The sequence below is a fragment of the Protomyctophum parallelum genome (assembly GCF_964188405.1).
Source record: "Protomyctophum parallelum genome assembly, chromosome: 5".
NCBI lineage: Eukaryota > Metazoa > Chordata > Actinopteri > Myctophiformes > Myctophidae > Protomyctophum > Protomyctophum parallelum.
This window is the reverse complement of record NC_139702.1, coordinates 6,581,004-6,725,182: the sequence shown is the minus strand read 5'-3', so window position 1 is coordinate 6,725,182 and position 144,179 is coordinate 6,581,004. Positions and strand designations below refer to the sequence as shown.

Below are 144,179 nucleotides of genomic sequence, written 5' to 3'. Positions count from 1 at the left end.
CCCCGTTCCGGTAAACCAGGAGTACCACACCAGTGCCTTAGTTTTTGTTTTGTTGTAGTTTACAGGTCCAAAAACAATCACATTAATTTACATTTCATCAGTAAAGTCATTCCAATTCCATTTTTCCCTCTGTTTCCCATTCCAAGTGTGTTTGTCTTATGTCTTACTGTATGTAACGCCAGCGATGCTAGCCTTTGGAAGGCAAACCTTGTAATGTAGTCCCCCCTATTGCCTCCCCAGTGTGTCCCCAGTGCCACCCCAGTGTCTCCCCAGAGTCTTCCCAGTGCCTCCCCAGTGCCTCCCCAGTGTCCCCCAGTGCCTCCCCAGTGTCTGCCCAGTGCCTCCCCAGTGTCCCCCCAGTGACACCACAGTGCCTCCCCAGTGTCCCCCCAGTGTCCCCCCCCAGTGTCCCCCCAGGTTCTGTACGGTATTTTAAAGATGCCACAATTGTTTTTTTTCCAGTTTTTCATGTGTCTATGAGGTGACAGTACTTCATTAGACACCCTGGAGTCGTTTTTATGTGCAATGATGTATTCCCTTTGTATTTAGGGTTTCTTCCTGGAGGCTGAACCTTGACAGTCAAACGTGCCAATGAAAAAAACAGTAATATAGTGACATAACACTATCAGCCCCTCCCCTAACCCCTCCCCCTTTATCATACAACTTCAGCTGTGGGTGCGGCTTAAGTTCAGGTGGATCAACACCCATCACCACCCACCAGGCAAACTTAATGGTGGGGGTGCCCACATAAAAACGACATTTCAACAAATACTGTACACTTTTTTGAGAAAAATCCTTCCTCCTCATATAACAAATTAACAATAAGACCTGATGATCATGTTTTAGGGTGGAAAAAAATCATGGCACTCCATCTGTTCAGATATCACTCGATCTAGAGTTTTGACCAAGTGATTTCCCTCTGAAAAGGCTCGCTGGAACCCGACCTTACTGTGCAATTACTCCACTTTACAATAACACTCAAACCACACTGAAGATGGATTTTGTTCTTTTATATAGAAAATAATAATAACACACATTACACACTCATACACGTACACACATACACTAATCTACTTTGATATATGATCTAGACTAGGCCAGTCCGCACGATGCGTGATCCTCTACTAGCATTGGTTTGGTTGTTAGCTTCTTGTAGTAGCAAAGTAGTAATAGCAGTGTAGTAGCAGCAGGTAATTTTACGACAGACCGTCGAGGCTCACAACGACACAAATAGAATAGAATAGAACCACGGGTCTTCGTGCATGCGCACATCTACAGTACCAAAATGACGTTGTTGTGATGCCCTTTCTCACCCCTAGAGTGCATCACTGGTCCACACATAGCCAACATTTATCATTTCCATAGGAAAACCGCACACCATCTTTAAACAGATTTTAGTATTTAAACAACAGATCATTCCCTTGGGGTTCTGAACCAAATGGATGTTAAATCGTTGGTGCACTAGGCAGTTCAGCTGGACTGCATTGACATAGCAAACCAAATATAGTATGTTGCATAACGACAGAAGATAAAACTCAAAATATGAACAGCAATTAATACTATCTTCCTTGGCTTAGGTTTTCGCATAGATTTTGGCAAGTCGTCAATAGATAGAAATAAAACATCATAACTTACGTTCTTCGCCTTTTGCTTTTAATAGGAGAATCCTCCCTGTCCCAAGGTCAGTGCCTACAGATAATTAAAATCTAATCATTTTTTCAGTAATTTGTTAGAACTTACAATTTGAGAGCAATATGAGAAGACACACATTATGCAACATGGTGTTAAGTATTTGTACTCTGTACCCTGTCATTCAAATGAGAACTACAACCTCTTCCAAGAGCCAACAAGACCAACAAGGACCATGCCACGCACACATTGTAAATCGTATCTTCATGTAATGCTCATTATAAGATGGCACCATTGTTTCCCCTATATGCATTATTGTGTGGCGGCCACCACACAATCATAACCAGACACCACAGTATAATTGTAGTAGGCGGCTGTGAATATGCCAAAAAAGGCAAATAACTGCAAAAGTCAGAAAAAAACCCCCAGCAAAAACAAAATTCAAAAAATGTCACACGTGCTAGGGGAAACATTGGGCACCAATTCTATTTAATGCTCATTATAAGATGTCACAATTTCTGTCTACTCAAAAGAAACCTGCCTACCAGTGACATACAGTAAGTAGTCATTTCTAATGAGATTTGGTCAGATAGACAGATGGATGTATAACGCTCTGGCAAATGAAACCAGTAAAGAATTTTCCAGGATGTATAACGCTCTGGCAAATGAAACCAGTAAAGAATTTTCCAGGACATTCATCCTCAAACAATATTCTGAGCTTGCCAAAATGTAGACACCAACAGACAAAAGCATAAAATTGTCATAGATTTGAGACTTTCATCTTTCAATACAACAGGACCAGTATACAACAAAAATTGCTGTATAGTTCTGTTGCCTTCCATCTGCCTCTCTAAGCCAGTGTACGTGGCCTTCTGGCAAACTCGGTTGGAATGTAATCTTTCAAAGCAAGTAGTCTCTCTGAAACCAAAGAGGCTTGACTACATGACATACGACAATACAATGGGCCAGGAGGACCCATCAACAACTCAAGTAGACGCTTTGTCATCCCTAGCACACTACTAAAGTGCATGTAATCATGAGGGAAGGTGGCAACCATGTCAGTATCAAGGTTGGAGAAAGGTGCGTGTTCGTTGTGGTGTTCCTCAATAGTGGCTAAAACATTTGACTCACTAGTTTTTATTAAGTGGTCAGACTGTTGCCTCCTGCATTATGTGCAAATGCGAAACAGGTGGTACACAGGGCCGTTCAGTGACTTACGACGAATGCTTCCAAACTCCAACACTTAGAAAAAGAATCAGCTGCAGAGAATTTCTTGACAGAAAAGGTAGCTAGTCATAACATGTCTACGGTGGATTCTTATGATACAAAAGCTTGGCCTAGAGCTGCAATGTTGGTGATTTTAAGGTTGTTTAATACAAGCAGATCACAAATGCAAATTAGATGAGTGGGGAGTCAATGGAGGGTATTGCAACTCATCCCATTATTAAAACAAATCTAGAGTTGCAAATTGCGGCTAACAAAGATTTAGGTTTAGACTCACCACAAAAATAATTGGCCAAAACAGAGTACCCTTGCCTTTAAAAAGTGGCAGACCATCAAAATTCAGCTGTAGTCAAAAGGTACGCCCATCGGTAAGAATCATGATCATATTCTGCATGTTCTACTGATTCAATTTCTTTTTTAAAGAATTATTAGTGTTGTGTTCTGCTATGTCAAGTGTTACGGTCTCCAAACAAAGTATGCAAGTACAACAAGTGGCTCGAATTGGAGACCCCAACATAAAGGAAGGACATCACAAAATCCCACGTTTAACGGTTTTTATTAACCACTCTGGATCATTAGATCAACAAACAATATAAAACAAAGTACAGTTCAACTTTACCAACTCAGGAGAACAAAAGGAGACCTGGAGATGCCGGCCAAAACAGGAGAATGAGGGGGGCCCCAGGCCACCCCCTGTAGGGACGTCGAAGCTGTTTCCCCCCTCCCCTAACTTACAACCAACTAAATAATACAACGAAAACTATGACTGCCGGCCATCTCCAGGCCAAACTAAATTAAGATTAACTGAAAACAAGTATCGGCATAGTGTGGGAGTGAGATGTTGCTGGGTCTGTGTCTGCCATGACACTGAGCTGGCTGGCTTTTATAGAGAGGGCTGCAGCAGAGGACAATTAGGGGAATCTGCTGCAGGTATGCCATTCTGGGTGTGTCAGTCTGAGTGGGGAGGAGAGACAGAGAATTAGCACAGACAATGATTGAGTGACTGAGTGTGTGTGTGTGTGTGTGTGTGTGTGTGTGTGTGTGTGTGTGTGTGTGTGTGTGTGTGTGTGTGTGTGTGAGTGATGTCATGGCCACATGCAACACAAGCGTGTGTGTGTATAATGTGTTCTGCGTACATGAGTCGCAAGACAAATTTTAGTGTGAACTGATAATAAAGTACATCATATTATTACATTACGTAATAATAGCAGCAGCTACGTTGCCATGACAACATATACAAAAACAATCCCACGTGCAGTGAGATCACGTACTACAACAGCAGCATTTCACCTTTCCCAAACCCACATCAACTTTAGCTGCTTCAATAATAGAGGGCATGCATAAAGTGACTGGGAAATTGAGTGGCAAATCGAGTGGCAAAAAGTGACTTGGCACAAGTGAATTTAATGTCGTTTAACGTTGTTTAATACAGTCTACCGAGCAATCTTCGTTCCTACTCTCACCTATGGTCATGAAGTGTGGGTCATGACCGAAAGAATAAGGTTGCGAATACTAGCGGCTGAAATGAGTTTTTTTCGACGGGTTTTTCCCTTAGAGATAGGGTGAGAAGTTCAGTCACACGAGAGAGACTCGGAGTAGAACCGCTACTCCTTCGCCTGGAAAGGAGCCAGCTGAGGTGGTTCGGGCATCTGGTTAGGATGCCTTTCAGACGCCTCCCTAGGGAGGTCCTCGACGCACGTGCCACTCATGGGAGGAGACCCCTGGGCAGTTGGAGGAAACTGCGCCTTGGAACGTCTCGGAATCCCCCATGAGGAAGTCACTAATGTTGCTCTGGAGAGGGAAGTCTGGAGCACTCTGGTGGAGCTGTTGCCCCCCGACCGACTACGGATAAGCGGTTGAAGATGGATGGATGGATGGATGGATGGATGGATGGATGGATGGATAATACAATCAGATAGGACTTTTCTGTGTGGATGTATGGGCTATCAAGGCCATAAAAGTAGTTTTTTACCACTCAGTATAGGCATTCCCGCATAACTTCCTGGTATGATGATGGATGTCACCCTCTATAAGAAATGAACTGTTGACTAAGCTAGCCAGAAGCTATTAAGCTAACGTGGCTACTATAGGGTAACACCTCATTTCGTGACACGCAGTGGGTTTGTTTGTGTTGTCGCCCGCAATGTTTGTGTTTCCATAGGAGACTAATGCACTGTTTCCATAGGAGACTAATTCCCTGGTTGCGTCACACACTAAGAGGAACTTATTATATTTGACATTTTAAAAAGAAAACTACATTGGTGTTGTAGGACTACAATAATAATAATAAAAACACCTTTTTTTCTTGACCAAGGAGGTCAACTAGTGGCTTTACTAGTCGACTAGTTGAATAGTCGACTAGTTGCTTAATGCCCTAGAGAGTGTACACATGGAACCAAATTAACCCTTACAGGTCTGTAACTCTGAGAGTGTACACATGGAACCAAATGGACCCTTATACCAGTCACGCTGTATGGCACCTTCAGGACTTTTGTAACTTACAGTCATGTCTCTAATGGCACCACAATTCCACAGCTGGTGTAGAGGTCAGAGGTGTCCTCATGATGCATCAGACAACCCAGAAAAAAGAAATAAAAGCTAAAGATTTAGTTACACAGACATAACAATTAACATCCCTAGCTGGAATACTGTAATTGTGAAAAATCATAGCAGTGGACCGTCTATAGCTGGCATGATGTAGTTGTGTCAAGGTCGTGCACGGCACTCCCTATCGACTAGAAACTAGACACTAAGCGGGAAAAAAAAACGATGGCAAAAAAGGCGGAAAAAGCGATGGTGAAAAAAAGCGATGGCGAAAAAAAAGCGATGGCGAAAAAAAAGCGATGGCGGAAAAAAAGCGATGGCGAAAAAAAAGCGATGGCGAAAAAAGGCGGAAAAATGCGATGGCGACAAAAAAGCGATGGCGAAAAAAAGCGATGGCGAAAAAAAAGCGATGGCGACAAAAAAGCGATGGCGAAAAAAAGCGATGGCGACAAAAAAGCGATGGCGACAAAAAAGCGATGGCGACAAAAAAGCGATGGCGACAAAAAAGCGATGGCGACAAAAAAGCGATGGCGAAAAAAAAGCGATGGCGACAAAAAAGCGATGGCGACAAAAAAGCGATGGCGAAAAAAAAGCGATGGCGACAAAAAAGCGATGGCGACAAAAAAGCGATGGCGACAAAAAAGCGATGGCAGAAAAAAAGCGATGGCGAAAAAAAAGCGATGGCGACAAAAAAGCGATGGCGAAAAAAAGCGATGGCGACAAAAAAGCGATGGCGACAAAAAAGCGATGGCGACAAAAAAGCGATGGCGACAAAAAAGCGATGGCGAAAAAAAAGCGATGGCGAAAAAAAAGCGATGGCGACAAAAAAGCGATGGCGACAAAAAAGCGATGGCGACAAAAAAGCGATGGCGAAAAAAAGCGATGGCAAAAAAAAAGCGATGGCGGAAAAAAAGCGATGGCAAAAAAAAAGCGATGGCGACAAAAAAGCGATGGCGAAAAAAATGCGATGGCGACAAAAAAGCGATGGCGAAAAAAAGCGATGGCGACAAAAAAGCGATGGCGAAAAAAAGCGATGGCGACAAAAAAGCGATGGCTAAAAAAAGCGATGGCGGAAAAAAAGCGATGGCGAAAAAAAGCGATGGCGGAAAAAAAGCGATGGCAAAAAAAAAGCGATGGCGACAAAAAAGCGATGGCGAAAAAAAAGCGATGGCGAAAAAAAGCGATGGCGACAAAAAAGCGATGGCGAAAAAAGAGCGATGGCGAAAAAAAAGCAATGGCGGAAAAAAAGCGATGGCGACAAAAAAGCGATGGCGAAAAAAGAGCGATGGCGAAAAAAAAGCGATGGCGGGAAAAAAAGCGATGGCGGAAAAAAAGCGATGGCGAAAAAAAAGCGATGGCGACAAAAAAGCGATGGCGACAAAAAAGCGATGGCGGAAAAAAAGCGATGGCGAAAAAAAAGCGATGGCGAAAAAAAAGCGATGGCGACAAAAAAGCGATGGCGACAAAAAAGCGATGGCGAAAAAAAAGCGATGGCGAAAAAAAAGCGATGGCGAAAAAAAGCGATGGCGGAAAAAAAGCGATGGCGAAAAAAAGCGATGGCGAAAAAAAAGCGATGGCGATGGCGATGGCCTGATGGTTTTCAGGCTACGGCGGAAGATTGGGAGTGATGCTGCAGTTCTGACTTCCCATTGCAGTCAGAACTGCAGCATCACTCCCAATCTTCCGCCGTAGCCTGAAAACCCACCTTTTCAGACTCCATCATGGCCCATAGCACTTACCCTAACCCCTTAGATAGCATTTCTGTTGGCTTAGATAGCATTTGACACAGACTTATAGCATGTTATGTAGACAGCACTATAATTGTATTGTATATAGTCATAGCACGCCATAGTACATATGTATAGCATAGTAGTAAATATGTATAGTTTATATGTATAGTGTATGTATAGTTTCATTATATAGATATTCCACTGTTACTTTCTTAGCTTACGCATGTTTCATGATATTGATAAATGCTTTTATGTGATGTATTCCCATGCTTTTGTTCTTGCTTAAATGTAAATCGCTCTGGATTAAGAGCGTCTGCTAAATGCCTAAATTGTGTAAATTGTAAATTGTAAAGCGATGGCGAAAAAAGGCGGAAAAATGCGATGGCGAAAAAAAAGCGAAGGTGAAAAAAAAGCGTTGGCGAAAAAAAAGCGATGGCGAAAAAAAAGCGATGGCGACAAAAAAGCGATGGCGAAAAAAAGCGATGGCGGAAAAAGCGATGCGACAAAAAAGCGATGGCGAAAAGAAAGCGATGGCGACAAAAAAGCGATGGCGAAAAAAAGCAATGGCGACAAAAAAGCGATGGCGAAAAAAAAGCGATGGCGACAAAAAAGCGATGGCGACAAAAAAGCGATGGCGGAAAAAAAGCGATGGCGACAAAAAAGCGATGGCGAAAAAAAAGCGATGGCGACAAAAAAGCGATGGCGGAAAAAAAGCGATGGCGACAAAAAAGCGATGGCGGAAAAAAAGCGATGGCGACAAAAAAGCGATGGCGACAAAAAAGCGATGGCGACAAAAAAGCGATGGCGGGAAAAAAGCGATGGCGAAAAAAAAGCGATGGCGAAAAAAAGCGATGGCGAAAAAAAAGCGATGGCGAAAAAAAAGCGATGGCGAAAAAAAGCGATGGCGAAAAAAAAGCGATGGCGATGGCGATGGCCTGATGGTTTTCAGGCTACGGCGGAAGATTGGGAGTGATGCTGCAGTTCTGACTTCCCATTGCAGTCAGAACTGCAGCATCACTCCCAATCTTCCGCCGTAGCCTGAAAACCCACCTTTTCAGACTCCATCATGGCCCATAGCACTTACCCTAACCCCTTAGATAGCATTTCTGTTGGCTTAGATAGCATTTGACACAGACTTATAGCATGTTATGTAGACAGCACTATAATTGTATTGTACAATTTACAATTTACAATTTACAATTTACAATTTACAATTTACAATTTACAATTTAGGCATTTAGCAGACGCTCTTAATCCAGAGCGACTTACATTTAAGCAAGAACAAAAGCATGGGAATACATCACATAAAAGCATTTATCATGAAACATGCGTAAGCTAAGAAGGTAACAGTGGAATATCTATATGATGAAACTATACATACACTATACATAATAAACTATACATATTCACTACTATGCTATACATATGTACTATGGCGTGCTATGACTATATACAATACAATTATAGTGCTGTCTACATAACATGCTATAAGTCTGTGTCAAATGCTATCTAAGCCAACAGAAATGCTATCTAAGGGGTTAGGGTAAGTGCTATGGGCCATGATGGAGTCTGAAAAGGTGGGTTTTCAGGCTACGGCGGAAGATTGGGAGTGATGCTGCAGTTCTGACTGCAATGGGAAGTGCATTCCACAGTTTTGGAGCCAGAAGGGAGAAGAGTTTGGGACGTGTGGAGCGTTGTCCCGGCGTTTTTAGTGAGGGTACTTCCAGTTTCCCTGCATTGGCTGATCTGAGTGCGCGGGAGGGTTTGTAGGGTTCAATCATACTTGTAAGATATGGGGGAGCCATACCTTTGGTTGCTTTGAATGCCAGCATCAGAGTTTTGTATTCTGTGCGGGCAGCGACCGGGAGCCAGTGGAGGGAGCGGAGCAGGGGGGAGACATGTGAGAATTTTGGCTGGTTGAAGACCAAGCGAGCTGCTGCATTTTGGATCAGCTGGAGAGGCTTAAGTGCACATGCTGGTAGGCCAGTAAGGAGGGAGTTACAATAGTCGAGTTTTGACAAGACTGTTGTCTGGATTAGGAGCTGGGCTGATTCCTGGGTGAGGAACGGTCTAATTCGTCGTATGTTATAGAGTGTGAACCTACATGATCGAGTGACAGCTGTGATGTGAGCTTTGAACGAGAGCTGACTGTCCAGGACAACACCAAGATTCCTGGCTGTTGGGACAGACGTTACCAGGGCGTTGTCTACGGAAATAGTTAGCTCCCGCATAGGGCAGGACTTAGCTGGGAAGAAGAGAAGCTCAGTCTTGTCTGGGTTCAGCTTGAGGTGGTTGGAGGACATCCACTGTGATATGTCAGCCAGGCATGCAGTGATGCGCTCTTCCACCTGAGTGGCAGAGGGGGGGAAGGATAGGAACAGTTGTGTGTCATCGGCGTAGCAGTGATAGGATATATTGTGAGCAGAGATGATAGTGCCAAGGGATTTAGTGTACAGTGAGAAAAGGAGGGGACCAAGTACAGATCCCTGTGGGACCCCAGTTTGGAGGGTTCGGGGGCATGATAGCAGACCTTTCCAGGAAACCTGGTAGGTCCGATCGGTGAGGTAGGAGGAGAACCACTTTAGTGCCGTTCCACCGATGCCTAGCTCCGCTAGGGTTTCTAGGAGCAGCTGGTGGTTCACTGTGTCAAATGCTGCTGATAGGTCTAGGAGAATCAGTACTGCAGAGTGGGAAGCAGCTTGGGCAGCATGTAGTGCTTCTGTGACTGCCAGCAGGGCAGTTTCTGTGGAGTGGGCCTTCTTGAATCCGGACTGGTTGGGATCCAGCAGGTTGTTCTGTGAGAGATGGAGAGAGAGCTGGTTGGAGACGACACTTGGATTAAGAGCGTCTGCTAAATGCCTAAATTGTGTAAATTGTAAATTGTAAAGCGATGGCGAAAAAAGGCGGAAAAATGCGATGGCGAAAAAAAAGCGTTGGCGAAAAAAAAGCGATGGCGAAAAAAAAAGCGATGGCGACAAAAAAGCGATGGCGAAAAAAAGCGATGGCGAAAAAAGCGATGCGACAAAAAAGCGATGGCAAAAAAAAAGCGATGGCGACAAAAAAGCGATGGCGAAAAAAAAGCGATGGCGACAAAAAAGCGATGGCGAAAAAAAGCGATGGCGACAAAAAAGCGATGGCGGAAAAAAAGCGATGGCGACAAAAAAGCGATGGCGGAAAAAAAGCGATGGCGACAAAAAAGCGATGGCGAAAAAAAAGCGATGGCGACAAAAAAGCGATGGCGGAAAAAAAGCGATGGCGAAAAAAAAGCGATGGCGAAAAAAAGCGATGGCGAAAAAAAAGCGATGGCGAAAAAAAAGCGATGGCGAAAAAAAGCGATGGCGAAAAAAAAGCGATGGCGATGGCGATGGCCTGATGGTTTTCAGGCTACGGCGGAAGATTGGGAGTGATGCTGCAGTTCTGACTTCCCATTGCAGTCAGAACTGCAGCATCACTCCCAATCTTCCGCCGTAGCCTGAAAACCCACCTTTTCAGACTCCATCATGGCCCATAGCACTTACCCTAACCCCTTAGATAGCATTTCTGTTGGCTTAGATAGCATTTGACACAGACTTATAGCATGTTATGTAGACAGCACTATAATTGTATTGTATATAGTCATAGCACGCCATAGTACATATGTATAGCATAGTAGTAAATATGTATAGTTTATATGTATAGTGTATGTATAGTTTCATTATATAGATATTCCACTGTTACTTTCTTAGCTTACGCATGTTTCATGATATTGATAAATGCTTTTATGTGATGTATTCCCATGCTTTTGTTCTTGCTTAAATGTAAATCGCTCTGGATTAAGAGCGTCTGCTAAATGCCTAAATTGTGTAAATTGTAAATTGTAAAGCGATGGCGAAAAAAGGCGGAAAAATGCGATGGCGAAAAAAAAAGCGAAGGTGAAAAAAAGCGTTGGCGAAAAAAAAGCGATGGCGAAAAAAAAGCGATGGCGACAAAAAAGCGATGGCGAAAAAAAGCGATGGCGGAAAAATGCGATGGCGAAAAAAAAGCGAAGGTGAAAAAAAAGCGTTGGCGAAAAAAAAGCGATGGCGAAAAAAAAGCGATGGCGACAAAAAAGCGATGGCGAAAAAAAGCGATGGCGAAAAAAGCGATGCGACAAAAAAGCGATGGCGAAAAAAAAGCGATGGCGACAAAAAAGCGATGGCGAAAAAAAGCAATGGCGACAAAAAAGCGATGGCGACAAAAAAGCGATGGCGGAAAAAAAGCGATGGCGACAAAAAAGCGATGGCGAAAAAAAAGCGATGGCGACAAAAAAGCGATGGCGGAAAAAAAGCGATGGCGGAAAAAAGCGATGGCGAAAAAAAAGCGATGGCGAAAAAAAGCGATGGCGAAAAAAAAGCGATGGCGAAAAAAAAGCGATGGCGAAAAAAAAGCGATGGCGATGGCGATGGCCTGATGGTTTTTAGGCTACGGCGGAAGATTGGGAGTGATGCTGCAGTTCTGACTTCCCATTGCAGTCAGAACTGCAGCATCACTCCCAATCTTCCGCCGTAGCCTGAAAACCCACCTTTTCAGACTCCATCATGGCCCATAGCACTTACCCTAACCCCTTAGATAGCATTTCTGTTGGCTTAGATAGCATTTGACACAGACTTATAGCATGTTATGTAGACAGCACTATAATTGTATTGTACAATTTACAATTTACAATTTACAATTTACAATTTACAATTTACAATTTACAATTTACAATTTAGGCATTTAGCAGACGCTCTTAATCCAGAGCGACTTACATTTAAGCAAGAACAAAAGCATGGGAATACATCACATAAAAGCATTTATCATGAAACATGCGTAAGCTAAGAAGGTAACAGTGGAATATCTATATGATGAAACTATACATACAATATACATAATAAACTATACATATTCACTACTATGCTATACATATGTACTATGGCGTGCTATGACTATATACAATACAATTATAGTGCTGTCTACATAACATGCTATAAGTCTGTGTCAAATGCTATCTAAGCCAACAGAAATGCTATCTAAGGGGTTAGGGTAAGTGCTATGGGCCATGATGGAGTCTGAAAAGGTGGGTTTTCAGGCTACGGCGGAAGATTGGGAGTGATGCTGCAGTTCTGACTGCAATGGGAAGTGCATTCCACAGTTTTGGAGCCAGAAGGGAGAAGAGTTTGGGACGTGTGGAGCGTTGTCCCGGCGTTTTTAGTGAGGGTACTTCCAGTTTCCCTGCATTGGCTGATCTGAGTGCGCGGGAGGGTTTGTAGGGTTCAATCATACTTGTAAGATATGGGGGAGCCATACCTTTGGTTGCTTTGAATGCCAGCATCAGAGTTTTGTATTCTGTGCGGGCAGCGACCGGGAGCCAGTGGAGGGAGCGGAGCAGGGGGGAGACATGTGAGAATTTTGGCTGGTTGAAGACCAAGCGAGCTGCTGCATTTTGGATCAGCTGGAGAGGCTTAAGTGCACATGCTGGTAGGCCAGTAAGGAGGGAGTTACAATAGTCGAGTTTTGACAAGACTGTTGTCTGGATTAGGAGCTGGGCTGATTCCTGGGTGAGGAACGGTCTAATTCGTCGTATGTTATAGAGTGTGAACCTACATGATCGAGTGACAGCTGTGATGTGAGCTTTGAACGAGAGCTGACTGTCCAGGACAACACCAAGATTCCTGGCTGTTGGGACAGACGTTACCAGGGCGTTGTCTACGGAAATAGTTAGCTCCCGCATAGGGCAGGACTTAGCTGGGAAGAAGAGAAGCTCAGTCTTGTCTGGGTTCAGCTTGAGGTGGTTGGAGGACATCCACTGTGATATGTCAGCCAGGCATGCAGTGATGCGCTCTTCCACCTGAGTGGCAGAGGGGGGGAAGGATAGGAACAGTTGTGTGTCATCGGCGTAGCAGTGATAGGATATATTGTGAGCAGAGATGATAGTGCCAAGGGATTTAGTGTACAGTGAGAAAAGGAGGGGACCAAGTACAGATCCCTGTGGGACCCCAGTTTGGAGGGTTCGGGGGCATGATAGCAGACCTTTCCAGGAAACCTGGTAGGTCCGATCGGTGAGGTAGGAGGAGAACCACTTTAGTGCCGTTCCACCGATGCCTAGCTCCGCTAGGGTTTCTAGGAGCAGCTGGTGGTTCACTGTGTCAAATGCTGCTGATAGGTCTAGGAGAATCAGTACTGCAGAGTGGGAAGCAGCTTGGGCAGCATGTAGTGCTTCTGTGACTGCCAGCAGGGCAGTTTCTGTGGAGTGGGCCTTCTTGAATCCGGACTGGTTGGGATCCAGCAGGTTGTTCTGTGAGAGATGGAGAGAGAGCTGGTTGGAGACGACACTTGGATTAAGAGCGTCTGCTAAATGCCTAAATTGTGTAAATTGTAAATTGTAAAGCGATGGCGAAAAAAGGCGGAAAAATGCGATGGCGAAAAAAAAGCGAAGGTGAAAAAAAAGCGTTGGCGAAAAAAAAGCGATGGCGAAAAAAAAGCGATGGCGACAAAAAAGCGATGGCGAAAAAAAGCGATGGCGAAAAAAGCGATGCGACAAAAAAGCGATGGCGAAAAAAAAGCGATGGCGACAAAAAAGCGATGGCGAAAAAAAAGCGATGGCGACAAAAAAGCGATGGCGAAAAAAAGCGATGGCGACAAAAAAGCGATGGCGAAAAAAAAGCGATGGCGACAAAAAAGCGATGGCGGAAAAAAAGCGATGGCGACAAAAAAGCGATGGCGAAAAAAAAGCGATGGCGACAAAAAAGCGATGGCGGAAAAAAAGCGATGGCGAAAAAAAAGCGATGGCGAAAAAAAGCGATGGCGAAAAAAAAGCGATGGCGAAAAAAAAGCGATGGCGAAAAAAAGCGATGGCGAAAAAAAAGCGATGGCGATGGCGATGGCCTGATGGTTTTCAGGCTACGGCGGAAGATTGGGAGTGATGCTGCAGTTCTGACTTCCCATTGCAGTCAGAACTGCAGCATCACTCCCAATCTTCCGCCGTAGCCTGAAAACCCACCTTTTCAGACTCCATCATGGCCCATAGCACTTACCCTAACCCCTTAGATAGCATTTCTGTTGGCTTAGATAGCATTTGACACAGACTTATAGCATGTTATGTAGACAGCACTATAATTGTATTGTATATAGTCATAGCACGCCATAGTACATATGTATAGCATAGTAGTAAATATGTATAGTTTATATGTATAGTGTATGTATAGTTTCATTATATAGATATTCCACTGTTACTTTCTTAGCTTACGCATGTTTCATGATATTGATAAATGCTTTTATGTGATGTATTCCCATGCTTTTGTTCTTGCTTAAATGTAAATCGCTCTGGATTAAGAGCGTCTGCTAAATGCCTAAATTGTGTAAATTGTAAATTGTAAAGCGATGGCGAAAAAAGGCGGAAAAATGCGATGGCGAAAAAAAAGCGAAGGTGAAAAAAAAGCGTTGGCGAAAAAAAAGCGATGGCGAAAAAAAAGCGATGGCGACAAAAAAGCGATGGCGAAAAAAAGCGATGGCGGAAAAAGCGATGCGACAAAAAAGCGATGGCGAAAAAAAAGCGATGGCGACAAAAAAGCGATGGCGAAAAAAAGCAATGGCGACAAAAAAGCGATGGCGAAAAAAAAGCGATGGCGACAAAAAAGCGATGGCGACAAAAAAGCGATGGCGGAAAAAAAGCGATGGCGACAAAAAAGCGATGGCGAAAAAAAAGCGATGGCGACAAAAAAGCGATGGCGGAAAAAAAGCGATGGCGACAAAAAAGCGATGGCGGAAAAAAAGCGATGGCGACAAAAAAGCGATGGCGACAAAAAAGCGATGGCGACAAAAAAGCGATGGCGGAAAAAAAGCGATGGCGAAAAAAAAGCGATGGCGGAAAAAAGCGATGGCGAAAAAAAAGCGATGGCGAAAAAAAAGCGATGGCGAAAAAAAGCGATGGCGAAAAAAAAGCGATGGCGATGGCGATGGCCTGATGGTTTTTAGGCTACGGCGGAAGATTGGGAGTGATGCTGCAGTTCTGACTTCCCATTGCAGTCAGAACTGCAGCATCACTCCCAATCTTCCGCCGTAGCCTGAAAACCCACCTTTTCAGACTCCATCATGGCCCATAGCACTTACCCTAACCCCTTAGATAGCATTTCTGTTGGCTTAGATAGCATTTGACACAGACTTATAGCATGTTATGTAGACAGCACTATAATTGTATTGTACAATTTACAATTTACAATTTACAATTTACAATTTAGGCATTTAGCAGACGCTCTTAATCCAGAGCGACTTACATTTAAGCAAGAACAAAAGCATGGGAATACATCACATAAAAGCATTTATCATGAAACATGCGTAAGCTAAGAAGGTAACAGTGGAATATCTATATGATGAAACTATACATACACTATACATAATAAACTATACATATTCACTACTATGCTATACATATGTACTATGGCGTGCTATGACTATATACAATACAATTATAGTGCTGTCTACATAACATGCTATAAGTCTGTGTCAAATGCTATCTAAGCCAACAGAAATGCTATCTAAGGGGTTAGGGTAAGTGCTATGGGCCATGATGGAGTCTGAAAAGGTGGGTTTTCAGGCTACGGCGGAAGATTGGGAGTGATGCTGCAGTTCTGACTGCAATGGGAAGTGCATTCCACAGTTTTGGAGCCAGAAGGGAGAAGAGTTTGGGACGTGTGGAGCGTTGTCCCGGCGTTTTTAGTGAGGGTACTTCCAGTTTCCCTGCATTGGCTGATCTGAGTGCGCGGGAGGGTTTGTAGGGTTCAATCATACTTGTAAGATATGGGGGAGCCATACCTTTGGTTGCTTTGAATGCCAGCATCAGAGTTTTGTATTCTGTGCGGGCAGCGACCGGGAGCCAGTGGAGGGAGCGGAGCAGGGGGGAGACATGTGAGAATTTTGGCTGGTTGAAGACCAAGCGAGCTGCTGCATTTTGGATCAGCTGGAGAGGCTTAAGTGCACATGCTGGTAGGCCAGTAAGGAGGGAGTTACAATAGTCGAGTTTTGACAAGACTGTTGTCTGGATTAGGAGCTGGGCTGATTCCTGGGTGAGGAACGGTCTAATTCGTCGTATGTTATAGAGTGTGAACCTACATGATCGAGTGACAGCTGTGATGTGAGCTTTGAACGAGAGCTGACTGTCCAGGACAACACCAAGATTCCTGGCTGTTGGGACAGACGTTACCAGGGCGTTGTCTACGGAAATAGTTAGCTCCCGCATAGGGCAGGACTTAGCTGGGAAGAAGAGAAGCTCAGTCTTGTCTGGGTTCAGCTTGAGGTGGTTGGAGGACATCCACTGTGATATGTCAGCCAGGCATGCAGTGATGCGCTCTTCCACCTGAGTGGCAGAGGGGGGGAAGGATAGGAACAGTTGTGTGTCATCGGCGTAGCAGTGATAGGATATATTGTGAGCAGAGATGATAGTGCCAAGGGATTTAGTGTACAGTGAGAAAAGGAGGGGACCAAGTACAGATCCCTGTGGGACCCCAGTTTGGAGGGTTCGGGGGCATGATAGCAGACCTTTCCAGGAAACCTGGTAGGTCCGATCGGTGAGGTAGGAGGAGAACCACTTTAGTGCCGTTCCACCGATGCCTAGCTCCGCTAGGGTTTCTAGGAGCAGCTGGTGGTTCACTGTGTCAAATGCTGCTGATAGGTCTAGGAGAATCAGTACTGCAGAGTGGGAAGCAGCTTGGGCAGCATGTAGTGCTTCTGTGACTGCCAGCAGGGCAGTTTCTGTGGAGTGGGCCTTCTTGAATCCGGACTGGTTGGGATCCAGCAGGTTGTTCTGTGAGAGATGGAGAGAGAGCTGGTTGGAGACGACACTTGGATTAAGAGCGTCTGCTAAATGCCTAAATTGTGTAAATTGTAAATTGTAAAGCGATGGCGAAAAAAGGCGGAAAAATGCGATGGCGAAAAAAAAGCGAAGGTGAAAAAAAAGCGTTGGCGAAAAAAAAGCGATGGCGAAAAAAAAGCGATGGCGACAAAAAAGCGATGGCGAAAAAAAGCGATGGCGAAAAAAGCGATGCGACAAAAAAGCGATGGCGGAAAAAAAGCGATGGCGACAAAAAAGCGATGGCGAAAAAAAAGCGATGGCGACAAAAAAGCGATGGCGAAAAAAAGCGATGGCGACAAAAAAGCGATGGCGAAAAAAAAGCGATGGCGACAAAAAAGCGATGGCGGAAAAAAAGCGATGGCGACAAAAAAGCGATGGCGAAAAAAAAGCGATGGCGACAAAAAAGCGATGGCGGAAAAAAAGCGATGGCGAAAAAAAAGCGATGGCGAAAAAAAGCGATGGCGAAAAAAAAGCGATGGCGAAAAAAAAGCGATGGCGAAAAAAAGCGATGGCGAAAAAAAAGCGATGGCGATGGCCTGATGGTTTTCAGGCTACGGCGGAAGATTGGGAGTGATGCTGCAGTTCTGACTTCCCATTGCAGTCAGAACTGCAGCATCACTCCCAATCTTCCGCCGTAGCCTGAAAACCCACCTTTTCAGACTCCATCATGGCCCATAGCACTTACCCTAACCCCTTAGATAGCATTTCTGTTGGCTTAGATAGCATTTGACACAGACTTATAGCATGTTATGTAGACAGCACTATAATTGTATTGTATATAGTCATAGCACGCCATAGTACATATGTATAGCATAGTAGTAAATATGTATAGTTTATATGTATAGTGTATGTATAGTTTCATTATATAGATATTCCACTGTTACTTTCTTAGCTTACGCATGTTTCATGATATTGATAAATGCTTTTATGTGATGTATTCCCATGCTTTTGTTCTTGCTTAAATGTAAATCGCTCTGGATTAAGAGCGTCTGCTAAATGCCTAAATTGTGTAAATTGTAAATTGTAAAGCGATGGCGAAAAAAGGCGGAAAAATGCGATGGCGAAAAAAAAGCGAAGGTGAAAAAAAAGCGTTGGCGAAAAAAAAGCGATGGCGGAAAAAAAGCGATGGCGACAAAAAAGCGATGGCGAAAAAAAGCGATGGCGGAAAAAGCGATGCGACAAAAAAGCGATGGCGAAAAAAAAGCGATGGCGACAAAAAAGCGATGGCGAAAAAAAGCAATGGCGACAAAAAAGCGATGGCGAAAAAAAAGCGATGGCGACAAAAAAGCGATGGCGACAAAAAAGCGATGGCGGAAAAAAAGCGATGGCGACAAAAAAGCGATGGCGAAAAAAAAGCGATGGCGACAAAAAAGCGATGGCGGAAAAAAAGCGATGGCGACAAAAAAGCGATGGCGGAAAAAAAGCGATGGCGACAAAAAAGCGATGGCGACAAAAAAGCGATGGCGACAAAAAAGCGATGGCGGAAAAAAAGCGATGGCGAAAAAAAAGCGATGGCGAAAAAAAGCGATGGCGAAAAAAAAGCGATGGCGAAAAAAAAGCGATGGCGAAAAAAAGCGATGGCGAAAAAAAAGCGATGGCGATGGCGATGGCCTGATGGTTTTTAGGCTACGGCGGAAGATTGGGAGTGATGCTGCAGTTCTGACTTCCCATTGCAGTCAGAACTGCAGCATCACTCCCAATCTTCCGCCGTAGCCTGAAAACCCACCTTTTCAGACTCCATCATGGCCCATAGCACTTACCCTAACCCCTTAGATAGCATTTCTGTTGGCTTAGATAGCATTTGACACAGACTTATAGCATGTTATGTAGACAGCACTATAATTGTATTGTACAATTTACAATTTACAATTTACAATTTACAATTTACAATTTACAATTTACAATTTACAATTTAGGCATTTAGCAGACGCTCTTAATCCAGAGCGACTTACATTTAAGCAAGAACAAAAGCATGGGAATACATCACATAAAAGCATTTATCATGAAACATGCGTAAGCTAAGAAGGTAACAGTGGAATATCTATATGATGAAACTATACATACACTATACATAATAAACTATACATATTCACTACTATGCTATACATATGTACTATGGCGTGCTATGACTATATACAATACAATTATAGTGCTGTCTACATAACATGCTATAAGTCTGTGTCAAATGCTATCTAAGCCAACAGAAATGCTATCTAAGGGGTTAGGGTAAGTGCTATGGGCCATGATGGAGTCTGAAAAGGTGGGTTTTCAGGCTACGGCGGAAGATTGGGAGTGATGCTGCAGTTCTGACTGCAATGGGAAGTGCATTCCACAGTTTTGGAGCCAGAAGGGAGAAGAGTTTGGGACGTGTGGAGCGTTGTCCCGGCGTTTTTAGTGAGGGTACTTCCAGTTTCCCTGCATTGGCTGATCTGAGTGCGCGGGAGGGTTTGTAGGGTTCAATCATACTTGTAAGATATGGGGGAGCCATACCTTTGGTTGCTTTGAATGCCAGCATCAGAGTTTTGTATTCTGTGCGGGCAGCGACCGGGAGCCAGTGGAGGGAGCGGAGCAGGGGGGAGACATGTGAGAATTTTGGCTGGTTGAAGACCAAGCGAGCTGCTGCATTTTGGATCAGCTGGAGAGGCTTAAGTGCACATGCTGGTAGGCCAGTAAGGAGGGAGTTACAATAGTCGAGTTTTGACAAGACTGTTGTCTGGATTAGGAGCTGGGCTGATTCCTGGGTGAGGAACGGTCTAATTCGTCGTATGTTATAGAGTGTGAACCTACATGATCGAGTGACAGCTGTGATGTGAGCTTTGAACGAGAGCTGACTGTCCAGGACAACACCAAGATTCCTGGCTGTTGGGACAGACGTTACCAGGGCGTTGTCTACGGAAATAGTTAGCTCCCGCATAGGGCAGGACTTAGCTGGGAAGAAGAGAAGCTCAGTCTTGTCTGGGTTCAGCTTGAGGTGGTTGGAGGACATCCACTGTGATATGTCAGCCAGGCATGCAGTGATGCGCTCTTCCACCTGAGTGGCAGAGGGGGGGAAGGATAGGAACAGTTGTGTGTCATCGGCGTAGCAGTGATAGGATATATTGTGAGCAGAGATGATAGTGCCAAGGGATTTAGTGTACAGTGAGAAAAGGAGGGGACCAAGTACAGATCCCTGTGGGACCCCAGTTTGGAGGGTTCGGGGGCATGATAGCAGACCTTTCCAGGAAACCTGGTAGGTCCGATCGGTGAGGTAGGAGGAGAACCACTTTAGTGCCGTTCCACCGATGCCTAGCTCCGCTAGGGTTTCTAGGAGCAGCTGGTGGTTCACTGTGTCAAATGCTGCTGATAGGTCTAGGAGAATCAGTACTGCAGAGTGGGAAGCAGCTTGGGCAGCATGTAGTGCTTCTGTGACTGCCAGCAGGGCAGTTTCTGTGGAGTGGGCCTTCTTGAATCCGGACTGGTTGGGATCCAGCAGGTTGTTCTGTGAGAGATGGAGAGAGAGCTGGTTGGAGACGACACTTGGATTAAGAGCGTCTGCTAAATGCCTAAATTGTGTAAATTGTAAATTGTAAAGCGATGGCGAAAAAAGGCGGAAAAATGCGATGGCGAAAAAAAGCGAAGGTGAAAAAAAAGCGTTGGCGAAAAAAAAGCGATGGCAAAAAAAAAGCGATGGCGACAAAAAAGCGATGGCGAAAAAAAGCGATGGCGAAAAAAGCGATGCGACAAAAAAGCGATGGCGAAAAAAAAGCGATGGCGACAAAAAAGCGATGGCGAAAAAAAAGCGATGGCGACAAAAAAGCGATGGCGAAAAAAAGCGATGGCGACAAAAAAGCGATGGCGAAAAAAAAGCGATGGCGACAAAAAAGCGATGGCGGAAAAAAAGCGATGGCGACAAAAAAGCGATGGCGAAAAAAAAGCGATGGCGACAAAAAAGCGATGGCGGAAAAAAAGCGATGGCGAAAAAAAAGCGATGGCGAAAAAAAGCGATGGCGAAAAAAAAGCGATGGCGAAAAAAAAGCGATGGCGAAAAAAAGCGATGGCGAAAAAAAAGCGATGGCGATGGCCTGATGGTTTTCAGGCTACGGCGGAAGATTGGGAGTGATGCTGCAGTTCTGACTTCCCATTGCAGTCAGAACTGCAGCATCACTCCCAATCTTCCGCCGTAGCCTGAAAACCCACCTTTTCAGACTCCATCATGGCCCATAGCACTTACCCTAACCCCTTAGATAGCATTTCTGTTGGCTTAGATAGCATTTGACACAGACTTATAGCATGTTATGTAGACAGCACTATAATTGTATTGTATATAGTCATAGCACGCCATAGTACATATGTATAGCATAGTAGTAAATATGTATAGTTTATATGTATAGTGTATGTATAGTTTCATTATATAGATATTCCACTGTTACTTTCTTAGCTTACGCATGTTTCATGATATTGATAAATGCTTTTATGTGATGTATTCCCATGCTTTTGTTCTTGCTTAAATGTAAGTCGCTCTGGATTAAGAGCGTCTGCTAAATGCCTAAATTGTGTAAATTGTAAATTGTAAAGCGATGGCGAAAAAAGGCGGAAAAATGCGATGGCGAAAAAAAGCGAAGGTGAAAAAAAAGCGTTGGCGAAAAAAAAGCGATGGCGAAAAAAAGCGATGGCGAAAAAAAGCGATGCGACAAAAAAGCGATGGCGAAAAAAAAGCGATGGCGACAAAAAAGCGATGGCGAAAAAAAAGCGATGGCGACAAAAAAGCGATGGCGAAAAAAAGCGATGGCGAAAAAAAGCGATGCGACAAAAAAGTGATGGCGAAAAAAAAGCGATGGCGACAAAAAAGCGATGGCGAAAAAAAAGCGATGGCGACAAAAAAGCGATGGCGAAAAAAAGCGATGGCGACAAAAAAGCGATGGCGAAAAAAAAGCGATGGCGACAAAAAAGCGATGGCGACAAAAAAGCGATGGCGGAAAAAAAGCGATGGCGACAAAAAAGCGATGGCGAAAAAAAAGCGATGGCGACAAAAAAGCGATGGCGAAAAAAAAGCGATGGCGACAAAAAAGCGATGGCGAAAAAAAGCGATGGCGGAAAAAAAGCGATGGCGACAAAAAAGCGATGGCGAAAAAAAGCGATGGCGAAAAAAAGCGATGGCGACAAAAAAGCGATGGCGACAAAAAAGCGATGGCGAAAAAAAAGCGATGGCGAAAAAAGAAGCGATGGCGGAAAAAAAGCGATGGCGAAAAAAAAGCGATGGCGAAAAAAAAGCGATGGCGACAAAAAAGCGATGGCGAAAAAAAAGCGATGGCGACAAAAAAGCGATGGCGACAAAAAAGCGATGGCGGAAAAAAAGCGATGGCGACAAAAAAGTGATGGCGACAAAAAAGCGATGGCGACAAAAAAGCGATGGCGAAAAAAAAGCGATGGCGACAAAAAAGCGATGGCGGAAAAAAAGCGATGGCGAAAAAAAAGCGATGGCGAAAAAAAGCGATGGCGAAAAAAAAGCGATGGCGAAAAAAAAGCGATGGCGAAAAAAAGCGATGGCGAAAAAAAGCGATGGCGAAAAAAAAGCGATGGCGACAAAAAAGCGATGGCGAAAAAAAAGCGATGGCGACAAAAAAGCGATGGCGACAAAAAAGCGATGGCGAAAAAAGGCGGAAAAAAGCGAAGGTGAAAAAAAAGCGTTGGCGACAAAAAAGCGATGGCGACAAAAAAGCGATGGCGGAAAAAAAGCGATGGCGAAAAAAAAGCGATGGCGAAAAAAAGCGATGGCGACAAAAAAGCGATGGCGAAAAAAAAGCGATGGCGAAAAAAAAGCGATGGGGACAAAAAAGCGATGGCGAAAAAAAGCGATGGCGACAAAAAAGCGATGGCGAAAAAAAAGCGATGGCGACAAAAAAGCGATGGCGAAAAAAAGCGATGGCGACAAAAAAGCGATGGCGACAAAAAAGCGATGGCGAAAAAAAAGCGATGGCGGAAAAAAAGGCGATGGCAAAAAAAAAGCGATGGCGACAAAAAAGCGATGGCGAAAAAAAAGCGATGGCGAAAAAAAAGCGATGGGGACAAAAAAGCGATGGCGAAAAAAAGCGATGGCGACAAAAAAGCGATGGTGGAAAAAAAGCGATGGCGACAAAAAAGCGATGGCGAAAAAAGAAGCGATGGCGGAAAAAAAGCGATGGCGGAAAAAAAGCGATGGCGAAAAAAAGCGATGGCGAAAAAAAGGCGATGGCGACAAAAAAGCGATGGCGAAAAAAAAGCGATGGCGACAAAAAAGCGATGGCGAAAAAAAAGCGATGGCGACAAAAAAGCGATGGCGAAAAAAAAGCGATGGCGACAAAAAAGCGATGGCGACAAAAAAGCGATGGCGAAAAAAGGCGGAAAAAAGCGAAGGTGAAAAAAAAGCGTTGGCGACAAAAAAGCGATGGCGACAAAAAAGCGATGGCGGAAAAAAAGCGATGGCGGAAAAAAAGCGATGGCGAAAAAAAAGCGATGGCGAAAAAAAAGCGATGGCGGAAAAAATGCGATGGCGAAAAAAAGCGATGGCGGCAAAAAAGCGATGGCGAAAAAAAAGCGATGGCGAAAAAAAAGCGATGGCGAAAAAAAAGCGATGGCGAAAAAAAAGCGATGGCGACAAAAAAGCGATGGCGAAAAAAAGGCGATGGCGACAAAAAAGCGATGGCGAAAAAAAAGCGATGGCGACAAAAAAGCGATGGCGAAAAAAAAGCGATGGCGACAAAAAAGCGATGGCGAAAAAAAAGCGATGGCGACAAAAAAGCGATGGCGAAAAAAGGCGGAAAAAAGCGATGGTGAAAAAAAAGCGTTGGCGACAAAAAAGCGATGGCGACAAAAAGGCGATGGCGGAAAAAAAGCGATGGCGACAAAAAAGCGATGGCGAAAAAAAAGCGATGGCGAAAAAAAGCGATGGCGAAAAAAAAGCGATGGCGACAAAAAAGCGATGGCGAAAAAAGGCGGAAAAATGCGATGGCGAAAAAAAAGCGAAGGTAAAAAAAAAGCGTTGGCGACAAAAAAGCGATGGCGACAAAAAAGCGATGGCGAAAAACATCCCTAGCTGGAATACTGTAATTGTGAAAAATCATAGCAGTGGACCGTCTATAGCTGGCATGATGTAGTTGTGTCAAGGTCGTGCACGGCACTCCCTGTCGACTAGAAACGAGAAACTAAGCGAAAAAAAAAACGATGGCAAAAAAGGCGGAAAAAAAGCGATGGCGAAAAAAAAGCGATGGCGAAAAAAAGCGATGGCGAAAAAAAAGCGATGATATAGAGTATGTGAATGGCTTTAGGCACCGTCTGTATATGGCGGGGCAGATGGCAAAACGTAATCTAACGCAATCGCAAAAGAAAATGAAATCCCTGTTTGATCGTAAGGCAAAACACAGACAGTTCAGTCCTGGAGATCAGGTGATGGTTTTGATGCCGATGGTGGGTTCCCCATTTCAGGCACGCTTTACTGGTCCACTGACAGTGAAAAAGCAAGTTTCTGACCTGGACTATTTGATCGTGATGCCTAGGGGAAATTCTAGGTTGTGTCATGTGAATCTGTTGAAACCATACTGTGCTCGGGGGTCGGCGTCTCAAAACTCCAGTGACTTCCCTTGCGTAGAGCCTTCATTGTGCGTAGGCACGGTTGGGTTTTCTTCAGCGGGGGAGGTTCAGGGAGGGGGAGATTGGCCGGCCGATGAGGCTGTGTTACAAGTACGCCTGAACAACTCTGAAGCATTAATAGCTTTACCCAAAGTACTTGGACACCTGGACAAAAAGGAATGAGTTGGTCTCTATGGTTAATAGCTATCCTTTGCTATTTTCAGACACACCATCACAGACACATCTGATAGAGCACGATATTGATATTGGAGATGCAAAGCCAATTAAGCAGCGATTTTATCGTGTTAATCCTGAGAAAAGAGCCCATCTGGATAAGGAGGTAAAGTACATGCTAGATAACTTGCTTAAGGGATACTGGCACGTCCCATTGACTCCTAGGGCACAGGAGATAAGTGCGTTCATAACACCTGCCGGTCTGTACTCCTATAAGGTAATGCCTTTTGGTTTACGTAATGCTCCAGCCACTTTCCAACGGCTGATGAACATTGTGGTGTCAGGTGTGTCGGGTTGTGCTGTGTACCTTGATGATGTTGTGACTTGGGAGGAACATGTACATGTACAAGTCTTTTTTTACAGACTCTTTTTTACAGACTCTTTTTTTACAGACTCTTTTTTACAGACTTTTTTTACAGACTCTTTTTTTACAGACTCTTTTTTACAGACTCTTTTTTTACAGACTCTTTTTTACAGACTCTTTTTTTACAGACTCTTTTTTACAGACTTTTTTACAGACTTTTTTTTACAGACTCTTTTTTTACAGACTCTTTTTTACAGACTTTTTTTTTACAGACTCTTTTTTACAGACTTTTTTTTACAGACTCTTTTTTTTCTCCTCCAATTAACCCTTTAACCCATTCTGACCTGAGATCAGATTCATACGAGGTTTCCACTGGACTAAATTTAACATTGCAATTGTCTACAATTGTCTACCAGCGTCACAGCAATCGGACACTGACTGCGTTCATGTTTTGTGGAATTTTGTACACACTGGCCACACTTTGGAAGCCAATCTTGGCTAATCAGGATGGAATATGATAAATCAAACAAACCCGTCTTGATGTAGTAAATATTTATTTCGGTCCATTTGAAAAAGCAAAAAATAAAATAAAAAATATACATACATTAGATACATTAGAGTCCACTTATACAAGTGGGACCGAAAAGGTGTAGGCTGAAGCCGAGGCTTATTTTGCCTACCCTTTTAAGCTTCAAAGAGCTTAATTCATCACATAAAATGAAAAGAAAAACAAAGAAATCTAGGCAACCCTAGGTTTTAACAAACTAAGACAATTCTAAGCAAAAAACTATTTTTACATACTCTAGTTTAATCTAGTTTAATACACAGATTTACATACACATACTGTAGATACTCATCTCAGCACCAACTCCCATATCATGCTTACACACTTATACACATACATGCAGTACATACACTCACTCAGGCACGTAACTATGTTCAAGGAGAAGCACATTAGCCAATTCAACTTTTTCTTCTGTAGACTGGTTATAATTATCTGTTTGTTTGAGTGCATTATCATAGTGAAGTTTTATATGTATTTAATAGCTTATGTTTTAACATCTTTTTAAAAGTAGTGACAGTTTTGCACATTTTCAGTTCTCTATCTAAGTTATTCCATAAGATCACCCCTTTTATCGATATACACCTGCCTTTTGTGTTGGTTCTGGCACTTCTTGTTTTGAATATACATGTACCCCTGAGTGCATACTGGGATTCCCTAGCCTCGAACAGCTCCTGGATGCAGGGTGGAAGTATATTATTATGTGCTTTGTACATGATTACAGCTGTATTTAGGTCCACTAGATCTTCTAATTTGAGAGTTTTTGTACTGATGAAAAGTGGATTGGTGGGGGCAAGGTAATCACTTTGGGTTATAATTCGTATTGCTTTCTTTTGTAGCATGTAGATTGGTTTAGTGGTTGTTTTGTATGTGTTCCCCCATACCTCCACACAGTATGTTAAGTATGGAAGTATGAGGGAGCAATACAGTATATGAAGTGAATTTCTATTTACTAAATGTTTCATTTTATATAATATTGCAATTGATTTTGATATTTTTGTTTTTGTGTTATCTATATGGGGTTTCCAACTGAGTTTATTATCTATTGTTATTCCCAAGAATTTATGCTCGTACACTCGTTCAATTTCGATGTTGTTTATTGATAATTTGACTGGGGTCTTGATTTTTCTATTAGAGAAGATGATATATTTGGTTTTGGATAAGTTCAATGATAATTTGTTGATATCAAACCACTTCTTGAGGATCTCTAGTTCACTTTCCACTGACTGCAGGAGCTGCCCGAGGTCTTTCCCGGAGCTATATAGGCTGGTGTCATCGGCAAATAGGACGCACTTCATCAGTGGCAAAGCTATGCATATGTCATTAACGTACATGATGAATAATTTGGGCCCCAATACGGAACCCTGTGGCACTCCATATGTAGTTTTAAGCAAGTCTGAGTCAACATTGTTCATATGAACAAATTGGTGTCTGTCATTTAAGTAACTGTTTAGCCATGCTTGGGCGACTCCTCTGATGCCATACCTTTCCATTTTCTTTAGTAAAATGTTATAATCAATGGTGTCAAATGCCTTTTTTAAATCTATAAAGACCCCGACAGTGTATTCCCTGTTGTTTGTGTTGGTTGAGATTGCTTCCACTAGCTCAGTTACTGCCATCGAGGTGGACCTGTTGGATCTGAAACCATACTGATGGTTACTCAGTAGCTGGTGTTTTTCTATGAAGCTGTCTAACCTTATAACAAATAATTTTTCTAGTATTTTTGAGAATTGTGATAACAAGGAGATAGGTCTATAGTTTGTGAATTTATGTTTATCGCCGCTTTTGTGGATGGGAATGACTTTGGCTGTTTTCATGGCTTTGGGGAAAATACCTGTTGAGAATGATTGGTTACAAATATGTGTGAGTGGTGTGACTATAGTATCTATTATGTCTTTAATTAGTATCATGTCAATATTGGTACTGTCAGTGGACTTTTTATTTTTAAATGCTTTTACTATATTCAGTATCTCATATTCATATACACTTTTGACAAATATAGTCTGTGGATTTTGGTTGATAATTGAGTGGTCCAGGCCTTCCTTGTCTCCTGGCTCGGCTATCTCATTGGCTAGGGTTGGTCCGACGTTGACAAAAAAACTATTAAATTCATTTGCAATTTCTTTAGTTTCATTTATACTTGTGTTGCCTTTATAGAAGTAATTTGGATACTCACCTTTGCCAATACCTTTTCTAATTATGCTATTTAATGTTTTCCATGTGGCTTGGATATTCCCTCTTTGCTGTTCTAGTTGTTTATGATAATAATCCTTTTTATTTGTTCTTATTATATTTGTCAATTTGTTTTTGTATGTCTTGTATCTGGTCTCTGCTTCTTTTGTTCGTTGTTTTAAAAATCTCCTATAAAGTGTATTTTTCTTTTTGCAGGCATTTTCAATACCATTGGTTATCCACGGGGTATGCTGCTTGTGGTTGAATTTGTTCTGGGTTTTTCTAAGAGGACAGTGTTTATTGTATAATTCAAGCAGTTTTGACAGAAATGCATCATATGATTTGTTTGGGTCTTGGGTATCATAGACCGTATTCCAGGTCTGTCTCCTAAGGTCCACCTTGAGGGCAGCAACGGCTTCGGGTGTTGCATGTCGAGATAGCCTATAGGTGATGTTTCTACTTTTTTTATTTTCCATCTTGAGGTGATGGTGAAAAATGGCAAAGACTGGGAGATGGTCACTGGTATCATTAATTAATAGTCCGGCTGTTATTTGGCTTTCCAATGTATTTATAAAAATATTATCTATTAACGTAGCTGTGTCTATTGTTATTCTGGTAGGTTTAGTGATTACAGGGAATAGGCTGTTGCTGAACATTGTGTCAACAAAATCGGTTATTTTTCTCTTTCCATGAGGATTAAGTAGGTCCACATTAAAGTCACCACATGCTATGTGCACTTTGTTGTTAGTAAGGCTGCCAAACATATTGTCTATTTTATTATTAAAAGTGTCAAGGCATGTTCCAGGTGTTCTATATATACAACTTATGACCATATTTTTACTTTTGTCAAAAACGATTTCTACTGTGAGACACTCCATAATATTATCTATGTTATATGTCATACTTTGTACCACGTTGCATCTTAAGGCTGTATCCACATATAAGGCGACTCCTCCCCCTATTTTGTTTGTCCTATTAGAGGTGAATAGTTCGTACCCCTCAAAATCCACATTACATTCATTCTCATCATTCAGCCAGGTTTCCGAGACTGCAATGACATTGAATTTGTTGAATTGGGCCAGATATTTCTTGATTTTTTGAAAGTTTGCATTCAGACTTCTACTGTTAAAGTGTATGACTGAGAATGTACCATCCATTTCAACTTTTTTAAATTGATCATCAGTGTAGTAGTGGCAATTGTTATTTGTGTTATTATAAAAATTATTTTCCGGATCTAAATCATAGCCCATCTCATATGGTTTATGATCAGTGTGTTCGAAATTTATAAAATCATAATGTTCGTACTGTTGACTATTTGTACTGTTTAGATATACATTGGCACCATCCACAAGTTCATCGTCATCAACGTCCATGTACGGGAGCTGAGGATTCTCATCAAATACCATCATTGGTAAAAGTACAAGTGCTCAAATATAGATACTTCATGTAAGTCGACCCTGTCAATACACACATAGCTACATGGATAGGGAGAGAGAGGGACAGGGAGAGAGAGAGGGAGAGAGAGGGGGAAAGCGCGAGAGAGAGAGAGAGGGAGAGAGAGAGAGGGGGGAAAGCGAGAGAGAGAGAGAGAGAGAGCGAGGCACATATCCGTCCATGTAGTGTAAACTGATCCAATAGTATAGAGAAAAAGGAGAAAAAAGAAGAACAAAAAAAGAGAGAAATAGCTTGAGTAGGCCAAGTATCCTTGCATGCGAACCGAAAAAACAGCAGTAGGATTGCAAGCCGCAAAAGTAACGTATGACGCAAAAATAGAAATGCGCAAAAATAAAGTACGTCCAGCATAGTCTGAGAAAATATCCAGAGAAAAGAATTAAGGAGGCATCCATGCACTGTTTTCTTGTATCCTAGTTCAACAGAAAATGTCATGCAGCAACTCAAACAGTTAGTGTATCCATGCATTGGAAAAACATTTAGCATCCATGCAGTCTTCATGCAAGAGTTAGGAAAAATATCCAGAAGGAAAGTCATTAGAAAAAAATAAGCGTTTAAAAGGTCAGAAGGATCTATGCAAAGTATGTAGCGAATGATGATTGTTAAGCACAAAAATAGATGCGAAAAAATAAATCCGTGATTCACGGAGGCCTCTGTGCCATCATCAAGTTTCATTGTATTATTTCTGCATATTATGTGTCATATTGGTAGAGCTCGCTGAGCTCTCTTACCCTGACCACCTTCTGCTCTTCTGGCGTGAGACCGTTCAGTTTTATGTAGATATTGCAGTTTCTCGTCCATGTTGCCTGGATTGTTCCCTGTTTCTTTCGGAGTCGCGCTTCTCTTGCAATTTCTGCATTCCTTTGATTCAGGTGCTCATTCAGGAAGACATTTGTGCCTTGTAATTTCTTTCGCTGCATTAATAGCTCCGTTTTGTGCTTTCGGTTTGCAAAGCGAATGATGATTGAGGGTTTGCTTTTTTTGTCCCTTCTGGGAAGAGTGTGGCAGGCGGATAGGTGGTTCGGGTCCAGGTGGATATCTTTGCTTTCCAGGAAAGTTACCACCTGCTTTTCGAGGCTCTGGTGCTCCTCGACCTGGTCATCTTCACCAACAACCCCGCCCTGGGCCACTGCTCTTGAATAGGATCGCGGCTTTATCTCCATTCCGTTGATAATCACATCCTCTTTTCTTGAGTACTGTTCCAAGTCGCTTACTCTGTGCTCCAGGACCGTTATTTTCTTGTCCTTTTCTTTTACGAGGATTCTGAGTTGTTTCATCTCATCCACGAGATCCGTTAGCTCCGTTTGTTGCTTCCCAACTTTAGCTAGCTCCTCCGTGATTATTTTCAATGTTTTTCGGATCTCCTCTATGTCTTCCTCCAGCTTAGTTGTTTTACTCGGGGCCATTGTAGATTCCTTGTTTTGTTGATTCTGCACCAGTTATTTCTTTAATTCAGTTTTCAAAATGTTTGAGCAGCGGTCCTCACGGCGCCACCAGCTCGCTCACGTCATGTCGCTGAGTTCACATGACTATATCATGTGTACCGATTAGCGTGAAATTTGGATAAAATCTGAAGGAAATGTAATACATATTTGCCTCCCATGATGCTGATTTGAGAAGTTTCAAGTGGCATTTGTTCCTTAGCCTAGTGGGAATGTGCATGCAACATTTCCCGGAAATCACACAATGTATTCATGATTTGCAGCATTTTGTTCAAAACGGAGCACTCATGCGAACTTTGGAAGCCAATCTTGCAGCATCTGTGGATATTTTTAAGAACCAGCTAAAATCACTGCTGTTTCAACATGCATTTGAAGAATGTCATTGAGCTTGTCTTGTTTTTTCTGAGATGCATTGTACAGTTTTGTGTTTTTGTTTTGTTTCTTATCATTTCTGTCTTGCATTCTTGCTGTTTTTAATGTTGTATGTAAAGCACTTTGTGAGTTCTCTCCGTCAAATAAAATGTAGGCTATATTACTTTATGACTTCATGATGCCATATTACCACACCAAAGGGTCGAGACGGTTTTAGTGTTGTCCCTGCATTGTGATATGTCCTGTTGCACCCAAAGTGACAGTTTATTTTCTTTGCAAGTCTGCAGCCGACACCACTTGTGAGAGAGAGCAAGAAAGGAAGGAGGGGGCTGACTGACATTTCAAAAGTGTAGAGTGGATTATTTAACCTGCACATCCATCCACCTCCACTCAACACAGGAAAAACAATGACTAACAATACAAGTGTTAAACAGCATCCATTCAAGCACACGCACGCACACACACACAGTGTCACACACAGATGGCAAATTAGATGAAACACTTTATAGTCACCCAAGAGATTCACTACAACTCTGCATGCATACATATAATTATGTGTGTGTAAATGTGTTCTTGAATGTAGGTGGAGGATATCCATGCTATTATACATTTTTAAAGGAATATGAAACTGAATATTGAATAGAAATTCTGAGTTCAAACGTTGATATAAAGTGATCTTAGATAATTATGCCATTCTTTTAACATGGGATCAGAGTCCGCCTATAGCCAGATATATATACAGACTTTCAACTTCAAGCAGTGTCTTATTATCTAAGTATATTCATGTCACAGGGCCAGATGTGGACCAGATTAACACATTTTTCTGTTTTCCCAGTACTGTAAAGTAACTACTATAATAGCCTACTTATATTTTTGCCAGTCAGTTTGTGTTGGTTAATATTGTGGTATTGATATTTTTAATTGGGTACCAAATGGAGTGTTTCTTCTGCATCTGAATACAGATACTGTGAACAGTTAAATGTCTATAGCAGAGTAGCAGCAGGCATGTGGTTACCTGCTGATCATTCATGCCTTGTGTCAATTATGTTTGTATCAACAGTTGCTATTTGAAATGTGAGTGTCAGGAGATGTTTGCCCCACACTCACTTACTGTATGTGAGTCCTTCGCGATACAGACTCAGTAATATCATTCCGGCTACACAAGTTGACATTCAATTGTACATGATAAAACTGACAAGTAATGGCATGCTCGATGAGATGAGATGTACAGAGATACTACAGTGCATCTGAAACATGGCAGCTCATGTCAGCACAGTCTCAGAAAAGAGACCTGTCAGGCGTGTGTGTGTGTGTGTGTGTGTGTGTGTGTGTGTGTGTGTGGAGTGAGAGCAATGAAAGAAATAGCTTTCTCAACCCTTAAACACTCATACTGTATGCATGTTATTTTATTTTTGTAAGACGGCTCAGTCCGAGTTGCATGTATGATGAATGTCATGAATTACAATGTGAAAATACATTCAATATCTTCCAAAAATGTACAAAATAGCAGATCTAAAAGCTCACAAGCTGTAGGCATGCAGCATCACTATTAGTTGTAAATCAGCTATTTTCAAATGTATATTATTGTTAAAACTGATTTGATGCTCTATTAAACAAATTTAGCTGAGGACCCCCTGGAACACCCTCTGTTCAGCACCATCCAAGAGTATATATGCTCACAGAGAAAGGTCTCCATATTTCTACTGTGGGAGTGCAAGAGCTCTACATCGCATCTAGCATCGCATGTGTTCCTTTTTCGTTCTCCTTTGGATATTCATATTATTACTGTTGTTATTGATGTAATATTTATAATACTCATAATGTATCATTTAGAAAGCAAGCTAAGATCTCCCTTGCCTTTTGTTACCAGCTTGTTCAAGGCAAAGCTCCAGTTCATGGAATAGTGAACAGCGTATAACTTATTCATAATGGCATTCCACGTTGTTTCTCTTTTGAGTCTTCCCTTGAAGCCTGCATTGTTATAGGATACGCCATACAATGGACTTCATACAATTCAACTCAATTCAATTCAATACAATACAAAGGGCTTTATTGGCATTAGAAAACATATGTTTACGTTTACATTGTCAAAGCAAAAAGTGGAACAATACAATCTAAACGAAATGTATGTACACAAGTGAAAGTCAGAATCTCCAATAAATCTATTTCTATGTACCGAGATCACTCGATGCAGCTACAGTAGTGCAGGAATACACACACCATGGTTAGTCTTTATGGTGGTTGTGTTCCATTTGATATCCTTCTCCCATCACAGCATGCAGCTCACGAATCTTGCTGCTGTGTTTGCACATTGTTGTCCAGCAGATATGGGAGTAAGTTATTAGTCATGTTTTCACAATCTCTAGACTAGACAAATGGTTACAATGTCTTTGTATGCTAGAAGCAGTTCTTATGGGTTACTTCAACGGAACCCAAGAGCGTAGGCTAGGCTAGCCGACTGGAGCACACAGCTCACTTTGTGGACAGGCTGAAGTGCAAGTTTCAACTACTGTATGTCTTTATATGGGTAACCAGATAATGGGTTCTTGAGATAATTGGGCACTTTTTAAATAAACAGGAGACTGATGTGCATACATGTATTCTCTATCATGAATCATTCATCTGTCTAAGAAGACATGAGTCACATGACCCATTCCTCACCACAATAACAACATGGCTGATTATCCGAATGCTGCTCCAATTCTTTTAGCCGCATCTATTAAAATGTATTCTATGGGGGGAACGACTCAGACGACAAAAATAGAAGATCTAGTACAGAAGCTCACAATGCATTGCAATGCTTGTACTGTAGATTGGCTATTTTAGGAGAGATTTGCGGTGCAGACCAAAAAAAGCTGTCCATACGTAAGTACAGGGCCAACTCCAGTTATATTGTAAATAAGAAAATGTACTTTTTACTTTTATAATCGGCTATTTGAAAATCGATCTGATAGATCTGAAAATAGATCTGCTTTCGAAAAGGTTCAACACTTTTTGAAAACATTACATTTATTATGGTACTTTACGTATTTTGATGTCAATAATAATTTTGTACTTACTGAAGTAACATTTTGATATTTTACTTTATATTATTTTGTAGTATGTTCTTGTGTTTCTGGTCCCCATTTACCTGTGTTCCTGTTAGCCCCAGCCTATCCTGCGTTGATTGTCCTTTTTGATGATGCCAATAGTGCCTACTAATTCAGTGTGCTTTGCTTGGTATCCACAAGCCAAAGATGTCATCGGCAGGCAGGTACATTTACATCACTGAATGGGGTGGCAGTCCGGGCAGAGTGGCTGGTAGAGCAGCCGGATGGGAATTGGGAACCATGAGGTTCCCACTTCCCAGTTCTAACCCGGGCTCCCCCTGAGTTAGTGTCAAAGTGTCCTTCAGCAAGACTCTGAAACCCTAAAGCCAAATTCACTCACACTCGCTCACTCCAGCATGGCGGTGTTACGGTGAAATTGGTGACCTGCTGAAATATGTGACAATGGTGTTGCTCCTGATGTGCAGGTTAGGTGCCTTACATGGTTTCCCTCCGCCATCAGTGCACTGTATGAATGGGTGAATGTAATACACAACCTATTGATTGATTGAATTGATTGATTGAAATATTTATTAACAGTTTGCAGAATTACAGTACATTTCAAGCACAACTCAATACAAAGACTGTTAACTGTGAGTGGACGACCCAATAAAGCATTACACTTGTTTACAAGAGGGTCCACCTTGTTCAATTCATCAAAACATTTAGAGACGTACGAATAGACACTTCTATATAGCCAAAGAACAGAACAGGAATTCGTCATAATGAAATGTAAATTTAAAGCGCTCTGGATAAAAAGTCCTATATAAATGCACCATTTATCATTTGAACTATCCACAGCCCAAACAAAATGAGAAGATATTTGGTAGGCTACCATCTAATAGTGAGTAGCCTATGTTAAGAAGATACGGTTGAGACAAGGTCAAGCGTTCCTTTATGTATAACCTTCACTGTATTGTCAGCAATCATTTATCTTTTAAGTCTGTCAGTCTTTGCACCTGCTAAATATTCCCTTTTCTTTCATTTCTTTACAACATTGTCCCATTTGTCCACAGGCTTTTATCAGTCCTGTTTGGCTTGAATTATCATTAGATTGCTAATTGGACAGAAGCAAGGCTATTATTGCTGCTAATGCCTCCTAACTGGCATCACACAGGACAGATGGTTATCATCTGTAGGCTCATAATGAGAAAGTCCTACCCGGCCTTAGCACATTAACTTTAATTATTCAAAATAATTTACTCAACAATAATGGCCGGAATAACCACAATACACATAATTATGTCATGTGCAATTGGGATTTGTGCAATAACATGAAGTGCGGTTATGTTTGTGTTTTGTTGCATTAGCTTTTATAGTTTTTATATTCTAGTTTATGATGCACTGATCGGTTGGCACTTTTAATTTCGTTCCAATGACAATAAAGATCTATCACTACTACTGAACAAATGTCAAGTGATGCACAGTTTAGTCATCGAACGTATGTGTAAAATCACATCAATTTGCAATTTAGGCATTTAGCAGACGCTCTTAATCCAGAGCGATTTACCATAAGCAAGGTCAACACAAGGCAATACATCAAATGCATAGAAAAATCCAAACTATAGGATGACATGGTCAAGTGCTGCAACAAGTGCTACAGGCTAAAGTGGAGTCTGAAGAGGTAAATCTTCAGATTATGTCAGAAGATTGGGAATGAATGCAATTAATTGCAATGGGGAGTTAAGTTTGGAAGCCAGAAGTGAGAAGAGTCTGGGACATGTGGAGCATTGTCTTGTCCCAGATGTTTTAGCAAAGTTGTTGTGATCAGGCTTTGGAGATATGGGGTGCCATACCTTTGGTTGCTTCAACATTAAGTTTTAGGCATGAACTTTTGGCTGGTTGAAGACCACCAAAGTGTGCTGCGGCATGCATTCTGGATCATTTGGAGAGGCTTAAGTGCACATGCCCGGGAGGCCAGTAAGGAGAGAGTTACAGTAGTCAAGTTTTGATATTACTGATTAGGAGCTGCCTGCTAACTCCTGGCTGAGGAAGCAGTCAGTCTATTGGAAAGGGCTTTTTTTCCTGGGAAATTAAATTCTGGGACATCAAAAAAAGAACATCTGCCAGTTCCTTTGATCTGATCTGATCTATCCAACATATTTTAGTCCACTTATGCTCACTGCTCTTAAAGGGATATTTATTTCACTTTAATTTCAGTGAAATTAAAGTGAAATCATTTCATCATCTACTCAGGCTTATGTGAACACCCCAGAAACTTTTTAAGTTGCTTGATTCCTATACAAACCCATTGTAACTTCAAACTCCATTTTAACCATGGTAGATTAATCTAAAACACCCGTTCTTGGTGTTCTGGTGACTGATATTTAGACCTATTGAGGGAGCCTTTTTTGCGTGCGTGTAACGTGATAGTAATAAAGCAGTTACTAATCTAATTCAGTTACTCAGTGAAGGCTTACTGATATGCAAGTGTTGCTTCCATCTGCTGGTGAACAGAAACTACTGCATCCAATTGTATCCAATGTAGCAACATAATAACATCTCTTCAAATATAGAACAAGAACTCTTGGTGGCACCGGTAGAGAACATATTAATTCTGTCCTATAGATTACATTGTTTTAGATTGTTTTCTTTTGACAAAAACGGCATCTAAGAAATATGGTGAAGCTATACGGGCGGCAGGCCTGGAATAAACTCCCAATGCACCTTAGACTGGCACCCTCTGTAGAAATTTTTAAAACACAGCCCTTGCATTTGGCTGAGCTTTTTACCTTTTATTTTTTTCTGCTACACTAACTGTTAACTGCCTTTTTAATGCCTCTGTCTTGTGCTTTTCATTGACCTTGCTTTGATTTTGATGTTGTTTGATGTTTTTAGCATTCTTTGTATACTTTGCATGTGCTTCGATTTGTTGCTTCGTTGTTTGATATGTTTAGCTTTCTTGTACTTTATTTGCTTTGTAAAGCACTTTGTGCTGCACTTGTGTCATGAAAGGTGCTCTATAAATAAAGTGTATTATTATTATTATTATCATCATCTATATGAAATACTGTATTTCATCATACCAGAAGGGGACAGGGGTTTATACCAGATGTTGTTGACCAACAAACCCATTCCCCAGCTAGAGGAGGAGCCCAAGAACACCTGACCCATCAGTTGAGCATCGAAGGAGGCATCGAGCGGCTTCTTCTTGTAGGAGAATTTAGACCTGCAGTCAATCTCATAGTGGACTTTCTTTTATGAGATTGATAGAGAGAGCAAGACACAGAGAAGGAGAGAGATAGAGTGAAAGAAAAAAACCAAATATGTAAAACCTTGTAGGTCATGTAAAACCTTGTAGGTCAAAAAGTATTTAAAAATAATGTTGGCATGCCGTTTCAACATAATTGGATATCGGTTCATGTTTTAGTTATTAGAGAAAGTTTAAAACAAACATTTGCTGCTTTCTTTCATTTTAGTGATTTTAGGGGCGGGGGCATTCAAACAGGTGGCTAAATATGTATGTTTTTACCAAGGCGATTTCTTTATTATTATTTAGTATAGTCCTACTATAGACCTGAGGAAATGACATCTGACCACAAAACATCACAGTCAGGATCTATATTGAATGTGAATGGGGAGATACCATACTGACCCCCTTTCCACCGGTTGGTTCCCAATGGGAACCGGTTCAGTTATTTTTGGTACTAACATACATAGTCTGGATTTCCGGTGGTTAGGTGACCACCGAACTACAACATGACGGTGGTCAGCTCACCACCGGAGCGGTGGTCACCTCACCACCCAAAATCCAGACTATGAATAGGCCATGAGCCAGAGCTCCAAAATTGGTGGGAAAAACTAGACCTATATTAAATTGTCCATAGGATCAATAGGCCTAAAAGTAAATGTATAACCCTTCCACAGTAGTAGCTTTTTCATATTTTTGAATTCATTTGCATATTTAAAAATGTAAAATTTGTAATACAATAAATCATTGTCTTCATGTAAATAATCAACTGGGGAAGTTTCATGGTGATAACAATCTAATATAGTTATGGTTTTGCCCACTCAATTCATAATTAACGTTCCAATTTTGGAGCTCTGGCTCATGGACTAAGAACCAAAAAGAACTGAACCGGTTCCCATTGGGAACCAACCGGTGGAAAAGGGGCCTAGGCTCAATATGTCAGTTTGTCACCTCCCCCTTCACATTCAATAGATCCCTTGATCTTTTTGGTCTATGCTACTAATTAATAAAGAAATTGCCCTAAAGTTTGCAAAAAATAAATACATATACCGTCCCCTGTCAAAAATTGTTAAAATCGTTCAAACGAAAGAAAAATGGTGCATTTATATAGCGCCTATGTCCAAGGCGCTTTACATACAGTAGTAGATTGTGCATTACCCATCACCCATTCACACACACATTCACACACAGATACCGGAGGAAACCATGCAAGGCACCAACCTGCACATCGGGAGCAATTAAGGGTTCAGAGTCTTGCTCAAGGACACTTCGACACTAACACTGGGGGTGCCCGGGTTCGAACTGGTACCTTGCGGTTTCCATCCGGTCACTCTACCCCTGAACCACTGCCGCCCCCTAATAACCTAGAACATGAACCTTGGTGGTTGAAAAAAACCAAAGTTATCCTTTAACATCAGGATGGCTCTTGCTGAAACTGAATTGAAATTACGCTACTATAGCCATCTGGCATCAGTATGGCTGAAAGTGAAGTGAACGTATACAGTACCCGATTGAAGAGCATCAGCTGATCCACTGCAAATGTCTCGTTGCCAGCCATTCCAAAACACGGATCCTCTGAGCGAAAGCATCATAGCTCAACATTCCTGTGCCCATCCCTGTGCTCCTTTCATTAGTGGAGGCATCACTATGGACACGAGAGAGGACATACTGTGGTTTTGTATTTTTAAACAATAATTTCGGATTTATTACACTTTATATCAACTCCAAGTCCATCATGAATAAGATCACTAACAGTAACATCAAAAGATAACACAACACCAAATCTTATACATGCAATAAAAGGCCTTATATTCTCTTGTTGTTGTGCATAAAGGGAACCCTGCACATGTCTGACATTCAGGAGGCTGCATTTGCAGTCTCAGAGAGTTCTCAACCTTTATAAGTCATACTGAAGTAAGGTTAATTCCTGCTATGACAAGATATGATATTTTTCTGTTTATGTAGCTCACCACAAGGCTTGGTCGTCTGTGCAACAGTTGACACCAGCACCAGGCTGATTGGCTGAAGCAGTCCAGGAGACTTTAGGAGGTTCATGATGAAAGAGGTAGACGATCTGAGAGCGCCTTCCTTGGCTTCAAGGTTACACACACCTTACACTTTGATACACTCACAGCCACAGCCTCACTCCCACGGTAGTCTTAGTGAATATACCAAAAATACCTCATGGATAGCATGTTGTGGAAAAGTCGAATGGCTTTCATGATAAGGTTATGCAACGGATTGTTTGTTTTCCAACACGAAGCTCATTACTGGACCTACGTAGTGTCAGTGCAGCCTACTGTTTAGATTAGAACCACTTATAGAATAAGAATGAAATAATATACATACAGCATACTTTATAAAAAAACATATATAAAACTTGCTGAAAAATGGCCTTTCAACAAAATATTTATTTAATAGCTTGGTACCTAATCTGGTGAGCGAGAAGAATCTGCTCCCTGAACTTTTAACAGTGTAATTCTAATTTAATAATACATTTGGACAATGTCTTGTGTCTCCGGGAATGTGCATCGCTGTTTAAATTGATATTGGCTGCCCTGCATCGCTCCAAAATCTGTCAGGCTGGTGAACCCTATGCATGCTAATTTAAGAAGGCCTATGTTGCTACAAAAAGTCCCTTTTTATATCATCCGTAAAACCATTTGTTTTACTTTTCCAAGTGAAATACATATTTTGTAAAAGTACTTATAAGGTGAAGTATCATTATACTGGATCATTTTACTAGTAGCCTATAATAGGCCTACTTGATCATTTCGACTCGTCACTCACAGACTTTCTTTTCGACAAGTTCATAGTATTACTCATTGTTTGCTTTAGATAAAGAGTAAGAAAAAAATTAATCTATGCAAGAAAACACTCTATAGGGCCTACACTTACAGAAGTAAATCACCCTCAATCACAGTGATTTGATGCATTCTAATTCTAACAACGCTTGTAATGCATTTTAAAATGATGTTGTACAACTATCTAAAGGAAAAGTATAATACAATAAGTAATACAATGATTTATGAGGTGTTATGACTACTGAATTAAGAATTGGCAGTGGAGCAACTTGGCCCATTTGAGCAGGTTGTAGGGTGCAAAGTACAGAACAAAAAAAAACAACATTTTGATGTAAGGTAGATCTTATTAAATTGAATTAAATAAATATTCAACACCATAAACTATAACATAATTGCTAATGAAAGTCAGGTACTATGTAAACGTCACCAGTGGAAAGGGTTTATTGATTAACTGATCGAAATAGAAGGTATGATGCAAATAGTGCTGCTTATACTCCTGATACTGCAGGTATAGTATAGTATAATGATTTACATATAGGTACCTAGTATAATGATTTACATATAGGTACCTAGTATAATGATTTACATATAGGTACCTAGTATAACGATTTACATAGCAATTAAATTAAGACTGTCCGGAGTTCATGATGTCACATGATTTATTTCAGTCAGTGATGTTGAGGAAAAGCAATTTTGTTTTATAAAGGGTATGCACGTGACATACGCCTACTGCGTGGCAAAATAAATCACACTTGTGTGAAGTGAGGGGCGCCCTTATCATACATCATCACATTCCGTGCTCAGCCAATCAAATTATTACAGTCCGTGGTACACACAAACACAGAAAGCTGGCATAGGAGGGGCTAGCGCCCCTCAAAAACTACTTTCTTGCCTTGACAGCCCATACTGTGCATCCAAATAGGAAAGTCCTATCTAGGGGGCGCCCGCACACAGCGTGTGTGTTCAAGTCCCGTTCATGATAACCTTTGCTGCATGTCTCCCCCTGACTCTCTCACCTGCTTTCCTGTATATCTTAAGTTCACTTGTATCTATCAATAAAGGCAGAAAAGCCAAAAATAAATCTTAAAAGTCCTATCTAATTGCATTAAACAACGTTAAACGACATGCCACTCGATTTAGTCACTTTATGCATGCGCATACTGTACCCTCTATTGTGAAAGATCGGGCCAGTAAACACCAATAAGTCATTAGTTAACTCATTGACATACATTCTTTATTTCTAAATAAGCTTTTAGTTGCAACAATAACAGCAACTACAGTACGACTCATATTTTATTTAATTGATGACAATGTAAATGACTGTGATCCATCTAGTGGCATAACATCATAATCCAGCATCTAGGCTATCCACACCTCTACACTTTGCATACAAGTATTGTTTTAACCAGTGCATATCTGATTGTTCAATGCAGCAAAGCTCCTGCTTAAAATATAGTGTGTGCTTGTAGTCTGGCTATATTTGCTATGCGTTGTACGATGACGTCTATGTGGCTTAAGAGGTTAATTAGGTGAGGTTGTTTACTGCTCTCCCTGGGTCTGCTCAGACAGAGATCTCACAGCAGTGAAGAACGTCTCGGGTTTCTCAGTCTCCTCCAGTTGAGCCTTTCCGCAGAAGAACGGAGGATGGAAGTCCATGGGGTCTGAGAGGCCCACCACCCAGTTGAAAGTACTGAAAAGACAACAAGAGTTTAGGTGGGGATTAAATCTGATGACCTTTTTTTTGGCTTTAATCATCATAACCAGCATTAATGCATACAGTAGTTGTTATTTTCGTGTTTGTGTTGCCCAGCACCAGCATCATCATCCAATAAAAGAAAATTAATATACTTCCTCATGGATTCATTTGTCAACTTATGTTATTATCTTTTAACCATCATACAATGTTTAAAGAATGGTTTGGACTCAGCCTTCATTATACAAGGCTCCCATACTCAAACATTATCAACCTTGAGAGCCAGGTCATTTTCCTGATACTGTACCATTCTACCAGGTTCTCCATTTATTTCCAATAAATATGCAATATTCAGGTTTCCTTGTTCACTTTACATGCATCTGTAGCATCATCAACAACCTCCTGATGAGACCCGCTAGATCTTTCTATGGTTTCCTTGCACACAAGCTCTGGTGACGTACTGTATGAGGGAGTGGTTCTCGATCTGCACATCGACTCTAGGCTCACCATCCATTCTAACCATTCTAACCGTAGATGGAGCCAAACCTTTGGAGACTCCAAACATCACCACTAACCCTAATCCTAACCCAAATAATATTAACGAGAATTATATTACCGTATATATTTTGCTGACCTACATTCTAACTCTCCACATGCCCTCGTTCTTTCACGTGACATCACTGAGATAAGGCATTACACAATGCCTCACACTATACCACTTATCGGTCATGTTATACCGATGCAAGTAACATTAACGGTCTAATAAGGTCTAATAAGAATATTATATACACAGCCGATTAGCCGATTTGCTTAGACACATCACACATTAGCCTATGATGTAAATTCTCCTTTCATTGTCAATGGCATTTAATGTTTGTGTTAGCACAAAAAGCAGATTTGCTCAGACACATATGACGTAAATTCTCCTTTCATTGTCAAAGGCAAATGTGACACGAGTGACAAAAAGCTGTATATAGGGGCTAGCGCCCCTCAAAAATAGACCCCATTTACACTTTGCATTTAAATGTGTTCCGTGTCTGAAAATCTTATCTGGATAAGAGAAAATGCAACAGAAAGTGTGTTACGCCTTCCAACTTGATAAGAGGCTTTCAAAGGTAAGTCTGGGTGGTAACACCACAGTACTGAGAATTCCACACTAACACATTATAGTCCAACAAAACAGTAGGCCTATACTGTAGACTACAAATATCATGTATAGGTTCACTCACCTGACAAAGTTCCATCCAGATTCTGGAGAGAAGCTCTGCAGGGTGAGAGGGATGCAGCCAATCTCGGTGTAGTCAGCCATGTACTCTCCTGCTGAACACACAGGACATGAGATATGGATTTAGCAACAGTCAAACTGATTGCAGCACATAACACATAACATTGTGTAATGATATTATTCAAGGACCGGCCAATTATTATTAGCTGCAGTGATGAAGTGCCAATAGAGCTGGTTGTTTGGGTTAGAACTCGCCACAGTGGTATCCGGTGAGAACTTAACCGGGATGCCGAAATCTCTGACACCAACGATGTCTGAGTAGTAAGGCCAGACATCGCTGAGAATATCTGGGTTCAAAGGCCAAATATGGGTAATTTATAATTAGGCTCTAATCAAACATTAAAAGTCCATAGACTTGGCTGGCATATGACGACAATTTGATTTAAGTAGCCAATGTTGAAAATAAACAGGTGACACAAGACTTAAAATAATCACCTCACTTAATGATCCCTTCAAATATTAAAGATTTACCGGTAACAGACAGTACAGACAGTACTCATGATTGTAAAAACTGATGATGCATGATTCTACAAAATAATTAAATATTATATTTCCTCTTACCATTTTGGGGCATCATTCCAGTCCAGGTGTTGACCAACAAACCCATTCCCCAGCCAGAGGAGGAGCCCACGAACGCCTGACCCATCAGTTTAGCATCTTCAGGCACCCGCATGGGATTGAAGGAGGCATCCAGCGGCTTCTTCTTGCAGGAGTATTTAGACCAGTCAATCTCATAGTAGACTTTCTAATGAGATTCATAGAGGGAGCAAGAAAGTGTGTGTGAGAGAGAGAGAGAGAGAGAGAGAGAGAGAGAGAGAGAGAGAGAGATGTAAAACCTTGTGGAGAGTGATTTCCTGTTGCTCTTGGTGTAGTCTACTGTAACCTACCTATAATGTTGCTATTTGTTCAGACCTGGATGGAACATCATAACAAAGTTGTCAGGTAAAAATGACAAAACATGTGATTTCTTAGCACTTATATTGTCCCTTTGAGGCAGCAAAACCTACCCATCTTACAGCAGGATGGCTCTGAAACTGTAGTGAAATTATACTACGAGCCATCTGGCCATCAGTATGGCTGAAAGTGACGTCAAAGTACAATTGGCTATACCTGATTAAAGAGCATCAGCTTGTCCACCACAAAGGTCTCGTTGCCAGCCATTCCAGAGCTTCTGAAACGGATCCTCTGACCAAAAGCATCATAACTTAACTTTCCATAGCCCTGAACTCCATTGCTAAGTGCCTATGAGGGGGCAGAGAAAGAATAAGTTGTTAAGGAATCTCAATATGAAATTGATCTAGAATGTATTAACCTCATTCACATGGCATCCACTTTGCTCTTACTGTACGTCATACTATGACGTAAGATCAAAATCAAGTGAATATGTTCGGTAGTAATAGTATAATAGCCTACATACATACCACAGTAAAATCTCCACTCATTAGTGCTGGTACCACTGTGGACACAAAAGGACAGAATCAATAAAAAAATATAAAAGCTGTGGATATTAGCATGCTTATGTTATGTAGGTGGAAACTACTGCAGAAACACTGCAGTCTTTAATGGATATGTTATTCATGGCAGTCTCTGTTGCTAGGATGAATTAGGCAGGCCAGGTTATGTTGGAGGGATGCACTCATTGCAACTAGAACCATGATATAAATGTCAACATTTAATTTGTAACTTTATTTTATTTTATTTTCTTTGCAACATGCCGTTATGAAATACCTGCTCGTATAGTGAAATTTAGAGAAAGACAGAGATACTAGGTTTCTTTGTGACTGTCAATATGCAAAATTGCTTTACTGGACATGGTATCTCGACTACTGTTTTGGAAAGGCATATAAAATACACACACATAGTCAAACAACAGATACTTTTCTGTTCAACACAGTGTAGCTCACCACATGGCTTGGGTTTCTGTGCAGCAGTTGACACCAGCGCCAGGCTGACGCAGGCCAGGAGACTCAAGAGGTTCATGATGAAAGAGTCTTCCAGGTATGAGGATCTGAGAGCGCTCTGGCTTCAAGGTTACACACACCTCCATATATACTGTACCTGCTCACACGCACAGGTGGCCTCGCTCACACGGTACTCTTCACCCCACCTGGCGCATGGCTAAAAATACCTTTCTGTCATAGATAACCTATGGACAAACCTGGAAAGGTTTTCTAAGGTTATGCAATGGATCAATATTAACAGGATAACACATTTGGCCATGTCTCGTGTGAGTTGTGATGGGCAGGTTAGCAACTTAGTTTTTTTTTAAACACATTTTATAGGATATTATTCAGCCATTTATCGGCCAGTATACTGAGATTGGCCCACTCCATGAGTCTGACAGGAACACTGTCGGGTTTCTCTTGTATGTTTACAGAAAAAGCATTTTTCTATAATCTGTACTATATTTCTATTATCAAGCACCGTTAAGATGTTTGACACTCTTCCGTTATACCAAATTTTGAGTCAGTGAAATATAATTGGCTTTAATGACTTTCACCTTGTATCACCATTGCTGGTCAATCAAATATTCTTGCATGGCCAGACTGTTTATACATAGGCCTACAGTATACAACTCTATGGTTGTCTCCCACAATTTTCAAAAGCTTCCGATCATACAGTCTGGAGTACGGAAGCCATTTTGATGATTTGGTGTTATACAGTCACATATAACACTAATGCATTATAATAGTGATTGTAATGCATTATAAATTTATATATTGCACATGTATGGATATGTACTAGCCTATGTTCATGCCTATATAAAAACTACTAAAAACTAAACTAAACTAAACTAAAAAGTAGGACTTGTGAGGTGTTGTATTTATGCATAGATACTTTGAGGTGTATTATTGATGTTGTATTTGCTGGTCCAAAATGTAACATTGACGATGTTGTATTGAAGTGTAATTTTCTTCCCAAGTTCCCACTTGTAAAAGAGACGCGGTCTCAATGGTTTTTACTGGTTAAATAAAGGTTTAAAAAAAAAAAAAAAAAAAAAAAAAAAAAAAAAAAAGGGAAATTATAATACACTATGGTCCTTACAGAAATGTCTGTGTCCGGTAATAAAGTATTATGATACATGATCTTCTAGGTAAAAAATACGTTTTGTAAAGCATTATCTTATTAAAAAAACATTTGGGAAGAAGGGTAAAGTTACTTTATTCAACTAATTTATTTACTTTTATAGCGAAGAGAGACATGGAGAGTAGAGTCATGACATGCGGAAAATAGACCGTTACAAAACCAGGGACTCATTGTCAGGTGCGCCACAATTCACTTCTATTGCTGCTGTGTTGGCTTTATTAACTTGAGTTGGGCAAAAACATAATGAGTAAAAAATATAGCTGCAAGCAGCGATAAGGCGGGACCAAGAAAGAAGACAATACGCAATAAGAACAATATGCACAAATAGGACTGACAAGCTGAGTTGTCAGTACACGGATTTGAACACACAACCATGTGGTCTGAAGGCAAGAGCTTGATGTATATGGAAATCACAATTTACAATAATATAGCTTAAATAAACTAAAGTGGATCTTTGTGTCTCTCATGAGTGAGAGAACAAACATGTTTGGACAGGAGGCCTTGACAGCAACAGGGGTCCCTGTATGCTAATTGGATCTAGCTTGCTGATAGCAGCTGCAGGCAAGCACCTACTGGGCTCCCTGGTGACCATACCTTATTTGGACATGAGTGGACCACTTTAGACTTTTGGGACAGTGGGGGTTTGGGAACCACCTTTTGCCATGTCCCTTTGATCTCTTTGTTCTGACCTGTATAAGATTCCACTGAAATGTCTGTAACTGTGTGTTAGTCTCTGCAAGCAGAGAGGCTGAATGAGGATCCATGGGGCCTGGCGGCTGGCCCCATGGCTGTGATCTGCTGTACTCTACACTCTGCAATAAAAAGGACTTGGAAACTTTCATCTGACTGTCCGTCGTCCGTTCTCTTCTCTCTTTAAGTAGCTAGGAAATATACATCACAGTGGTGCCGATCCCGGTCACTTTTTTGATGCTTTTTTGCGTCAGGCGAGAGAACCAGAAGGGGAATTTTTCAGTATAATAGTATTTCGGTCGTCAATTTTTGGATGGAGGAGGGCGGCGGCGGCGGCGGTGGTGCTGCGTGCTGCAGTCTAACCAGCGGCGTTTCAACATGATGGCGGCGGCCTGCCCAGCGCGGTGGGGAGGTGCGGCGATGGTCGGCAGCGGCTCTCATCGATCGGTGACCAGAGGCTATGCACAGCGACTGGACGGCGGGGTGAGGATGTGCAGCGTAGCATATACCCCGGCCCGTGGGCGTTCATCGGCGGTCAACGATGAAAGGGAGGCCTACAGGCTCCTGTGATGACGCTGATTCACTTTCTGATTGTTCAGTCATGTCGTGCCTGAAAAGGGAGGAGGTGATGAAGTGAATTCAGACCAGAATTCAGAATGAAAGTTTTCGAACAATGGGCAGCTCTTCATAACAGAGCGGCCTACGCCATGCGGTGCATATTTGTACTGCATCACAACCTCGTTTGGCCTGTGCGCTGGCTGATGAATGAACACTCGAGAAGGTGAGTCAAAGAAGAGAGCAACATTACAGAGAATAGTTCTATTATATCAGATGGATATCGTTCCATTTGATTTCAAATGTATGTCTATGTTTGTATAGTTCAACATATAATGGGCATATATGTTGATTTTATGTGTCGGGTATTTTAATTAGAGAAGTTGACTTAATGGGGATGAATATGCCTAAGGGAGATTTGGAACTGAATAGAGATATTTACCGGAGTAAAATTAGTTAGATGTTTCTTTGTCAGGCGAAAGACAGCGCTCCTGTCGTACGCATAAGTGTTAATCGTCCTAATTATGCATAAAGTTATTATTTATGTTCGAATAAATTTGTGAATGGGTAAAGTCAACAAGGTATTTATGCTATGACATGTGGGGAGACTCTAAAGGTATATAGGACACTATGATTTTAACGTAAGGAGGTAACCTCTAGCATGCTCGAGATCTGGAAACGTACAATTCTTTGAAATGATAAGAGGGGGTTAGAAGGTCGCTGCAGTAGACGGGTTATTTGTACGAGCCTTGGTATTCTAGAGTGTTTAGATATAAATTATGGGTGCTTTCTACATTGTGCTAAAAGAGGAGTTAACTAAACAAATAACATAAGTTACGAAACATTTTTTGGATGATTATGGTCAACTTTATCCTTGACATTAGCTGAAGCTGAGAGCTTTAGATGCCAAGTATGAAAACCTTTGAATTCGATAATTGGGTGCTTTGATAAGCAAAGGGGTTGGATTCAGCGACGTGTATTGTGTTTCAGTGTCAGATTTTTGTAATATGGTTTATCAGTTATGACAATTGTCATATATGTACGAATGCCGATTTTGTATACATACTGTAATGTTTGATTTGATTATTTGTGTCATGTTTTTGATGTTCCAGCCAGTCAGGGCAAAAGGGAGGACTAGGGTAAATTGTGTTCCATATTCGTTTTATGAGGCAAGGTTGCCTCAAAGGGAGGATATGATGTATATGGAAATCACAATTTACAATAATGTGGATTAAATAAACTAAAGTGGATCTTTGTGTCTCTCATGAGTGAGAGAACAAACATGTTTGGACAGGAGGCCTTGACAGCAACAGGGGTCCCTGTATGCTAATTGGATCTAGCTTGCTGATAGCAGCTGCAGGCAAGCACCTACTGGGCTCCCTGGTGACCATACCTTATTTGGACATGAGTGGACCACTTTAGACTTTTGGGACAGTGGGGGTTTGGGAACCACCTTTTGCCATGTCCCTTTGATCTCTTTGTTCTGACCTGTATAAGACTCCACTGAAATGTCTGTAACTGTGTGTTAGTCTCTGCAAGCCGAGAGGCTGAATGAGGATCCATGGGGCCTGGCCCCATGGCTGTGATCTGCTGTACTCTACACTCTGCAATAAAAAGGACTTGGAAACTTTCATCTGACTGTCCGTCGTCCGTTCTCTTCTCTCTTTAAGTAGCTAGGAAATATACATCACAGTGGTGAGAGCTAAGGGAGATTTGGAACTGAATAGAGATATTTACCGGAGTAAAATTAGTTAGATGTTTCTTTGTCAGGCGAAAGACAGCGCTCCTGTCGTACGCATAAGTGTTAATCGTCCTAATTATGCATAAAGTTATTATTTATGTTCGAATAAATTTGTGAATGGGTAAAGTCAACAAGGTATTTATGCTATGACATGTGGGGAGACTCTAAAGGTATATAGGACACTATGATTTTAACGTAAGGAGGTAACCTCTAGCATGCTCGAGATCTGGAAACGTACAATTCTTTGAAATGATAAGAGGGGGTTAGAAGGTCGCTGCAGTAGACGGGTTATTTGTACGAGCCTTTGTAGTCTAGAGTGTTTAGATATAAATTATCGGTGCTTTCTACATTGTGCTAAAAGAGGAGTTAACTAAACAAATAACATAAGTTACGAATCATTTTTTGGATGATTATGGTCAACTTTATCCTTGACATTAGCTGAAGCTGAGAGCTTTAGATGCCAAGTATGAAAACCTTAACACACTTTGAATTCGATAATTGGGTGCTTTGATAAGCAAAGGGGTTGGATTCAGCGACGTGTATTGTGTTTCAGTGTCAGATTTTTGTAATATGGTTTATCAGTTATGTCAATTGTCATATATGTACGAATGCCGATTTTGTATACATACTGTAATGTTTGATTTGATTCTTTGTGTCATGTTTTTGATGTTCCAGTCAGACAGTGTCAAAGGGAGGACTAGGGTAAATTGTGTTCCATATTCGTTTTATGAGGCAAGGTTGCCTCAAAGGGAGGATATGATGTATATGGAAATCACAATTTACAATAATGTGGATTAAATAAACTAAAGTGGATCTTTGTGTCTCTCATGAGTGAGAGAACAAACATGTTTGGACAGGAGGCCTTGACAGCAACAGGGGTCCCTGTATGCTAAGTGGATCTAGCTTGCTGATAGCAGCTGCAGGCAAGCACCTACTGGGCTCCCTGGTGACCATACCTTATTTGGACATGAGTGGACCACTTTAGACTTTTGGGACAGTGGGGGTTTGGGAACCACCTTTTGCCATGTCCCTTGGCCTTTGATCTCTTTGTTCTGACCTGTATAAGATTCCACTGAAATGTCTGTAACTGTGTGTTAGTCTCTGCAAGCCGAGAGGCTGAATGAGGATCCATGGGGCCTGGCCCCATGGCTGTGATCTGCTGTACTCTACACTCTGCAATAAAAAGGACTTGGAAACTTTCATCTGACTGTCCGTCGTCCGTTCTCTTCTCTCTTTAAGTAGCTATAGGAAATATACATCAAGCTCTACTGGCTGAGCTACACGGAGACAATCAGTTACTACATTTTAAACAGTAACATAATTCAGTGTTTTTGGTAACAAGTATGTGTTTTTCATTTTGGGGATGTCATTATCCATTTATACAGTGTGTTCGATATTCATGTTTTCACGTACAAACGTCTCTTCAACCGGGATTCCAGGTAATGGTCCATACATTGTGTGTAGAACGTTTCACGCAAAAAATCAGGGCAGAAAATCAGGTATAAGCATTTTTCAAACTGCTTAAAATGGTGGAAAATCTGAGGGCGGAACTTACTTGTCAAAGTGACAGATGTGTTCCCCATGAGTCAAGAAACACGTGGAAACAAGTGCCATGAATTTTGGCCAAACAAAGTAAGAGTTATGACTGTTGAAAGGTTTAAATTGCTATAGCGCCCCCCTTTGGCCAATTGGAGTAAGACTGCTTTCAGTGCTATTTGGCATGACCCTGACACAGAACTCCATATAGGAATAAAGGGACAGAGAGAGACCGATACGGAAATCTCCATATACTGTATGGGCATAAACGTGACACAAGCAGATGGGTGGAACGGGTACTCTGACACAGGTACAATGGGAATTGCATAGCCGGGTGGGGCATGGATCTCCAACTTCCATCGTTACAGACTCGGTGCTCTACAGCCTGGGCACTGGTCTAGTGAATACAAATCAACAAATAAGGAAGGAACGCTTCTAGGTTTAGTATTGAACAGACAAACATCAAACAGATTGGCACTGCAGGTATCCAGTATATGATTTACAAAGTCACATATAGCAACAAAATGAGATCTCTACCACAAAGTTCGGATTGTTACATTATTTTAATTCTGTCCAAGATCCATGTCGTCACAAACGGTTATATCACTCATTGGTCTGCTCAGACAATCTGTTCAAGGCAGCGAAGAACGTGACAGGTTTCTTGGTCTCTTCCAGTTGAGCGTTGTTGCAGATGAAGGAAGGATGGAAGTCCATTGGGTTTGTGTTCCCCACCACCCAGTTTACAGTACTGAAATGACAACAAGAGTTTGGGGGTAATTTGGCTGTGGCTTTTCTCCTATTCAGTAAACTGTAAAGAAGGTTGCTATACAAATAAAACAATATTATCACAACATAGAATTATTTAGATGTCACTTACACTTTGCATTCAAATGTGTTCTGGATCTGGAAATATTATCTTAATGTACAGCAATTTGTCTTAGATACATTTATTGACCAGGACAAGATCCTTTTTTCCCCTTCTTATTTTTAGGAAGCCTTCCAACTTGAAGAGGCTTCATAGAGAGTTATTTGGAATTATTCCAAATCTTGTCTTCTTTTGAGAGACTATGGTTCTAAATGATGCTGCAGGTTGCAGCTTCATCGATTCGTTAGACAGCACTATCATCAGTGTTGTGTAAATTAATTAATTTACAAATTTGTTTTCACAATATCTTTACTAATGGTATGTAGGACAACAAAAACTTTCCTATCATAAAAATGTGCCAGCCCCCTGAAATATCTCTGAGGACCCGCAGGCCCAGGGAACCTTTTTCCGTAAATCATATCCAAAAAGTAAAGGTCATGCAGGGTACCTGCTCTCAGATGTTCATTTTCTAGCAGGCAAGAAAATCTAACTGACGGGTTGAAACAATGTTTAAAACGCTTATTTAGTCAGCCAGTTCCATGTTTATAAGACTTTCCGGAAATCTTCTATTGTTTTCCGGTACGCTTCAGAGTAAGCCTGCATAGAATTGTGTACACATATAGTCCAAGAGGAAACAGGGAACAGTGTTACACTGACTTGATCGAGTTCCAGCCAGACTCTGGAGAGAAGCTCATGATGCTGGTAGGGATGCAGCCAACATCGGTGTAGACAGCCGTGTACCCTCCTGAATACACAGGACATGGGACAAAATGAGACCGTCAGAGTGATTGCAGCACCCGACACATAGACTCAGCTAGTTATTAATACCAGAAAGACGCCCTGAGGGTGAGAAGAGAACCAACAGAGCTTTTTAATATGGCACAGTTAAAATGCAGGATTTAAACTATAAATTAATCAGTTGTCTGTGAGGACCCATAAGGATAAATTTTTTACACTCGGAATTAAACTACAATAGCAGCCATAACTACATGCCTGATTCTACACATTTCCTTTTACCATTTTGGGGCAGCTTTCCAGTCCAGGTGTTGACCAGCACACCCATTCCAAAGCTAGAGGAGGAGCCCACGACCGCCTGACCCATCAGTTCAGCATCTTCAGGAACCCGCATGGGGTTGAAGGAGGCATCGAGTGGCATCTTCTTGCAGGATAATTTAGTCCAGTCAATCTCATAGTTGACTTTCTAATATGAGAAAATGAAAGGAAATTAGAAGATTGAGAACAGTCATCAGAATATGTCATTGATCAGAAAGCATTTGAGAAAATATTTTTGTTTGAACCAGGATGGAACATCATAATTGAGATGTCAGCTAGCTATTTCTTTCACGGTATGAAATAGGTTAATTGTTTACCTTCCTAGAAAGTGTAGTCAAAAGTACAATATTTGTCATTGAAATGTATTGGAATGAAAGTCAACAATATAAAGTACTTTAGTTTAAATACTGACCACCACTGCTACCCAACTGGCATCAGTATGGCAGTATGGAAACGGAAGGGAAATTAGAAATTACAGTACCTCATTGAAGAGCATCAATTGGTCCACTGAGAAGGTCTTGTTGCCAACCATTCCTTGGCTTCTGATACGAATCCTCTGACCGAAAGCGTCGTAGCTAATCGATCCCTCGGCCATAACTCCATTGCTAAGGAACTAAGGGGCAAAGAGAGAGAGAGAGAGGTGGGGTGTTAAGGAATCTCAATATGAATATTTTGAATCTAGATATTATTGATCATTATTCTTATGGTGGCCATTGGCCCTCACATGACATTTCTGTTAAATGAGTCCATACGCACCATACTATAGTGTCCATTCATCAGTGGAGGCGTCACTATATGGACAAAAAAAGGACAGGACAAACATATTTTTAAACAATAATACAAAATGAGTGATTCTTCAGGGTGAGTTGAGGTATTTATATTGTACTTAATGTTATTCTATTCTAGTTTACACACCGATTTCCAAAACCACATGAATGTCTAAGATAAGATCAGTAATACAGTATCAAAACATGACAACCTTAAAATATTGTCCAATATACTGTAGGCTTAACAAGTGCAATAACTTGTCTGTGGAGAATAAAATATAATTACATATTTTAATATCTTAAACCACAGATCCAGGTTGATTTTTGGTCAAACTATGTCGTATAATACCAATAAATAATAGTATATCATCGCTGTTGGGTGAAAACTTTGTATTATGTCTCAAACCATTACTGTCCAGGAAATTAAAAAGGAACCCGTTTGCCAATGGATCCAATTTAGTCATTTAGTCACAAGGTTTTGTTAATATGAGGCATGTCTCGAACCAAACTCTGATGGAAAATGCATTGGAAATGCAGTCAAATAACAGGTACTTTTCTGTTCAACACAGTGTAGCTCACCACAGGGCTTGGGTTTCTGTGCAGCAGTTGACACCAGCGCCAGGCTGACGCAGGCCAGGAGACTCAGGAGGTTCATGATGAAAGAGTCTTCCAGGTATGAGGATATGAGAGCGCTCTGGCTTCAAGGTTACACACAACCCCCTATATACTGTACCTGATCATACACAGGTGGCCTCACTCACACAGTAGTCACTCCCAGTGAATATTACCTAAATGGAAAGGTTGAAATGGCTTTCCTGATAAGGTCCGTTACGCAACGTATCAAGGTAACCAGAGTAACGCTGAAAAACAAATGCTTTTTTGTTTTTAAATATAGTGTGAGGATCTGCTACCTGAATGGTCAGGATTTTTTTTTTTTTAAAGATTTATTTATTGAAAATGCAGATATTAACAGCGAGTTACAGAATCATGATTTCTTTTTTCTTTTTTTTTAAACAAGACAAGACAAACTCAAAAAAGAAAAGACAAAAAACAGTAAAAACAAACCCCCCCCACCCACCCCAACCCCAGAAAGGAAAACTACACAGCTCTCATTATTCTGTATGTACACAACACCTCTTGACAGCAACAACTCGGATAAATACATGAAAATAACAATATAAATAAAAGAAAACTCAAACTAAATCAACCCAGAGGAGAAATTGAAGGTAAAGCCTCAAAGAAACTGCCCCAAATCTTTTCAAAAGTGGCAGGCCTTCTTCTTACATTGTACAGTATCTTTTCAGGGGTACAGTATGATGAAAGCTCATTCAGCCAGTGTCTCTGTGAAGGTGATTTTTCAGATTTCCAATTAACCAAAATAATTTTCTTCGCAGCTGTACTGGCGAGTAACACAAAGTATGCTTTGTTGAAATTTGTGTTGATCAATGAAACGTCACCCAGTAACCAAATTCTTGGATCATGTGGTATTTCAACCTCTATGATATCAGAGACCGTAGACAAGATGAACTTCCAATAATCAATTAAAAGTGGGCAGTTCCATAACATATGTAACAGGCAGCCCTCTGTTATCTTACATCTTTGGCACATAGGGGAAATGCTTCTATCAATCTTGTGTAACCTGAGCGGAGTAAAGTAAGTTCTGTGAAAAATGTTAAATTGCATCTGTCTATGTTTGGTGGAAACCAGAACCCTCTGAGCTCTCTCTAAAATTATTTCCCAATCCACATCATCGTAGGTGCATCCCAAGTCTGTCTCCCATTTATGTTTAATGTTCAATGTATTGTAAATTGGTAAATTATTGTTTAGAATACTATATATGGAGGAAGTTAATCCTTTAGTTGAGGTGATAAGGGTACAAAACATGTGATCCTCCAGGGGGGATTTTACCGGGATATTCGGGAAATCTATAGATTTTGCTTGAATCCAATGTCTAATTTGAAGATATTTAAAGAGGTCATGGTTACGTAACTTAAACTTGGCTGATAATTGTTGAAAGTTTGATACTACATTATTGCTGTATAAATCGCCCACAGTCCTGATTCCATTATTAACCCATCTCTGCAATACACCATCAGCTATGGGGTAAGGAATATTAGGGTTTTCCCATAATGGGGTCTTTCTCATTAGAGATGTATCTATCCCCAATAATTTATGAGATTCCTGCCATGCTTCAAAAGCGCTCAAGATAATAGGATTTTTAGTAAGTAAAGAGAGGTTCTTCTTCGTACCCAAAAAAGGTATGATTTTCAGGGGAGTTAGGCCCAGGTCTAGTTGTTCTATATGTAGCCACCTAACCTCACCAATCTCAGGGTGCAACCATATCCATAAAGGACGGAATTGCGAGGCCAAATAGTAACATCTAAAATTAGGGAGATTAAGGCCACCCTTATTGTAAGGGGCTTGGAGCGTACTTAATTTGACCCGCGGCGTTTTGCTCTGCCATAAAAAGGAGGAAATAATTGTGTTAAGATCTTTAAAAAACCTTTTAGTTATAGAGAATGGGATGCATTGAAATAGATAAATATATTTTGGTAACACTATCATCTTAACTGTATTCACTCTTCCAATTAGAGACAAAGGCAAACCAGACCACCTTAAAGTGTCGGACTTAGTCTTCTCCATAAGAATTAAGTAATTGTCTTTGATTACCTTATCCCGCTCTTTTCTGATATTAACTCCCAGATACTTGAACCCGCTAGGACATATTTTCAAAGGATCGATAAGATCCCCTACATTCAAATCTTGTGTATTTAGAGGTAAAACCTCACTTTTAGTTAGGTTGATCTTATATCCTGAAGCTGCGCTATATTCCCGTAAACACTGGAATAGAGGAGGGACCGAGTCAGCCAAGTCAGTCAGGTAAATCAAAACATCATCTGCATATAAGGATATTTTGTGCTCCGTTGTACCAAATTTCACTCCAGAAATCTCATCATTAGTTCTAATTGCAAGGGCAAACGGTTCAATGGCAATTGAAAACAACATAGGTGAGACGCAGCATCCTTGTCTTACACCTCTAGAAAGCAAGAAGGGGTCCGATAACAGCCCGTTAGTGAGAATTTGAGCTTTTGGAGAAGTAAAAAAAGTTTTAATATATTTTATAATTTTTTCTCCAAAGTTCATTTTTTCAAGAGTCTGAAACAGGAAGCTAGGTTCAATCCTATCAAATGCTTTTTCGGCATCCATAGATATTATTAATGTGGGCTCCTTAGTCCTCTGAGTAGTGTTCAATATATGAAACAATCGACGTACATTATCCGACCCTTGTCTTTTTTTAATAAACCCCGTTTGATCTGGATGAATTATTTTTGGTAAAACAAGTTCCAATCTGGTTGCTATCATTTTAGAAATAACTTTGTAATCTGCATTTAAAAGACTCAAAGGTCTATAGGAGCCACATTGTTGTCTATCTTTCCCAGGTTTAGGCAGTAATGTTATAGTTGCCAGTTCTAGAGTTGGGGGTAGAGCCTGACCATCCAATGCGTCCTTAATCATATTTGTCAAAGGAGGCAGCAATTTGTCTGCGAATGATTTGTAATATTCAATCGGAAAACCATCTGGTCCAGGAGCTTTATTATTTTGTAGAGAGTTCATAGCCAGGAGAACCTCCCCCTCAGTTACATCAGCATCTAAGCATTCTTTTTCTTCTATATTGATCTGAGGGAGAGGTAGGCCCTCCAGAAACTGCTCCGCAGCAACATTATTGTTGTTGTTATGATCAGATTTATATAAGGTTTGATAAAAGCGTTTGAATTCAGAGTTGATCTCTTTCGGACTAGTCAGCACTCCACCCCCTTCAGTAACAATGGAGTCGATGATCCTGTCTGAATCCTCCTTTTTAATCTGCCAGGCTAGGAGTTTTCCAGTTTTATTTCCATATTCATAATAGTGATAATTGGTCCTGGCCAAAGCAGCCTCCGCCTTGTTAGTGCACAAATTATTGTATTGAATCCGTTTAGCAGTCAAAGTGTTAAAAGTATCCGTCCCATTGGTTTGAGAGTGTTGTTGTTCTAGCCCTCTTATCTCCTCTTCCAACTTCAATAGGGTTTGTCTTTTTTCTTTTGTTTTGTGAGCACTATATGACAAAATATGCCCCCTCATATATGCCTTTAGAGCCTCCCATATATTAGCATGAGACGCTGAATTTACATTAGCCACAAGAAATTGATCAATTTGGGAGTTCATAGAAGAAATGAACTGGGGATCCTTCAGCAGAAATGATTTAAATCGCCATCGAGGTGAGGAGGGGAGTACAGACTCCATTTTCCATGTTAATTTAACTGGGTTATGATCAGAAAGTGCAGCCGGTAAATAGGCACAGCTCGTTACCCGTGTAAGTAAATTCCTCTGGGCTAGAAACAAGTCAATACGGGAATAAGATTTGTGCATATTACTGTAAAAGCTATAGTCCTTCCCATTGGGATTGAGGGAACGCCAAATGTCACACAGTCCTAATTCTGCCATGCCTTGGTTTAACACTAGCGCCGCTCTGGATAGTGTGAATGTCCTAGGATGTGAGCGGTCAAGTGCTGGAGAAAGCACCAGATTAAAGTCACCTCCAACAAGGCATCTGCCATTGATGGCCGCCATTTTCAATAGAAAGTCATTAAAAAAGGCTGGATCATCATGATTAGGACCATATAAATTTACCAGAGTTACCCTGTTTGTGTTTAAAACACAGTCTAAGAGCAAGAACCGTCCATTCCTATCTTTTTCCACTGAGATCAGTTTGAACATTACATTTTTGTTAATAAGTATGGCAACTCCCCGTGCACTGGAAGTATAAGAAGAAAAAAAGACATGGCCAATCCAATCCCTCCTAAGCTTCATATGTTCCAGATCTGTAAGGTGGGTTTCCTGTATAAAGGCAACACTAGCAGATGATTTCTTTAAATAGGTAATTATCTTCTTCCTTTTAACTGGCGAGTTAACTCCCTTTACATTCCAGGAAATGAAATTTAGTTCACTAGTCATTTAAAAGTGTTAAGAGTATATTATCATGGTTAAGTTCACTCAGGAGTACAGCGCAACAGAATTCCAGTGTAGTTGAATAGTATTGTGCTATCAATAAGGTGCAGTAGTTTTTAAGATTCATTAGAGAGCCAAAAAAGTAACCTTTCAAAAACCCAGAAGCCCACAAAAGAAAACCCCACAAAAAACATCCAGTACAAAACAATAACAAAGACAAGAAAACAAACATCAGATGGGCTACTCTTACCTAGCGTAAGGTTGCCCTCACAGTTACTATTCATATCTCTATATAACAACCTCAGTATATGAGAAAATATAAATATTTCTCATAATTTAGTGAACAGAGGCCCCCCTCCTATAGATCCACATATCCCCTGCTATTGTTTTTTACAGGGCAAAGAAAGAAAAACTGCAATACACCACTAGATGGGGCCATCATCCAGCCTATATAGGGGACGCAAAGATCCAAGAGTTTAAAACAGCCCAAAATATTTTGAAATAAGTAATATATGCATACTACCGTAAGGCGGCGCCAGTTACCAGTTAAATTAAATAAATGCAAATTTTGACCAGCACCCCCATAGCACAGTTTAGCGTGCAGATGTGCAGGCACTCTAAACACCCCCCGCCCTCAATAATCATACCCCCGCGGGAGTGCAAACTCACACAGAAGCCCATCAGAAAAAATAAAACCAGCCTAAATAAAGGCACGACGAGTGAGCAAAACGGGAGGCGGCATGTGATGATAATCATTATAGGTCTCGGGCCTGGCTAACGCCGTTAAACATCCAAATCAAGCTATTGTCAAGTGGATTATATAAATTAACAATTTGGAACGCCCGTAGTGTATCAAATAAGAAGTGGATCAGGATGGAGGCGTCGCAGTCACCAGTATAATTCAGAAAACAAACTATCGCGTCGAACATTCCAATCCCCTCTCACCCTCCCCCCTCCATGAGGAAAAAAGGAAGAAAGAAAAAAGCAACAAAAAAGCAACAGACGTATCTGGTATTACACGCTTAGATGATAAAATCAAAAGTGCTCAGTATAAAGAAAGGGTCCAGAACGAACAGCCCAGCGGGGCAACGGCTTGAATATAAAACAAAAAATAAAGTTACATATTTTAACGATGTAAAACCAAATTAAAGCATCGGGCAGCGCCAGTGTTGAAAAAACAAACAAAAAAAAGTGTCTACTTGTTTCTTAAAAATAGTTCAAAAAATATCCCCGTGAATGGAAGGGGTCTACACCTTATACGTAGTGTAAGTCACATATATGCCTTCATAAAAAAAATATAACAAATCTATATAAAAAAATATATATGCAGTGTATAGACGTGATGATGACTTACTCCCACTCACTGATCACGAAGAAACGATTCGCCGCTGTCCTTCGATTGTCCGCTGGGTTAAACATGCTGGGAAAACAAATCTTGATAGAAGAATCTAATCCAAGTCCTTCAGGAAGATCTCCGCTTCTTCTGGAGAATAGAACCACTTGACGGTTCCTTCGTAGGAGACACGCAGCTTTGCCGGATGATACAGGCGGTAGTCCGTGATGTTTTTATCCAGTAAGGCTTTCTTCACATTTTTGAATGCATTTTTCTTGCGTCGGGTCTCGGCACTGCAGTCAGGATGGAAAAATATTCTTCTTTTCTCAAGGAAAACCTCTCCCATCTCCCTGGAACGGTTGAGGATCAATTCTCTGTGCTTGTAGTTGAGGATTCTCGCTATCAGTGGTCTAGGCTTGTTCGCCGCGTCGTAGGTGGGTTTGCCAAGACGATGACACCGCTCAACAATGAATGGGGTATCAAATAGGGCTGGGCGATATGACAAAATCTCATATCACGATATAGAATTTATTTTATCACGATAACGATATACTCACGATATAGCATATTTTTTACGATACCTATTTTTTTATCTAAGAAAATTGTTTTTTGTTCAGGTCGAGTACTTTACTGTACTTGGGCAGTACTGTACTGTACTGTACTGTACTGTACTGTACTGTACAAGCTCTCCTCCCTGGCCTCTGTCTGTGTTAGGCTGCAAAACAGTGACACTTGGTGGTGACAATAATTATGCTATTTCCATGCTCGGATACAGGGACATGGACACACACATAGCTGTCTATAGTGGTTGCACCACTCAAAAAACAATTAAATTCACATTATCCAGTCTATGAATATAATACTGATGCCCTGCCCATGCACAGACAGGCCCAAAGCAAGTACAAAAATATTACAAAATAAAATATATAATAATTAGAGGCTGAACTCAATTGTTCAGCCTCTGTAGACATTTTTAAAGCACAGCTCAAGACCCACTTCTACAACATTGCTTTTAATTGATCTTTTATTTTTTGTTATTCATGTCCTCACTGTACTGCATTACTGCTTGTTTTTCAATGTCGTTGCCTTGCTTTTCTTTTTTTCTCCATTGCTCTGTAAAGCACTTTGAGAGCTGCATTTCATGTCATGAAAGGTGCTATACAAATAAAGTATTATTATTATTATGAATAATAATAATTATTATTATGACAATTAAAAAGAAAAAAATAAGACGTTGCCATTAAGACACAGAAGTACAGGCCTGTGTCTGCATTAAATTGGCTTAAGGAAAAAATAAATACCTCATGTCACAGTTTGTCACTAAAGTTGTTTCAGTTCATGTTAAGCTCTGTATAGGGAATCAACATGTTCTGTTGTAGTTATAGTTTAGTTTGTTAAAGACGTTGGGCAGCTTAACGATGTTTAATTGACTACAGGCGATAGAGTGAGAGAGAGTGAGAGAGAACGCGATCTTGTCAACTCTGGGAGTCTGGGACGAGTGGGGCTTTTTTCTTTTCCTTTTTTTTGATGATCACAACAAAGTCAGCGTCTTGTGTTGTTGTTGTAAGCTGTTGCTGAATTAAGGACTTTTCAAATGGAATAATTTATTTGGAACAATAAAACAAGACAGACGCAGCAGGAGGACTGCACAGGTAAGAGGAACGTCTTCGTCTTGGAAGAAGTTTGCAGTGCACCCGACGACGGACAAGCTTATTGTTCAACTGTGTAAAACATGCGTGGCTCACGCAATTTATCAATTTGACCCAACATGAAACCTGCATTTATAACAGTGAATGACCGGTTACTTTAGGGCGCGTTCGGAAATAGCGCACTAGGCGCACTGTGCAATGCAGACTGATAGATGAGTTCGCTCCGGTGTGGTATTTCCGAACGTGCCCCTTACACCGCTCTGAATCTCGTCAGCCATCATCTCCCTTCATGTAATCAAAACCACTTCCATATCCATACAATGGAAGACGTTGCCCCTCTTTTAGGTGCAAGCGCCACCTCGGCTTGTGTTGTGGTCGTGTTGGCCTTAGAGTATATAATAGAGAAGACATCCGAAAGGTGTTGGCTCACTGTTTTCAGTGCGCGCGGTGGGCTGCTGGGCATGCCGTATATAAGCGCTGTGACGTAAAATACTGCCGTAAAGCGAAACGGCGATATAAGCGATATAGCTTTTTTTTCGTGATAGACATTTTCTATCGAAAATACGATATATATCGTCATATCGCCCAGCCCTAGTATCAAAGGCAATAGGAGCGAGGACTTGTGGAATAATGCGTTCAAAGAATGCAGCCGCATTCTTCCCTTCAGCTTTCTCCAAAACGTTGAATAAAATCACATTATTCCTCCTGCTTCTGTCCTCTAAATCATCTTGTTTCAGCCTGGAAACTTGCAGCTCCTTCTCAGCCTTCTCCAGCCGGAGAAGAACGTCCGCCATGTTGTCTTCATTCCTGGACACCCGTTCCTCTAAACCCCCAACTTGGTCGGATAACGTTGACAAAGAAGTCTCAATCTTTGTGAGAGCAGTTTGGATTCTGGATGTTTTGGCATCAATCTGTTTGGATAAATCACCTTTGCACCCGTTTATCGCTTCCAATACAGTCTCTAACGTCAGGGGTCCGCTTTTGTCAGCCGCCATTGTCAGCGTGGTAGCGAGAGAGTCCTTCTCTAATGTAGGCTTTTTACTTCTAAGGTTATAACTTTCCATGCAACAAGCAACAACCAGCGGTATGGTTAAACCTTTTGTTTCGTTAACTGAGGTTATTAAGGAAAAAATAAACAAATTGTGAGGTAACTGTGAGGCAAACCGTCGGAGCTCAGGACCGCATGACCTTCCTCGGTGAAAGCTAGACCGGAACCCCCTGGTCAGGATTTTTTAACAGTTAATTGCTATCGTTTGGTTTAATTGTCATTCTCCATACAACTGCTGTTGCTACTAAAAAAGTCATTTCATACAGTTTTTCCCTTTTGAGAAAATGGATTATTTTGTCATGGTATTGGTCTTGATTGTCTCCACCAGGCCGAAGGCATGGGGAGAGAGTATGTTTTGCACTCCGTCCGTCCGTCCGTCCGTGTGTGTGTGTGTGTGTGTGTGTGTGTGTCCGTTAGCAGCTAATCTCGGCCACCGTTAACCCGGTCGATGCCAAATTTTGCACACACACTCCCTGGATGCCAACGATGAACCTCTGCCCCAAACCTTCCAGAACGGCCTGTTATAGCGCCACCAGGAGGCCGCTTTGTGCAAAACAAGTTTTTGCACAGCACACCTACAGATTTTGTCCAAACATCACGCAAATTGGTACACAGTCTCTCTAGAGCCATTCAACCAAACCGGTCTTTCAGATTTCTCACACTCCATCCTGATTGGTTAAGATTGGCTTCCAAAGTTCACAGGAGTGCTCAGTTTCAAACAAAATGCTGCAAATCATGAACACATCGCGTGATTTCCGTGAAATTGTGCACCCACATTCCCACTAGGCAGAGGACAAAATGCCACATGAACAATTTCAACTCAACCTCAAGGTGGCGCTATAACTGGCCGAAAAGTGTTTTTACCTCTAACTGCACGGATCTGTGGATAACCTGGTGGAGACCTGTGCCCAGAAGGGCACTTTTTCTAGTTTAACCTTTAATATTGTACGGCTGTCTGGACCTCCTCAGTAAAACACAGAGCTTTGAAAGCTGAATATGTTTTTGTTTGTTTGTTTTTGTCACACATTTGGGGGGCCGGGAGGACATTACTTTTTCACTTTCTTTACCCATGCATCTCTTCAAGCCCAGATTGGGAGTGGTCTTTTGAGTGCATGATTATTTAAAAAAAATAATCACACCCGTGTGGAGTGAGGGGCGCTAATATATTAAAGTCTAACTCATGTTTATTAGGCGATGTAAAACAAACGGTGCAAACACAAACATTAAACAATGTTTTCTCTTTTTTGAGGGGCACCAGCCCCTCAAAAAAACAACTGTCCGTTCAGATTTAACCTGCAGCTGCTCCACTTCATGATGGGCCAAACAATGTTGCTCCATAGGTGATAATAACAATAGCCTATGGTGTGAGCTATTGCTTAATTAACTGTTAGGACAGTTAATTAAGCAATTAAAAAACAGAAAAAAACAACAAAAATAAATGCTTTATAAACCTAATCTATATGCAGATTGAGTCAGGCAAACGTTACATCCGACTACCTTCAACATGTTTTGGAGATTTGACTGGTGTAATTTGACAATAAGCACCAACTGCTAGCTAGTGCGAAATCATCCTACGGTAGTTAGGATACACTACGGTTAGATCAAATCTGTACACAATAGAAGACAGGGAAGATAGATAGACAGACAGCAGCCATCAACTAACCATGGGGTTGGAATCTGGACTCAAGAGTCTAGACTCTCCATCTACAGCTTCTACTGTATGTTCAACAAGAGGGAGTTCAACAAACCATGTGCAACCCAGATTCGGCACAAACAAGGGATTAAATTAATTTCGCTCCTATGCCACCAAAATGTGGAACGCCCTACAAACAGTCATTAAGACATGCAAATCCCTTGACTCCTTCAAAACTGCTCTCAAAGGGCACCTACGGACGGCTGCAATTCGAAACTGGCCCGCGTAAAATCTGAATCGCCCACCCACCCCTGTTTCCCCTCACTGTATGTTTCTTTTCCCTTTTTACCTCCCATGATGATTTCTTTTTGACTATATAGTTGTGTATATTCGTACGTCTCTAAATGTTTTGATGAATTGAAAATGGTGGGCCCTATCGTAAACAAGTGTAATGCTTTATGGCGTCGTCGACTCACTGTTAAGTTTTTGTATTGAGTTCAAGGGGCCAGCTATGCACTCCAATGTTGAAGCGCTGGGCCCTAGTGGTAAGAGGAAGGACTGCAGGCGGACCTGTGGATTCTTGACGAGGAAACCCCGTGCAACCGAGCGCCCAATGTTAAAGCCCAGCTGCACTTCCGCATTTCCGGACTTCCGGACACCAAAATTTGGTGTCCAAATGCTGAATCAGCGAAAAAATGCGGAAATAGACGGTACTTCCGGCAGCCTTCCGTCCGGGTGCTTCAAAACGCCACTGAGCAACTTCCACTGACATGTATAGCGGAGGGGGCGGAGCTTCGCGCCAGTTTCTATCCTTTTAATACTCTATGATTGAGTTGTACTTGAAATGTACTGTAATTCTGCAAACTGTTAATACATCAATCAATCAATACTCTAAGTACTAGAGACTCTAGTAGATATAGTAGGTAATGAGACTAACACCACCATCTGCTGGATAACTGCAAGAACTTCAAATACAAATATGTCCCCCACCAAACTTTCCACTGAATACTACATACATTTTCAATATACCTTTATTTTTCAAAAGGGTGAGTCTAGGCTCATGACGCCCATGCTTTGCGAGATAGATGCACTTGATGCTGCAGCATAGAATTATGAAAATCATCAAAGAAGGCTAAACAAAAAAAGCATACATTATAATTTATATTTATTCAGTGTGCATGTTAAATTGCTAGTTTTCTGAAGTCTGAAGTTGAACATTACATCTTGTGTAATCATTGGCATCGCAAGGCGGACACTAAATAAACCAAAACATTCCATTATTCAAGCAAGGAATTATTTTAAATACTCTTTTCAGTGCAAAATAGCTAAAGCAAGGCTAATTAAATAGGAGAATGATTCTAGTTCGTTATGCATATTCAAATGGTCACTTGGATCTTTCCCCCCCCAGTGTTAAAAAAAAGTAGCCATCTTAAAAAAAAAAAAAAAAAGGCAGTAGTTACATCAATAAATAAAAAACGAAAAGTAAAACTGGCAACAATCCAGACCAGGTGAATGGTTTTTAGTAGGAAACACAACTGTACGCTCCCTACCATTTGTGCAACAAATAATTAACAAATAACTCAACAAAATCAACAAATATACATACTGTATGCTAGTATTAACATTGTGTTATGGTACTGTAGTTATGTTAAGAATTCTACACAAGTTCTAGATCACCACCATCAGGAAGAAACCTTGTATCGCGATATACAGTACAGCCATTCATTGTACCTTTCATAAATAATTGCCCCATTTTATACTTTGTTGTAGGACTGTGGTCGCACAAATGTAGTGAAAAAAATAGCCAATATACAAGTTTACAACACATCGCGATGCACTGCGTTGTGAGCTTATATTAGATCGTCCATTTTCTAATTTTGAAAAACCTAAGGAGGCCAGCAGGTTAGGTTATGGTTATGTTTGTCAGTGGGCTTTAACCTGGCAAGCCATATCTCCAAGTTTAACACAGTGGAAGACTTCTGGGTTTTATATAATCCTATTCCGCTTTCAAGGAATTTGATGTCCGGCTGTGACTGCTCTCTGTTTAAGGATGGGATCGAGCAGGTACAGTAGATCAAGTTTGATGTTTTGGACATCATCTCTGTCAGGTGGAAAGCCAAAACTGTTACTTTTCAGGATTGAACCCATTCTGACCTGAGATCAGATTCATACGAGGTTTCCACTGGACACACACTGGTCTGATTAACCCATTCTGACCTGAGATCAGATTTAAAAAATGTCAGTCGTTCTTCGATTATTCAAAAATAGCAGACCTACAAGCTCGTATCGCGCCACTCGGTGGCGCGATATGAGCTTGTAGATCTGCTATTTTTCAATAGCTAAAGCATAACATGATGCCAACACCAAAATGGGTGCCCGGTCAGAATGGGTTAAATTTAGAAATAGAAAAAAGGTGCAGAGCAACAAGCTCGAAGCGCGGTGCGAGGAGCTTGCAGATCTGCTACTGTTGATGCTTTTGTGTGACGCTGTCGGGTGAGATCAAGCATTAATTTATGAAAAAACACGAGACGTTAGAGAATATGGAGATAAGAGGTTTCTGAGCAACAGCGATGATGTACAGGTGGACGTGGTGACCATAACGGGCCCAATCCAATATTGATTAATATGCAGTGGTCCACTCCGATCCGGTGGGGTTGCATTGTTTAACGTGTGTGGCTCAAACTCAGGTTGAAAAGGCATCATCTTCACCTGCTTGGATCTCAAGCAAAAATAAAAATGTTTTTTTTTTTTTAAACAAGACTTTCCCCAACTTTCACAAGCCACACTCAGTCAATCATCAAATATTCCATCTATAGCTCTTCTTCCCCGTTGTTCGTATGTGCCTACATCTAAGTCACTCTACAGGACATGGATTTTTATCCAAGCCAACCTTAAAAAAAAGAAGGGAAAAAAAAGTTTCAAAATCATTCAAAAATGTTTTCGAAATTGGCAGCTGCTCTACAAGCTCACTCCATGCCGGCTAAACAATTTCTAGTTCTCATGAATACTAAATATAGTACGTCTGCTACCTCCTTCTCTTGCCCCAAACACACACACACACACACACAGTCACACACGGACCATGGAAAACCTTTCATAAATAACAGTTCAACACAGACATTAGACAAAACCTAGAGCCATACATACATTCAAACAGTCAGACAGATCAGGACATGCAGGCTGTCTTCCGTGTTCATTGGGGAAATAACAGACTACCGAGTGAACCCGAGTCTCGAACCAATCTTACATTTCTTTGTGTTGATATCTTAAAAGATTCCCTTTCGTTTTTGTACACAGCTCAGGCAGAGTTTATTGGCTATGGGGTAGTCTTGTGTAGAAGTCATGAGAGAAGGAGTAATAGCCCACCTCCAAACACAGGCTCTATTGTACCTGAGTCATACGTGGTTGCGTGGCGTGTCGCTTACCACAAATAGCTGATCTACAAGCTTGCAATGACTCGCAGTACGACACGTTGTGAGCTAGTAGATCGGCCATTTTCGGTGCACGACAACTGGCGTGCAACTAAGTACAAATCAGGCGTCGGGTAACACACCTCATTGTTTTGACTATGGAAGTCAGATGGCTGAGGGTAAAAGTCAATGTACTGTATTAGTCAGGAGGAAGCCAGCTTGATGTGCGCTCAAAAAGGTAAAGCTTCAAAAGATAAAGCTTTTGGTGTTCATCATCGGAAGGATCAAGGGCGATTCCTTTGAGACAAAGAGGCTTTAGGAGTTTGGCTGCAGAGGTGCCAAACCTGTTCCGTCTTACTCCTCCTCGGTCTCCCTCTGTCAGCAGTCAGAGACCTCAGAGCAGCTTTCACCCCCTGTGGTGCTTCTCCGTTGGCGCACAGACTTCTCTTCATCCTACAGGAATCACACAAATATGAATCCTCACCTACATACTGTGTGTGTGCGCTCTCATTTCCATACAGAATTTGTCATTTGTATGCATGTGAGAATTTCCTCGATTTGTTAGAAAAAGTAGCTTGCATCCTACATTAGAACTAAGCACATCTATAATAGTAAGTAAACTGCCAACGGTTCCTTTGAAAAACAGAACGACCAAAACAATACATGGTTGATGATACAATATGTCGACGATATTCGTTAATTTATGGTGATACGATACAATCCAATGGTTTAAATTCAACACAGCAACAATTTAGCACCAAAAATGCCGGATAATGCCGGATTGTATGGATATGAATAAGTAAACACCATGATTCTCTGGCAAATAAAAAATATATTTAAAGTTTTAACACATGGATAAACTTGCACCTTAAAATGAACACAGAGAATACACACAGATCAAGTGTAGCGATATGAAATGGAAAAGTAAAACTCCTCTTGTCTTTTTTTTTAATATTTTTTATCCCACGATTTTGTAACCCATTTCTCACCCCTGTGTCAATCATCTAATGTGATCCTGGGCTCTACACACCCTCCACCAACCTAGTCCCCATATATGGGGGACAAGGGGAGAGCAACGGACTTGAACTCATGCTTCCTTCATGCCTGAGTGGACGTAGCGTATGGAAGGAACACGTTATTCCAACCAGTTCCTTTCCCCTCCATCAGGCGCCCCGGCTGGCCAGGGGGAGGCAGTCTTAACATTGTAAAATATTACACACAAGTTCTTGCTAGTATCGATACAATCGATCTTTTGCATTACAAACCGATATTCGATGGATACAAAGCGAACGATGCGATAAGTTTTCATTTCATATCGATGCAGTTGAATCAATGTATTGATTTTGACTTCCAACGATACGACGACTGTATGTCATTACACCACTACTTCTTTCCGTAGCCCTAATTAGTACTTTACGTGGTCATTTCATGTTCGTGTGCTTGTGCTCACCGTCTGGAAGACACCATTTTGGCCCCATTCTACAGGGGACTGGTCCTCAAGGTCCTCTCCATCGTCGTCCTCTTCCTCACCGTCCTCCTCTCTCACCGTGTCCATCCCGTCCTCCTCGTACTCCGTCAGACAGTCAGACTCCTCTCCTTGTGCCTCACCTTCTGCCGTTACAAAGCTTGTGACTGGCTCTATCCTGGACACTATTTCAGCCAGGTCAGTGAAGTCAGCACTTGGACATGTACAGGTCTGAAAGATGAGCAAGAAACAAAACGTGTTGGTGTAATTTACAGACAAATGACCAACAATGAGTGCAACAGAAGAACCCTAGACTAAAACCCAGATCACCAACTTCAAGTTGTGTGTGTGTGTGTTTGTGATGAACTTACGTCATTCCTCTTGCTGTTATTATAGTCAGCTGAGCGGTGATCTTTCAGCATGTTATCGATGATGTCACCTCGGGCCCAGCCAGTAAACAGCAGCTTACCATGCTGGTAACCCACATCCTGACAGACAAAAGGTTTAATCAAACCATCAACAAATAATGTGATAAAAATGCTGATATTTTTTGTTTGTCATCGTCTGCCTACGTATTATTTTATACAATGGCCATTCAAAAATAGCAGATATACAAGCTCGTAGTACGTCACTTCGTGCCGCTCTACGAGCTTGTAGATCTGCTATTTTTTTGAAAGATCGCATTGCAAATCTTTGTTTTAAATTCAAATCTTGCCGGACAAATATTTGCTTCTGGCGTGTCCTTGGAACTAAATATTTTGTGATGCGAGTCAGTGGCCAAATACATATAATTTAGGGGGTCCTTGACATGAAAAGGTTTTTCAACCAATGATATAGCAACACACATTTTTCAGGACACCGTTTGGTTTTAGAAGACATTTAAGGGGCCTTAAGGGGTTAAAAGGTTGCTCCACTTGTCATGTGACCTAGAGGATTCTCTGGGTCTTTAATCGAGGTGAGTGGGGAGAGATTCGTTCAGCACTTCCTTATGCAGTTCTTGTGTTCAAGTTAAAACGATATTAAGTTAATGTTTAAGAGTCAGTCAGTTGGCCTTCTTCTGTGTGTCTATTGGTCTTATAGGGAGACCATACGTTCTTTACGGTCTTGCTCTGAAAGAGGCTAAGCCAGTGTCTGTGTGTGATGACATAGAATACACTCAAACTGACAGGCCATCTTGTGTACGCTAATATTGATATCTAAAGCCAATTCCAAGAATGCATCCGATACTAATTTAGTAGAACAACCCAAAAAAAAACTATAGCAGGCCAAAGACATGCCGTCAACATTGAGATAAAACTCACATAGATCTCGTCAAACTTGCCGAAGTCCATGGTCTTGAAGCGATCGATGGGCGGTCTGATGTACTCACAATATGCACTCTTCTTCACCAACTCCAGCTGACGCACGCACGACACGTAGGCCAGCCGAGACTGGATCTCTGCCATGTCTGGCACCTGGTCACGTCAGAGAACGTATGCATTAGTCAGATCACCTGGTCACGTCACAGAACGTATGCATTAGTCAGATCACCTGGTCATGTCACAGAACGTATGCATTAGTCAGATCACCTGGTCACGTCACAGAACGTATGCATTAGTCAGATCACCTGGTCACGTCACAGAACGTATGCATTAGTCACCTGGTCACGTCACAGAACGTATGCATTAGTCAGATCACCTGGTCACGTCACAGAACGTATGCATTAGTCAGATCACCTGGTCACGTCACAGAACGTATGCATTAGTCAGATCACCTGGTCACGTCACAGAACGTATGCATTAGTCACCTGGTCACGTTACAGAACGCATGCATTAGTCAGATCACCTGGTCACGTCACAGAACGTATGCATTAGTCACCTGGTCACGTTACAGAACGTATGCATTAGTCAGATCACCTGGTCACGTCACAGAACGTATGCATTAGTCACCTGGTCACGTCACAGAACGTATGCATTAGTCAGATCACCTGGTCAGGTCACAGAACGTATGCATTAGTCAGATCACCTGGTCACGTCACAGAACGTATGCATTAGTCACCTGGTCACGTCACAGAACGTATGCATTAGTCAGATCACCTGGTCACGTCACAGAACGTATGCATTAGTCAGATCACCTGGTCACGTCACAGAACGTATGCATTAGTCACCTGGTCACGTCACAGAACGTATGCATTAGTCAGATCACCTGGTCAGGTCACAGAACGTATGCATTAGTCAGATCACCTGGTCACGTCACAGAACGTATGCATTAGTCACCTGGTCACGTCACAGAACGTATGCATTAGTCAGATCACCTGGTCACGTCACAGAACGTATGCATTAGTCAGATCACCTGGTCACGTCACAGAACGTATGCATTAGTCAGATCACCTGGTCACGTCACAGAACGTATGCATTAGTCACCTGGTCACGTCACAGAACGTATGCATTAGTCAGATCACCTGGTCACGTCACAGAACGTATGCATTAGTCACCTGGTCACGTCACAGAACGTATGCATTAGTCAGATCACCTGGTCACGTCACAGAACGTATGCATTAGTCAGATCACCTGGTCACGTCACAGAACGTATGCATTAGTCAGATCACCTGGTCACATCACAGAACGTATGCATTAGTCACCTGGTCACGTCACAGAACGTATGCATTAGTCAGATCCCAATCTCAATATCTCAATCACAAGCCTAAATCCCTGTGAGATACAAACTATACTATATACCATCTCTATATAACCTCTAACCCACGGTTTGTTTCAAGGCCTTAATGTCCCTTTCTCCAAATGTCCCCTGAGGTGGTTAAAAAGTACACATCCCTAAAGGAGCTTTACAAGTACCACTTATCATTGCTCAATCTATTCCCCCATTTTGTATCCTAGGATCTATGAATAGACACGTATGATGACCCATCCAGAATTTAGGTAAACAGAGAACATCTAACAAACACCAAACGCACCGCTGCAAAAAGATAACTCGTTTCTATCACTCATTTATCACTTATGAACTCACAGTCACAACCTGTGTCAAGTAAGCCTATCTCCAAAACTAGTTTTGGAGATAGGCAGAGCAAAACCTTTTCCAAATACAGCAGTGTCACACACGTACACAAACGGCATATTGTGCTGTCTAGCCACATACTGTACCTTTACTTTCTCTGCCCACGGGTTGATGCGTTTCCACAACAACCACCAACCGGACAGGGAGTCGCCATAGTTGCAGAGGTCTGTCTCGTCCTGGCTGCCCACATCAATGGCGATGACCGTTTTGGCACCCATGTTCCTGGCTATGTCCGCTGTAGGAGTTGAACAAAAATGCATGCACGCAAAACCCCACAACAAGAATAGTGGGGAAAAACAATGATGTATTATTATAATTGTGTGAGGAAAAAATAATAATATATATATATATATATTTCAGGATCATCTTGAAAATCAAATTCTGAGATAGACCTGCACCACAGAAACGGTTTGCCTCATTTGTTGGGAATTTGTGGCCAATTACATTTTTAAACATAGCCGTTTCTAGCCAACAGTGAAAGCAGGTGAGCACAAACTTTGTGTTCAACTTGCTGTTGTCAATCACTTAAGCCCTATATACTTCATTGTACGACAAATAGCTAAAAAGAATAATGATTTTTTTTGTCTGTAATGACACGCCCAAAATAGGGAGGCCAGGATTAAAGTGGTTAAAATGGCACTTGGTGTGCTGGATGTTTCTGTGGTTTGGGTCTGAACTCTGAACCAATTCACCTGACACAAGAAGACATCCCACTAGCCCAAGGCTTTGATCTGAGGCCAATGATAGATCACAAACTATGGATGTCAACTAATCAAATGGGCTTTCGTGACACTCAGTCAGGGCTTTGTGATATACAGGGAGCCTACTAGACTAGTTCATATCACACAGTAATACATTCAGAGGATGTTTTGATCTTCAAACCATCATGAAAGCCGAGTATGATACATTTCTAGTATCACAGACATTATTGGAACTTGAAGGCCTATACATTTGGCCTGATGCTTTTTACAAATGCCTTTGGGGGAAGTATCAAGATGCATTTAATGGTCAGCAGAGGAGAACGGCCCCCATCCAAATACAGTCATTCTTCCCCTGATTGCAATGGAGAAAACAATACAGCTTCCTTTGGTTACACCACAAACCACGGCATGAGAAACAGTACACTTTTCCCCATTTCAACCAAACGGGAAGACATCTCAAAGCAAACCAGTGTCTTGCAGGTAAAAAAAAAAAGAAGGTTTTACATCAAAACAAATTCACACTTTTAATCAAGCTTTAAAAAAAAAAGACAACCTTTTTTTTCTTTTCTTTTCCAATGACGATTCCTCTCACATTTTAAAACTGCACCAATCAGACACTAGGCTGCTTGATGGACTGATGGACGGAAACACCGCCTTCCTCAATTCTGTTTTGGAAACTGGTAGACAATATTGACCACATTCACATGGTGGCCGCTTTGCTCTTACTTCAGAGTATGAATGAAGTCAAAGCAAAAGGGCCACCATGTGAATGTGGTTAATGCAATAATATGCAGGCAGGTTATAATATGAAGCCACCACCAAATACAACACTAAACAAGTGCTGCCGTTTCCCCATCCATCAAAACAGGAAAATGAACGGCTGTGGTCAAATATACTAACACTTCTCAGATTGAATTTGGCTCTATATTTAGCCAGAGTCATATCTTCTTGTGAGCCGATGTTCCCAAAACGATCTGACAAATGTAGTGTTGAGATGGGGGGGGAAAGGCAACACACCACTCGGAGACTACCCTTCTACACAAGCCACACTGCTAGACTTAACACATATACTATACTTACCCAACCTCTAAACATCACACCCCTTTATGGAACCACCAAAGAGCATCCCACTCCCTCGCCCCTTTACCCCTCCTCTTCTTCTTTGTGGAGGGGGTTAAGGCTTGGCGCTGCAGGGAGGGGCTCTGTGTGTGTTGGAGAGGGGGTGGGATGGGGGAGTTCACCACCTCTACTTGCCTGGCAGGTTGTTGATGTATCCACCATCCATTAGCAAGTTGCCATCTTTGGGGTCACAGAGTGGCGGTAGGTAACCCGAGAGGGTCATGCTCGCCCGCACATAGCGCCACAATGAGCCTGGCACACCAGGAAGGGAGGGGAGGAGGAGGAGGAGGAGGAGGGATAATATTCTCAATAATGTTGCCCAAAGGTTAGTGCTCACACAGAACACAGATGCCAGCTCCACGCAGCGTCACTTGGGAGCACTGGGAGGTACAGTAGCCCTAACCTAGTGGAGGCTGGGATTGTGATTCTGTTCTCCTCTAGGCTCTGCGGTGTGTCGCTCAAAACCTCACTACGTACCCAGAGCGGCAGCAGCAGGGGGGCTGCGTGCGAGGTCAAGGAACAAACTTAACAGACAGCATATGGGCGACCACCGCAGAGCACCAGAGAGTTCTTTTGATTTCCAAACCGTGTCCCAACATCATGGCTTCTGCTCCCATGGGAGGTAGGCCAGGTAGAATTTAACGTATTGTTACTAATTGTGTATTAAAAAGGTGCAGCTACAGTAACCATTACAAAGTCAAGGCAGAGCAGGAGCAGAATGAGATGTTGCGACACCGTCTGGACATGGCTCACACACACAGTGAACATCAGGGGGTGAATTAGGGCTGTCCCGTGCCGCCATACAGCTCATTGTCAGCAGGGGGCAGTCAGGAGCAGCCCGCATGGGTTGGAAGGATAAAAGGAGCACCACAGTGGACTTTTGAGAAGTGCAGGGTGGAGGAATTTGGATTGTGAAGCGGAATCCCTCTCTCACGGGCCAGGTAACGGAGGAGGCTTTTGCAGGAGTCACTGAACTGCCAACATATCTGAATTTTGTCCACAAAGGGCTGACTTTTATCAAAGGGACCTTGTATTTCAGAGCCAACAATGCGTGTAGAGGAATTCAATCGATGGTGTGTGTGTGTGCGCGTGTGTGTGTGTTTATGTGGGATCAACAGTAAGGTCCAGAACACTTATTCCCAAAGTAAAAAAGAAAAAATAAGAAAACGAGGAACATCACAACACGCCATCAATATATACAGTATTTAGAAGAGAAATACAGTATATGGATGGGCACATATTGCAGTATTGACATGCACATGAAGGCAAGCAAAGCCAGGGGAAAGGACAGGTGGTATTCACACACTGTAGGAGCAAACATTTGATGTGACGCGTGACGTGACCAAGATCTCCTCAGACTAGGCAAGGACAGGAAACAAGCCATCGCCGGATCCACATCAAAGACACCTTTCATGATTCCACAAGAGAAACGAACGCATGCAGTGATGATGGCCTCGTCTAACACACCCCACCGAGGCTCATAAATTGGCTGTACCGCCTCTGAACTAAACGACTAAGAAAGACATTCATCGGCGAGACAACCGGCTCATTGATTTCTAGCAGGCTAGCCGGGGTGATACCGATTTTTCAATACTGCTTTAGAGACATTCTGGGAACGCTGGATGCCTGGGATTCAAAAGGGAGATGCAAAAAAGTGTGGGGAAGGAACTTCAAAGCTCTGTGAAAGCTTACTGAAATGAGACACAAGCGCTTACCGGGCCGAGTGCAGAACATCACAGAGGAAACAGCATGACGCCTTATTTATGCTCCGCGGCACGACACCGTCGTCTCGTGCTGAAAACAGCCAACCTACAAGCTCACAACGCGTCACGTGCGCCACGTGTTGTGAGCTTGTAGATCGGCTATTCAACGGCACACTACGCCACCATCGTACGATGAAGTGTAAATCAGGCTTGAGGAGAATGGCAGCAAAGCACGACAGTCACAAGGAGGACTACAATGCACCTCTCTCTCTCTCTCTCTCTCTCTCTCTCTGACCCATGGATACCGTATGATGCAAAACCTCCAAGAAGAAGTCGTATTGTGGGGCAGGGCCACAGGGGGAAGCCAATTCACCACTTATACCCTATATAGTTTGTTGACCAGGGTCCGCCAGGGGTCTGTCTTTGGCACTCTGCTTTTTTTACCCCCTACACTGATCTCTTAGCTGAAAACAGCCGATGGGCAAGCTCACAATGCATCATGTGCTTGTAGATCTGCCATTTTCACCGGATGTTTGTCGATTGTTTCGCCTATTATGATTATACCCAGAATAGGGACGCTAGGTTTGATGTGGTTAATGTGTGTGGTACAGTAAAGCCAATTGGAGTGTAACAATATCCCTACTGATCATTGCAACACTCAACACTTTTAGTTTTTCCTTCCAAACCATGGGTCCCCAATGTCCAACTGGTCAGGGTGGGTCGGGTTAAGGAGTGAGTGGGGAACTCAGGGGTAGGGCTGGGCGATATGGGCAAAATCTAATGAACACAATCCAAAAAGATTGACCAAATACATCAATAGCAATATAGTGATGATATTGTGGGGATGGCCATTGGTGCTTTCCTAAAATCTTAGTAATGCCATATAGCTAAGAGGGTAAAGGAAAATACAACAGCTAGCAAATTGTAGAACGTTGTCAGGTAAGTTCAGGAACTTGCATCACTTTACTGTAATGCACTGAAAGACAACACTTATACGATATCACGCTATGACAATATCCAAAATCCCAGAGAATATTTAGTCTCGTATCACAATATCAATTTAATATAGCTATATTGCCCAGCCCTACTCATGGAGAGGACGAGGAGGGTAGCCTGAGTGGTCGATTTGTGTTTTAGAGAAAGGAAGAGTTTTGGTGGGTGGGACTTGAAGTCTGACCTGGGACATTGTTAACATAGCAACCATCCACAAGCAAGTGGCCATCCTTGGGATCGCAGAGGGGGGGTAAATAGGGGGTGTAGGAGGCACTGGCTCTAACATAGCGCCAGACGCAGCCTGTCAGGAAATGAAGATGAGAAGGAGGAACACATCAAACATGGGTGGAGTTCACGTCACGGACGAGAGAGAGAGAGAGAGAGAGAGAGAGAGAGAGAGAGAGAGAGAGAGAGAGAGAGAGAGAGAGAGAGAGAGAGAGAGAGAGAGAGAGAGAGAGAGACAGAGAGAGACAGAGAGACAGAGAGACAGAGACAGAGACAGAGAGAGAGACAGAGAGAGAGACACAGAGAGACAGAGAGATAGAGAATGAGCCAGAGAGAGAGAGAGAGATAGAGAGATAGAATGAGCCAGAAGGAGAAGGAAGGAAAAAGACAGCAAGGGAAGGCTGGCAAAATAGAGAAAGTGAGCAACACTGCAAAGAGCAGGACAAGGGATGGTAACAGTGGCTGTGCAAAAACACAAACCCAAACGTGACAAATAAAACGAACACATTCCACATAGCAGCCTTATTGGCTGCACAGGCTTAGTACAGTTATTGCCTAATTTTGTCAAAATAAACCTTTTTAATAATTATTTGAATACCATTCACATATTGATCTTGGATAAAAAATAAATAGATAACATAAAAACAAAACACTATAATAATAAACTATGTCTCAGATGAGAGCAACTACTGTATGTCAAGCCTGTCTGGTATTTCATGTTAAGTGTTAGAATTAGAATTAGCATTGTTAATGGAAGTCTCCAACAAGCCAAAGAGGAGAGGATAGAGAGAGGGAGAAAGAGTGAGACACCTTCATTTTTATATAATTGACCTGCAAATGTCTCCAGAGAAAAAGGAGGGAAAAATAGGGGATCTAAGCAAAAGATTGTGTTGATGCATAAATCAAGAGTTCATAAGCTTTGTAGATGCCTATGCTTATGTAGCAGCCTTGAGTACTGCACAAAAATTACTAAAATAAATGTATCTACAAGTAGAAATACTGTGGGAAAAGCAGTGAGTTCAAGATGCCATAGCAACAGCATGTGTTCACATTGGGCTTCATTATTCCTCCAGTGGTCATGTTTTCATGGTCCAATAATGGAGGACCAGCATCTGCTCATGTCTGCTGATAAGCATACAAAGCTCTGTGGCATTTGTGAGCTATTTGCCCTTTTGTGAAATACAAACTCCAAATGCCTCCTACAATATCCATTGGCCCATGGAAACCTTTTCTTTCGCTGGGATTTTAGATATTGTTGCATACATTCTGTGTGTATGTTTTGGGGGAAATTTCTCAAACATCCTAGGAGGAGTGTGTATTGTGTTAAGTGCTGTTTAATGAGCTCTCTAGCACCTCATTTTGTGTTCATGGTCCAGTAATCTGCCCGTGTGTGCTGAAAAGCATAGAAAATGTAACGTGTTCCTCATGAAGGGAGGCATGTGTAAAATATGTCATAACTGTAGGTCAAATGGGGGCATGTTCAGAATTCATGATTTTGATAAATGTCTATAAAGCCCCCCGGCCCCCGCCCCCGCTGTAAGATGTCTCTCTTTCCCTGTTGTCATGACCCTCTACCATTCTACAGTAGTTTCATAAAAAGCAACTGATGGGTTATGCCATATAACTGCAAAAATGGGTGACAATAGGGTGTTGCCACATTGCAATATGTTGTGATGAATCATTTTCAAACAAATGTTCTTACGTATGTGACAAGCCCAGAAAAGGGATGCTATGGTTCACGTCCGTATCTATCGCTATATAACTAACAATTCCATCGAGTCGAAACAAACGCATGTGTGGACGCATTAAACCCAAGAAAACAAGTGGCTAAAGACAACGTGGTCAAAATGGAGCAGCGTCATTCTAGAATTGCATGAAGAGAGCATGTCAGAAAGACTACGGTACAAGGAGCAAAGGAAGTGGGGGAGAGGGGTGAAGGGGACAGGGTGGCATTAAGGAGGAGCAAGGAGGGAAAAAAAGCCAGGGGGGCAAGTGTTCTGGATCCTAAATGTTGACATGGACATTTGCTAGGCGAGGTCTAGGGAATCTGCATCTAAACCAGTTACAGCGTAGCCTATGGACAGACGTACAGCTCTGCGGATATATATATATATATATATATATATATATATATATATATATACACACACACGCACGAGGGAACCAACATTAGGACAGCAACTACATTGTGTTCGGGGAAGTTCTTAAGACATGTTGACATAAAATGGATGGTATATGATTATGAAGAATGGAGTACTACATGTTTATCATGTTACTTCAATTAGATGGATGGAAGGAAGGAATGAAAGACTGAGGAATGAGGAAAAAGAAAGACTAGGTTTTTTAGAGGAAGACATGATACATGGATAGGAAGATTGAATTAAGGGGAGCTTTGCTCCAGCAATTAGTAGATACATGCCAAGATGCAATCACAAGCATTTCTTGGAAAGACCCAGGCCAGTAAATCCATAACCCCCCAAATTCAGCAACTGATATGAAAAGCATGAAAGAATTGTAGTTTACAATCAATGCAGCAATTGCATCTACACTATAATATAAGTCAAATTCAGCACCGCTGGGTTTTTGGCAAGTTTGTGGATTTCTCAAATGCTGAACTGAGAACATACTGTGCATTGAATTTGGGGGTGAATGGCCTTCAATCAACTATTAGTTGATCAGAGTCATCCCAATATAGTACTATTTTAGGTAAAGTTTAGAACAGTGCATTTTATTCTATCAGTCAAAACATTCCAGAAACATATTATGGTGACAATTCATCAGGACACTAGCATGGTAAGGTAAAGTATTTTACTTACTTTCTACAGTACTTTCCTATTTTACTTCATAATGTAAACATGAGAGCATACAGCCCAGACACTCATCTATGCATACAGGTACTGTAGTCTGTTTAGAGGAGGCTTCCAGTGGCCATATTTTTGGAACAAACATAATGCCCATGCCATTTTCACACATTAGTTCACTGTCATGCTGGACAGGTTGAGTTGCTTAAGCTGTGGCTGGTGTCAAATGTAGAGAACACATTATTTGGCCTACATAACTATGGTCCCTGTGTCTAACAGCTTTGGACTGACCTGACAAACAAACAAATGGCCTTGGCCTACATGCATCTATCCTAACCTTTAAAATAAAATAAGAAATGGATAAAAAAAAATGATAGTCATAGGGGCAGAGAGCCAGAGCTGTGAACTCAGCTGTCACTCACCATCCTGATGAACACGCATGGAGGAGGCAGTGATGTCAGTGGTCACATTAAAGTATGGCAGCCACAGATCCTGTAAAACACACACCAGTTTAGCTTGCTATATGTATTGTTTCTTGCCCATGTCTAGTCTAGAAAGTACTCTAGTTAACTACATACTCCTCTCCTCTCTCTCTCGCTCTCTCTCATTAGCAGGCAACAGTGCAGCACTAATACTATCTCTCTCTCTCTCTCTGTTTCTGGCACAACAGCGCCCCTACTGGTACTCATAGTCATATACTGGTGCTCATGGCCACATAGGTAGGCAGGTAGGTGAACGAACACATAGGTAGGTGAACACTGACATTGCTGTTCCTTGGAGTGGTTGCACCACTCAAAAATAAACTGTCACTTCTGGTTGCATAACAATTTAAGCTGTGTTCACATTGGAATGCAAAAAAGCATGACACATTGACACTAAAAAGGAAAAATGTGAAATGCTCGCCTCTATAGACATTGTATTGACATTCAGAGCTAGTCTTTTGCGTCACGCTGTTCGGTGTGAATGGGGCTATAGATCCATCCATTCAGGCAGCCTGTAATGGCGTGCCATTGTAACACGACCAGTGAGTCGTGACCACTCACCTCAGCCTGCTTGTCCTGGAACACTTTGTAGATGCTGGTGTTGAAGGCAGAGCCAGAGAACATGGATGTGATGGGATAGGTCAGGTCCAGTACCGTCTTGAACACAGAGTTCATTGCCTATGAAATAAAAGAGACTATAATTGTTTGCATTTCCGCTTTCGCTGGCCGCAGGTTTCTTTCCTGCCGCCATGAATCAATAAATTTCCACTTTGGCAGTGCAATATTAGAATCTTAGACATAATATTGAGGGACTGAATGGAGCACCTTGGACCACTCTCTGGCTCTCTGTTTGGTTCGCACGGCGCTCCTCTCCTCAGCGTACAGCGCTCCGATGAACGAGCCGATAGAGGTGCCGCCGACGATGTCTATGGGGATCCCTGCCTCCTCCATGGCCTTGATAACACCCACATGGGAGCATCCTCTGCAAGGATTAGAAGAACCACCACGTAAAACACTTTGACGTGTGACGTACCCCAACCCCAATTCAGAGGAGTAAAGGCCCCAATTTATACGAGTAAAGTTGTTGCCCTCTAAGACACAGTTTCCCAAACAGTGGGTCCTCCAGTGGGTCCAATTGTTATGGGTCACTACTTGAGAAAGAACTTTAATAATTATGGAGTTTTCAAACAAATGTGGATGGAGTTACACACGGATTTGCCTCCAAGTACTGACTGCACAGGGACACCATGCCATTATTAGGACCAAGCTCGTAGCGCGGCACCGAGTGCCACGCTACGAGCTTGTAGATCTGCTATTTTTCAATAGCTAAAGTATAACATAATGCTTACAACACCAAAAGGGGTTCCCGCCCAAAATGGGTTATTCAAGATAGGCTGGGGTGGGTGGGATATTCCAATTAGAATGAAATACATTGTGGAAGTCAGTTTACTGTATGTCACACCCAAATGGAACCGAGGCCACATGGGAAAACAGAAAAATATCCCAGAAGTATATTAATGACGTGATGTGACTAGGCATGAGCTGAATTTAATATGGCTTTACAAGGGCCATCTGTCTTCTCCATTACAGAAGTGCCATCTTTGGTAGTGTAGGACGCACTCACCTCGCTCCTCCTCCACCCAACACCAGGGCAATGCTGTTTCCTGTCAACACCCGGGCCAGCCGAGAGAAATCACTGTGTCTGTCTGCCGTCTTCTCAAACACCTTCTCATACACCTCCCTCTGCATACGCACACGCATACACACACAAAAAAAAGTAAGATCATATTAAGTATCAAATTAAGTTAAATCACATCAAATCATAACCACCCACTAACTATAAGACTATAACCACCTATAGGACCAATAAGGCTAGGACAAACCGTGAAAACTATCTGTACCATTTCATAGAAAGACAGTGAACATTAGAATTAGCTCAAATGTTCCTACTTCCTAATCACAAACATACTATAAAAAGCAGTGCATCATTCATGACACATTAGTGCTCGGCAGGCGTTTGAGCCTTTGGGTCCACTCCTCCTACCAGCTTGCTGGGGCCGCGTCTGGAGAAGACCCTGCGGGGACACTTGAGGTGCAGGTGTCCGGAGCACCAGCTGCGCATGTTGAGCCACTCCACCGTCCTGGAGGGCCCGGGGCCGTCCTCTCTGTGCAGCAGCACCAGCTGCTTCAGAGCCCGGACCGCCGTGTTCTCCAGCATCTGTTCCAGCTAGACGCCGTGATAGGTGGAAAAACAGGTGGAAAAACACACAGAGAAAGGAAGCTGAGAGGACCAGTCAAGTTGAAGCCTGAAGAAGGTCTTCGTTGCTTAAATAAAAGTGTTCATATTACTAGGATTTCTGGGAATAGTGTTTATAGCATTATGTTATACTTTAGCTATTGAAAAATAGCAGATCTACAAGCTCATAGCGTGGCACTCCTATGAACTTGTAGGTCTGCTGTTTTTTTTTTTTTATCGTGCAAATGTGGTGAACGTTTTTAACTCAAATCTTTGCTTCTGGGGGTCCTTGACATGAAAGAGGTTGAGTAACACCGACATAGAAACATAGGTTTTTCAGAACACTTTTAGGATTTAGAAGATTTTTTTAAAGAATTGTCCTCAGGCCTAAATGGGTTAAATAAAAGTGTTCATATTGCTAGGATTTCTGTGAAAAGTGATAGTTTTATTACACCATTTTAATAGTTCTGTGGATGTGTTCATAATAATTCGTTTTCATTCAATTGTTATCTGTATTATACCCGTCACCACCTCTCTAGAAATGGCCCTCACCTGTCCCGGGGCAGGCTCCTGGTCCCCGAGGCCCACTATCAGGATGCAGTCGGCCTGTCGGATGCAGCGCTGGGTCCAGGGCGTCATGGTGTTGTCTGTCTGGTAAAGGACGATTCTGTTGATGTCTTCCTGCTGGGCCAGCCAGCCAGACAGCCGGTATTCATGGATACTACCGGATGGAGACAGAGGAGGAGGAGGGTTTGAATAATTCAAAAGATGTGTCGGTGATGAAATGCAGAGAAACAGAGACAGTGACGAGGGCAACTACTGGAGAAAGGTTGCATCACATGAAGGGGTTCAGGTTCAGGACGCCTGCATTGGCTGTGGTTCGACAGGACTGAGTTATGTTTTGGTTCATGTCGTCTGACTGACCTGTCCAACGCCGACGCGCCCAGTCGCTCTCGGATTATCTCACTCGTTAGCAGCAACGTTGGCCCTGAAGTTTGAACAGACAAAGAAACATCAATCACCGGGAAAAACATGGACCACATTAACCCTGGCGTCCATGTTTTGGAATGTCATTATAGGCAAAGCATTTATGAGCTTGTCCTTTTACACAACAGAAATAGTTTAAGTAGTTAACGCATTAGACAATAATAAAAAGGGTGCTGCACACGTCTGATACAATATTAATTTGTGACAATATACCTGTACATTTATTAGGACAAAATTACATTTCAGGCAACAAATCCCAAATTTAGATTACATTTCTCTCCATTATGTTCCAATAATACATTATATTAACTCATTTATCGCAGAGATTGCCTTTTCACACTTTTTAATATCAATTGATTACGGTGATCAATTGTGTCCTGTATGCGCTCATAACACTCCGGTTCCGGTGCAGTGAGAAAAAATTAGAATTCTTAGAACGCCAATATCTCGGATTCTTCTTTTTAGACCAAAAACAAGCTTGATTTGCGGCTCCTTTCTCTAATCCTAGTTTACAAAAACTATGTTTTGGGTGGATTAAATGTTTTTACTTCCTGACTCTCAGTTTCCGGCCAAAACGGCTTGCAAACTAATGGTGCTCATGTTGAAAATACATGTGTAGGGCTCTGAGCCCTCCACCAGACGGCACTGTGGCGCCAAATGTGGTGCCTATTTTTATTGGACAGTGCATAGCCACTTTGCTCATCATCAACTTGAGCGGTCGACTTGGAATCAGAAGGTTCCCGGTTCGATCCTGTGCTCCTCCTAGCTACGTGTCCAAGTGTCTTTGAGTAAGACAATGAACTCCTAGCCTCGGTACCAGGCTTTCATTTTTGTTGGGGCAAAAATTGAAAGCCTGGAGGAACGCATTGGCCACTCTGGTCTAAAAGTGTGAGTCAACCCTTCCGGGTGGGCGTCGCTCCAAATGATGTGACGTAGCGCTGCACTAGGGGGGAGAAGAGGGGCCGGGGGTGACGGACAGATCGATGAGATCCAATCAGGGCGTGCGCAAATCTGAGCCGCGACCCGCCCCTCTAGACCAGAAACCTAACACGTTAGCTCAGGCTAATGAACTCCTAACTGCTCCTGATGAGCAGACTGGTGCTTTGCATGGTTTCCTCCACCGTCAGGTGAACGTAAAGCAGGATTTGGATAATACTGTAAAATGCTATACTGTCAAATAAATGCATACAGTAATCAAGCAAACATGTCCCTGCTGCTGAGTGTGACTGCTAGTCAAATAGACATACCAATGGCACTGAGGGCATGGCTGAGCTCCAGATTGAAAGCGTTGATAGGCACGTCATCACAGACAGGCAGGACAGCCACGGTGGACAGGTTACTGGCGGGGTTGGTGACATCAGGGCTGGTTGTCACAGTGGACAGACCCAAGGTGGAAGCTGGACGACAGGAGAGGTGTGTGAATTAACATGGCATGCGTTCTCACAGGCAGATGCAAACTTGATATAAAGATTCATATTATTTGTCGCTTTGCATCTGAAGTTGAAGCCAGTTCAACTTATTTGTAGCTTTGTATCTTTTGTTGCAGCTACAAACTGATTTGCTTTGTAATAATAAGTTGAAATACTAATGAAGTTTAAATGCCATATAGCTATTAGCAATTAGAACGTAATCACCTTTTTAGCAGCAATGGGATAAGATGGCGACGGTAACGCTAACATTTATAGGCAGTGCAATTGAGGGGTTCAGAAATGAGTGAGTACACCTGGGCTTGGGCTAATGAAAAAGGACAACCCACCACAAGAACTCTGGCATTTATTGCTTTTTAAGTTATATTATTGGTTTGTGTACTGTATCCTATCATGTTGCAGTCCTACCCATAGCTCTCCAAATAGAAGGGGACGAGGGGGGCATAATATTTGTTTGCTGGTTAAATATAGCCGTCAGTCACTCACAAATCAAACTTTGTGAGTGTATATTGTCAGCAGAATATTGCTAACACAAGCAAACTTCAAAGCAATATCCATGGCAACAGTTTAGGTTCACAATACATTAGCACCTGCATGAAACTCACTGAAAACACTGCACTGGGTGGTTATTATTATTTGTCATAGTGTGCTAGTTTACTGGCAAACTACTTGGAACGATGCAAGTTGGAAATACATGACCAATTATCATGTCTGTGTCCCTTTTATGCCCATATATGGAGTTCTTTGTCAGGCATGCCCAAATATGGAGTCTATGCAGATGTCGGAACAGGCCAGCTCCATATATGGAATACCCGTTCCACCCATCCGTCTGTGTCCCTTTTATGTCCATATACAGTATGGAGATTTCTGTATCTGTCTCTCTGTCTCTCTTTATTCCTATATGGAGTTCTGTGTCAGGCATGCCCAAATATGGAGTGTTGTGATGTCAGAACAGGCCAGCTCCATATATGTAGGATGGGCGGGCCCTGTCCAGAGTACCCGGGCAGAGGCCTTTTGTGGCGATTCTGGACAACCGTGGGTCCGACCGACTCAACACCGGACACTGCACTTCCTGTGGTGGTGTGGAACGCGTGTGTCGAAAGTGAAGTCGGAGGGGCTAACGGTTCTCGAGTTACGTGCATTACAGCCGTACATACAGACAGACAGAGACATGGTGCATTAACCCATTTTGGACGGGAACCCCTTTTGGTGTTTTAAACATTGTTATAATTTAGCTATTGAAAAATAGCAGATCTTTTTCAAAAATTGAAGAATGACCGACATAGAAACATAGCTTTTTCAGAAAACTGTCAGGATCTGCAATCATGACAAAATCATTTCACCTGAGAAAGGCCCACGGCCCTGTTGCAGGTTCCCCAGGATCTTCTGGCCCAGCAAATGGATCAACCGGGTCACAACCTGAAGAACGAGATCAGCATCATTCAAACTATAGCACCTCTCAACACGGAGCACAATCTGGAACCAATGGTCTCCCACACTTTTTAGCTCCAGAGTCGAGACCCAAAAGACAAATTAAGCCCATCACACACCGTCTTAGACCGCCGCGTGTCAAAACAGCCCCCTCCAATATTTTCAATGAACCTATCGCACACCGGCGGCGTCCGACGCGCGCTGGCGCCTCGCCTGTTTTTTGTTTAGTTTAGTTTTAGATTTAATAGCTTACGTTTTCTTTTTTTTACATATATTATTATATATATATATATATATTTTTTTTTTTAAGATATTTTTTTGCGGCTTACGCCTTTTATTGATTTTTTGAAGGGACAGACAGTAGGCTGACAGGAAACGGGAGAGAGATGGGGGGATGACATGCAGTAAAGGCCGTGTCGGGTCCGGGAGTCGAACCCGCGGCACACTGCGACTGGATTACCAGTCAGGTGCCCAGACCGTTACGCCACGGCCTGGGCCATTATATTTTTTACATATATATTTTTTTAATAATATATATATATATATTTTTTTAATGTAGGAAAGAAAAAATAAAACGAAAAAGTGATATTTACAACCGATACAATCGGTCTGCACTTGCCTACCAATTTAAAAAGTCTGGTTAGGTCATTCCTTAAAGATGGAGTGCCATGATTTTTTTCCGCCCTAAAACATGATCATCAGGTCGTTATATAAGGAGGAAGAATGTTTTTTTTAAAGTGTACAGTATTTGTTAAAATGTCGTTTTTATGTGGGTACCCCCACCAGTTCATTAACTATGCCTGGTTTGCCTGGTGGGTGGTGATCCACCTGAACTTAAGCTGCACCCACAGCTGTAGTTGTATAAGGGGGAGGGGTTAGGGGAGGGGCTGATAATGTGATGTCACTATATTACTGTTTTTTTCATTGGCACGTTTGACTGTCAAGGGTTCAGCCTCCAGAAAGAAACCCTAAATACAAAGGGAATACATCATTGCACATAAAAATGACTCCAGGGTGTCTAATGAAGTACTGTCACCTCATAGACACATGAAAAACTGGAAAAATACAAAAGTTGTGGCACTCCATCTTTAACAAGGTGAAGGTACTGACCTGAGGGTATCGTCTCTTGATGTTGTTGAGTGTTCCCTCGGGCAGTTTGACCAGCTCTGTGTCTCGGACTGCGTGGACAGTTGTGGCTCTAGGCTGTCTGGTCAAGGCCTCCACCTAAAGACACCAATAGATACACCGGAAACTCAATATGGCTGACCTAAATGCACCTAAAAGCACCCGTTTGTTGCCATAATCAATATTAAAATGCTTTGAATGCTATTACGACTATCACATCCCCATAAGTAGGCCAGGAAATAATCCATAGTTATTCATTATGCATCAACATTAATCAATCATTCTTAGACAAAGGCAACTTTCAGGAAAACCATGCAGCGGCGCTCAGCCAGGCATTATGACGTATAGCAGCATTGGCTTGAGTAAGGCTTAAATATATATATATTTTTTATTAGTGCATATTTCGTAGCCAATTTTATCAATTTAGCGCGCATGCTCGCACGCACACACGCACGCACGCACGTGCCTACCAAAATAGTGGGATGATGGGACTCCTTCATACGGCTACATAGTGGGCTGTCTGGATGTAGCCTCGGAAACACAGACGTTTTTATTTCCAGGGAGAAAAAAAGGTCTGGGTCCGAGTCCACTTCAATGCGGCATAGAGTAGCGCAAACGTCGATCACTCTATGCTGATTTCTGATCGTCTGCACCTTTGTTAAATTGACGCACACACGCACACCCGTACACACATACACACACTCCTCTCTCTCTGTCGCTCTAATTAATTAGTCTCATGTCCGACTCCAGCAGCTGCGCACAGTTTCTGCCGGCAGGATAACTGCCTATGCCATAGAAAGCATAGGTGAGTTCCAGGCTAGTCTATATGTTATATGTTATACAGTAGTTTACTGAGCCACAAGGAAGCCTCACGAATGCACCTTTGTATAAACCTTGATAGCGGTACAATTTCATTTTGAAACATTGGACCACAACCTTCTCAAATACATGGACAGAAAGGAAGAGCAGTGACTCACCACTCCAATGAGGTCTCCTCTACCGTACTCCCCCACCAGCTCCTTCTTGCCGTTAGCTTTGCGGATAACCGAACGCAGACGGCCATTCAGAACAATGTAGGTGGAGTCTGACTGGTCGTCCTGCCTACATGTGGCGGAGGAAGGAGCAAGTGGTTATACAGAGTTTTTGGAACTCTTATGGATGACATAAATTATGTATTTATATTTGTGAAAGGCTTGTAGATCGGCTTTTCAGATGGGGGTCTGTGGCCAAATACATAGAAGCACTGCTGTATACTGTACCTATAGAGGGCTCTGCCAGCCTCCACAGCCATCCAGTCAATGGCGAAGTCCATCTGCCTGACGAAAGGAGACATGCGGACAGCCACGGTGTGGGCTGCACTCAGCACCACATTGGGCTGCTCCCTCATAATCCTGCAGGGGGCATCAATGGTACAATAAAAATGGCAGGTCAGGTCATGTGGGACATCGTGGGTACTGCTCAGCCCTTAAGCATTGTGTCAGACGTCCAAAGTCTGGCCAAACCTGGCTGGCACAAGGGCAGATTTTATATGTCCTCACGGCTTCCTCCCTCAAATATATTATTTATGGCCTGTGCAATGTAGTAGTATGAGTGCGTTTGGTGGTGTTGGGTGGGTGCGGGGGATGGGGGGGGTGGGGGGTGTGCTGGTTGGATTTTCTTCTTTTTTTTGTTGTTCACAGCACATTTCTGGTTTACATTTGGCTACACTGTCAACAAAAGAGTGATGCTTTTGTATGTGACTCTGTTATGGTCAAAAGGTACAGTATGACAGGAGATGCAGTCTATGCCCCCCTTTGAAAAAAAAGTCTGGACAACCCACACACACACACACACACACACACACTCACTCCTGGTACACATCTTTTCAAATTAGTGGTTCCTTGACATGAAAATGTTTGAGAAGCACTGGCTTGGATCACTTTGGAAGCGGGGCGACTCACTCGTAGAAGTCAGACTTGGAGATCTTGAGGTAGCTGCAGTCGCGGATGGCCTTGATGGTGAAAATGAGGGGCTCCCCGGTGAGCACCGCCAGCTGGCCCACCATCTCCCCCGGCTGCGTGACAAACAGACAGACCGCGTCCTGTTTGCCAATCATACGCTGGTAGACGTGCAGACAGCCAGACAGGACAAAGTGCAGACTCACGTCCTTGGGGGAAGGGTGGGGAGGGGGGGAAGGGGGGTAGAAAAATTAGTGTAGAGCAGGGGTTCCCAAACTGTGGTGCGTGCACCCCTTCTAGGGGGTGAGTGACATGAAAAGGGTAATGGTGGTTTTACAGCATCCTACTAGGGTTGAAAGTTGAAACAGTTAAACAAATACATTTAATCGATAATAAAAATATATCAATTGTAACCTTTTTTGAGTACCGTAATTTCCGGACTATAAGACGCACCTGAATATAAGCCGCACCAGCCAAATTTAGGGAAAATCCCATACACAAGCCGCACCGGACTATAAGCCGCACCGGACTATAAGCCGCAGCTACGTTAGCTCAGAGCCTGAGATGGCTCTGCGTTAGCTGTAGAAATCCATAGATTAGCCGCACCGTTGTATAAGCCGCAGGGTTCAAATCATGGGTAAAAAGCCGCGGCTTATAGTCCGGAAATTACGGTAGTTATAAATAAAGATATGGTATATACATTAAAAAGAACATGCTTCTCGATTAGATGAATCTGAAAAGTAAATCAATAGAATAATCACTAAGCATGTAATTGATAGTTGCAGTGCAGCCCTACAGTATATCAGGGATATTCAAGATGGATATACAGTTGGTCTCTCCAATGCCCAGTCTAGCACCACCATGTTAAAAGCTAAATTCATATTTGAGTAGGGATGTTGGTCTTGATCAAAGTACCTGGTCTCCCTGTCTGGCTAACACAGCTCCAGCTTTGGCATGGTGCAGAGACACTCTCCCATTTAGCAAGGCAGGATCCTAGAGAAAACAACAAGGACAGGAAAGTCAGATCATATCAGAGAAGCAATGGTGCGTGGTGACAAAATACAGCACCTTGCAAAGTTCAGCCAACATTTAACGACAGACTGTTGTTGTAATCTAAAGTGATGTGAAAGCACCAGTTAAGCAACATGACCATGTGTTTCATTCTTGCATTAACATTTTTTTACACACACACACACACACACACACATTCATTAGGCAAATAAATGTAATAGTTGGTCCAATAGTGTGCCGATTGGTTTTTCTCGCGCCATAAAACAGTTCAAGTGATTATAAATTAAGAATTCCCCATTCAAAAATAAACAGTGACCTCATTGGAACCCTTTCAGCCAATGTGTTCATTCAGTACACAATGCAGGCCAGAAAAATGTGAGCACAAGGAAAACACATTGCCCTGCTATGAGAGGCATAGCAGGGCAATTAATATCGTGATCGCTCACAATGCTTATAGATCTTCCATTTTCACTATTTTGGAAAATTATCATCACAAAGGAAAAAGAGCACTGTTTTTCCTTCGTTTTGCCAATGGGTTCCCAGATTGACTGAGCAAAGGTCGTCTGGATCGGGATTCGAATGAGACACGCCGCCAAGGCATTCGCCCGGACCTGCACTTGCAGATTTCCAGGCTACTTTTTACTTTGTTCTGTGGGGTTTGATGTTCAAGGTGTGTAGCATGTCATCCATCATCTTCCACACCAACCTCAATTCTCATGAGTTTTTGGATCTCTTTCTGGGCCTCCTCGAACAGAGCCGTGTTGGGACTGCTTGGAACGGGCCCAAAAATGCTGTCAGCCAGTGCCTCTTCCTCTGGGTACAGGTAGACCCCCGAGGGGACCTCGTCCACAGTCACCCTCCTCTCCCGCTGGTCCTGGGATGTGGACTGCATGGGAGACACAGGGAGGAAAGCCCACGAGTTTCATTCAAAAATACAACTTCATGCAATTGTAAAAGGTGTCATCCTGCTAGCCCTTTAAAATCACTGCTGATATAGAAGTAAAGCTCACGATAGTAACGATAGTGAGATGATGCATCATCACCAGGCCTTTAAAGTGATATTGTTGGGCCTATTCATACTCCAGTTTTAGGTGATAAGGTGACCACCTAAAACTCCAACTCCATGTCACGCTGCAGTGATAAGCGACTCACCCCAACACATCTCTGACCACTGTTTCAGTCGTGCCCTTATCACACACAGTATGAATAGGCCTTTACCGTTACCATTTGTTCAGTAAATGGAGTCTCCCGGTCTCTCCAGGTGTAAACAGTAAATACATCTTCAGGTTAGGATACCAATTTCATCCAAACGGCTATTTCATCCAAACAGGCCAGAGAACCTCACAAAGCTCATTTATCAACTTCAGTTTTAGAGCCTGTTCTATTTTTTTGCTTTGCAGTCGTTCGTTTGTTTCATCACTTCCAATTTCACTTGCGTATCCTGTATTGTGTGCGAGTCCTCTCTCCTGATTGGATGAAATTGGCCTCGCGACCTGAAAATGTATTTTTCTAGCTGGAGAGACACAGAGACTGTGTTACTGAACACGCTAGTCAATGATTACCATCAGGGCTTACTTAAAGCATCTTTAACAAAACTCCACTTTGAGAACCACTGTTCTACATTCTCTGCTCTTAACACCCCAAATCGCCATGGACGAAGTTCACCGTCCTTTCAATTAGTAACACCCAGCGCCCAGGACGAAGTTTTATCCAAAAGACGAAGATTATTGATATCACAACAGATCGCATCACTCCACAGCCTAGGAGCGCCTGTTGCGCAATACTCGATGTTGCGCAACAGTGGGACGTCATCGAAAATGTTCCCCCCCCCCCCCCCCGTTTAGCCGACGAGACCAAAAATCTTAACGGCCCATCGCGGTCCCGTCGCTAGACGCGTTAGATGTAATCATACCTCCCGTTGTTGTCGTTCTGTGTGTTTTGGCTACATTTAGCTGCTACATCCACATCCGGGATAACATCCGGTCCGTCGGTAAAAGTGCTCCGCTGCTATAGATTGCTGGGCGCTATGATTTAATGGATTAAATAACCCCGGGCAATCGGAGTGTTAACATGGAAACTGTAGTTAGTAGTTTAATTCTTTGTCGTTTTATTTGTTGAGACACGGTCGACTTGTCTCGTTTTACATGACTATCCTATTTATTACTCATGTATTACTTACTTGGCCTAAAGTATAATTCAAAATACAAAAATAAAATAATGTATTAGTTCTACAAAAGCGCATAAATAAAAAACAGCACATATAAAGCAGGTGACAAACATCTAAATGGAGTCATGTACCTGCGTGTATTATATGTAGCCATCATAGAGTTTGTATTATAGTAGTATACTGGGTTAATTGTGTGTTGCTGGGCACTGACCCGTGTGACTGTGGGTGGAGTGTTGCCATCCTCAGCAGAAACAGAAATACGGCCCCTCTCGTACGCCATGTCAAAGTCTGACTTTAAACCCTTCTGGATACCTGCATGGACCCAAACCACATTTATAGAACCTCATCTTTATGCCATCTTTCATGATTTTCATGTTTTTAGCTTGAAGTGAAAGTTTACATTAATTTATTTTAATGGGAATAAGAAAATGTGTTGTGCAATTTAAAAAATATACACAGTACATGGTTTTAACACCGACAGCAAGGCAAATGTTTTTACCTGCTGGCAATATAAAATAATAATATTTCCTGATATAATATATATAAAAGAGAAATACTAATATTTCTGTAAGCCAGGTACAGTAGGTACGTTATGTGGTGATAAAAAGCTAGTGGTGCGGTTGAACTATGACAGGAGAAAGACTCTGACCAGCGATGTCCACAGGCATTGAGATGGTCCTGTTAAGAGTTGGCACTGCTGTAGAGTCTTTGCCATGCTCCCCATCTGTACCTAAAAACACAGGGTGCGGTGTTTAGCAAGCTACGCACAAAAGTCAGGGATGCAGAAAAATTTAGATGGATTTTCGAACAAATAAAAAATAACTATTGCTACACAGTTTGACTCTCAAGTCAGACGTTTTTAAATGATCTACAATTTCCCCTTTTTTTTCCCGACCTGAGGGTTCTCCCTTTAGGGCGGCCTCTCTGTGCTCCTCCGTAACGGTCAAGCTGCCGAACCGCTTGCCATGGCGAACAGGGCTGGTACGCGTTGGGTGGGGGGACATGGGCAACAGACGAAGGGGCTGCATCTCCTATACCGGGGGTGTACAAACAATGTCAGGGTCCCTGAAGAAGGCCGTTTGTGCCGATACGTGTGGGTTACTTGTAACCCAGTTCTGTGTTCACCAGAGCATGTGAGCGGAGTGGAGCGGCCGATAATTCCGCTCTTCGCTCTCGACGGCTTTTGTTACGCTCGCTCCGCGCTCACGTTCATCTCCCCCCACGCCGCTCCTCGCTCGCTCAGCGCTCACCTTCATTTACGCATGGAGCGCTCCCCGCTCCGTGCTCGCTCCGAGGCTACACTCAGATGCCCGCTCCGCTCAGCAGAAAGAAATGACGGGGTAAAAATAAAATGCTGTTTTCCTGAAATTGGCCAATTAAACCTGAAGGCCTTCGTTTCTGGTCTTTTTTGGAGCATGATGTAAATTAGCCGTGCCGTGTGCATTGAGCGGCTCGGAGCGGCTCGGAGCGGAGGACAGTTCTCGCTCCGGAAGTCAATCTGACGCATTTAAAAACCCGCTCCGCGCTCACGTCAAAATCCCCCCGCTCGGCTCCTCGCTCGGCGCTCCGCTCACATGCTCTGGTGTTCACATGCACATTGATTGTCCATATTTTGTAGGAATTTCAACATGAAATAGACATCTTAAGAAAAGTGTTGGATCTTTCTGCTTCGGTTGAACTCCTTCATCACGCTTATTTGGACTTCTGCGCACTGTAGACCTTTTGTGGTTTTCCAATGTAGTATTTATTTATTGATAATGATCTGACAAAACATTGAGTGTCTGCTGATGAAAGCCGTTTCTAATAAATAATTAAAAGCTCAAGAAATGCAAAATTATGGGCAAATGGCTTTTCTTTCTGCAGTGCACTTTAAAGCCCAAACCACACCAATGAGTTGCATTGGTGCAGTTTGGCCTTTAGGACAAACAAGCAACATGTTTTGACCAACAATTAGGCCTTCTTCAGGCAAACAAAAGTTTTTTTAATGTTAAACCAAATCCTACTCTAAAGTACACCAAAGCCTCATCTAAAAATAACTTAAATGCATGGACGACACTGTACCAATAAACATGCGTCGTGTTTTAATGTGTGAACATTTAACTATCTATTACTTGGGTCATGTATTTGCATAATATTGCTGAACAGTGAACACTATAAACAATTCCGTGGTCTGTCCCGACCCAAGTCTGGGTTGTGACCACATTATTTGTGTATGAGAAATCTGCATTTGTGTGTCCGTGTGGTAGGATCGAGGGCATTTCATAAGTGATGAATGACTTATGCCATAATAAAATCAGCATGTGGACTCTACTAACGAAGCGGCATTCCTGATAAGTGAACAAACTGAACTGGTCTCAGATGTTGGCATGGAGCTATTAATTGTATAGCGTGTGTGTGTGTGTGTGTGTGTGTGTGTGTGTGTGTGTGTTAGTGTGTGATAATGTCTGTGTGTGTGTGTTAATGTCTGGTATTGTTTGTATGTGTGCGTGTATGCGTGCGTGTGCAACTCACATGACTGAAGAGCTCATTGGTGAGCCCCAGATAGTTGTGCAAAGCCAGCACTGTAACTCTTTGGAGACGAACCATGATGATCTATCCACATAAACGACAGGAGAAATGTAGGCATGTCAGTTAATCCTACTAAATCGATAAAAGTATTGTCAAAAATGCCGAAAATAGCTGATCTAAAGGCTCACACCGCGTTGCATCGCCAAGCGTTCAAGCTTGTAGATCGGCTATATTTTTCTTGGCACAGATATATGACAAAATAATTAAAAAAAGAGATGAAGTGGTTAATCAAACACATTTCTTTAGAACTTAAGTTAGATTTACAGTTACAGTATATACAGTTTTATATAAAAATCAAGATCAATTGACAGTAATATAATCACAAAACAATAAAAGAAAGGTTACCAAAACATTTAAAGCAAAGTCACAGACAAGAACAACTAACCTGTACAACCTTTATTATTATTATTATTACCTGTACAACCCGAACCAGGCTCTCTGGGTACTTTTCAAAAATGTTAAGGAAGGCTTCAACGGGCAGTCGTAGAACAGTGGACACCTCAGCTGCCCGTGCTGACACTGTCCTGTATGGCTTCTGGTGACCCTGGGTGCACGGAACCAACAAAACACAATTATTACATAACCGCCGGATCACAATTATTTAACCCATTTTGACCTGAGATCAGATTCTAAAAATGTCTGTTTGAAAATGACAGTTTTCTGAAAAAGCTATGTTTCTATGTCAGTCGTTCTTCGATTTTTCGAAAATAGCAGACCTACAAGCTCGTAGCGCGCCACTCGGTGGCGCGCTATGAGCTTGTAGATATGCTATATATAAATAGCTAAAGCACAACGTGATGCTAACACCAAAAGGGGATCCCGGCCAAAATGGGTTAATATAATCACAATTATTTAGCATGTAGATTGGCTATTTTTGCCAAATATATAAAAAGTATTCAATGCATGACCAGTTTTGGCCATAGTATAAAAAATATATTTTGTCAGTAGTTTTTACTTTTTATTCATATGTTCCGGTGTTCAATGTTGAATATTTAAATTATAATCGTTAATCACAATACTTTGTATGACAATAATGATAAACTACACTTCCATGATTGCTCCACAAAACACTGTGGTTGTATAGCCTCGGTCCCAGGCTTACTTATCTGCGAAAAGAAAAGCCTGGTCACAACCTAAGGCAGAGAAGCTATCGGCGGTTGTATCCTCCGGAACAGCCGTCAAATGTATTTCCCCCGGATACGATATTTTCCCGACCAATCACAACACTTGTTTCATTCGCAGAGAATGTAAACTGATTTGTAAAGCATCAACGATTTCACTTCCGCTAAAATCCCGCAACTTCCGCTGATAGTCTTTTCAGCTTAGGTCTTGCCCAGGGTGGTGGTTGTATGGTCTATTCTATTTTGTAGTACCAGCTCAGTGGCCTTGTGGTTAGAGTGTCCGCCCTGAGACTGGGAGGTCGGGGTTCGATCCCCGGCCGGGTCATACCAAAGACTAAAAATGGGACCCAGTGCCTCCCTGCTTGACACTCAGCATCAAGGGTTGGATTGGGGGTGGGAAGTGAGGACGCTGGCGTCGACTGTTCACCGCTTCACCTCCCAATGTATGAATGAATGAACCATTGTAAAGCGCTTTGAGTAGGCACGTAGTGCATAGAAAAGCGCCATAAAAATGCAATTCATTATTCTATTTTGTAGTATAGCCTAAATATAGGGTAGGAACTAGGAAGGAATAGGAAAATCAATTATTTGTTTACAGTTTCCGTGCTGGGAATGGATTACTCCAGGTTAATGTCGCTGCCATATCGGACATACGCAACTTTTGTTTTATTTATTTATTTTGTTTAATCCGCCGTAATGTAAAAAATAAATATAAATTCCGTCTTCGCCGCGGAGAAAGAGAGTAGATGCATTTGTTTTGACGAAGAAACCGGAAATCGTCACATGCTGTGGGCTGCTAGGGCTTCTGGGAAATTGAGGCCAATGCAAACGAATGGGGTTCAACGCCTCATGGAGGAGGGTCCTGTGCTGCGTCTTCCGGGTGTACCAAGATGGCGGTGCCGGGTGGTGTGATCGTTCATAACAAACGGGGGGAGCTTTTTTCGCTCGATTTTCGCGGATTAAAAGCCCAAATAATTCAGCGTATGCTCTAAAGGTAATACAACAATCTCGGCAGTGAAGGGGGGTTGATTAAAAGTCTGGTAAATCGTTTTCAGCAGTCAAACTGTTAATTACATAAGACAGGGGTTCTCAACGTTTTTGTCTGGGGACCACCGAAAATGCTTTGGCCATGTCTCGCGACCCCCGCCCTGCCTCCCCACCACCAATATAAATTGACTGCCTTAATAGCCTTAATAGAGAAAATACATCATAAATAAATACTGAAACCAGATATAATCATTAAAGGAAAGTGTATGCATGCACTAGGTGTACTATGTAAACTCAACATTTCCATTTTCCAGCCATTCAGTTGCAAAAAAAAAAGTTTTTAAATAATTGGGGACCGCCCAAAATAATTTGGGGACCCCTTGAGGGGTCGCAACCCCCAGGTTGAGAACCCCTGACATAAGAGACACTTATGGAAATGAAATCACAAGAAGTGTGATTTCACAACCAGTTTATGCAAGTCATGCTCAACCGCAAAGCAACAACAAAGAATGGCTGAAGAGTAGAAGGCTCAGTGAGTCACACAGGAAATCACTGATTAATGGTTATTGCAGTCAGGGAGAAACCTTGTGTCTCCATTTTAACGATTTCACTCACACATGTATCGTAAACATATTGGTTTGCTACAGTGTTTATTTCTATGTTTTGTTGATTTCTATATTGTTGTTCTGTTTATTTCTGTGTACCGTTTTTGCTGCTCCGTTACTTTATTTTATGTGACGTTCTTGCTTTATTCTATCATTTAATTCTACAGCACCTTGTACTAACAATTGTTTTGAAAGGCGCTTTATAAATAAAATGACCTTACCTTACCATAGACAACCTACAAGCTCACAATGTGTAACATTGCTACACATTGTGAGCTGTTAGATCTGCTATTTACGAAGGTCTGGAGGCTTTAGAAATATTTAAGCAAACAAAAGCATTAACGAGAGCTTGTGACTAAATAAGAACCAGACTGGACCCATGGAACACAGGTCATCTTTACCATTTTAGGACACAAAAGGTTTCTGCCTGACAGCTTTGACATGAGACAGGAGGGAAAGTGGAGCAGGAAGTGGGCGGGGCTTACCGTGATGACATCTAGGATGCTGAGAAGACTATGGACGCTATCTCCCGGGTAAACCTCTTTCACAACACTGTCCTTGCCATCCTGCCGTGGAAATAGGATACATTAATGCAATAGCACTTGGTTCCACTTCATATATAGTCTCGCATAGCCAGACAACTATTCCACAATGTTCGAATGCTATATAGAGTCTGGAACTACACCTCCCGACATCCAAGGAAGCTGCTGTGGTGGCGAAAATGCATATAAACACTATGGTATTGATTAATTTAATGTAGCCTACTAGTAGATGATACAGTTGATACTCTACACTCTAATTACCACCTGTTCTTCACTGACAAACTCATTAGAGACTGCCGACTCATGTAAACCTATTTCAAACTGTGTGAGTTAACTATAGAATAGAGTCCATTTAAGGAATGACCATCTCTTGTTACTCCTGAAACTCTGTACACTGCTGAAAGTATAAAATATGTGAGGGACATGTGTGTAGGGGGTAAACTCTGTACACTGCTGAAAGTATAACATATGTGAGGGACATGTGTGTAGGGGGTAAACTCTGTACACTGCTGAAAGTATAACATAATGTGAGGGACATGTGTGTAGGGGGTAAACTCTGTACACTGCTGACAGTATAAAATATGTGAGGGACATGTGTGTAGGGGGTAAACTCTGTACACTGCTGAAAGTATAACATATGTGAGGGACATGTGTGTAGGGGGTAAACTCTGTACACTGCTGACAGTATAAAAGATGTGAGGGACATGTGTGTAGGGGGTAAACTCTGTACACTGCTGAAAGTATAACATATGTGAGGGACATGTGTGTAGGGGGTAAACTCTGTACACTGCTGACAGTATAAAATATGTGAGGGACATGTGTGTAGGGGGTAAACTCTGTACACTGCTGAAAGTATAAAATATGTGAGGGACATGTGTGTAGGGGGTAAACTCTGTACACTGCTGAAAGTATAAAATATGTGAGGGACATGTGTGTAGGGGGTGAACTCTGTACACGGCTGAAAGTATAGAATATGTGAGGGACATGTGTGTAGGGGGTAAACTCTGTACACTGCTGAAAGTATAAAATATGTGAGGGACATGTGTGTAGGGGGTAAACTCTGTACACTGCTGAAAGTATAAAATATGTGAGGGACATGTGTGTAGGGGGTAAACTCTGTACACTGCTGAAAGTATAAAATATGTGAGGGACATGTGTGTAGGGGGTAAACTCTGTACACTGCTGAAAGTATAAAATATGTGAGGGACATGTGTGTAGGGCGTGCTGGGGGAAGCTCTGGAGGGAGACACTAGTCTCTCTCCGGTGTGATGACATATACAATAAAATAATGGTATTCGAATCCTGATGGTTGAGCCCTGCTTCTTCCTGATGTTGTTTACTTAATAATAGTAATATCAAAAGCTGCCAGAACACTGCCATTTCCGTTCACAAAAATATATTATTATTTTTGTATTCACTTTTCTGCTAAGCAGCAAGCTATATATGCTTAAGATGATTTATATTAGGACTGCTTTATATTTTACTCATGACAGCTCTTCCGTTGCTCCAGACTGTATGATGGAAGCATTTGGGAATTGCTAGAGGCAACAGTCTGGTACTTCATCTATAATGCACTGACCTTCCATGAACCGTTCCTTCTCTTTTCCCATATCAAACTTAAATGGAAGGATAACGGCTCATGGATTGAGACCTAATCCTGGATTGACACACTTAAAATGGATATTTCAACAGACATGAGTGTATTCATAAAAGATTACCTTGACCTCAAAACTCTCTCAATATTTAATTAACATTTGCTGATTGCTCCATATTCTTCTAAATCTTTAATGAGATTATCTATAGTCTATAGCCAAACATAAAAGGTGCTAATTAATTAATTAATTGTTAAAAGTCAGTTTTTCCAGCTGGTGGCTGACAGTTAAGCTCTTCATTAAGAGTTTGTTTGTGAATTATTAAATATCATGTGTTTGTTTGGACCGAATGTCAATATATATATATTTTTTTAATATTTATTTTATCCCACGATTTTGTAACCCATTTTTCACCCCATGTGTCAATCATCTAATGTGATCCTGGGCTCTACACACCCTCCACCAACCTAGTCCCCATATATGGGGGACAAGGGGAGAGCAACGGACTTGAACTCATGCTTCCTTTATGCCCGAGTGTCCAAGTTGCTCCTTTACACCTGACAGTGGGGAGTTTCCCTGGTTGGACGTAGCGTGTGGAAGGAACACGTTATTCCAACCCGTTCCTTTCCCCTCCATCAGGCGCTCCGGCTGGCCAGGGGGAGGCAGTTTAGTGACCAGGATTACTGCATGTTTTTTGTGAGGGTACCTAGACACGGGGAGAACATGCAAACTCCACACAGAAAGGCCCTTTCGCCAACCCCGCCTTCGGGTATGGGCACTGATGACGCGGAGGAGGAAACACGCCGCCACCACCCACAGCGTCCCGAGCGGGAATCGAACCCAGGACCTTCTAGCTGTGAGGCGACAGCACTACCAACTGTGCCACCGTGCCCCACCGAATGTCAATATAAAAAAATTATTTACTTTAAAATACTGAACTTATGTTCAGTGCAAGTGCACATAAAAACAGATAACTTTAGCCTTGTGACATTGCGTTGTTTTACACACACAAACGTGTAGTGCACTCCTGCATCACAACCTATTGAATAGGAATTCAGTGGATTTTCAGATGTTTCACAGCATCTTCTAAGATTATTCTACTGTCATGCAGTGCTATGAGCCCACACTACTGCACTGCCTGAGCCAAATTACATTTTCAGGTAAGTTTGATTCTATTAGGATGACTATATTTCAGTTACAGTAATTACACAAAAATGTAAAAAATGGGAATGGTCCGTAGGTAAATTACACTAGCATTCTACGGTTCATTTCCAGTTGCATCTGTCGCTTAGCAACCTAGAACCATTCATACGTTGGCGAAGAGTGCCATCTCTCGTAAACCACTGAAAAGAGTCAAAAGACCAATGGACATAGATCACCGTCTTTGGCAGTGGATGTTTTCACCTTCGAATATTCCCTAAATTCTGTAACCATGTACAGACCCAAAACACACACACACACACACACACACACACACACACACATCCCCATACCATTCCGGTAAGGCACAATTCTAGTTTTCCATCCTGGACGACGTAGATGCTGCTGTCAGGCTGGCCCGGTCTGAACACATACTCTCCTTGCTGGTACTGGACGAACACCATGTGTTTACATAGCTCCAGGAAGAGAGGCTTCTCAAAGTGACCCAGTACACTGCAGCACAGAGAGACAATACACATGAGTTTGGTATACTGTAGAACACAAAAAGAAACACTGTATGGATATCCTGTCTTTATTCAAGTGTTTTTTATTTTGTATTCATCCTGCACCTACTATAATTTAATTTGGATGTGAGAGTTCCCTTGGACAGCATGAACACACACGCAGCATGTAACTGTATGTGATTTATGTACAGTACACTCAGACATGTATATTTTTGAGCGGGGGAGCCGCTCCTATGTGCAGCTTTGTGTGTATGTCCGTTTGAGCACAGCTTTGTGTGTATGTCTGCTTGAGCACGGAATGTGATGATTTGATTGGCTGATGTTTGATGATGTTCTCATCATCATAATCATGATAAAAGGCACCGCTCACTGCACACAAGTGTGACTTTTGAGGAGCGCAATGCCCAGATTTCCGGGTTTGTGTGAACACAAACATTGGCTTGTGATTGGCTAATCAACCCATAGCAATGATTTGATTGGCTGAGCAAAGTACATATTGAAGCTAAAAGTGAGGGCGGAAAAGTGAGGACACAAATTGTGATTGGCCGGAATGAGATGATGTATGATGATAAGAGCACCCCTCACTTCACACGGGTGTGATTTCTTTTATAAATAACTTGGTTTGACCGGAGAATTTAGTTATTGTTGTAGACAGTAAGCAGGACTGTTTGGCGACTTCCCTAACAAGCACTTCCGTGTAAGGTTTTATGGTTTTATGTCTGTGCAGTGTATGTATGTACATTACCGCAACAGTCAACTAGTTACTATGTTTTGTGGTTTAGTTTGTCAACCATGCAAGCTAGCAAAAGCCATGTTGGTCCTTTGGAGACCGTGAGAAACACACCCAGGTATGAAATGATATCAGGTTCATCTATGTGTGCGGGCATGTACATGCCCGCACACATAGATGAACATAATCATGTTCATGCAACACCCTAATCTAATGTCAAGCACACTGCTCTGCCTCTCAGGGTGTGGCCTCGGAGACCCAGGCGATTTGGTTTCCTTTTGTTTGATTAAATTCATCAGCCTCCCTCTCCCCCTTTGGGTCTGGAATTTGGCATTTTACAAGACTGCATCATATCATATACCACTGATTTTCATAATCTTTTATTCTGATTCGTTTTAAATAAATTATGTTTTGCAAATCGTCACTTCTTGTCTTGTGGAGTGATGACATTACATTTGGGGTCTCCTTCATGATGTTTTCACAATTGTCAATTGTGTTAAAGGTTCATATTTGATGTGCAGTTTTGTACTTGGTACTAGTGTGTCTTCCATGATGTTGCCTTGTTTGACAAAATGTGTTGACAGAATTAGAATAACCTTGCAAGAGTTCAGGGAATAGATGTGTCCTACTTGACCTCAACAAGATAACACTACATAGAGGCGCCTACTCAACAAGTTGTGCTCATTGCCAAAACATGACATCACACAATCAACAATCAACATCAACCAACTAAAACTAAGTACAGGTTCAGACCAAAATGAACACGAAATATGAACATTATCGGCCAATTGTGAGGACAGAGTTCCAGTCTGAACATACCGCACATTCTTCAACATGTACAGGACTTCGGAAGGGAGATGGGAGTTGGCCACATCAAATTCTGTTAAATCCGCCTCAAGCACAGACGGAGGTGGCTCCTTGGCTTGCAGTATGGGCACCTCCTTCTTAAAGCGCAGGAACCTGTGCAGGAGAGACGCAGATTGAGAGAATGAGGGACAGGGAAGAGAGAACACTTATCAAGAAACGTTGTGAACTTTTCACTGCACTGATAATGGAGGCGAATTGCTCATAATTATTTTAAGTTTGTTACTTTTTGGCAATGTTGAGCATCTTCTGCTTCTTCTTTAGGCGTGGCCGGGAGGACGACGAAGTGCCCACCAGGGAGGAGGTAGACTGGGACACCTGCAAGCAAATAATGACAAACAAGGACATTTACAAGTACAAGTACATTTTTATGGCATTTTCTATTGTACCCCAGGGTTGAATTTGCTGGGGAGATGGGGCAAGTCCATGCTTCGGTTTTTGATATCCCCCCCCCCTCTTGTCATTTATATTAAACGTCAGTGTTCTATCGCTGCTTCTGGTCAGGCCCCCCCCCCCCCCCCCCCACTGTAGAGCGTGTGCACATCTTGTTACCGGGGCGGACTGGTTTTTTTTCCAAATGCTGAATGCTCCTTTAAGATGGGGGTTTTTTTTACGCATTGTGAGCTTGTAGATCGGCTTTTCTTTTTACAATTCGAACCCTGACACCAAGTAGTCGACTTGATAGGAAAGATGGGGACACAGAACAGGACAGCAAGAGACAAAAGCCACCATTCAGACTCAGTAAGAGAAAGACATTCATCCCAGACTGCTGAGCCACCAATACAAATAAGGACAGCTCCAGTTACTGCGTCTCACCTTGCGCATGATCTTCCGCCCATAGAACATCACTTTGTCCCTCTTGCGAAAGCGGTATTTCGGTGCTTCCTGGGCCTCCAGGTCTGTGAAATCCAGCGGAAATGACAGCTTAGACTATGAGCTCTACTAATGAACAGACTAATGTTCTGCCTACAGCATCAGCTGTGCAAGATAACAAGGAAGACTTTTACTCACTTCGAAGCTTGATCCTGCGCAGGACGAAAAAGATGAGGATGGCAATGAGGACTATGGCAATGCCCGCGCCAATCACCATTCCCATCATCTAAAAATAGTCAAATAAGACTGTGAATGCAAATATAGACCTACAGTATAGGCATTAAGTAAGGCCTAATAACTCAATAAATGTCCATGTCTATCCCCATTCTGGGGCCCGATCTGTATTATACGTCAGAAAGTACAGTTATCATTAAGTAGCTAAACGTAGCAATATTTTTTTGCATGTATAACACACATTTTGAGTAAAAACTGACCGAAGTCGCATTTTAGTCATTCTTTTGCCAGATTGTCTCCAACAGTGGTCTCAACATTCTCAAAACCAACATGATTCCTCAAGTGACACACGTCACAATCAATGACACAAGCAGTACTACTCACCATGCTTGTGTGTAGCTCCTCCTCCACGAATGACTTGAGGTTATCGAAACCCTGCTGCTGTAACAGACAACACAGCAATGCATCATTACACTAACCTGACCATGCAGACAAGTACAAGAACCACGGCTTGCAGCACACAGTTACAGCTTACTACAAACTCTACACCAAAGAAGTTGAGCGTGAGCCTCTTCATAGAAGGCCACGGCGTCAGTGAAGTGGAATAGAATGTGGGAATATTACTGGAAGCAGGAATGTTTAACGGTCAGTGCAAGGCATAGAAGAGGGAAAGAGCAGTGACGCTTAGGGCCAATTCATACTCCTATTTTACTATTTTACCGCTGTTTCGGCGCTGTAGTGCCGAAATTATTTCAGCTCGTCAGACATTTTCAGTAGCACCGAAGAGCCGACGTTAGGACGGTTTTTTGGGGGATCTTCCTAGTACTCCGATTATCGATGTTTTGTAAAACAATGCAAAATTCTCGAATCAATTACAAAAAAAATTATTTAATTAAAGATTCAATATGCGACGCAATGCATTGTGATGAGGGCTCTTGTATGGGGGTCCTTGGCACCAAATACTTGTTATTTGGGGGTCTTTGACATAAAATGTTTGAGAAATCACTGCTTTAAACAACATTAGGAAGTCCAAATAAGGAACTGCGCTTTATTAACAAGCCCAAAAAACCCCACAACCACAAGTATTTACAAGCGACTTGAATCAGGTCTGTCTGAGTGAGAGCGTGTCTGAGTGGGAGTGAAGTGGCATGGGAATGTGACCTCTCCTTTCTATTTTTTTTAATTTTTATATAAGATATTTTTTGCGGCTTACGCCTTTTATTGGTTTTTTGAAGGGACAGACAGAAGGCTCACAGGAAACGTGAGAGAGATGGGGGAAGACATGCAGTAAAGGCCGTGTCGGGCTCGGGAGTCGAACCCGCGGCACACTGCGACTGGATTACCAGTCGGGTGCCCAGACGGTTACGCCACCGCCTGGGCCGACCTCTCCTTTCTAAACTTACGCAATTCCTTAACCCATTCTGACCGGGCACCCATTTTGGTGTTGGCATCATGTTATGCTTTAGCTATTGAAAAATAGCAGATCTACAAGCTCATATCTACTTGAGAACGATGAAACTTGGGAAACTAATAATACCCGTTGTCAACTTGTGATAGCAAAGCACCCGTTTTAACTATCTGCCTGTGTCCCTTTTGTGCCCATACTGTATATGGAGATCTCTGTAGTATGCAATACCCATTGTCATAGCACCCATTTTAACTGTCTCTGTATCTGTTTGTCTGCCTGTGTCTAAAGAGTGCAAACTGACTGTGAAAAGTGGACGGGTTAAGTAATCCATTGGCAGGTGTGGGGTTGCCATGGCTAGAAATTGCACAGGTGAGGCCACTTGGGCTAATTAGGCCCACTGGCAGAGCCTGACCAGAGCCTTTTGTGATGTTTGTGCTCAGCCGTGGGTCCTATCGACTCGAGACCGGGCAGTGCGGTGTGGAACGTGTGTGTCGAATTTGAAGTCGGCGGGGCAAACGGTTCTCTAGTTACGTGCATTACAACCGTACACACACACACACACACACACACACACACGCATGCAAGCAGACAGAGACATGGCACATTTATAGTTAGATAATTATTATTATTATAAGAATAGTTTTGAACTCTTCAGGCCGGTCCAACTTGATTGGATTCTCACCTCATCATTTAGGCAACTAATATAAATGAGAAGCAACAGCTTGAAGACCCCTGGACCCTGGTTATCATTAATGCTTCATTCATACGACGAGGTCGCTCATCAAAATAGCAGATCTAAACTCTCAATGTGTCACATGGCAACCCGCTGTGAGCTTGTAAGCCAAGTACAATGTCCGACTCACTTGATCAATACGACCTTTATCACTCAAGCCCAGTGATATCAACTTAAGAACTTATTTTCTTATAAAGCAATACTTATGACTCATGCAAGATTCTGAGAAGCTTATTTGTGTGTGCAATAATGGAATACAATGTGTGTGTGTGTGTGTGTGTGTGTGTGTGTGTGTGTGTGTGTGTGTGTGTGTGTGTGTGATCTTCATACAAAGTCAATAGGCTTTTAGTATTCTGGCTGTGAGCCCATCATAGATTGGTATGCCGTTATCAGCGGATATTGATTGAGGGGTGGGAGGGGTAAAGGTGTAATATATCTCCAGCTGGAGTCTGTGTGAATATGATGAATACTAGTAGTGGATGAACGGAATAGTCACTAGCATGTAAATATTACAGTCGAAGACACACACACACACACCATTTGGGTCAGAATGTCCCTGCACTATTGGGGAATGACTGATCCATTTGGATTTTCCCCGAACGGCACTGGTGGTGTGTATAGTGAGTGAGTGTGAGTGTGAGTGAGAGAGTGAGAGAGTGAGTGAGTGAGTGAGTGAGTGAGAGAGAGTGAGAGTGTGCCTGGGAGTCTAGATGAGTGCATGTTCAGTGTCTTATAAATAGATGGTACTCTGATATTACACAGGCTAAGACATGTTCACAAACTGAGTGGTAGAAATGATACTTTGCTCAACTTCTGCGTTCAATCAGCATACAATTATATATAAAATGAATCAAGCAGGTCTGCTAACCTCAGGGGACTGAGGGGAGTCTCCATGGACCTCTTGTTCCGAGGTGCTCTGTCCCATTCTATTTCCGTCTCTTCATAGGGATGGTCCATTAATGGCCACTAGGAACAAACAGGAAGGAAGTAGTCATTAAGTATGCAAGCAAAGCACAAGGTAGAAACAGTGTTTGAAACGGTGTTATGTGACATGCCACTTGACAAAACGCACAACAGTATTTAGGCTTAATGCACGTGCACTCACAGAAATGGCTCCAGGCCACTGCTAAACTGCTGAAGTCATTTTGCTTATACAATGGCACTGTAAGAGGAGACACCAAAGCTTAATTGTGCTTGCCTTAGGAAGAGGTCTTAAACCCACATTCAAACCATTATCTTAAAAGCATTAAGAATGAAGTGGTTTCAACGCCCCTTCCCTCCCGCCAGAAGCGAGACTGATGAAATTACACATGATTCAGGCTATGCATACAGTACCCAGATGGTCAAATCATGGCCCTCTTTTCCTCATCCATTCATACTCTCTCCATTCTTATTCCCAAGAGATTATCCTTTTACCCTACTGCATAATTTGGGTTATTTCTGAGGATTTAGCACAGAGGAGAGGAGAGGACGGCACAATATTGACCTGCAGTATTCTGCTCTGTAAGCGGTCTGCAAAACAAAATTGCAGGATCTTGTCTTTCCATTTGGGAATTGCTCAATTACTTAATGCAACTCAGAATCTTGCATTTGCACTGTGTAGCACAAATGTCAAACTAGTTTCAGATAGATGCCAAAAACATTTGTTTTTTAATTATACATTATATAAAATATACATTTTTCAAATTGAAAACGTTTTTAAACTTCTTGACAAAAGATCAGTCAACAGGCTCTCCAAAAAACAGGATTGAACCCAAAAATATGGGCTCTACTTCTTAATTAACATTTTGCTGTTCCTTTCGTTTTAATTTCCTGGGTGATACATAAACAAGACGGACAGGAAAGTAGATCAACTAAACAAGCCATTTCAAACTATCTACCCCCCCCCCCCCATCCAATTTACCGATTACTAGACATCCAGGAGAAATAGACAGAGCAAATTTTCAGCCTTAATTTATCTATATAAGGAAGGATACAACCTTTTCCTCCTCAGCAAACCCCTCCTCCTTCACGTGCTCACAGGCATCATCATATACTGTGTAGACTACAACCATTGTTGGGTTGTAGCCCAAGTCCATAGTTCCAGCCAAAGTCACAGCATAGTGCCCGTCTCTGCCACTGTCAGCTGACACAAGCATGCAAATGAGACAACAGTCATTTACTGTGCCGTGTACAGTAACAGTACACTGACAAACAAACACGGCTAGGATTTCCCTCTCCTACATTGATAAGGAACTTTGATCAGCATGTAGAAGCTCATGTCTTTTTGGTGTGCAACACTCGCACTCAACTCAGGCAGTAAACATGCAAAGTAGACTTTACGGACTAGTGCAGCACCAAACAGCCAGAGGTACTCTGGCAGGAAATTGCCTACAATGACCAACACACAAAAGGATCTTGTCAACCATACAGGAGTACTGTGGCCTTTTGTGACGTGTTCTAAACAAAAACAAACTAATTTGGAGAATTAATCAACTTAGCTACCCAACAGCTAGCTCATGTCTCATGATAAAAATGTGTGTGACGATATATGTATAGGAGGAAACCTCCTAACTCAATTTTTGAGTTTTTTTATAAATCAGTGCTATTGAACACCCTTTACGTCTGCTCAAACTGTCTCAAACTGTCTCAAACTGTCTGCTAAAGCAACTAACTCCACCACCGTTCCCCCTCTCATGCAAGTAATTGACAATATATAAAGTTACAACACCAACTTTGATGAGGCAGTATTGCGGTTTTGAAACTATAAGGTTAAAAATGTATCATTTTCATTTCCTGAAAAATGAACATTTCCCGAGAGCAGAGATATATTTTTTCCCCTACAAAAAAAACACATGCATGGATGCACCAGTGATGTATCCTCAGTGATGTATCCCAAGGTCATCAGGGTTTTGGGTCTCCCAACATCATACCCCTCACTCAGGTGACCCAGCCGGGGTGATCAAGTCCCGACTTACGGGTAGCTACCCTCGACCCTACAGTAGCTACCCTCGATCAGTCCCATTAGGGAAAAACCAGGGCCACACAATCCGTTCCTCCTGAACTACTCTGCCAGGACTGGGAGCGTGGAAGGACTGGGCTCTGTAGGTTGACTCTTGTCCGGGCCCCGCCTACATCAGGTCCATTCCTGCTCTCACCAGGTTCAGCCCCTGTGCGTTGCACCAGACTCCCAGCACCAGGCACTTTATTCAGGAATGGTGGATTCTCGAGCCGCAATGGTTCCACAGGCTCCCCCTTGCCCTTGGTGGAGCGCTTGAGGCTTGAATGGCCCTCCTAAAGGCCTCACGTGGGTTTGTTGGGCTTCTTCTTTACGGAAGACACAGGCTGGGGCGACAACCCATACTGCAGTCTACCATTTCATTTTTACAGTAACATTGTTATCGTTGCAAAATGGTAAATGGTTAATGGTGCATTTATATAGCATAAGCCAAATCTCCCCTCGAAAAACAAGCCAAAACAAGCCCAACTAGAAAAAGTGCCCTTCTGGGCACAGGTCTCCACCAGGATAGGAATGTAGGACATTGCAGCTTGCCTTCATCTGGTGGTTGGATAAAAGGGCAACAAAAGTAAATTATCCACAGATCCGTGCAGTTAGAGGTAAAAACAGTTTTCGGCCAGTTATAGCGCCACCTTGAGGCTGAGTTGAAATTGTTCATGTGGCATTTCGTCCTCGGCCTAGTGGGAATGTGCGTGCACAATTTCACGGAAATCACGCGATGTGTTCATGATTTGCAGCATTTTGTTTGAAACTGAGCACTCCTGTGAACTTTGGAAGCCAATCTTAACCAATCAGGATGGAGTCTGAGAAATGTGAAAGACCGGTTTCGTTGAATGGCTCTAGAGAGACTGTGTACCAATTTGCGCGATGTTTGGACAAAATCTGTAGGTGTACTGTGCAAAAACTTGTTTTGCACAAAGCGGCCTCCTGGTGGCGCTATAACAGGCCGTTCTGGAAAGTTTGGGGCAGAGGTTCATCGTTGGCATCCAGGGAGTGTGTGTGCAAAATTTGCCATCGACCGGGTTAACGGTGGCCGAGATTAGCTGTTCACGGACACACGGACGGACACACGGACGGAAGGACGGAGTGCAAAACATACTCTCCCCCCATGCTTTCGGCCTGGTGGAGACAATAATATGGCCATATAATACTAATAAAAAAAACATTTGATGCATTTATCATTATAAATACTATATACGTCTATAATAATGAAGGTAAAGCCAAAAGTTGGTGTAAAAAAGCAGACTTGGCATTGGGCAACCCTGCTCCCATTGTTTGTTTGCCACATGCCACCATAATCTAACGTCAGTCCCACAGCCTGCACATAATGCTGAAGAATAAATTAAAAAAAAGAGACTGAAATGTAGTGTCATGTTACATAGACTCTGTGTATCTGTTACCAAACAAACCACAAAGATTTATGTTACAAGATACACAACAAATATTCAAAAGGAGCCATCCTGTTCCTGTCCGAAAAAGGGGACCGTTATTTGGGGATCAAGTAGCAGCTCCTCTAAAAAGTTGAGAATTCACCTACGATTGATGACTGGTCTAAGAAAAGTACATATTATAATCAAACATTTATAAAAATGCATTTTTGTAACACCACAACAATAATGTTTGAAATTGATTGTAAATTAAAATACATTATAAGTTAAAAAGGGCAACTTAAGCTGCTTTCAAGAATAATAAAAAAGACAAAAACAAGCAACGAGGTCACTGCAAGTCCACAGTGTGTCTGTGTGTCACGACTGTATTACCACTCATACGATAAGATAGCATAGTCCTCCTTATTTGATCTTCGGAGGGAATGTGATGTCATGAAGAATCAAGCAGTCAATCAAAATGGAAGGCTTGTCAAATCCCGCACTCCCCTCTTACCATTTCACGCTTTCTATACACTCATCTCTCTCTGCTTTACTGATGAGTGCTAGTACATTGTCCAAGAAAGGGAACACAACATTCTGTACAATGATGTACACACAACTCAGCAGCAGAGAACTAATATGCTTACAGAGACAGTATATTATAGATACATAAATAGCACAGTGAGTTACACCACACAGTTATCACGTATTTTCTTAGCCACTTCTGTATTCTGATTGCATTCTTACTTACAGTGTGATTGGTGTGCAGTTTAACAGCATGGAATTTCATAGTAAAAGAAAATTTTGATATTTTCTCGAACAAAAAGCCCAGGCCTACTTCAGCCAAACTCCAGCTTGGGCTGGTCTCACAGCAGTGGCTCCATATTCCTATTGTCCTTCTATAAACAATGAAGCCAGTGTTGACATCCCCTGTCTCTAGGCACAGACCCACACTCAGGAGAGACACAGGACCCGTAGTACCAATATAAAATAGGTCTGTCTTAAATTAATACACAAAAGAGAACTAAGGGATTCACACCAGTAAACAAAATCTGCATACGGTATGTTTTATGGGTTTAAACTTTAAACCATCCTCAGGCCAAATTTATTTATTTTTTATTATTTTTATTTTTTATTATTATTTTTATTTATTTTTATTTCACAGGGACAGCACTCATTAATCAACATGTCAGTTTTCACATCAATGTAAATGGGCCAGAGTTAGCCGAAGCTAAATTTCATCTGTAGTCCCTTTGTGTATCCATTCATGGTATGACCTTTGCCCCCAAGTCAAAGACAAAACATGCAGTGCCAATTATGTTCACACAAACCGCCTGCACATCAAAGAGGTAATATCAGTAACAAAAATAGGGCACTATAAGACAATAGCATACTAATGACAGTCAGTGTAAAGGGTTGTAAAGGGTTCCATGGGCCATTGTGTCCCAAGTGTACACTGTCAGGGTTAAAAAGACCAATGATGTTGCTGTGAGACTTCACTGTGTGTAGAGCACCAATCTGTTCATATCTGTACAAACACATTGGTCTGTCTGACGCAGCAGGGACAGACATAAGCACGAGCCCTAAACATAAGACTACACAGACACACAGGCCAAACTGGGATGTATCATAGCGATACATTTAATAGATCTCGTACACCATCATCGCCAGGATGAAGACTATAGTAGGATCGTTGGATTAGAATGGGACGTGTTACAACTTAAAAAACGTAAATACAGCGACAGATTCCCCTCCGGGCTCCAGTTCTAGAAAGAGGCTCTGGCTCATCTTTATCTGAACGTTAGACCGTTATCGTTATGAGCTGTTCCGGTGCGATGATGATGATGCTCCGCCAACACTGGCTAATGGTAGCTAGATGACGTTATGCGAACGGTTGTTTACAACAGCAGAAGGGACAGCAGATTATAATGTGCATTACAAGCACAATACAACTCGAAACAAAGATGTATGTAGCTTCTCCCTCGTCATTTTGACCTCAGCGTCCGCACAGGACTTGATTTAATCCCTCCCCAGCCATGTACGCATCACCTCTTTGACTGAGACTGTAACATTACAACACCTGTGAAATGTCTTATGGCATTGTTTTGATGCATTAGAGATAAATGGACGCTTAAAATATAATGTATTACCTGATTCGTTTGACTCCGGCGGTACTCCAACAAGAGATCAAATCATGTTTGACGAACGCAGTCGCCTGTTACCATAATACTAGCAATTATTAGTTTAATTGATCACGGTTTAAGACGCATCTGTGACAATCACACTGCGGTCTAACAAGAACCCCAGTGGAACTGTGTCACCCACCACGTGTATTGCGACATTTTTTGTGATAAAAGAAATGCCGCTTTAATAAATCTACATACATAACCTTACCTGATCTGTGTGCAACAACTCCGGTCAAACAACAGGAAATCACGTTCGTCCAAACCCCGCCCACTTCTTTAATTCCACAAAGACTTTGACCAATCACAACGCGAGAACGAAGGCCAATGGAAATGTACAAGTGAAGTTTGTGGCTACAGAGCCCGCCTAGTTTTATGCAAATGTTCAACCAGTAGCCAATAACCGTTGAGGGGAAACTCCTAGTCAAAGCCATGATTGACAGGTACTTATTTTCGTTGTCATTCAGAATTAGGTTCAACTGGAAAAAATGATAATGTAATTACATTTGTTAATAAAATGGTATCTTCAAGGTACGCCATCAGTATAAAGAACACACATCTAAATAAGCCGAATGATTTATGGTTCTCAAGAAAGAGTCCTAGCATCCACACAGCCGGTCCTTGAGGGGGTTCCACCAGGGAATCCCCAACAAAATGAGGAAAACTTTAACCACAATTTATACTTTGCCTTTTCAAAAACAGCTGATCTACAAGCTCACAATGGCTCACAGAGTGCAACATGTGAGCTTGTAGATTGGCATTAAAGAAATAAATGTATTTAACATTTCTCCCAAACATCAAATTAGGCAGACATTTGGGGATCCTCAACATGAAAAGTTAACATTCGAGAGCCACCGAATGATTTTCGTGAACCATCAGCCACTGCAGTGCAGACTTCAGTTGTTCCTCATTCACATTCATTTGACACTTTCCAACTAAAATATAGTAATTTCCCCCCCAAAAAAAGTACAGCTGTGCAGTGTGCATACAGTGCCATCTAGTGGTGCATAATTTATACACATCATTTCCAACGGTCACAGTACTTCAATGCAGTCATACTCTCTTCCAACTGGATCGACTGCTTTGCAAAATATTTGATACATCTGCATTTCTCTTTATTGAAGAAGACAGCCATGACATGATTCTCATTAAATGTACATAATCTTTATTGCGGGGCAAGTGTCCAGTGAGAAGTTTACAGATCGGCAATTGGCTTGTGTGGCCAATAGGGGTATTTGACCTTGTCCAATTTGGTCTCGGGGAAAGTGTCATTCAGATCGTCAATTGTCATCTGATCGAAGGGGATCATATTCTGGAATTTAGCAAGCTGCAAAAGGAAAGCAAGGGGGTGGGGGGGAGACATGGTTTTAAGAGATTGAAGCGATAGTGGAATATATAGTAAGTGCACTAGTATGGCAGATGCACATTAATCTGGAGAAGACTTTAGTGATCTCAGGCAGGAAATTCAAACATTACATTAGCCAAGATGATATAAAAAAAAACTTATGGCTTATAAGAATAAAATATAAGTACGTTATTGTACAGATTATTTCAATTCCATACCTCTAATCAGTCTTTATTTACATATTATTTGGTACTTGAGTGATTACATAATATCAACTTAAGCTCAGTGTAAGTATAATGTTAGTATACTGATGAGTGTATACCACCAAACATCTATGTTTATATAAATGACAGCTCATCTACTACAAGTGAATGCATACATGTTTAAACAATAACATTGTTTAAAAATATTACATTAATTTTCATGTCAACTACACTGCGAAATCCTGAGTATTAAAATAGAAGCAACTGGAACACTTGCGTGTAGACTCCTAGAATTGAATTAATAATCAGGATTTTATTGTGAAACCACCTTTTTGAGACTTTAGTTTCAAACCTTTTCAGAGGTACAAGGACAGTAAACTATGTGGCCTCACCTCTGCCTCATACACGGCAATACGGGCCTTCGACTCTTCGGCATAGGTCAAAGCACTTTTATTCTGTTGGAAAGGACAACCATTATCTCTTTTGATGTAAAGGAGAGAACACACAAACAACACTACTGTGCTGAAATCCTAATTCCTGAAAAGTGGACATGTATTAGTAGCATATCGTTGCTGTCGGGCAGAAACAAACTACCTTTGTTTTCCAACTTTTATATTTTCCCCCATCTGATTCATTCTAGTCATTGATAAATAAAACAATGATGTCAACATTAATGGCCAAAAACGTCCTAACTACACTTGAGTTGTATTTTGGTAAAGTCCTACAAGACACATTCAAGACAAGTATCTGACAATGTATAACGTTTCCATTAAAAACATGTTTTTCTATTTTGATTTCCTGAAAAGTTTATATTTTGGACATAGTTGGTTTCTATATGACAAACAAGATAACAGCCTTTATCTTAAAAAAAATGTAGATTCCTGAGGCAGGATGGACGGAAAATTGGAATATTATTTGTTGAGACACTTACTGCCTCTGCCTCTTGTGCGTCGATTAATGCAGTCTGTGTGTCCACAGGCTCTGGGATCGTCAGTGCGCTGAACTGTTGGAAGAACATCTGTGTGAGCCATCATTGTCACAAAAGCTTAACAAAATCCTATCTTAAAGCGGCATTTGCCATCTTGATAATCACAAGGCCTGAAAATTGTCTTCCGTATGAGGGTTTCATTAAGACAGACCAATATGCGAATGTGACACCCATAGATGTTCTTTCCTCCTTTCTAAAGCATGCTGTCAACTTGCAAGAACTAAGAGCGACTGGTCAGCTCGATCCGTGTCACCTCACATCTACAGTTCATGCCGAGCTGGAACACACCACAAAGACTCAAGCTAACGGTAAGTTTATGGACAACTTTTACACTCTCCATACCAGGAGTGGGCAGTAGTCTGTATCATGGGATATACAGTATTAGAGAGCAGCAGAGTGGAGTAAGCAATTAGCCTAAATAACTGACACTATACAGAAAGAAATATTATTATCAAGATATCTTTCGGAGAACTGTCAATGATAAAAGAATACATTTAGTAGAGGCACTTCTGTGGCCTAATGGCAGTGTGCACAAGACATTTGGTCCAGAGTCAGATGCACGCATACACACTCAACAGCTAGCTTCCTGCAGTAAAAACAAACAGCCCATTTCCACATTACGCTCACATAAATACTGCTGCATTGTGGCCTCTTTTTATCCGTTGTTGGCTCGCCAGTCGCTGTTTACTTCTACTGGTGGTCTGATTTGCTCAAGATTAACAGCCAAACAGATTTCTCTCCCTCCTCAAGGATTCAACATGCTCAGTCGGGGGAATGGACCCTGGCTAACAATGACTGATAGTGACCAATGGGCCAGGACAGTGAGACACCCACTAAACTGCGGACAATTAACGAACACAGAACACATTGCAACACAGAGGCGTTTATGAGGAACTGTGAGCTTGCAGATCAGCTAATTTATTATGACCTGCACAGAATAGGGACCCTAGGGTTCATATAGTTATTAGCTCAAGGAATTATTTTTCCATAGCTTTGACAAGGCATTCGTCAGTTAAAAATATACAAATGTCACCTTCTGTTCAAACTCAGCCACCATCCCAGGTCTGGCCACAGCACCTTGGTAGAAAGCCCAGTCAATCTTTACAGGGGTATCTGAAAGTGTCGCTAGCCTGGTGAATAAAAAAAATACAGTGACAGTAAGATGTTAAGTGTTGATGTTATAAGTTAACCCAAACTACGCCAGCATTTATTGATAACTGATATAAGTTAAGTAAATGAGACCTGTATTAGTACGATCCGACTAAACTATGAGAAAGGTTTTTAGAGGAGAGAATGTGGTCAAGCCTGACCTGTTCATAAAACCATAACTCATGAGTATTTTCTAATTATTTAAATAAACTAATATACACAATGCAATATGATGCCACAAGATAGCTTAACTATGCATACAAAAAAACACTATATAGGTGCACTTCGGTGGCCTGGCATATTACTCAGTCTGCTTTAGATATGTTTCAGGAAAGCACACAGGAATGTGTAAGTATAAATATTCAAAGTTGTATTCATCACATGCCAATACAAATAAGAACTAATTCCACCCACTTAACCTAACATTATGTGACAAATAGTCATTCTACGATCTGTTAGGGATGGCCAACCATTATCCGTTAAGAAATTGGTAACCGATAAACTAACCGCTAACTATGAACCGATAAAATAAATAACGTTGAGTTCCACCCAAAACAACCTAGAACTAAACACAAAATAAAGCGCGTAAAGAGAAGTGGTGTTTGGGTAGGCTTTTCCAAAATAATGACAATGAGGTTACTTGTAACTTGTCCTTGTGCAATGTATAGATGAAATATACCTCGAGTACATTCGCAATGCAATATCACCTGGCCTGGCTGGCCAGTAAACATCCAATGGCATCATTGTCTGGCTCAGGCTCAGTGCATTTATTTAACACATTTCCTTAACAGCTAACGATTGGGGGGCAGCTGTGGCTAAGGAGGTAGAGCAGGTCATCCAATGATCCATGGGTCAGCGGTTCGAATCCCGGCTCCTCCTGTCTACATGTCGAAGTGTCCTTGGGCAAGACACTGAACCCTGCATTGCCTCAAAGGAGTCAGTCGGTGCTACTGTACCATCGGTGTGTGAATGTGGGAAGTGAGGACGGCTGGCAGCAACTGTTCCCCACTTCACCTCCCAATGTATGCAGTTCATGCACTTGGAAAAGCGCTATAATACGCTAATCATTTGCTATTCATTAATAAAACGGTAAGGCCTAATAGTTAATAAAATGTCTCCAAATGGCCATCCCTGTTGTCTGTGCAGTATAAGGTATGTGTGTGCGTTAAAGTCTAATGTGAGCAGTACTAACTTGCCACCGATGGCATCGCTGCGAGTCTTCAAAGCATTGAACATGCTCCTCTGGTTGGGTGGCACCCGCTCGGCAAATGCCACCCAGTCTAGGGCCTTTGTTGCAAAACGGCGAGCTGCTGCCATGGTAATCTGAAAGAAAGTAGGAAGAAATAGTTTATATGGTCATATCATGACACACCATCAGAAAATACACTCATTGTACAATTAAGATGATTTTTGAAGTGAGGACTGTTAAGACATTATTAAGGCCATATTTTAGACAAGTTAGTGCATAACGTGTGCATAAAGTGTTTACAAGCCAAACAAGAACAATTTAACTTGTAACCCCACTTGTTTGAGTGACATTCATGAGTCAGATTGAATGCTGTGCTGTCAGTTAAGTTTATGTAACCAACAACAGCCATGTAACCGTTCAAGGCGAAGGCTTGTATTAAAAAAAGAACAGCACGGGTAAAGAAGCTTCAACACAGTTTATGTCATTCAATTGCATCTAGATTGAGGTAATTTAATTGAGCTAAAGTAAAGACGGGCTAACAGATTAGCTAACGAACGTTAGCCTCCTGCTAACGTCATTTCCAACCAAGGTCAGAATGCGTGGTGTTTGTTGCCATGCTTGTGTTTCTCGATCAAATTGCCGCACGGAAACATGCGTTTGCTTTTTGCATACGATGCATGCGTGGGGAGTCCCTGATGCATCGTTAAAACAAACGCGTACATTGAGTTAAATGAACAGATTGTTCTTTTGACACACTGACTCACCTCTCAGTAGCTCCTATCTTCTGGACAGAGAATGAAATGATGCTCACGCGCAGCCAGGACAGGAAATAACTGCTTCTTCCCCTACTTTCAAGACCTGCAGTGAGTCGCCTACTACTGCCCTCTCGTGGTGGTGTGCTGTATAGTGTACGGACCCTACTGACTTTTTACTGTAAAATGTTTCAAACATAATATTCAAGGTTTTTGAGGGGCGCTAGGCCGCAAGTGTGTTTGTGTGTACCCCATAACGATGATTGTATTGGTTGAGCAATGTGTGTATAGTAGGCCTATACCGCACAGCGATAATTTGATTGGCGGAATGTGATGTATTGTATATAAGTCGCGCGAGCGCCCCTCACTTCACAGTTCACACACTCACACGAGTGTGTTTTTTCATATTTTTTCTAGATTTGTGGAGGGAAAAAACTGATCTACAAGCTCACAACAACGAGACACGTACGTCAAGATGTGTTGTGAGCGTTATACAAATAGCCAATGAGGGCTCTATAGCCAGGGATAAAGTTATTACATTTTGATGCAGCTATTATCAACTGTGCTGCACGGAGACCCGCGGCCGGGCCCCTGGGGGTCCTCCTCGGAGTCCTGGACGGTTGGACTTATGCTTCAATGCATGGACAGAGTTATGTTGGACGGGGACCCCATGGCACTTTGAGAACCACTGGCATCTTCAAATGAAGCATAACGGCTTAACAGATATGAGGCTACAATTGCACTGAAAGCTATTGAAGATATTCTATAATAAACTTTTGTTTGTGTATTGGCTAGTTGAAGAGATGCTCGGCCAAACCACTTTCCTCAACACAGGCTATATATAGTGGTTCTCAAAGTGGGGTCCGGGGCATAGGTCCGGGGACACCCAGGACCAGGAGTCCTTATTTTACACCAAAGGAGGCAATTAACAGTTTATATTTCAATATTTTCACTCACTCTCCAACGTTGTGATGTCAAGCTGTGGTCGTACCAAATCTAATCTTATCTAACAAAAACTATTACGGTGGTCCCCGCATGGCACACAATATGTCCATGCATTATTACCCATATTGTAAACAAGTGTAATGCGCATGGCGTCGTCCACAGTTAACAGTTTTTGTATTGAGTTGTGCTTGAAATGTATACATTAGGCTACATGTCATTCTGCAAACTGTTAATAAATAGGCTATACTTAAATCAATCAAAAGGGGACCGTGCAGGGATCCTTGACTGGAACTATGCATTGACTCAACGAAATAAACCATTGTTTTAATTATGCAATTATCACCAGGCCAGCTATAGGCTATATATACAGTTGAAATGTATAGCCAAAAAAGTGAACTTGAATTAACATATTTTACCATGGGCTTAAGTCGCTCATTTGGCTTACATGCATGCCCGTATATAGGCTATAGCAAAATCAAAAAGCAATTATTAGACCAGCCCTGTTGTAATAGACTATAAAATTAGATCATACATTGATAAAGAAAAATAGGTTTAATTGATTTGATCATTAAATTAGGCTATATATGCAAAGTTGCAAACGTGTGCCTCAGGCCTATAAAAGCTGATTGATCTGCAATGCATTGCACACGACTTAGAAGACTGGAATTTCTATACAATAGCCTATTTCAATTTAACGCCAGAGAACATTTTTGACATATAGATTAAAGATATGCAGACTTCTGATTATAGCAGCTATCACCCATTAACTGTTAAAAAAACGTAAATGACAAATTCGGGAAAAAAAACTAAACTGCATTTCAATGAGAAGTCATTTATTTTGTTTATTTGCTGAAGTCAGTCTTTTACAATAACTGACAATTTAGATAGGTGTATGTACACAGTACAGATACAAGAATACTTAATAAATACAAATTTCCTGCGTTTTCTTCAAACAGTGTTGCAGGGCATATAAACAATACACATTTTATTTACATTATTGTTACAGCAACATTTCTTGGAAAATAATCTATTTATTCTTATATACCACTCAAAAAGGCCACGGTGTGAGTAAGAGATCCACTTAATATCTAAGACGTGTGTTTAATAAAAAAAATCTCCACATGTTGATAGAATAGAAATAATGAGAAAATACATTTAGCAAAGAAATAGACATTCAAACAGTTATGCTCTGGGAAACTGCCATTTTAAGGTCAATGGAATGATAAATATAAACTGTCAACGTCCAATGTGAAGAAACAATTCAAGTCATCAGAGAAAACACATTGGTCTTAAGGCACTATGGCGCCATTTAAGTACTTTTATGTTGCTTAACTATTACTTTCTATATGCACTACTATGTTATTGCATTCATGTCTTTGACCATGCATTTCAAAATGCCCCTTTCTTTCCCCACACGAGCAGGAACATTTAGGTCATTAATATTGGGCTCACGAAATGTGGTAAATATTTGGAATTAGATATCTATTAGGCATATCGCTTGAAAACATTATGCATTTATGGTTGAACTTGATGTCTGAAATTACCGCAAATAATTCGATAGAACTTGTTTTTGACTCAATTATATATATATTTTGAGATATCTCACATAGGCCTACTAATAATCTTCATGTAGAACAATCCCAAATAGATTTATTTAAAAACGCCTCATCCTCATATCGGCCTGTTTCAACCACCATTTCAAAATCCTCAGTTTTAACTAATCAATTTGTAACTCGTACAAATGTAGGCCTACATGTTTGTCTGTTCTTGTATACGGGTCCATTTGGTTACATTTATGCAAGGAGTTAACTGCACTCGAACCCCAGCCAGCATCCAAAGTTTAGCCTTAGCACAAACACAAAAAATAAAGTAAAAAAAAGAAGGCAGATTACAAGCTCACAGCACATCACCTTGTGAGCTTATTATACAGTTTGGGCGAAGACATTTTGTGTAAAAGGGAAAACGTGGCCCGAGTCAATTTGTTATACAATAGAGCTAGCTGGTTTAAGACTAAGTACCTGCATGGATCATATATATATATACTTGTGACTGTTTCAACGTTCAACCATGAACAAATATACTTTTTTTTTTTTTAAAGGCAAAGAGGCATTTTAAGACAGATAGTACATTCCATAAGTGACAGGTCCACTGAACAGTCCGGGAACAGGCAGGGTGGGCCTGGCGAAGTGGCTGGTGTGTCCGTACAGGGATGGGGAGCCCATGTGCGCCCCGAGGGGGAACGGCAGCGCGAAGGCGGGCAGCACGGGCTTCGAGGCCAGTTTATACTTTTCCAGCTCCGCTTCTTGGAGTCTCTTGGCTTTGGCCCTCCTGTTCTGGAACCATATTTTCACCTGGGTCTCCGTCAGGTTGAGTGAGTTGGAGAACTCGGCTCGCTCCGCGATGGAGAGGTACTGTTTCTGGCGGAACTTGCGCTCCAGCGCCAGCAGCTGCGAGGTAGTGAACGGGGTTCGAGGTTTTCTGTTGTTTTTGTGTTTCCTTAAAGGACACGCAGGTGGACTTGAGCTTCCTATAGTGAATAAATATAGGCAGAAAACAAAATAATGTAGCAAGCATGTGTATTTTAAGGCACAAATAGGCAAATTATTATAGCCTATAATAACCGGTATGTCAAATACTGCGTCCTGAGTGGTTTTAACTGAATTACAAACATATATCGCACTGCCATATTAACATGGAATATGATAAGCTATATATTATATGAAGTCTAGGCTATTTCATAGGCTATACTATTTGCTATAGGCTATAAATCCACACAGGCAAATGATGGCATAATTGACGCAGAATATAACAATTTCCTTATTTCCCTTATGGCGTGATCATTATTCATCGCTAGTTCGCTACAATAACTGACACGCATGCAGTATCTACTCTTATTTCTTTCAGTTTTGCCAAACATGTCAAGCTGTCAACTTCGGAGGGAAGGACTTACTGGTAGGAGTAGAAAAGGAGGACGTCTGGAACCAAGTGCTGTGATCTTTCTCACAAAAGGGAGGACTGTCGTCGTTCGGATCGCTGGATCCACATTGAGAACTCTCCGCGGAAACTTTCCTCTCCGCGTAAAATGTCTTTGGGGAAAACTGTGCGCTTTGGGCTGCTGCTGCTACCGACTTCGGGTGGACGCCGGGACTCAAGTCCGAGGGGGAGTAAACAGTCCGACAGGTGGTCTTCTTGGCGATCAGCGACTCAACGCTAAAGGGAAGACTGCTCCGCTGGCTTTTGTATCCTTTGTCGGTTGTCATATCTTTAGGTTGGAGTTCCTCGCCCTCTGTATCCGTGTCTTCTTTCTTTTGCATTAGTTTATTGTCACTGGACGGCGACCCCTGTATATGATTCATCATGGCAACAACGGGGTTTGGGGGGGCCATACACCTCCGTGCTGGCCGGTACAGGACAGTGGGTTGGAGAGTAGCCTGTGTGTGTGTGTGTATTAGCCTATAGTGTCCAATGTTTTCTGCGCTGTCAGAACGTCTCACAGTAGCTTAACTCAGTAGACGGGGTCGTCTATAAAAGGGCAGTGACTGTTCCCCTCCCGAGCGGACCAATCGGCTCGCCACGTTGTCCCCGTGACGTCTCCGACCCTGGTTTCTATTGGCCCACTGCCTTCCGAGAGACATCAAGGGGCCTTTGAAAGGAACGAGAAGTTAATCATACAGACCCCATGCTGTGCTGGGGTATTGATGGCTCAAGGGGTTTTGTCTCCACTGCTCACAAAGTAGACCAATTTTAGCGCAATTACCCAGTGGGGAGGACTTTTGAGCATTTAGCCTCTATCCATTTGTAGGTAGGACACTATTTGGAACTTGAATTAGCCTATAGGCAGCTACACACGAGGCCTACTGTAAAAACTAGCCTACTTATAAAGAAAAGCCACCATGTGATTTCAGAACATGACCACACTCTATATATTATCCCATACGGCATGCGGTCATCTTTTTGCCTATTATGACCGACCAAAATAGACCAGAACTAAATTCAATTTAATATTGTTTTAGCTCACGATTTTTCATGAATTAATTCTGAAACAAAACCTGATTCGAAACGACCTTTAGGCGCATGAAAGGAAGACGCGCGGGGGAAACGTGCATAATGAGGAGAGAAATTCATTAAGTATGACTGTTGGTCACACAGCATTACAGCAATTTAAGGCCTGTCATGGGCCCTTTTTGTTCCACTGCAGCCTCAGTTGAGAAGCAACAGGCGTTTTTTCTCTCCAGGTCAAACTATTTAATAAGCCAGACAAGTTGTGTTTTGGAAGGCGCCAGGCTCGGCAGGATCAAAAAGGAAGATACCTCGGGGAGAAAAGGCAATGGTTAACTCCACTTAACCAATTGTCCTCTAAATATTTCATAGTCCAGTGAATATAGCTGGAAGGAAGCGAGTTCTGACAGTTAACCGTTTCACGTCTAAACCTGAAGTTGATGACGGTATAACATCACGTTTCTGCAGGGTTTTTTCCCTGACATCCATAGACAGAGATACAGATGAAGGGGGAAAAAAAGTCAGACCATTAGTTGTAATTGATTTTCAACTAAAGAGCAATTTGGAAGGAATCACGTTAATTGGTTTGGTGAATATAGTATTATAGGGTGGGCCTTGCTTATAGTTCACTGGCATGGCTTATAAATGTAATACTAGCCTAACCACTTAGTTACTTCTTAGGAATTTAGTAATGGAGTCATTTAACATAATTGTTTCCCTGGGTAGACATATAAACATCAGCACTTCAGGTGAGGTGGCAATTAAATACCATTTATTATTGAATGTCAATCCTTTCTCCCATGCTTTCCCAACCTGACACATGCCTTCAGTCAGCACAAGATGGTTTGTGCGCCTTGGTTTATGATATCCATCCAACCCAACCCATGCAAGAGCCCATGTGAATGACTGACAGTCATCATGCAGTATCAAATACACAATTAGGACTTAGGGAGAGAAGATAGATGGTTCTCAGAAGACAGATTTCTGTTTAGCTTAATTGGTTTAACCCATCTTTCTACAATTGCCAATGAGAAAATAGCTTGTGGTCAGTCCGAGCACACAAGATCTCCCTCTTCCCACCCTACTTTGCTCCGCAAATAACTTTATCATTTTTTCGAGATGATTACTGCCTAAATAGATTAAACAACATTAACATCATCGAATAGTTTACTAATTTGAATTTCACTGTAACCCTGTGTAGTTTGATATGTTTTATGGTCCCTCACTGTCATATGACCCAGATAATTGAAAATTATATTTTATTCAAGGGAATTTGGCCCTTTTTCTAACAAAAACATGAAAACAAAAATCCCAACATGCATTAGATTGATTGACCAAACCTTTTGGTTGTCTGTTTCTTTAAAATGATCATTTGGAGACTTATCTCTCATCCAGGTATAACCATAACTTTGCTTCATCATTTGACTGGCGTGAAGTCTGATTTTCATGCCATTCTTTCATTTCCTATCTGAAAAGCTGCCTCTCTGTCCCCTCATACAGCGGGGCCTCTTGTGACCCAGCTGGTTTACGTTTAAATCCCATACCCTCAACTCTATCTAATCTCCATAGTGTCGTGCAAGATGGGGATGAGAGTCGAATAGTAGAGTGCCCAAACCCATGCAGAGATTCATCCGATACAGGTACGCTGAGAGAAAGCTACACACAAAGTGCAGTTACCTCTCTCCCCCCCTGATGTTTGGCTGAGTGTATTTAGTTTTAGACTCCCTCTCCCCTACCCCAAAAGACATTTCTGTAACAGCATGCAGGCGAGTGAACTGTGTCAGAAGTTGTTACTGAGTCTGAAAGCAGATCTGTCCTTCAAGGTCAGCTTGAACTCCATGGGAAGCACTTTCCCCTCAGCCGGCACCAGAAATGAAAACTGTTTTTGCATGTATGTATATTATAATGTTATATGTGTATGTATGTATGGAGAGAAACCACTTAACCAGTTCATAAAGTGTATTCAACACATTAAGATATGAGAGAGAATAAAGTGAGTCATACTTTTAAAAATCAAGTCCGTATTGTAGCTTGTTCACAATCCAGGAATGTTGCTTTTTTTTTGGAAGCCTCTCTTGTTCGAATCCTGGATATCAGGATAGGAAAGACAGGGATCAAATCGAGACTGTCCAGAGTCTCGATGCTTGTACTAACCATTGAAGCCATACTTTGTGTGAGTCCAGATGAGTTGAGCTGTCCACCACCAACAATGTGTGAATTCCCTGCTGAAGTGGGGCCCTCTCTGACAAACAAACCGATCATTTACAGGAGTGAGGGAGTCATGGAACCCAATACCTGTGAGATGTGTTGACAGTGACACAAAGAATCGCAGGTAAGGGCCTACAGTAAAGGTAGACATTTGCTGACACCACAGAGTACGGACGGGGCCAAAGTGTCATCCTCAGCAACATCGCCACACGTCACTCTCGCCCTGTTTGTTATCGCTTCTCACATGAAGTTTACGCAGTCTGAGGATGGAATGTGTTGCCAGAGTCATCCTGCTCCGGGTAATCAGATGTTGAGCAGTGATGTGAGATATAGGATACGCAGGCATGCCTGCCAGCAGAACCAAACTCCAAGGGAGAAATTCATATTACCATGAAACCAAGAGGTAACTATCTATTTTTCCACGCATCATGTGAGTTTGTACCTAATTCCACATTTTCTGCTTTAATCTTACATCTAGCCTCATTGGGCGCTTTTCACATAAGGTCACCCGCATAGACATGCCATGCACTTAAGAGCAGTTTAAATATTATTGGGTTGCACAGTGCCGTGGAAAATATCTTGACCTTTCATTTGACTTAACAAGTTGATCCAATCCACATCAGAACGGCTTCGAGCCTGCATTTAAATGCTGGTTTAACATTTCCTGCCAAAGCTACTTCCTCTTATGGCTACACGGAACCCTGTATTTGAATGCAGGGTAATGAGAGACAAATATTCTTGCTGTACTCAAGTGAAAGGAGTAAAGGAAATGCCATTCCTCATGGCTCCTTTTCCAACGATGATTCAGCAGTCACCTTGTCATCTTTGACCAAACAAACAAGAAATATACAATTTTATTACAATTAAGGGTGCCATAATTTGAATAATAATTGACTTGAATTCTTAACCAAACAACCTTCGATGCCACATGTTTAATGCCATATATGTTTAATGCTAAATGCGTTTTTAAAATCATCATTATAGTGTTCATTTATCAATTTGGACCCTCATGGGTCCATTTGGTTACATTCGTATACAGTCTCAGAGTTAAATCAACACTGAGGAGTTTACTGTCATACCAGGTTCACAAACAGACGCTTTTTTTCTTTTGCCTTGAGAGGGTTTCTCCTGACAGTCTGCTGCCAATAGAAAGTGTTTAAGAGAAAAGCCACGAGAGGTGACAATGCAATTGGCAATTTTGTCTGGACTGTATTTGGCCATATAAGTCAGCATTCTTGAGGAAAGTCGAGAGACAATGCAAGTGGGCGAGTTAGGTTGAGGGCTTGGGACGAGGAACTTTGTGCGGCCGCGCTGTGGTCTCATTCACAAACCCAAGAATGTCACCACAATCTCATACGCTCTTAGCAGCCAAAGTTGTGATGCACTATATTTGAGAAAACCCTCGGCAGCAGCATCAATTTTCTCTTTTACTGTTGGCTTGAAATCCACCGAGGCCAAAACCAGTAACTATTGTATAAATTACAGCAATTTGGTATATATTATATGAAATGTTCTTTTTCACATCATAAAAAAAAAGAAGCATTGGCTGAGAACTGAGCAGTCTGCAGTTTGGGATAGCGTAAAATGTGTCACAATCAATTTGCGTGTTAATTATGATAGGCTCTAATATAAAGAGGTTGTAAGTGAGAGGATCTATTTTGAATTCATTCACTGTGTTGGACCTGCGTGCAAGTTGTCTGTCTGACATCCGGCAATGGAGGCAACGTGTGACAACAGATTAGTACAATCTGGTTCCACTAAACAACAAAGACATAGATAGACGTGTTGAACGTTCCAGTCACATGTTTCTATTTTTTTTTTCTTTTTTTATGAACAGGAAATACAATTAATTCAATTTTTAATTCAATTAAAAACACAATATAGCTATTTTGTGTACACACATTGCATCACTTTACACAGAAATGTTCCAATCATCAACTGAAAAGGCATAACATTGTGCGGTTTCTTCTCATGGACATGTCATGCCCTTCCCTGACATGATGATTAGATTTCTCACAAGATCAAATTTGACTTCATGATTGAGCATAAAGATGCTGTGTATGATATGAGGTATTGTCTTTTGAAAATAAGTTCCAGTTATGGAATGTTACAAAGATACTTCCTCTCTGAATACAGAGAGAACAGAACATTTACGGTTGGCAATTGGCAATTTAGGTAGTATTTATTTATTTCAGATTGGTAGTTCTTCTGTCGAGTGCTCATTGAATAAATGTTGATTTGTGCACTGCAATTTCATTATATTTCACCATCATATACGTCTGATTTCTGATTCATATGTCTTTGATTAAATGCGAGTGGACTTATCCCAATTTAAATAAACAATTTAAAAAATCCACAATTTAAATAAAAACATGAATAAATACTATTGCAATTATATATTTTTAATTAAGTCATCAGTGTCAAATTCCTTCAAAACCATGCCTTCCATAAAGAGAATCGCTGATTCCTCCCAGACACCATGTTTACTATCGGCCAACAGTTGTCAGATAGTAATAATGTTATTGCAGGCACTAAAGGTCAGTGCAAATTGTGTGTGTGTGTGTGTGTGTGTGTGTGTGTGTGTGTGTGTGTGTGTGTGTGTGTGTGTGTGTGTGTGTGTGTGTGTGTGTGTGTGTGTGTTGAATGTCCCGAGATTACAATTTCAAAGCCCTCCCCATGAAAAAGACAAACAATGGAATGGGTGGGAAGTTAAAGGAGGGGGGGTCCTTTTCAAACAAACAAGCATGGATTTCTCCTGAATAGTGCTGATGCAGAGCAGCCGGATTGGTTCTCAGAAGATTGAGAGGGCCTACATTGTAGGCTGTCCTACTCCTTAAAGCTCAGAATGAAAGCTGTGGCTGCTGCCTGTAGAAAGCACAACAACTCTGAAACTGTCTCACAACTTTAATTCAACACGTCACCCTAATTTCTCTATCCCTCCTCAATCTCTCTTCTCTTTCTCTCTAGCTGAACAGAGGGTGGACACGGGAAAGCTCCCTTATTGCTTAATGAGCCTGAAAATACAATTGCACTCCTCTGACTGTGAAGGCAGCCTGCAGGCTAGTGTAAATGAGCGGCGTTGAGGAAGCCCCGAGGGCCGCCCGCGTCTTGCTGAGCGGCGAGAATAGAACGATGTGGAGTGGGGTTAAATCCTGTTAGGGCATGGCATGTGGTGGAATCGCGGTGGCTTTCAGGCCCAACAGAAGCTAGATAGAGCCACTTGTTGCAACAGCATGCAGCAGCTTCAGATGTGTGGCAGTCTCTCTCAACTGTGATGATGTGTGAGATTTATTGAGGCTGTGCCTCGGTCGTGTGTGTATACCGTTCTTGGCATTCATTAGCTGTGCGAGATGTCGGTTGTTTGTCACATCTCGAACCTATCATTTCAGCCCGTCCCACACAATGGCTCTTTTTGAAGCCTTGGTACAATCATCATTCAATTTTAATTTTCCATTCTTCTGTGGATTCCAAGGCAAAGGCGAGCTGAGGCGAAAGTCTCCCACACTGCATATGTCCTCCTCCTATGAGCTTTGGGTGCTCTTTTGACCGCTCCGCTAGGCATCTGCTGCTCGTAGCCTGCCCATATCTGCATTCTAATGCACATATCCTGCTGGGATGTTAACTTTAGGCCCTCAGTAATTGATGGCTTCCACACTTCAGCCGAGCCCCCTCCTTTCTTCATCCTTCGATTGTTGGTATATCTCTGTGGTTTGGGGGTCTTTCAGGGAGCCATTGTCCTTTTATGGAGGAATTATAATAGACTAAAGGAGAGAGAGGAAAAAAGAGAAAAGAGAGCAGGGTGGATCGGGGGGGGGGGGGGGGTGTATAAAAGAGAGTTGCTGCTGATATTTAGTGAACTCCAAAGGGGGACCTTTCATTCTTATTCTGCAAGTTTGGCACATGCCTCCTGTTACTAAGTGGCATTGCATTGAAGAAAGGGCCGTGCATTTCCCATTCTCCGGCACTGCTAGGTGCCTAGACTTACAACCCTGGCAGCTGTTGGGTCTTCTATAGACTTCTCTCCACAGGTGAGCTCCCCCTACCAAATTCCCAGTCTCCACTTCTGGCACTAGGGCTTTTTCAAAATATTTATTGGTTAAGAAAGAGAGAGAGATATACAGACACAGAGAGAGGTAGAGAGAGAGAGAGATCTCAAAGATAGAGCGAAAGAGAGACAGGGAAAGAGACTCATTCTGTGCTACAATTGAAATTCATGGAACCACTTTTAATATACTCAATGTGTACTAGTAGTATTCATGCACTCTCATTGTTCAATCTCATCATTGTTCCTCCAATACGCCTTGCCATGAATAGTGTTCCTGAGTCTGGTGTGATTCAAACAGTAGCTGAAGTGGGGGTGTGTAGCTTTAGTCCGACGTCCCAATAATCCAACACCCATAATTCCGACTATACCCAATATTTTGACTATAGAGCCCCATACTAACCCTAGACCCAAACCCTAACCGCACACGGGAGCCACGGGTGAATGTTAACCGGCCTCGTAGTCGGACTAACGAGATGTCAGACTAGCACGTGCCCCTTACCCACCCTGAAGGGGCTACTGGCTAGCACTCTGGGCCTGGTTGTGTACAGTGAAATCTTGAGTGTTTACTTACAATACTCACAGACCCAAATGAACCTGGTGTTCTGTGATGCCACTGCCACCTTGGAAGCCATCAAAACGGCTGGACATATAAACCAATTTAATTATGTTTTGGTTTTGGATGGCGTCAAACAGACCCATTTATTTTCTCCCGCCACCAGTGGCAGAGCGCGTTCCCCCTTTCGCTTCTATTTTTTTGCTTTGTGATGTGAGCTGTTACATATTACTCCTGAGGTGTGGTGCCTCTTCTTCCCCTCAAAGGCTTCCAATGTTTCCCCCCAAACTGCTGCCAAGCTGGGCTATCTATTCATTTGGTTACTTAAGTGTAATTGCTCCCCTTTGAAGCTTCAGAGAGGCAAATCATTCGCTTTGGCCCCGGGGCAGTACCGGTCACCAAGCCAGCGACCCCCTCCCGGCCCGATAGCGCTGGAGAGCCTGCGAGAGACCAGCTCCCATACGGAGAAGAAATAATATGGCCAGGGCCGCTCAATTTCACCTCTCTTTTCATCCCATTCTTTGAAAACTTTTTATTAACAACAGCTTTTCTCTCTCATACTGGGGCGCCAAAGGAGGGGGGGTGGGGGTGGAAGAGGAGTTTGGGGGTGGTTGTCCCTCTGTAGATGTCTGTCAGTCTCTCTCTCTCTCTCTCTCTCTCTCTCACACGCACGCACGCACACACACACACACATTCACACCCGAGCGCATGCATATATACACACACATCATCAATAGCGACAGGTCAAGGAGGCATGGAGAGAACAGCCTCTCCCCTATGGTTCACACTGCAATACAAGGACTTATGTTTCATATACCACAGGCCTCAGATTCCTATCTGTTCCATAGCACTTTTTCTGTGTTATGTATGCGTGTCGGTACTGTAACTCTGAGAGCCCTATTTTACGCGGTATCTTATGCCTTCTTATGCATTTTTTATTTATTTAGAAAAACATTTTAAAATTGTGAAAATAGTCGATCTTCAGCAACGCATTGTGAGCTTGTATGTAGAACGGCTATTGTCACTATTGTAAAATGTAAAAAAAAAAAGGGATAAAAAGCCATATGTCATAAAACATAAGACACTGTGCAATAAAGTGGACCCATTGTGTCTGTTTTGATGTTACTGTACCTTAAAGAATTTGATTGAAACGCTTAAGGTGCAGATATTCAGATATTCAGGTCAAGAGGCGAGAAGAAAACGCGCCAGGGCGTCTCTTCCAGGCTTTTAAACAGCTGGTTCTTGTGCAGCGATTTCACGTTTTCATTTTTTTCTCTGTACAGGCTTAAGGTGACACGTTGTGAATGCATGTGTAGATCAGATACTTTAGCTTTGTTTGAAGGAATTTGAAAATGTTAGAACTAGAATTTTTTTGTAATTGTGAAAAATGTTGACGAGGAAGAATTCCCCTTATACAATGACACGCCAAATAGAAAGTGGTTAAAGATAGAATGTGTTCCTTCGGGCGCGGTGGCGCAGTCGGTAGCACCGTCGCCTGCAGCTAGAAGGTCCTGGGTTCCATTTCCTTCTGGAGACGCTATGGGCACTGTGGGCGTGTTCTGTCAGTGCCCATACCCCTAGTTGGGGTTGGCAAAAGGGCCTTTCTGTGTGGAGTATACATGTTCTCTCCTTGTCCCCTAGGGTATAGGTAGTAGGTACCCTCACAAAAAACATGTAATAATCCTGGTGGGGGAAATAAGGAACTGGTTGGAATAATGTATTCCTTTCACGTGCTATACGTCCAACTGGGGAAACTCCCCCCTGTCCGGTGAAAAGAAGCGTCTTGGACTTGTCAGGCATAGAAGGAAACATGAGGTCAGTCCATTGCTCTAACCAGGTTGACAGAGGAAGTGTAGCGCCCAGGATTACGTTAGATAATTGACACTGGGTGAAAAAACGGGTTGCAATTATTACAGTCTGCAGGAATATAGAGCTGCAAAGTACACAAAGAGCCGATTTTATGGTAAAAATTACCCCCACCACTTACTGTTATTGTCACGATAGTGAACAACTGACGTTGTAATCTCATAATAAGGTAATGGGCGTTGGTGAAGCTGTGTAAAGGGCTGCGATTAGATGGGTGGAGTTTACGGAAAGAGGCTGAAATGAAAGGTCCTGCCATTTACTGATCTACACACAATACTTCTATAGCAATATGCAATGCCATCCGAGGACAGTGATAAAACACTGTTTTCACGAAAGCATTTAAGTAGCAAGGAAGGAGTCACCCTTCTGTAACCCAAACAACTACTTCAACAGCAATTAAGCCCTACCCTTGAAGGGCATTGATGAATCCAGGTAAAAATCCCCCCAGCCCCCCCCCCCCCCCCAAAAAAATAAAAAACCCTGATAACTTCTAAATAGCACAAGTCCTCCTTAGGGCACCGTAGAGCTAAATTGATGTAGACGGGTGGCCATAAAAAGCCAACCTGGTTATGAATGCTGCGTTTTAGTTGTATCATTTTGACTTTGAGGTTTTTAAGAGAGAAGCGTTCCCTGCAGTCAAGCCAGATGGTAACAATTCTAAGACATATTATGAGCTGCTCTCTGCCAAATAGCATACCTTTGGGCTATGTTTTCAGTGCACTATAAAAGCCAATAATGTAATTTTGATCTAGTTTATCAGATATCACCCGACTGGCTCTGTTTATATAAGACACAGTTTAAAACAGGACAGGAGTTTCCTTCCACCCCCCCCCCCCCCCCCACCCCTTAGGGGGAGTGTTCGTTCACTATTTTCAATATCAGACCTGGTGCTCTGCCTTTGCCTGTTTGACTTTTGCATTGGAGTCGAATGTGGAACGGCCAGCAATGGTGGGTTTAGCTTCCACATTGTCAGCCGTAGTGTCAGTAGATAAAAATACACGGCTATAAGTGTGTGGTTGTCCACAGAATGACTTGCGTCCCCGAGGAAAGAGAATGGGGCTATTCTTTGTGTAAGTATGTACAAAGTATGACCTTGACACCACTTAATGTAAAGATGACACAGTAGCAGACTATCCCGGCATCACACCACACTCTCTCCAGTGGTCTGCCATCAGCTGCACTGACTCACAGCTGACCTCGCTGGAACATTCCAAAAGTTTGCCCATTTAGGAAAACTATTGGGAGAAAATGTCAGTATCCAACAGGTGAAATATAGACACTTGATAGTGTGACGCTACGCTAAACATGCACACGTACACCCTGGCCTACAGACAGACACCTTTATAGCACATGCACACATGCACACACCCATGCACGCACACGCAAGCATGCACGCACGCACATGGGTGTTTCAGGGCATTAATGGAGCCAGGAGATTATATGCCATCTGTGGGTGTTTCTCTCCCATAACGTCCAAAGAATGTAATTGGCCCAGTACTCAACCACAACAAGGTGGGACAATCAGGGACATTAACTCAGGTTTTCCATTGTGGGGAGTGTTGTTTTCTTCTTGTCCTGAACTGATCACATGCACAACTGGAGACCTGCTGTGTGAAATTACTCGCACTAATGGCACTACACACTTTTGTTGCAGGAAATCGGACAGCCGCACTGTAACTGCTAAAACGGTGATAAAAAAGCCCAAATTGCATCATGATGTTGAGCAATTTAATCCCTCTAATCACAGAAAAAAACTCTACCCAAATGAAGCAAATGGCTATTGACCAGTTATGGGATGTGTAAACGTTGTTGCTGGTCGGTCTCTTGGATGTCTTTGGGAAGAAATAAGAGTTAAAAATAACTTTTCCAAATGTGAAGGTGTCATTAAAGATGTGTAATTAAAGATCACAATATTAACTCTGTAATTTGCTCGTCTATAAGGTCATCACGTGTCTCCACACTTTGGTTTAATGGGATACAAAGTGCAGTAAACGAGACAGTTAGCTGTAGTTATGCCTGGCTGACTGTTGGCTGAGAAGCTGTGAAGGTTAAAAGCCTGATTCATACTGTACTTGGATGTGCATCTTGTCTCGAAACAATAATAGCTGACCTACAAGCTCACAACAGATCGCAGCATGACGTGCTGTGAGCTTGTAGATCTGTTATTTACTGTGCAAGACACCGGGCGCAACTAAGTAGGCGTAACAACTTTTGAGATGGCTCAGTACGACTCATTCTGATGAGACAAATTTTAAATGATGTGTTCCTGAGTCTAGAAGAGTTAGAGGTTTTACTGCAGTGAAAATATTTGCTGTAGACATTTAAAATGTGTAAATATGACTTCATAAGTGAACTTAAAAGAGGACAAGGTCTTACTGATAAATAATAAATACATCAAGGTCTTTAGGCCTACTTGAATATTATCAACAAAACATTTCATTATTCCACAATCTACCCAATATGGGAAAGAAATACACATGTAAGACCTTGTAGTCAAACAGCCTTTAAGTCTTTCTGACCTTTATAATAAAAAAGCATGGTCTCAAACCAAGCACAGAGGGAGGAAAAGTCCTGTACAGTGTGTGGTTGTTTTGAGGTTTTATCCCCTTACATTCATATCCTTTCCAAATCCCGTCATTGCTCATGGTGGTTGTTAACAGCCGCCGTTGATAACAAACAAACATCTTCCCGTGATAAAGTGGCTGAGACAGGGGAGACTTGCTAAGCAGTCTGCACAGAACTGTCTTTGTCTCTCTCGTCTCCAGCGGCCAGTTATGAAGACGAAGTTCCCTGCGAGTGAAGTCTAACTTAACTAAACATTTTTTTTCTTATTCCACCCCCCCCCCCCCCCCCAAATGTGTGGTTGTGTGCAATCTTTTAACGAGCTCCATCTTTGACCTGGGTTGTATGTTTCCAGAGATGTCATGTCTTGTAAGTCAAGAGAAGACTTTAATGTCCACATGATTTAACATTAAAGGGAAAAGATCCCAAAAAGGGGGCTCTGTGCCAGTGAGGTAATAATACCCCCGTAAAAAAGAAATTGTAAATGCTAAATACATCCCGCAGATCATGGCAGTAGATTGGGAACAGCTACCATGCTCATGTGTTTTTTTTTAAACCAAGGCAGAATGGGGCTAACTCATAGCTGTGCCTCACTGACTTGTCTTTCTCCTCAGCACTCCTAAGCACCTAAATCTCTAGGTTATCTTTTAGTTTTTGACTGTAGTCGAACCCTTTCAGATGATTTGCGAAGAGGGATTTTCATAAATTCATCCTGACATGAGAGAAGACGAGGGACTCGCTGAACCCGTGCACGCAAGTTCACAGACTCTTCGAGATTGGGTTCCAAAATGCTGTTTTTGTTTACCGTTGTTAAAATCAGCCGTTGTGGGTTTTCCCATGATTTCCCCCCCTCTGTAAATTTGTATGGTATGTTTCCCGTTAAAAAAACAACACACATTATGTCCTTATCCCTTATTTCAGATCAAAAAAGATGAAAAAACACAAAACAAACAAACAGAGCAGGAGTTTGGCTTGTGACATTCTGTAAAGCGACAAGCTTTGCCACGGCATTGTTTGTGGTTTTTGCAGACCTGTAATCAGATTTGAAGAGGTTTGGAAGCCTATCGACATGGTAATTCTTTAAACCTTTGAGTGTGCTCTCCAAGACAGGACGATGTCCAGTAAAAAAATTAAAGAAAAAATAAGGGAAAAAAGTGAAATCTCGAAATGCTTCCCCACATAGGCTACACCCTGCTGTGCAACAGCAAAAAAAAAAAGAAACGAAATAGGCACGGTCATCTTTCTTCCACGCACCATGAAAAATGGTTACATTACACATACAGTTGTTATGTCCTTAAATATGTTTGTTTTTGTTATATTGCTCTAGGGGTGTTTTGTTTTTTCTCTCCCGCTCGAAACCCTGTTTCAATTAAATGTGATGGAACACATGTGTCCCTTATCAGGGCCAGCATCTTCTACCGTTGGTCTTTGAAACGACTGTGGCTCCATGGGATAATTGGTCTTAAAAGGTGGATTCTCCCAGTGTGCCGCGCGGTGTGCCTGTTGGCGTGGATCACCTGACACCTTGTGTGTCCATAGACTCGTTATAAGTGGTTGTAAGTGGTCATGCATGTGGTAATAGCCGCAGGGATGATAGCGATCCTTGGACACGACACTCTTTCATTTGTGGCCTCTGGCGCACACAGTACACACACACAAGCAAACACACACATGCGCGGGTACGCGTGCACACACAAACGTGCACACCCGCACACCCGCACACACACACACACACACACACACACACACACACACACACACACACACACACACACAGGCGTACAAGACAGACATGCCGGTCATAGGTGTGTGTTAGATGTGATCAGATTATACAGTTGTAACTCGGTGCAGGTTGATCTTTTGAAGTGAGGTGAACAGAACACACAGAGCTGTAGACAGCACCAAGTTACTTCGTTTGACACAAGATGATGCTGCTGACAAGCAGGGTTCCATTTGAAAAAAGAAAAAGGCCCTATATACTTTTAAAAAAATCATTGAATATATTTATATTAAAATGTGAAATATTATGACACAATTTGAAAATGTGCCCCAAAGGGATGCCAGGTTTAATGTGGTCAAGAATCAAGAAGCAAATTGAAATTTAGTGCATGCTCCACAAAGTATTGTGCTGTGCTGCAACTGTACCATCAGCAAGGAGGCACGATTATTATTAAATTGTGATATTATGAAACATAAATATCAAAAATATCAGACAGCCTAGCCTCACTATACTATACAGCCACACTATAAGATAGTAGGCCTACATCATATACAGTAAAGTCCTGTGTTCAAGTTTTTTATGGACATGTTAAGTTAAGGAGTACATTTGCACTTTCGAGTCGAAGAAGATGAAGATTATTATGAGGATTAAGACAAGCTGTTAGGGAGAATCAACTACAACAGGTTTGCACGCACGCATGCACACACACACGCGCACACGCACACACACACAGAAAGAGAGAGGAGAGATGGCAGCTATAGTGATTGGGTTATTGCGCGGCCGGCGAGCCCTCCACAGTGAGCAGAGCGCTCTCAAACGCTCTGCCCCCTCTGACTTGACATCCCATCATGATGAAGCTGTGTGTTTACCGTTCTGCTCTGTCTGCGTCACGTCACCAAAACAACAATTTGCAACCCTGACGAGAACAAAAGACTTCATAATAAAAGCTTGTGACAATGAACACCCCCCCCCCCCCCCCCTCACTTTGCCCTATAGCCTTTTGACTGGGAAGGGAACGAGAAGATGATAACAAAGAGAAAAAAGAAAGAAAGAAAGAAAAAGCGTATCCCCTCCAATCTTACAAAATAGGTTTTCTTCCATGCATTGTGAAGTGGAAAGCAAAGAGCAGAACTGAAAATTGATTCCCTGCAATCATCTTCTGTCATCTTTTGTCTATCTCCAGACTCCACTTTTGTCTAAACTCCAATCATGCTGTTGCTCTTTCAGGCTGATCTGAACGTATAAACCTCCTTTTGATTTTGTTTATTCTGTAAGTCTTTTTTTGTTCCGAGTCCATAATCACTACATTTCCCCAAATAACCCGTCTGCCGCGGGTATAGTTGCAGAAGCACATACTTTTAACGTTTTCTTTCACATGCAACAGTTTCTTTTTTTTCTCCGACAGTAATTCAGCTAACTATGCAGATTTCCAAAAGAGCTCTCATCATCATAATACAGAGGGCCGGGCTCAGAATAAGGTTTTACACCCGCACGGCAGTGAGATGCCAGGGGCCTAGAATAACTGCATTCAGGCCCGGCTGGCGTCAACAGGAAGGAGCATACAGCTAGCACAACTGCAAAGCCTGCATAGTGCAGCTTAATTGGCCGTCTGCAGGAATTTCTGGTGTGGCAAACTAATTGACCCGCAACTCCCCAGTGCTTTATCAACACAGGGAAATGCCACTGGGCCAATAACCAGCCAGCCTCGTAAACGGATCTATAACCAATGGCCAATTTGAAACACATGTTATTGGCTATTTTACAACAGGTCCCCCCGCCCCCCCTCCCATTTAAGTGAGATATTCCGGTGTGTGCACCAAAAAGGCTGTCCACATTCACAGGCCAAACCTCATGGCTCGTAGTTTGACATGCATATAGGAATGATGGTAACATGCTAACACAAATGGGACTGATTATGACTGACATTGAATGCGCCGTTTTCATTGATGTATCTGGATCACCTATTTACTATTTTTTAACATAATCTATTGCAATATATTATATAGTGCATGTACAGAAATATGTATGCAATATATAATTTACTAGAATTTCGCGGCCGCTCATTCCAGAGTTACGTTGCCGCGCACTATGGGAAGAAGGAAATTGCGGGAGTTGACTCCACATGTAGTAACGGATGGGTTATTTATATATATATATTCATTCCGTGGGTAAAAGCCTGTAGGCTACCCACATATTGGTAGCCTATATTAGCCCAATATTGGCGTTATGCATTTCACTTGAATAATGTTGTGTGCGCACGTGCGCGTGTGGAGAAAGACAGTTATTTAATGAAAGTGAAGATTATAACGTCCTGTATTGGTAGCCGCCCTATATTATTAGCCCAATATTTCCGTTACGCATTTCACTTGAATAATGTTGTGTGCGCACGTGCGCGTGCGGAGAAAGACAGTTATTTAATGAAACTCAAGATTATAACGTCCTGTCTCGCTGGCGCGGCGCCGCCGTGCGTGTATAGCCTGTGTGTGTGTGTGGGGCGTGGCGCGAGAGAGAGGCGTGGCGAGAGAGAGAGAGAGAGATCGTGGCTTCCAGGCGTGCGTGTGTGTGTGTGTGCAAGCCAGGCGTGCGTGTGCGTGTGTGTGCAGGCGTGTGTACTCGGCAGTTGGCTGGCAGGCGAAAATAGCCAAAGCGTTCCGTGTAATCGTAATATGTAGGCACAAACAAACTACTGACAAAGTACAATGTTGATGTAACTAAGAGATTCGCTGAGAGAGTGATATTTTAAATACAGAGATTTAGAAGGAATAAGCAAAATCGTAAGGCTACAATTCCTCTCCCCTTCCTCGTTTCTCTTCTCTTGCGGGAGATCAGAATGAGATTCTGAGAGCTAGTGTGGGCCTATTAGAAGACAGGGCAGTGTTGCCAGGTTCGCGAATCGTAAGCGAGTCGTAGTGTGTGTTGAATGGCATTTGAATGGCATTTGTGGGCTTGTGAATGAATTTTCTCACATGTAATTTGTGCTCACCTGGCGAATTTAGCGTGGTGAAAGGGCAACAGTGTTCCGGGGGTGTGGGTGCTTCGGGCGATAATGTTTGTAATAAACAAATGCATTGCCGCCGTGAGTATGGATGGGAGGCATCTTTGGTGGCACTGCAATGATCATTTTTTGGCGGGTGGTGTCGAGTGTTGGCGTTGGGCGCGATAGGAGGAGATAGGTCCCGTACACTGTGAAGGTAAGTGTGTGACGTCACTGCCGTGTGAGTGTGTGTGGGTGTAGTGTGTAAGATGGTGTTGTGGCCTGTGGGTGTTGCAATAGCGACGTAGCTGTTGTGGCTTTGGGTTTCTTGCCATGTGTTGGGTACAAGTTCTCTAATATTATAATAGATTATATAAATAAAATACATGATCCAAATTTTACTGTAGATTCATGGACATACTGAGAATGATACATCTTTGGCTATCACACACACACAAGAGTGTACAAAACTAGTGTTTGATGTACAAATGTGTTTTCAGATTTGACAAATAAAATTATGACATAAGAAAACTCCGCTTTCGGTGAGTGAGTGTGACAGGTTTCAGATCAAAACCAGCTGCCAATTAACTTAATGACTGAATCCGTCACATTCAATTAGGGGGAGCCTACGATCTGTCAATCCTACCTTCGGACTGCTCGTTAAACAAAAACACTGGCAGATAATGATCACTTTAGGAGGCGTGTGATCCTTATCTGACAGGTCCTGCTCCTTATTGGACACAGTCTGCACTGACAGCTCCTGTGGATAAACCGCTATATGAAAGAGATCCCCCTCCACCTCTGGAATCCATCCTCAACTTTGTATCTTGCAAAACTGACAAATAGTTTCAAACGGCAGACTGTTGAGAAAGAAAGGCACCTTTTTGTCTTTATCTCAAAGTCATACCTTAAGAGATGGACCAAGAGAGGGACGTACGCACGCACTTGTACACGCGCACGCATGCACACACGCATGCACATTCGCACACACACACACACACACACACACACACACACACACACACACAAACTAACGAAAAAAAGAAAAGAAAGAAAGAAAGAAAAAAGCCAGAGAAATGAAACAAAACGAACATGAAATGAAACAAAAAACAATTCAACCAAATCAAAACAAAGAAAAAAACACAGCAAACCACTTTCTCTCTCTCGCTCTCTCTCTCGTCCCTCTTTTCTTTCGCAAAGGGCCTACTGTAATCCCCTGGAGGTCAGCTATCTGGCAGCAGTGTGCTCTGTCAGAGAGCCCAGCTCTGCGGTCAGTGTCTTTAACCCCAGATGATAACACTTAGCCCGGCCGTAAAGAATAGGCCCCTTTAAGTGATCCATTAGCGTCCTATCCCCGAGAGTGGACCCACTGGTGTCTACTGAAACTTACCAGGAAGCCTTGAAGGAAAACAGCATGGCAGACATGTACTGAGATCAAAGACAAACCCCTCCACTCCACCCCGCCCCCCTCTCCCCTTCCTCTCCTCCTCCTCCCCGTTCATCCATCCGTCCGTCCGTCCATCCATCCATCCATTCAGCCATCTCTCTCTCTCTCTCTCTCTCTCTCTCTCTCTCTGACTCTCTCTCTCTCTCTCTCTCTCTCTCTGACTCTCTCTCTCTCTATCTCTCTCTCTCTCCTCTCCCTCTGTATCTCACTCCAACTTCCTCCTTGGATTAGGAGACCTTTCATCCTTCTCCTCCCTCTGCTTCTTCCAATCCACCCATCTCCCCCTTTCACTCTCGTCTCCCTCTGTGTCTCGCTCCAACCTCTTCCTTCCTTCTGCTCCCCTGACATCCTGATTTCCCCATTCCTTCGCATCCATCCCCGAACCTCCTTCTTGGGAGAATGATGCCTATAATCTATTCTTCGGGGCACAATTTTTCTCGCATTGTTTTAAGCAAACAATTCAATGGAGGCGCGGAGCGACAAGGCATAAATTTGCCTTCACTCACTCACTCCCTCACTCCTATACCAATGTCCTCCGTCCCCCTTCCCAACCACTGTTTTCAATTTAGGGCCGCACTGAAGCAGTGCAGATTGTAACGCTATCAATTAGTCAGCGAGTCCGGCACGTTTATTTAATGGCTCCAGGAGTAAGGTATGGTGATTTAGAGGCTGCGAGGGAGATGTAAGGGAGCGGGACGGGCAGACATACCATGCAGGGTTGATATGGGTTTGAAGTCCGTGGGAACAGAATATATACCGTGTGTGTACCTTGTGGATTCTGCTGTACAGCTTCCTGTGGTAAATGCGGTGAAAAAATTCCTTAAGATGAAAAGGAGAAGAAAAAGTTCTGAAAAAAAAGAGTCTATTAGGTTATATTATTTTGACCCCAGCACTCTTCCATTCCGATGTGACTGCGACAGATCTGAGAGATTGGGAGATTGGGAAATGCTATATGGTCAACTCTGTCCTTTAAAAAAAGAAGAGACATTTTATTTGATTTAAATTTCAAAATACTGTAGGTGAATCCGTCCAATTGTGATCACACATCAGTTTGTATGATAGCTTGCTTGCATTATATAGCAGTGGCGCAGTATATAGCATCAAAGTTTGTAGTTCTAAAACCAGGAAACAAGTTGGGCATTTTTGCACGTCCGGGTTACCTCGTCTAGAAGTAAGGTTTTTGAATGGGTTTTTGGTTAGATGTCTGAAAGAACATGTTGTATTTAAGATAAAGAATGTTTGTGTTGTTTTGCAAAACAAAATATAACACCCCACTGCTGAATTTTAAAGCTTTTATGTCTTTTAAAAAAGGCAGCTCATGATGACGAGTGGCTGTAAATGGCTGTTGGGGACATCACACATCATCACGCCGAACACAGGCATTTGCGGGTTGTGATGTTGAAGTCATGCAACGTGGTGCAGTATCATTTGTGAATTTTATCTTGCTGAACGTGTAACTATCATGAACGTTTATCTGTCCCGGAGGTTGCTTTTGGCAATAATCAAAAATCCATTGCAAATTAAGATCCCATACACGTTTTTGTCGAGGGAACCAGGAAGATGAAAACTTCTTCCTTCTGCCTATACAAAAATACGTCATCCCTGCATTGACCACACTAGAGCGCCATACTATAATGTACATTCACTGTTATCAGTCATGGAGATATGGGGGACAGTGACAGTGTAAGGTAGCCCAGGGCCATCATTTGATATGGAACACATGAGTGCCTTGTCTTTCTAATAGGACAGCTCCCCCCTGCAGTCTATGGCTCTGCAACATGTGAGACATTCTGCTATCAAAGACCCTTGTTTGTGCTTGTCTGTTCAGCTAATGTGGAGGACCAGAGAATTACATAGAGACAGAAAGAAAGAAAGAAAGAAAGAAAGAAAGAAAGAAAGAAAGAAAGACGGGAGAGAGAGAGAGGGAGGGAGAGAGATGGTAGTAGAGGAGAGTGAGAGAGGGACAGGTGGAGAGAGAGAGAGAGAGAGAGAGAGAGAGAGAGAGAGAGAGAGAGAGAGAGAGAGAGAGAGAGATAGATAGAGAGAGAGAGGTTTGACCACACAATGAAGTCCTGAGTGTTCATTTGACTCCGAGTGTACTAAAAACGGTCCATTTTGGCTTCCTCAGAGTTAAACTAACACTCAGGGTTTCCCATAGGAGAGGGAGTTGTCAGTGCACGCAGCCAATGGCCTAGTCGCCTGTCACCGAGTCCTCGCAGCATCTCTCACTGTCCTCCTCTTAATTACCCATCATTCCCCTCGCAGTATGGCCCCTCACAAATTACGGCACATTGTCCCTCGCCGATCGGCCTGTCATCACGCGGCTCCACATTTCAGAGCACGGTCCATTGTGGACTGAGAAGGGGGATGCACTGGGCCTCACACACACACACACACACACACACACACACACACGGTCGCATGCGTGCACGCACAGGGCTGAGCCATTAGCTCTGGTGCCAGCTGACTCTGTGACCCAGACGGCTTTCTGTTGAGTCAGCAGGGCCAAAATGACGCACGTGCACACACACACACACACACACACACACACACACACACACACACACACACACACACACACAGCAGTAGCAGTGCAGTAAGGCAGATGAAGGTGAAGCAGCAGGGAGATCTTATACAGGGGGAGACATGTTTCTCTTTAATATCTTCTCTGTGCAGTATTAAGCACAGAGAGACGTGTGGCGGAAAGCTCCCTCATAATAGATATTTATGGACACATTTGTGGTTTATGACAAATCTATCATGAAGACAAAATCAGCAGGCTAGATTTATTACAGTTATATTTAAAAAACATTTCCGTTATCCAAGCCATGAATGCAGGCAAGTATAGGTTAAGTAAGGTGACTTATTCAGTTAGGCAGGCTAGAGATAAATGCAAAAACAGAAAAACTGTGTGTGAGTGTGTGCCTGCACGTACGCATGTGTGTATTTGATTCTGTAAATTACCTTGCAGTGGAGCAGTTCTGTTCTGTTATGTCACACACTTCAATGATGACTCCATAATGACTGACTCCATATCAGTGTGGTTTGATTTGTTCATTTTACTGGACGTTCTGGAACAAGACAGTTAAACACATAACAATGATTAAGACACACATGTCTGTCCAGCCTGCATCATTCATAATGCTGTATTGGTTTCCACGTTCACTGACAAAAGACTAACTGGACATAAACAGAAATAGCACCACACACAAATTAGTTTCAAACAAAATAACAAAAATGCATGGCACCAAATAGTTCTGTTTCCAAAATAGCATATTACTATTACAGTGAGTTGAAATTAAGTAATAACACCATAGAGTCACACGATAGCAGCTTGGGCCTCTGCAGTCACTATATGTTAGCTTTAGCTTTTAGCAAGTTCACCTGCTAGGCTAACCTTGTGGCGCTCTGGGCCTTTAACACTCGCAGAGCGCCACAACCTTAGCTCTGGTCCATA

The 144,179-nt window shown here is 42.2% G+C and overlaps 3 protein-coding genes across 14 annotated transcripts; all 3 read right to left on the bottom strand.

Moving 5' to 3' along the window:
• Window positions 1-65,245: 65,245 nt before the first annotated feature.
• On the bottom strand, window positions 65,246-113,028 carry pnpla6 (patatin-like phospholipase domain containing 6). Of its 12 annotated transcripts, none has more exons than XM_083764662.1 (36): window positions 112,989-113,028; window positions 107,098-107,195; window positions 104,473-104,529; window positions 104,053-104,140; window positions 103,858-103,940; window positions 103,268-103,359; window positions 102,997-103,137; window positions 101,277-101,436; window positions 98,135-98,215; window positions 95,352-95,480; window positions 94,880-94,960; window positions 93,264-93,399; window positions 93,018-93,098; window positions 92,580-92,680; window positions 90,908-91,087; window positions 90,106-90,183; window positions 89,194-89,399; window positions 88,513-88,644; window positions 88,231-88,354; window positions 87,239-87,352; window positions 86,041-86,116; window positions 84,518-84,667; window positions 83,208-83,271; window positions 82,836-83,004; window positions 82,092-82,274; window positions 81,672-81,790; window positions 80,873-81,029; window positions 80,609-80,725; window positions 79,988-80,057; window positions 76,724-76,840; window positions 73,979-74,095; window positions 72,110-72,258; window positions 70,274-70,426; window positions 69,344-69,460; window positions 68,958-69,203; window positions 65,246-67,960 (listed from the first exon to the last, which is right to left on the bottom strand). In XM_083764662.1, exons 2-36 carry the CDS (start codon window positions 107,152-107,154, stop codon window positions 67,886-67,888), a joined length of 4,200 nt encoding a protein of 1,399 aa, XP_083620788.1. In that variant the 5' UTR covers window positions 107,155-107,195; window positions 112,989-113,028; the 3' UTR covers window positions 65,246-67,885. The 12 variants fall into 12 exon arrangements, with proteins under 12 accessions (XP_083620788.1, XP_083620795.1, XP_083620794.1 ...); XM_083764669.1 differs by having other exon boundaries at window positions 93,018-93,092; XM_083764668.1 differs by having other exon boundaries at window positions 104,473-104,526.
• An 891-nt stretch (window positions 113,029-113,919) lies between these two features.
• On the bottom strand, window positions 113,920-118,497 carry LOC310859623 (ATP synthase subunit d, mitochondrial-like). Its single transcript, XM_083766265.1, has 6 exons — window positions 118,416-118,497; window positions 117,655-117,785; window positions 116,347-116,443; window positions 115,257-115,328; window positions 114,718-114,780; window positions 113,920-114,104 (listed from the first exon to the last, which is right to left on the bottom strand). The coding sequence occupies exons 2-6, from the start codon at window positions 117,777-117,779 to the stop codon at window positions 113,973-113,975; spliced, it is 489 nt and encodes a 162-aa protein (XP_083622391.1). The 5' UTR covers window positions 117,780-117,785; window positions 118,416-118,497; the 3' UTR covers window positions 113,920-113,972.
• A 1,667-nt stretch (window positions 118,498-120,164) lies between these two features.
• LOC310859092 (homeobox protein MSH-C-like) lies at window positions 120,165-122,821 on the bottom strand. The gene is made up of 2 exons (XM_083765471.1): window positions 122,299-122,821; window positions 120,165-121,875 (listed from the first exon to the last, which is right to left on the bottom strand). Exons 1-2 carry the CDS (start codon window positions 122,732-122,734, stop codon window positions 121,460-121,462), a joined length of 852 nt encoding a protein of 283 aa, XP_083621597.1. The 5' UTR covers window positions 122,735-122,821; the 3' UTR covers window positions 120,165-121,459.
• Window positions 122,822-144,179: the final 21,358 nt, after the last annotated feature.

What these genes read in the sequence shown, in the direction of transcription:
- pnpla6 (XM_083764662.1), bottom strand. Translation starts at nt 107,154, where the DNA reads ATGGGACAGAGCACCTCGGAACAAGAGGTCCATGGAGACTCCCCTCAG. An exon ending in AATTGTGCCTTACCGGAATG is followed by an intron (nt 98,216 to 101,276) that starts GTATGGGGATGT and finishes TTTCCACGGCAG; the next exon opens with GATGGCAAGGACAGTGTTGT. An exon ending in CATGCGTGTTCATCAGGATG is followed by an intron (nt 76,841 to 79,987) that starts GTGAGTGACAGC and finishes ATTTCCTGACAG; the next exon opens with GCTGCGTCTGGCGCTATGTT.
- LOC310859623 (XM_083766265.1), bottom strand. Translation starts at nt 117,779, where the DNA reads ATGGCAGCAGCTCGCCGTTTTGCAACAAAGGCCCTAGACTGGGTGGCA. An exon ending in AGCGATGCCATCGGTGGCAA is followed by an intron (nt 116,444 to 117,654) that starts GTTAGTACTGCT and finishes TTTATTCACCAG; the next exon opens with GCTAGCGACACTTTCAGATA. An exon ending in TGGCTGAGTTTGAACAGAAG is followed by an intron (nt 115,329 to 116,346) that starts GTGACATTTGTA and finishes TTCTTCCAACAG; the next exon opens with TTCAGCGCACTGACGATCCC.
- LOC310859092 (XM_083765471.1), bottom strand. Translation starts at nt 122,734, where the DNA reads ATGGCCCCCCCAAACCCCGTTGTTGCCATGATGAATCATATACAGGGG. An exon ending in CTCCTTTTCTACTCCTACCA is followed by an intron (nt 121,876 to 122,298) that starts GTAAGTCCTTCC and finishes TATTCACTATAG; the next exon opens with GAAGCTCAAGTCCACCTGCG.